General features: G+C 42.2%; 3 protein-coding genes and 1 long non-coding RNA gene across 5 annotated transcripts; 2 read left to right on the top strand and 2 right to left on the bottom strand.

Annotated features, from left to right (window-relative positions):
• Positions 1 to 25,645: 25,645 nt before the first annotated feature.
• SLC20A1 (solute carrier family 20 member 1) lies at positions 25,646 to 39,447 on the top strand. Its single transcript, XM_051974518.1, has 11 exons — positions 25,646 to 25,829; positions 26,200 to 26,741; positions 26,908 to 27,048; positions 27,144 to 27,229; positions 32,624 to 32,720; positions 34,155 to 34,274; positions 35,416 to 35,682; positions 35,890 to 36,448; positions 36,552 to 36,737; positions 37,420 to 37,504; positions 38,333 to 39,447. The coding sequence occupies exons 2-11, from the start codon at positions 26,402 to 26,404 to the stop codon at positions 38,492 to 38,494; spliced, it is 2,043 nt and encodes a 680-aa protein (XP_051830478.1). The 5' UTR covers positions 25,646 to 25,829; positions 26,200 to 26,401; the 3' UTR covers positions 38,495 to 39,447.
• An 11,890-nt stretch (positions 39,448 to 51,337) lies between these two features.
• LOC127547607 (uncharacterized) lies at positions 51,338 to 84,154 on the bottom strand. 2 transcript variants are annotated; one of them, XR_007950223.1, is made up of 3 exons: positions 83,798 to 84,154; positions 80,616 to 80,709; positions 51,338 to 52,044 (listed from the first exon to the last, which is right to left on the bottom strand). It is a non-coding gene; the product is annotated as an uncharacterized LOC127547607 (long non-coding RNA). The 2 variants fall into 2 exon arrangements; XR_007950222.1 differs by lacking the exon at positions 51,338 to 52,044 and adding an exon at positions 80,144 to 80,268.
• NT5DC4 (5'-nucleotidase domain containing 4) lies at positions 68,817 to 87,445 on the top strand. Its single transcript, XM_051974517.1, has 18 exons — positions 68,817 to 68,902; positions 71,145 to 71,218; positions 72,062 to 72,179; positions 72,959 to 73,054; positions 73,244 to 73,258; positions 73,449 to 73,540; positions 74,171 to 74,228; positions 74,932 to 75,025; positions 75,280 to 75,333; positions 75,526 to 75,609; positions 76,743 to 76,775; positions 78,029 to 78,160; positions 78,951 to 79,017; positions 79,254 to 79,424; positions 81,105 to 81,156; positions 82,131 to 82,191; positions 85,142 to 85,204; positions 87,212 to 87,445. The coding sequence occupies exons 1-18, from the start codon at positions 68,817 to 68,819 to the stop codon at positions 87,269 to 87,271; spliced, it is 1,410 nt and encodes a 469-aa protein (XP_051830477.1). The 3' UTR covers positions 87,272 to 87,445.
• A 4,606-nt stretch (positions 87,446 to 92,051) lies between these two features.
• CKAP2L (cytoskeleton associated protein 2 like) lies at positions 92,052 to 116,896 on the bottom strand. The gene is made up of 9 exons (XM_051974516.1): positions 116,794 to 116,896; positions 115,595 to 115,661; positions 113,515 to 113,566; positions 107,952 to 109,222; positions 103,984 to 104,191; positions 102,598 to 102,753; positions 100,611 to 100,674; positions 99,083 to 99,275; positions 92,052 to 97,140 (listed from the first exon to the last, which is right to left on the bottom strand). The coding sequence occupies exons 1-9, from the start codon at positions 116,825 to 116,827 to the stop codon at positions 96,912 to 96,914; spliced, it is 2,274 nt and encodes a 757-aa protein (XP_051830476.1). The 5' UTR covers positions 116,828 to 116,896; the 3' UTR covers positions 92,052 to 96,911.
• Between the last annotated feature and the right edge of the window lie 17,937 nt (positions 116,897 to 134,833).

Below are 134,833 nucleotides of genomic sequence, written 5' to 3'. Positions count from 1 at the left end.
TGGAATGCTGCTTTCCTGAGACTGAGAACTCCTTGTCCATAAATTTGAGGTCAGCCTCTTCCCCATGGCTATTTATGTGAACCAGGCAGGGGAGGTGCATTTGCTCTCAAAGACCCGTTGTTGTTTCAAACTAAGACATTTGTCCCTGTTCTGCTTAGGAGAAGCTGCCCAGGGTGGGGACAGGGGGTGGATCCTGGAGGTGGAGTCCCTTGTAACAGTCTTTGGTCCCCCTAAGAGCTGAGTTGCAGAGTGTTCCCTTCCCAAATGGAAAGGCTTTCCCTTCTCACGTCGGACTGTAAGGTTTTCATTCCCCCAAAGGCAGGACCACACCACTTAAACAGGGGCATATCCACTTTATTTCTGCAGAAAGAGTGTACTCTGGATGTTCCTATCCCACCCCTTTCCTAGCCCCTGGAGAAGTGGGTTAGGGAACTGAAAACAAGGCTGTCTAAGAAACCTTGGGCAACCCTACTCAGAAACAGGGCCAAACGTGGTGATGTGGGATTTGGCACCAGAAGATCAGGGGTGCAATCTAGTCTCTGTTTCTTACTACAGGTGTGACTTCTAAAGTTACCGCACTCCCAGGGCCTCAGTTTTCTCATCTATGAAATGAGGCATTTCTGATAAGATGGTCCCTAAGGTTTCTTTAGTTCTATAACTCATGATCGGCTCCCAGGTGATATTTATTTATTTCCCTTCTCCAGCTAGAGTGTAGCAGAGGGATTCTTTTCTGCATAGAAATTCCCATCACCCCCATTCAAACCCTGCTTCTTTAACCTCCCATCACCAATCTAAGTTCACTCAATCTTCATAACATCTTTTGAATTAGTCCCCTTCTCTCCCTATACATTTTCGGTTATCCTACTTACTACCTTTTGTGTTGAGTCACCCTGGCAGTGTTCTGATAAATGTTTAATAAATGGCTTTCATAGGGAAAAAACGAACCCATCACCCACTTAAATGTTCTCTCTGAATTTAACACTAAAAAATCAAAAAATAATAAATCAAGCCCTTATTTATAACAAATCGATTTCTAAGGTGTGAATGATCTCATTAAAAATTTAACAATCACCTCCAGAGACCTTTTAGAGTTGGATCTAACATACCTCTGTCCCACTTCCCCCACCCCCCAGCCACCCCAGGAATCCCAAACTGAAGGCATTCCACTTAAATACAATTTGCTCAGTGATGTCTTCATTTCTATTTGAAAACCAAGGACAACTAATTCTGAAAACTAGCTCAGGAGCTCCACTAAATGTGGTGACCTTTAATCTAGATAACCAGAGGAAACAGTTACCTCAGAATGAAGGTATCTCCCAGAATTACCTGTGTTTGGGGCAAATGCACCTACCAAACTGACTGAGTACTCAGGAGTCACTTCAAATGATGCACAGAAAGAATTTATTAGAATCTCGAGAAGCGGACTGTCCTGGCCTGTGGGCCTGAAAGGACATCAAGGATACCCACAGGAGGAGAGTCATTCACTTGAAGATGCTGACAACTTTTATACATTTCAGACAAAGAACCCCCCAAATCCCACACTCTATAGGCTGTGATTGGTTACATAAACCTTTATCCCCCTATTTGGTCAGTGGAATGCAGAGAAAAAGGTGATCTACAGCTTCGGCCCCTTAATTCCTTCTTTGGACAATGGAATGCAGTCCAGGTCTCATCTAAAATCCAGTGACTGGGATCTATAGGCCTGATCTGCTTTAGTTAACAATCTCTGATCAAAATGTGCTTAATCTGTAAGTTCTTCACCTTTCCACACACCTGGTCAAGAGCAGCAACAATCCTCTAGATACTGGGGCTCATTCTCTCACAAATATACAGGTCAGTGGGTGGAGAGACCCATAAGTTGGGAACACCTTTTTTAAGATACCTCACACACTCTGTATTAGAGTCCCTCTGATTCTCTCTCCTGAGTTTCTTGAATAATTTTTGGTGTCTGTGCTGGCTAAATCCCTCTTCTAGGCTAGGTGTAGGGCCATCTTCTATCAACTCTGACACTCTGGTCCAAATGACTGCTATGCTCTTTTGGAAAAGCACTCGGCTCTTATAGGGGAAAAAGTTAAAGTTGCAGAACCAGGAGAGAACACAGTACATTATAATAGCAACATTTTGTGATGATCAACCAACTATGAATGACAGCTCTTCTCAGCAATACAACTATCCAAGACAATTACAAATAAAAAATAAAGATAAATGCTAACTAAATCCAGAGGAAAAAATGCAGCAGATCAAATACTATTCTCACTTTTTTGTGAACTATAATTAATATGGAAATATGTTTTACAAATTGCACATATATAACCTATATCAAATCACTCACTATTTAAAGAAAAGAGGAGGGGAGAAAGAGAAGGAAAAACAGTAGAACTCAAAATTTTATAAAAATGAAGGCTAAAAATTGTCTATACATATATTTTGGGGGAAATATAATTTCTTAAAAGACTGGAGAATGAAATCTGGGGCTGTACTGAATTATATTAAGTCTTATTACTAGCAGAAATATCTAGGAATCTCTAGATTTAGAAGCAGAGAGCCATTCAGTGATATCCCGGGGTGGGGAGTAGGTAAAGTCATTGAGTCATTGTCCAAGAGAACCTAATGCCTATATGACTCATGTAAAACTCAAAATTATTTTGATTAATGGACATTAAAAATGGGTTACTAGGATTCAAATAGACTTGATATTAGTTATGCTGGTGATAATTATTGTACTGCTTTGGTCTTTTGTTTTATGATTTCACATATCACCAAGGTAACCAAGAAGATTTAAGTATAAACATCATGAAATAAAAGACCAAAGCAATACAATAATTAGGTCTTCTTGGTTACCTTGGTGACATGTGAATCTCTCTTCTCAAAACTAGTCCAGTATGGATCCTCTAAGTAGTTTGATCTGTAACTTGACATTAATACAACCTGACAATGTAATTATGATTATGAATTTGTAAAAAACCTCACAGATTTGACTTATAAATAAATGATTCACAGAGGGAGTGGCTTGCACACTCTTTCCATAAAGCAAAAAAAAAAAGGGGGGGGGGGAGAAGCTCGAATTGAGTTAATTAAGGGGATTAGGATAGCAAGTAATTAATATTGGGAATTGAGTGAACCACACTCCCTCTATCTTGTGACTCAATCCTAGAACTAGTTTGTATTTATTCTGTTATGAGTCTAGTCCAACGTGTGTCTTGTGAGAAAGCTTTATTCAATTGTGAGAACTGGCAGAAAACCTTACTGCATTGTTTGAACTTAGCTCTGTGTAGCTGAACTGAACCATCTCTACGTACTATTTAGAAGCCCTTAACCAAAGGTTATGCTGACCAGAAACTCAGATCCCAAGATCTGAGCAGTTTTCTTAACAATTGTATGCAAGTGATCCATATGTCTTTTCTGAAAACTGGTCCCGTACTGATCAATTAGTCATTGTTTTCATGTTACAGGTATTTGGGAAGTCCTTTGCTGAATTTAGGAAATTGCACCTGTTTATTCCCCACCTCAATCGAAAGACCCTTAGCAGATTTTTCTGATTTTCCCACAGCTGTTAAACTTGTCAGTATGGACTCCTGGATCACCTGAAGAAAATGTCTATTCCAAAGCAGATGGCAGAACTCTTCTAGGATCTCAAGGTTCATCTAATACAGATCTAGAAGCAGCCAATATACAGATGAGACAATGGACTCAAAGTTCTAGATGAGAGTTAAGTCTACTGACCTGGCTTTTTTTTTTCTTTCCTTTTGTTATATGTCCAACCACCAAGGTCCTGATTTAAGCATGTGTTAGTATTTTTTCCCTCCTCATTCTTGGATTCCCCCTCCTATCTTCTGCTTGTATTAGACAATGGCTAGACAAGACCTCTTCTTCACCCTATAGTTTCCCCACATCTCAGGATCTAGAGTCTAATGTCCTTAAATAGGAACCCCCCACTAGAGACTCATCTCAATGGCTTCCCTTGACTTCATGGCTATGATATTCCATTGATGGGAAGAGGGAAACAACAAGAAACCTCCCCCCCATCCCTTTGCTATTAGAAACCCTCTCAAGAACTGGCTCCCTCTCAGCGCTCTGCTGCTGGACTTTTAGTAGGATTGTTTATTCTGATCATAAATCCTTCACCCTCTGATTCAGCTCTATCAGTGAGAGGTTTGAAAATTGATCCTGAAGTACAACAGGATCACACCAATTGCGAATTACTTTGGAATAATATAGTGTTATTTGGTTTCTTTTTTGTATCTGTGTTCCTGTTGTATCTCTTAATAGAATGAAAGCTTTAGGGCATCAATAGTCTTTCATCTTTGCATCCCTAGCACCCCTCACAATGTCTGACCCATAGTAGGAGCTTAATAAAATCTTGCTGAATGAGTGGAAATATTCAGGGGATAATAAATCTAGACATGGAAAGGACTTTACTGGTTATCCTTTTCAACCCATTCATCACTTTACAGATTAAGAAATTGAATTCCAGAAAGAAGTGATTTGCATGTAGTAGGTGCTTAATAGAGGTAGCTAGGTAGAGTACAACACTATTATAATAATAATATAATAACTCTGAAAGACAAGAATTCTGATCAGGGCAGCCTTGTGGCTCTGGAGTCAGGAGGATTTGAGTTCAAATATGACCTCAGGAACTTACTAGCTGTGAGATCCTTCACAAGTCATTTAAGCACTGATTACTACCAAAAAACCCTGAATCATCTAATGACAAATTAAATAGTACTCATAATGAAACATGCTATCTACTTCTTAAGAAGGTCAAGGATTTAGAGTGAAGATTGAGAATTTTTTTTTTTTTTTGCATATGGCCAATGAAGGATTTTTTTTTTCTCTTGATTCTATAGTTGTAATATAGGTTTTCTTTTTCTTTCTATCTCAATTATAAAAGGGAAATTTTTGCTGATTAAAAAGAGAAAAAAAGCTTTCTAGCAATGAGAATTTTTCTAACAAAAAAAATCTAGTAATTTATATTTAAATCAGCTTCTTGAAAGCAGAATTTTTTTTTCTTTTTTGTCTTTTTATCCTTTTGTCTAGCACAGTATCTGGTATACAGTAGGAATTTAAATGCTTGTTGGATTAAAAAAAAGAAAATGGAAGAGGGTATTTTGAAGGAGAGAAGAGGATAAACTGGAGCTGTTATGAAGATTAAGTGAGATTAATAGGATACTCTTTTGAAAACTTATATAAATATAAAATATTTTTAGTTTTTGTTTAATGTTAACCAAATCACTTTCTGAATATATTTTTCAACTTTCTCATTTTTAAAATGAGGGAGGTGGACTGGATGACCTTTCAAAACTACTTCTGCAATGACCTGAGTCTCTTGTCCTAATTATTCTTCATTTAATTCATATTCATTGTATTATGTTCTCTTTTGCATTTCTTTGCTTCCTGCAATACATCCTGGAAAACAGTTAGATATATTATTCATTTCTATCATAATCTTTTCTTGAGGTCCTACTGAAACTTTTAGGGGCTACCCATGTTGTTGTTCAGTCATTTTAGTCATGTCTGACTCTCTGTGACATTACCATGGGTGTTTTTTTGGTAGCAACTTGCCATTTCCTTTTCTAGTTCATTTTACAGATGAGGAAATTGAAGGAAAGGAGGTTGCCTATACTCTCCTCCCTCCTCTTGTTCAATAAATTCCAGTAGCTCCCTATCGTTTCCAGTATCAAATACAAAATCATCTGTTTGGAATTCCAAACCCTTCATAACTTAACTTTTGTCTCTAGGTGATCTAACACCACTGGTCTCTACCCTATTTGACCAAGATATTCATCTCCTGCCTCCAGACATTTTGACAGGCTATCCCTCATGCTTGGAATACTCCCACTCCTTATCTCTGCCTTTGAGCTTTCTTCAAGTCCCAGCTAATATTCTACCTCCCAGAAGTTTTTCCTAATCCTCTATTACCTTCTCTATATTGATTATATTTATCTTGTACATGGTTGTTCACTTATCTCTCCAGTTCTTTGAGTGAGTTCTTTGAAAAAAACCTACTGTCTTTTCCTTTCTTTGTATCTCCAGAGCTTATTACAGCTCCTAGCACATTCATTGTTGAGTCATTTTGTGCCCAAATCTTCGTGATCCATTTGGAGTTTACTTGGCAAAGATACTTGAATGTTTTACATTTTTTTCTCCAAGTCATTTTACAGATAAGGAGACAGAGACAAACAGAGTTAAGTGACTTGCTCAGAGTCATGCAGCTAGGAAGTATCTGAGACCAGATTTGAACTCAGGAAGGTGAGTTTTCCTGACTCCAGGTATGGCACTGCATCCAATGCCCACCTTGCTGCCGCACATATCAAGTTGGACAAGGCTTCTCTGATGATACTAAATGCTTGTGCCCTCTCTCACAAAACCACTTTGCATTTTGTATATACTTACATATATACATGTTGTCTTCCTCAACAGAGTAATAATAATCATCATCATCATCATTGATATACTGTGTTAAATCTGTACCACCAGTTACCTCTTGGAGACATTTAGACTGTGCTTTTTTTGAATACTCCTGCTTATGTCTTTTTCATTATGGAAAACTTCTTTGGTATTAGTTTCTATGACCCAAGCATGCATTACTAAATGCTCATTGTGTCCTTGGTGCTGTAATAGTCCTTACCTGGAAAAATTCAACACCTCCAAGATATGTCATAGGAGAATGAAAAGCCAAATAGTCAAATGGGGAAATATTTATATAATTTATAGAAATTATATATGTACATGGATAATATTTATGAAATATTAACAGTTATATAATTCTTTAAGAAAGGTTTGCATGATTTGGAACTATGCTCAAAAAGCTATCAAACTGTGCATACCCTTTGACCCAGTAGTATTTCTACTGGGATTATATCTGAAAGAGATCTTAAAGGAGGGAAAGGGACCCACATGTGCAAACATATTTGTGGCAGTCCCTTTTTGTAGAGGCAAGAAACTGGAAACTGAGTGGATGCCCATCAGTTGGGGAAGGGATAAATAAATTATGGTATATGAATGTTATGGAATATTATTGTTCTATAAGAAATGATCAGCAGAAAACAGCATAACATTCTCACTCTTTTTGATGTTGCTTGCTTGCATTTTGTTTTCTCACTCATTTTCTTTCCTTCTTGATCTGATTTTTCTTGTGCAGCAAGATAATTATATAAATATGTTTACATATATTGGCTTTAACATATATTTTAACATGTTTAATATATATTGGATTACTTGCCATCTGGGGAGGGGGTGGACAGGAGGGGAAATTTTGGAACACAAGGGGAAAATTACAAAACACAAGGTTTTGTAAGGGTCAATGTTGAAAAATTATCCATGCATATGTTTTGAAAATAAAAACTTTTAATAAAAAAAGAAAGATTTGCATATGTAAATGCAGAATTACATTTATATTACATACAGAATTACAAAAATACAGACAAGGCACTGTTGGAGATGGCAAAAAGAGATCATTGTCCTCAATCACATGAGTGATAGGAGACTCAACACACATTTGTTTGACTGGTTACAAGGTGCATTCAATTAACAGGTATTTATTAGCTGTCTACTACGTGCCAGGCATTGTGCTGGGTATTAAGGATAAATACATGAAGAATGAAAGAGCCCTCTTATGTCTGAATGTTAATTCTAACGAATAATAATGTATAAGGTTTTCTGTTGGACATTGACAAGTGCCTCACTGAGCCTCAATTTCCCCATATGTAAAATAAGGATGATAAAACTTTTACCCACCCCACAATGTTAGAAGTTAAGTGTTTTGTAAGCCTCATGACTATTCTACCTATATACATGTGTTATTGTTTATTACAATACGTGTCAATCAATCAATACTGTTTATTCAATCAACAGCATTTTTTAAGCATCTTCTAAGTGTTGGAACCTCTGCTAGAGATCAAAAGCAAAACAGTCCTTTTTCCTCAAGGAACTCACTTAACAGAGAAACAACAGATACACATAAATAAATACCAGATATATGCAAAGTAACTACAAAATTTCTTCAGAGGGTACTAGCGAGAAGTGGTATTTAAACCCAACTTTATAGAAATTCTAAGAAAGCTGAGGAGAAGAATTCTAAGTGGGAGATGGATTGTCTTTTATGAGGACAATCTGTTGGAACATAAAAGTGTGAAAGGGAATAATATATAATGAGACAAGAAAGGTAAACTGGAGCCCCACCATTAAGGGCTTTAGATACTAAAAAGAAAAGTAGATTTTCCAGAATCAGTAAGGAGCCACAGAGCTTCTTGGGCAGGGGAGTGACACAGGCTTTTAAAAAATCTCCTGTTCAGTGAGAGGATCCAAATCAGTTCCAATTGATCTGTAATGAATAGAACCAGCTACACCAAGAGAAAGAACATTGGGAAATGAGTATGGACCATAACATAGCATTTTCACTCTTTCTGTTATTGTTTGCTTGCATTTTTGTTTTTTTCTTCTCAGGTTATTTTTATCTTCTTTCAAAATCTGATCTTTCTTGTGCAACAAGATAACTGTATAAATAAATATGTATACATATATTGTATTTAACATATACTTTAACATATTTAACATGTATGGGACTACCTGCCATCTAGGGGAAGGGGTGGAGGGAAGGAGGGGAAAAGTTGAAACAGAAGTTTTTGCAAGGGTCAAAGTTGAAAAAGTACCCATGCATATGTTTTGTATATAAAAAGCTATAATAAAAAAATCACCTGTTGATTTCTTTTATTTTTATATTCCTTCATGTATAAATATATTTATCCTCTCTCTCCTAATCAAGGAATTAATCATCTTTTGTAACAATGATTTTAAACAAAAGAGAATTGTAAAGATCAGCAAAACCACCCAACATATCAGTTGAACTGGACAATATACACAATTTATACATTATTCCTTTTGCAGCTTGAATCCTGAACATCTTGCTTCCTTGACCAATCTTAAGAAAGGATAAATGCTCCTGAGCAAGAGAACAAGGGTGTACAGTAACAACAAGATTATGTGATGATCGATTGTGATGGGTTTATGTCTTCTCAACAATTTGGTGATTTGAGGCAATTCCAATAGACTTTGGATGGAAAATACATCCACACCCAGAGAAAAGTAAGGAGACTGAATGTGGATCAAAGCATAATATTTTCACTTTTTTGTTTGTTTGTTGTTGGTTTGTTCTCTTTCTCATGTTCTTTTCTCTTTTGGTCTGTTTTTTTTTTTTCCACAACATGACATATATGGAAATATTTAAAAGAACTGCACATATTTAACATACACTAGATGATTTGCTATGTTAGGGAAGGTGGAGAGAAAGGAGGGAGGGAGAACAATTTGGAATATAAAGTCTTACAAAAACAAATGTTGAAAACTATATATGTATTTGGAAAAATACAATATTGAAACTTTTTTTTAAAAAGAAATGTCTGTTCCTGACTTAGGACTTCCAGATTATAGTAAGACCTTCATTCTCTTTGTATATGAATGAAGAGAGATGGTTTCTGGGATCCTAACCCAACTATTAAGAATCTTATTGCACTTTATTTAACTCAGGAGTGGGTCTCCTGGCTTCCTTGGATTTCCTTCATATCCATAAGGTTATGGATATCATATCCAGGCTGATATCCTATTAACCCTCTTAGTAGAGAAAGCATGTGATCTGGTCCAAAGATGTCCCTTAGTGGTACAATACTCCCATGAGGATAAGGCGTTATAGTAATGTCACCAGACCCAAGCATTTTCCCAGCACAGGTTTGCAAAGTATGAGGTAACTTTGTTAAGAGAATAGAATATCGGCTTATAGCCCAAAGAGATTTTAAAGAAGGGAAAGGGAACTGTATGTGCAAGAATGTTTGTGGCAGCCCTCTTTGTAGTGGCCAGAAATTGGAAACTAAGTGGATGCCCATCAATTGGAGAATGGCTGAGTAAGTTATGATATATGAATGTTACATAATATTATTGTTCTGTAAGAAATGACCAACAGGATGACTTCAGAGAGGTTTGGAGAGACTTACATGAACTGATGCTGAGTGAAATGAGCAGGACCAGGAGATCATTATATACCTCAACAACAATATTATATGATGATCAATTCTGATGGACGTGGCCCTCTTCAACAATGAAATGAATCAAATCAGTTCCAATAGGCAGTAATGAACTGAACCAGCTACACCCAGTGAAAGAACTCTGGGAAATGACAATGAACCACTACATAGAATTCCCAATCCCTCTATTTTTGTCTGCCTGCACTTTTGATTTCCTACACAGGCTAATTGTTCACTATTTCAAAGTCCGATTCTTTTTTTACAGCAAAATAACTGTTTGGACATGTAGATATATATTATATTTAATTTATACTTTAACATGTTTAACATGTATTGGTCAACCTGCCATCTGGGGAAGGGGGTGGGGGGAAGGAAGGGAAAAGTTGGAACAAAAGGTTTTGCAATTGTCAATGCTGAAAAATTACCCATACATTTATCTTGTAAATAAAAAGCTACTAAAAAAAAGAAAATAGGATATCACCCCAAACATAGTTCTGTTCTCAATTGTGCAACACTGTTCCTCATCCTACCTATCTCTGGTACTTTTTGCATGATTATCCCTCAGTAACTTAGCCAAGAAGACTTATTGATCGTATAATGTTCATCCTGAGAATCCAGGCTGTGTTTTCCATTTTGATGGCTCTTCCTTTATGAAGAATGGTGAATGTTACACTAGAATCTTTGTGGTATCTACACTGGAGCCTCTGTTCTCTGACCATAACATAGTTTAAGCACTTTCATTGCCCCTTGACCTAAGAGTACTGAGCTGATTAGTCCCTTTCAAGCTAGTCACTTTGCTGCTGAGAACTGAGTGCAAAACCAGAATCATAAAATAGAAAGGATTCTCAGTGGTCATCTAGTCCAACCCAAATATACGTATTTTATTGAGCAGCTCATTTATTTATGTACCACCTGGTACAGTGAGTGGAACACCAGGCCTAGAGTCAGGAAGACACGTGAGTTCAGATCTGGCTTGACACTTATTAGCTGTGTCACTCGGTAGTTCTGAGGAAGGAATGTTTTCTGGAACCAATTTTACGTATGGGGGAAATTCCTCATTGTCATCAGTGGAAGTCTTCATCTAAGAATGAGTGGATTTTGAAAAATGCTTTTATCAGTATTTACCATTTACACTGACTCTCACCAGGCTTTGGGTATTTGTCAAACCATCTGTTGCAATGGGGATTCTTAACTTCCTCTGCCAGGCGAGACTAGGCCCGGGCCATTGTTCAGGATTTTGCTTACACAAACGGAACTGACCCATCTCTTGTGAAAATGCCTCAGCAAATGCACTGCAGAATTAGCCGCTCTAACAAGTCCTTCTTGCGTGCTTCATCTCTGTGATGTTCCATAATCTACTGACCACTCTCTTCTCCAATGGCTCTGGTTTTAAAGGACAGCATCCTGTTCCCTACAGATGCTGAGGTTAATACAAAGCCGAACAAGTCTCAGGGGTCTGGTGACTGAGAAAGGTAAGCGGCTCCTCCCCTGGAGTTTCTGACACCATGAATGCCTTTTCATTCATAAGGGGGCCATTATGGCACACAAGGGATAAATGATTCAATTAGGCAACAGTTTATTGCTTCAGGCATCACCCCAATAGCATTGCATAACAGCTACTTGTCCAACTTGTCTAGCTTTCAATTGACGGAGTTTCAAGCCACCACTTTTGTTGGCTGTCCATTTGCTTATACCCCTTGGAACACTTGCCAATTGATTTTGTTAATATGCCCAAAGCAGATCATTATAAACACTGTTTTTCATTGTTGACAAGCCACAACTACCTTTTTTTATACTAAAGTTTCCATCAAGGAAATTGTGCTCAGATATGACCCACCTGTCTGCATAGACTCTGATAAGGGGTCTCATTTCATTAATTCTGTTCTCTTTCAAGTGTATTTTAATCTTTGCATCATTCCTCATTTCCAAGATCCATACTATCCTCAAAGTTCTGGCCAAGTTAAACATGAATAAGGATATAATTGATAAATTTTACTCTGAAACCCATTTAAAATGGCCTGATGTTCTCCCTTTGGCTTTGTTCTATCAACATAGCAGACCACGGTGGGAATTACATTATTTCTCCTTATGAAATGTTTTTTGATAACCCTCCTATAAATGTAAAACCTTTTCCTTTAGAATATACATACTTGTTTTGAGGGGGAGGAAGGCAGGGATGCTTCTGTTGCTTCCTATTTGAATAGATTCGAAAGAACAATAATACAAACTAAATCGTTAGACTTTTCATTACCTGACTTCTGTCTTTGTGACACCATTTACTTCAGGAATAGGTTAACTAATGGCATTTGATGTGCTTGGGAAAGACCATTCCAGGTTCTAATGACCACTTGCACTACCATCAAGGTTGGGGAAAAGGACTCGTGGATTCATTGCTTACATGTAAAATCTGTGCCATATTCTAGATTGTGACGCTCTCTCAGATCTCTCTGGAGGTTTTTTAATCCTAATAAGACTTTTCTAGACAGGAATGTTAGTATTCCATAGGAAGGTTCCATGGTCCAGATGAAAGGAAGGGCATCAATTTATCACAGAATCACAGAATAGGAAGGATTCTCTGCGGTCATTTAGTCCAACCCAAATATACCCATTTTAATGAGCAGCCGAGTGGTACGGTGGGTAGGGCACTAGGCCTGCAGTCAGGAAGACTCAACTTCAAATCCAACTTCAGACACTTACTAGTTGTGTTACTTAGTAGTTCTGAGGAAGGAATGTTTTCCTGGACCAATTTTACCTATGTGGGGAATTCCTCACTGTCATCAATGGAAATCTTCATCTAAGAATGAGTGGATTTTGAATAATGCTATTATTGGTATGAATAGCCAAATAAGTCATAAACTGCATCATGCTGAAGCAACAGAGCCACGGGGAGTTTATAGGAAACTTAGTAAATTTATTTTTACCATTCTGATGACAATAACATTTTCCATTAACTCAATTTATATATATATATATATGTATATATATATATATACATATATATATATATAGCTCTTAATATTTCCAAATACATGCAAAGATAGTTTTCAACATTCAAAACTTTGCAAAATCTTTTGTTCCAAATTTTTCTTCCTCCCTCTCTTCTTCCCCCTGCCCCTAGACAACAAGCAATCCACTATAGGTTAAACATGTGCATGTCTTCTATACATATTTCCATATTTGTCATCTTACACAAGAAAAATAATATGAAAAAGTAAAAATAAACATAAGAAAAAACAAAAAGGTGAAAATATTATACATGTTCAATCTTCATAGCTCTGAATGGATGCAAATGGCTTTTTCTATCACATCTATTGGAAATGTCTTGAATCACCTCATTGTCTATTGCAATTGATTATCACACAATCTTATTTATGTTGTGTACAATGTTATCTTGGTTCTACTTACTTTGTTTAGCATCACTTTATGTAAGTCTTTCCAGGCTTTTCTGAAATCAACCTGCTCGTCATTTTTTATACAATAATATTCCATTACATTCATATATCATAACTCATTCAACCATTCTCTAACTGATGGGCAGCCATTCAGTTTCCAGTTCCTTGCTACTATAAAAAGGCTTCTACAAACTTTTTATATGTGTTGTTTTCCCTTTTTTATGCTGTCTTTGTGATGCAGTCCAAGTAGAGACACACTGGATCAAAGGGTGTGCACAGTTTCATAGCCTTTTGAGCATTAACTCAACTTCTCCAAAAAAAAAAAAAAAAAAAAGTGACTCTCCCTCAATTTTTTCCTTTGCAATAGTCACCTATAATGGCCAAGATCTAACTTATTACGGTATCACAGGGATTTCTGATTACCATGGGGTTGTGAACACTAATTCCTAATCTGGGAATGACTGCAGTGATAAATTCTATTAGGAATTTGTCTGGTGAATTTGAAAGACATGATCAGGATACAGCTGCAAACATTCAGCTCACCACAGCTGCCATCTCTGGCTTACAGCAAAACTTGACTCTGTAGCTCACATAGCTATAGAAAACTGAATGGCACTAAATATTCTCATTGATGCACAAAGGGGATCCTGGCCCATTACTAATCAATCCTGTTGGTCCCATATTAACCATTTAGATGACATCATTATGAACATTTGTGAGCTCCAAAGAATTTTGAATGATGCTCATCAAATAGCCCCTGAAACCTATGTCACCCCAGGTAGTTGGAATTGGTGGGACCTTTTCTCTTGGTTTTCTTGAATCATCTCTCTGCTCTAAAGTAGTGGAATTTTATCCTTTATTTTATATATTATATATGGATATATTATTATATATTATATATATTTTCAGATAGACTATTCTGGGCATTATCACCTTTTCTGGCTGCGTATTGACTGCTGTACTATTTGTGCCTCTAAAATGACCTCAAGGTTGGTTTTGATATTTGACTATGAATAGTTATTATTTCTTTTTATCTCCAAAGATTCAATCTACCATTTGCTATGAGCTTGCCTGCTATGGTGATGGATTGTGAAGAGCTTCAGCTATTTGAATTCCAGGAAAATCTAATAGAAATCATTACTTCCTTAGCACTCTCTTCTCCGAGGTTGGAATCCATGGATCAGCAGAGTGCTTTGTCATCTTCACCTAAGTTTTGTTCTTAGCCCATGCATAAAGACTCTGAATTGTTCCAGCAGGACCATTGTGTGATTTGGAGTTACAAAGCTACCAAAGATCATTTTAAAGGTCCGGAGTGTGCTTCCTGTAGATGCTTCTTTAGAAATCAGATCTTAAAAGGAAACGGAAAAAGTCAATTTTGTAAGAGTTCTACCAATGATTGTAAAATTACAAAATTAAACAAACTTGTCCAGCTTGTTGCTTTAAACAGTGTTATCAAGCTGATATGGCTCCTCTAGACTTTAAAGCCCATCTGAGGATTCTTCAGCAGGAAATTGAGTTTCTTCCTCAAGAAAAAGTAAAGTTCATTTCTTTACTAGTGCAGACACAAATTAATGAATTGACTCCCTTTCTTTATCTTTTGCGATCCATGAGCGTTCCATAACAAAAGAGAATAGTATATGGCTTCTTTAAGATGTCTTTGTATTATGACTAATTTTGTTGTTCATGTTAAATTCTTTATTTTGCTTTATTCTCAATAACATGAGCTTTTCTCCAGTCATGGAGAAATAATCCTGTCAAGACATGCTTCCATCTGGCTTAGAATTGTAAATCAAAGAGATGCCCATCAATTGGGAAATGGTTAAACAAGCTATGGTTTATGATTGTGATAAAATATTATTATGGCATAATAAAAAATATTTTTTAAAAGACACGATATGGAAGACAGTCTATATATGGATGCTTCCCACTCTCAAGAAGACACTGAAAAGTTTGTCTACCTCTTCAGAATTTGAATCTAATGATTTGGTCGATATTTCTGTCTTGCTAGTGCTTCTATCATTCTCTTTCTCTTAAATTTTTCCTGTGGTGTTTGTGGAGATTTTGCTCTTGGATATCTTTATGGAGTTTTTACTTGTTGTAGGAAAGGCATCTCTTATTCAATGTATTATCTGGACTGGCAATTGCCTTATTAAAAAGAGAAACTAGAAGAAGTGTTCAGCAGGCCATTAAAACAAAATTTATTGGTTACATATAAAAAAGTAAGACTGAGGGGCCTAATTCATCAGGTCTTCTGAAAGAAGTTGATTAAGTAAGGCCATGTTCAGGCAGCAGGATCTCTACTTAATCAAGATTGCCACCAATCTAGAAAAGAGAGATTAACTGTAGCCTGAGGAAAATTCAATGTCTCTATCACAAGTCCAAGTTGATTACTTTCTCTGGTTTATCCATGATTCTTTTTGCTCCCTTCAGAAGCAGACAAGTGCCTTTGTGCAAGTGGTTATGCAAACTTTGGAACCATAAAAAGAGTTTGATACTCTTTGGGCTGACTTGCTCTAGGCCAGGATGATACCTAATGCTTTTTTATTCATTTTAATCTCTACCTGGTTATCTTAAGATAATGGCTGCTTCGAGCCCAAATACTCAGGGAGATCAATTTGTTTCTGCTATCACCATCCCCTGTGAGCCTTTATAGCCATCTCTCACCATGGCCCACCAATCCTTCATGCCTTTTGGCTATGATGTAGATTGTCAGCATACTTTAACCTCTGATAAGAGAAAGGAGGAGAATGCTCAGCAGAATTCTTTACCTCCTGTGCCTTCTACATTTCAATCCAAATTTCATTCAGGCACCTGTGTGTGAGAAATTTCTTGCTAGTTGTCATTAGGGGATGTGCTGCTTTTTTTGGCCACCATCCATTGAGAAAAAATTAATTCCAATGTTAGCAAGGCAATAACTACCCTATTTAACTCTCTGCTAGGAGACTAGGAGATATTGCTCAGCTTGCTGTTTGAACAAGTACCTTCATTTGGACCTGCACTTTCCTGCTAGGAAGTTTACATGCTCACAGGTTCTTTTATACTTCTAGTTACTTCTATAAATGAGCTAGATGACCTTGATACTTCAAGCATTTCCTTTACTATGTCCACTCTACAGACCTATAAAAGTTAATAGTAAACTTTATTTGTTGACTCGTGTCTTTGCAGAATTTGATTATGGTTTTCTCTATTTATATATCCCAGCCACACGAGTCGGACACAGGAGAATGAAAGCTCTATTCCTTTTATTCATCCTTGCTCGACTCCCCTGTGTCCGTCCCCTTTCTTGTCTTGCCTGATTTACCATGCTCTTGGACCCAAAAGGCTATTGATTTTCCTTCAATATTGAGACCATCTCACCTTGTGACAATGAAACTGTTTTTGTTTACTGTATGGGGCCCTGTGTTGGGACAGCTGTGGGTATTTCTTTAAAACTGTGGCAAACAAAAAGAACAATCTCAGAAACAGGAACAATAATAACTGCATCATTATCCTGACTATCCCCCTAAATTGTCCAGCATGTGAATTGAAGAAATGCTACCTCAAAGGCATGAGTATCTAGTTATACAAATGCATGACAGCTGCCAAGTGTCTTCCATATCTACTGGCGTTGCTGATAAACAAGTGCCTGTTTATGAACATAAGGAAGATAGTCCCATTTCTTTCCTCCAGCAGTCACCATACCTTGTCCCTTGCCCACCTGAATCTCTATCTTCACAAGTAACTGCAGAACCACCTGATATCAGGACTCCTGACTGTGCCTCTACTTCTTATCTTCTGTGTCCACTTTTCCTTCGTATATATACACCAGCTATGACTGAGTTTTGCCATTCTTCCACTCAATGTTCCCCCTTTGCTTTTACTTCACAAGCTCATGAAATGTCCTGTACTTGAATTCAACCTGCCCCTTTGTTGCTCAAACTATTGTGACTACCAGCTGTTCTATGTTGTCTGTAAGAATATTGCACTCTAGCACTAAAATGATACTTGTACTTGCAAGAACTGTTTCAACTGGTTCCTTGAATACTATGTCTCTTTGGTGCAATGCAACATGTATATTGGTGATATTGTGATTCTTCTAACCTTTTCTAGATTGCCAAGCTTGTTTCTTCAGAAGATATCGGAGACTTGTTCTTCACCATCCGTTGTGATGTGTTATCTTTTTTTTTTTTAAATAATGCATGTTTAGCATATGATTTAATTAAGCCTAATCATTGTAACCTAATTATGTTAAAAATTCATTTCCTGTCTATAGCAGCTCTTTTTGTGATGGCAAAGAAATGGAAATTGAGTAGAAACTGAAAAATGATCAAACAAGTTGTAGTTTGTGATTGAAATAGAATACTATCCTGCTATAAGAAACAATAAGCAGGATGCTTTCAGAAAAACCTGGAAAGACTTACATGAACTGATACAGAGTAAAGTGAGTATAGTCAGGAGAACACTGTACACAGGTATAGCAATACTATACAATGATCAATTAAGAATGACTTAGCAATCCAATGCTCCAAGACAATTCCAAAGGATTCATGATTGAATCCACATCCAAAAAAACAAAACTATAGAGTCTGATTGCAGATAGAATCATACTATTTTTCACTTGTTTTCATTTTTTTCTTTTGATTTGTGTCACAACATGACTATTATAGAAATAAGGTTTGCATGAGTGCAAATGTATAACATATCAAATTTCGATTTCAGGGAGGGGAAAGGTAAGGAAAGAAAGGAAAAAATTTGGAACTTATAATTTTTTTTAAAAATGAATGGTAAAATTATATTTATGTGTCATTGGGGGGAAATAAAATATTTTTAAGACCCCAAAATTATGGCACATAGGAGAACATGAAAAAAAAAGTCAGGATCCTTCCCCCCTTGTTATCATTCAGTTGGGACTATATACTCTGCTCTTTTGCGTCATCCACATAGGACTGTCCTTGGTGTCCTTAGGCCTTAGTGAAGGGAGGAATTATGAAAATAATTTTGATAACCCTTCTCATTTTAATCAGTATTTGATAAATCATTATAATTTAGTGGGTATTAGTGATTGTATTAGTGAGTAAAGTAGAACAATATTAAATTTGATTTATTTATGCTAATGCTATAAGAATAAGAATCATAATTCACTATATATATTCTCCCTAATAATTCTGAGCTCTGCCACAGTTGCTCTTTATTGCAGATTGGATTTTTGTGTGTATCACACACTTCTGTCTTCGAAAACAGCAGAGTGAGAGGCCAAGCTGGATTATTAAAATTACACAGTATTCAGTGATGTTTATGTTAATGTTTTCATTTGCATTATTGTCACTTGTGGATGTTGATTTCTTGGCTCTTTACTTCACTGTATCAGTTCATATCTTTCCATGTTTTTCTGAATTTCATTGTCATTTTTTGCTGCATGGTGATATTTCACTGCATTCACAACCCACAATTTGCTTAGCTCTCCCCTAATTGAGAAGCACCTAGTTTGTTTTCAGCTATCTCCAGAAAGTATTATTATGAATATTTTGGTATAATATGGGATCTTTATTTTTTCGATGTTCTTGGGGAATATATCTAGCAGTCAATTTCCTTACTTCAAAATCAACTTTCACAGGTACACAGATTGCTTGCCACAACTGGGTAGGCATAAACAAGTGTTCTGGACCCAGAAATGATGGGTCTGGGATCCGTGTGTGTGTGTGTGTGTGTGTGTGTGTGTGTGTGTGTACACACAAAGCTATGTAAAAATAAATATATATGTATGTTATGTTATATTTAAATATAATTATTTATTTTTAGGTTTTCCTTTCCACATTACATTATCCCCCAAAACTGAGGAAACAACATGTTCTAATTGGGGAAGATCTAACTGGGGAAACCTAGTACTTGAAATACAGATAACCTAGAACTCATTGGAATGAAGATAGGTGAATTCTTAATGGATGATAGTTAGAGATATAAGCACTATCTAACTTCCCTTCAGTACTCCCTTTAGCCCAGCACTTACTTCTTAGAAAAAGCAAGATATATATAGTTTTCTGACACAAGTCTGAGGAGACCAGAATGAGGGGCAAGGGATGCTGCAGTATATCCATGTGCAAACCAGCCCACTAGAAACTAAGGGGTTTGAAGGCAAAGATTGTATCATTTTTATTTCCTCTACATCTAACACAGGACTTGAAATCCAACGAACATTTAAGTATAAATTATGTTCTAGGAACTGTACTAAACTCTAGAGATACAAGTAAGGGCAAAGAAAACTATACCCTCAAACAACATGCAAACAACTATCTACCAAGTCAGTCAATCAGCCAACAAACCCTTATTAAATGCCTCCTATATTCTAGGCACTGTGCTAAGCACTGGGGATATAAAAAAAAGACAGTTCCTGCTTTAAACGAGTTCATATTTAATAAAGAATACAACAAGCAAACGTGTACAAACAAACTATAGACACGATAAATAAACAAAAGAGCACAACTTCTAAGAGGGTTGAGGAAGTATTTCTATAGAAGATGGGATTTAAGTTGGGACTTAAAAAAAGCCAGGGAAGTGAATAAGTAGAAATGAAGAGTGAGTGCATTCTAGGGATGGGGAACAAGGAGAAAATGAGAGCTGGAGTATCTTATAGCTAGGAAGTCATTGTCACCAGACTAAAGAGAGGATTGGTAAATGTAAGAAGAAAAGAAATGAGGGAGAAGAAAAGTGATATAGGTTTTGAAGGCTTTAAAGGCCAAACAAATGATTTGTATTTGAACCTCGAGATGATGTCATCTGTCCTTCATTTTTGAAAAGACCCAATATCATATGATGGGTGAATTGCATAAAAGTGAGGCAGAGTTGCACAAAGGTATCACTCTCTTCTGGAGTCATAGGAAGTCTAATGGAAAGACAAAAATCAGGATGGCTGGTGATGGTCTAGGGGCCAACGTGTGTCTGACCTTGTGTCTGATGTTTGACCAAGTTCCCTAGCACCTAGATCAACTGCTTTCATGGCCACTGGAACAAATTGTTTTCATCTATCCATTTGCCTGGATGGATGAGCAAAAAAGAGCTCAGAAAGCCTCACAAGTCCTTGAACACCTATATAATCCAATTCTGGAAGTAACAGGGAGGAACTCGAGTTTGAGTAGAGGAGATGATATGGTCAGACCTGGTTTTTAGGAAAATCACTGAATGGAAGAAGAATTAGAGGGAGGAGAGACTTAAGGCAGGCAGACCCACTAGCAGATTATTTTAATAATCCAGGTGTGACATGATTAGGGTCTGCTCTGGGGTAGAAGCAGTGTCAAAGGAGGAAAGGAAGCAAATAAGAGAGATGCTGCAAAGATGAAATTGGACAGATGAGAGCTAGAGAGGCATTTGAGGACAACAATAAGGATGTGAACTGGAGAGATTATGAGGATTGCTGTTAGCCTCAATCGAAATAGGGAGGGGAGGTAAGAGGTGGAAAGGATTTAGCAAGAAAAAGTTCCGTTTCGAACATGCTGGAGTTAAGATAAGTACTGTGATGTGATTTATGGTACAAGGTTTGGTACCAAATGATGGCATGCACCAAAAGTTGGGGTTTGGTCACGTGAAGAATTCACAATGGCCATTCTCTTTGGCAAAAGGTAGATTTATTTAGGGGAATAGGTTACAGACAAAATGAAGGGATACAATAGATACTGGGAATGGTAAATATGAAATAGAGTGGGAGAGCATATGAAAGACAAGTTCCTCAGTGAAGCTCACAATTACAAAGTAGAAATGAAGTACACCATGAGGGTGGGACATAACCCCAACTGGCAGGTCAAATTCCGAAAGGGACTCAGCATCCCACGAGTTAATTCCCTGCAAGGAGGAGAAAGAGGGTTGAAAAGTATAATGGAGTTAGGGGAGATCATTAGGCAAAGGGGAAGGGGAAAGACATAAGAAAGAATGCATGACACTGACCCAAAAGAAGGTAGCAGCAAAGTCATGGGACATAAGTTGTTTTTAATAGGGAAAATTTAGCCTCAGGTTCTTGATATAACTTGGATTTCTCAATGGATTACCTTTAGAAGGAGAGACCAAGGAATTAAACTGATCTCTATTATCAGAATTTTCTTCCTGCTTGCCTAAAGGGATTAATTTTTATCAATTCTTCTGCTAATCATACCTAACATGGCAGACCTCCTCACACTGGACATAAACCAGGAATAATCAATCAACAGAGAGAAGAATTGAGGTGAAAAAAACCTCGGATTTCATATAGTCCAATCCCATCATTTTACAGATGAAATTGGGTTAACATCTAGGTGAAGGGACTTGCTTAAGACTAAGCAGTAGCCAGTGGTAGGATTAGGATTCAAACTTAGGTCCCACAAGTCCAAATTCATAGTCCCATGCTGACTTCATAGCTGGTGCTCAGGAAATGTCTTTCTGTTGAATGACACAGCTAAAGAATACCATATATACTAATATGACAGTAACAGCTTACATTTTTAGAGTATTTTATAGTTATAAGGAAGCAGTATAATGGATGGAGGATTGGTTTTAGATCTAAATTTTAGATCTGGGTTTAAGTTCTGCTTTGGAGGTTTTTATGTATCCTCACATAAGCTCTTGGAGGGCAGGAATAGTATTTATATTTTGCTGGTACATTATCTGTATTTCCAGCACATAGTAGGCTCTATCAGTAAAATGCTGACTTATTCAGTGTATGATCCCAGGCCATTTACTAAACTCAGGTAACACAAGAGTTGAGGTTTTCTAACTTGTGCTCACTGCACTGATAGGAATCCCAAATTCCCTAGAGCAAACAAATCATGTCTGGAATATATATATATATGTATATATATGTATATATATATATATATACATATATATATATACACACACACACACACACACACACTCATATTTCATACAGAATTTTGGGAAAGGTTTTGAGGAAACAAAATGAAGTGATGTTGGAGGGGTAGTGAAAACACTAAAACTCAGAAGTACCATTTCTTAGCTTTGCAGATCTTGGGATTATTTTTATGAAACTGTTTCATCATCTACAAAAACAGGAGATAAGGCAGGTGGAAGTGATAAGGTCTAGATTTAGGGAACCAAAATGAGATTAGGGTTTCTGGTGGTCAGGGAGTTAAAATAATAAGGTCTAGTTCTAAGTTCAGGTTCAGGAAATCAAATGGAGAGGTTTGGCTCCCCTGCAACCCTTTAGGATTTGGTGCAAGGGTAGGGAGTTTTGGGGACTCCCTTCTGGTGGTGCAGAGGTTCTCTGTAAAGGAATTTACAGACCTGAAAACCTAGATTGATAAAAGGTTTGTTATGGAGATTGGAAGTCAGGTTAGAAATCCTGATAGAGAGACGTAAAGTCTGGTTAGGGAAATAGGTGAGGGTAAAGAGAGGATAACACTGAAAAAGAATATTCCAGTGGTCAGAGGCTCCTTGGCATCCCAAGTATGGCATAGCTGGCATGTTTGGAACCTCTTCAAAGAGAGGCTTTTAGTTTGGCTCTTTTATATTGAGTGTCCTAGTGGGGGCTGGGAGAGCCCATATCTCCTATTGGAATTCAAAGGGATGCTTTTTTGATCAGGATTTGTAATTGAATCAAAAGGCTCTGGCATCCTAGAAAGCTAACTTGTCTGGGGAGGCTATGCATCAGCCAGGAGAGGCTGAGAATCTGAAAGGAATCACAGATCAATAGGAAATAGTTTCTTAAAGGGACCACAACCCGCTTCAGAAGTATTTTGCAAAGTTAAAGTTTTACAAAAAACTAAGGTTGGTTATAATGTTATAAAGATGGTCATCGGTAACATGGGGATGGGGGTAAGAAGGTGAGTTTATTAAAATTCTTCCAAGGCATGTCCAATACCTTCAATACTTCAAGAGAAGAAAATTAAGGTATTGCAGAGGGAAATGATTTATCCAAAGCCTCACTGTCTTGGGTAGGAATAGCAGATAGTGTAATGGGAAGAACTCTTGAGGTTGGAAGGTTCTAAGTTTGATCTCTGGTTCTGAGATGTATTAGCTGTGTGACTGTGCAAGTCTTGGAGGCGGTTAATGTTTGGATCTGAAATCAGAAAGATAAGTTCAAATGTGACATCAGACACTTAGTAGTAGTAGACGTGGGCAGGTCATTTTTATCGCTTGCCTCAGTTTCCTCATTTATAAAATGGGGATAACAATAGTATCCATCTTGCAGGAATATTGTGAGAATTGTGAGGATCAAATGAAATAATTGTTTAAAAAAAAAGCTTAACATAGTGCTTGGCACACAGTATGTGCTATAACTGATGCTTATTCCTTTTCATTAACTAATTTTTTTTCTCTGAGTTACCTCAGCATTCCACAGTATCAAAACGCATCCATTTTAGTAATTCTTTCTGCAATACTGTCTCCTCACTGCAGAATCACAGGGGGGATTGGTCTCAGATTCAGTGAGCCAGGTTTTATTAGTAGCTTAAAGTTTTAAGCGATGTGTACACAAAGAAAACAAAACCTCTCCCTTCCCCCCCACGCGGCCTTCAAAGAGTTCTCATTTTAATTAGGGAAGTGCAAAAAAAAATTATATATTAACACTAGATAGGGAAGCCAGAAAGCACTGAGGGTAGGGACAGAGAAGAGTGCTTTGAAGGAAGCTACAGAGAGAGGAGGTGGGGCATAGGGGGCAGCCGGAACCAAGTCATTGAGTCGGGAGATGGAGAATCCCCAGCAAGCAGTTACCAGACAGTCATTTTGTATTTTTCCCCCTTTGTTTCATTAGTGGCGGCCAAAGAATACAATAGCCAGTGGCCAGCCCAAGGCTGCATAAACTCCTTCCTCCGCACCCAGACTAGTCCACAAAAGGTCGATAAAGATCTACTTCCTGTACTGTATTCAAAGGTAGCGCTCCGACCCCCTCTACTACACAGATTAGGCCACCGGATCGAGGAGAGGAAATCGCCCCGGGGCCTGGAGCTGTCAATTTCTCCCGGCTCTCCCAGCTTCCTCCTCCTCCGGCCTAGCAGCCTCCGGGGTGCGAAAGTCCTCCCTCCCCCCGGCACAGTGTCCTGGGACTTGCAGTAACTGAACCTCGCCGTCCGAGTCCCATTTTTATGGGGGAGAGGTAAATACCTCTAGTGGATAAAGATCCCCTTGCCCTCTTCTTACGGGAAGGGGTAGGGGGCCCCTGCTGGGTAAGGGATCTCCCGCCCCCGGCAAATGCCCCGGACTCCCAGCCTCTGTGAGCCCCATAGTCCGAGCCTCCTTTTTTATGGGGGGAGGTTAATAATCCTGGTGGATAATATTCCTGCCTTGTTTTTCTACATGGGGGAATCAATGGATCCCTCGTGGATAAGAGATCTTACCCGCATCCCCCTTTTCTCTAGAAAGGCAATGCCTCTAGTGAATAACGATCCCCTTGCCCCCTTTTTACTGGGGGAGGGGTGTCAGTGCCTCTAGTGGATAAGATTACAGCCATTTTTTTCTACTTGGGGGGAATCAGTGCCCCTTGTGGATAAGGGACTTCACCCGCATCCCCTTTTCTCCCGGGGCGGGGGAGGAGAAGGAGGGTTTGGCCCTGGTGGATAAAGAACATCGCCAGCCTCCCCTTTCCTCTGGAGGGAAGGAAATGCCCCTTGCGGATAAGGGACCTTGCCCGCGTCCCCCTTTTTCTCCGGGAGGGGACAACGCCCCTCGTGGATAAGGGACCTCACCCGCGACAACTTTTTTCCTAGGGGGACAATGCTCTCGTAGATAAGGGACCTTACCCGCGTCCCCCTTTCCTCTGGGGGGGGGGGGGGCCTCAAGGATAAGGGCAGGCGGATCACAGACTCAGAGAAGCCGGATGGCCGCGAGAGCAAGGCCCAGTCTCCTGGGACCGATGACCCCGGCTTGGAGAAGAGGTCGGCCATCCGGGGGAGAAGAGCGAAGCGCTATCTAGGGGACTGCCGCGCGGAATCTTAGCCAGGCTAGACGAAGGCCGAGCGGGGAGAGAGGGGCGGGGGGAGGAGAGGGGTTGGAATTCCGCCGGGAATACTCAAAACGGGGACACCGAACGAGACAGGTGATTCACCGGCCTCACGTGGGAAACACCGGGACCAGGAGGGGGCGGGGGAACTCCTTGTCAGTCGGGGCAAGGCCCTCCGCTTCCAGCTCACCAATCGGGAGGCTCGACTGGGTCACGTGGCTTTAGACCGTTCCGAAGTGGGGAGGTGCGGGGGCCCCCCGGGAGGAGGCCGGGGCGGGGCGCGCAGGGTCACGTGGGGGCGCCGGGCCGGTTATAAGAAGGGCTGCCGGCGGCGTGCGCCGGTTAGGTGATGGCTGACTGGGCGCCGCGTGTGGTTTTCGAATAGTCGCTGCTGGGCGCCACCGCTCCTTCCCGGCTCGGCCTTGGCTCTCTGAACGGGAGGCTTTACGTCTTTTCGCTTCGTGCCGGGGTTTCTGACCAGAGCCGTCCTCCCGCCGCCGCCGTTGCTGCCGGTTCTCCTTGGTGAGTAGCGGAATCGGGGAGGAGGGTCTTGTCTCGTGCTGAGCCCGGATCTCCGGCCTTGCCCATCCCCCTCCGGTAGTTTTTGGCGGCCCCCTCCCCCTCCGCCTCAAGCAGCGCGCGCGGGAACCTGGGCTTCCTGGCCGGTCCGCGCGCTCTTTCTCTGCTTCTTGCGGTCTCCTGCCCCTCCCTCTTCCCGCCCCCTCCCTCGCGCGCGCGCGTTTCGCACAACGGTCGCGAGAGAGGCGCGCGCGGGTCTCCCCTCCCCCTCCCCCGGGACCCGCGCGCTTCCCGGCGCCGCCACGTGCCCGCGCCCCCGCCCGGGGCCTCCCTCGGAGCGGGCACAGTGTTATGGTGGGTTTTCCCCCCGCAGGATGCCCTTGAGTCCTGCCATGGCGTCGTGTCTCCGCCTCAGAACTCCCCGGAGCCCCTGGAGCCAGCAGCAGCCCGCAATGCCCCCGTGCCGCGTATAGCGATAGCCCCGCGACGTGGGCCCTTGACTGTTTAGTCGTATGTGATTAGTATTTCTGGTCCCTCCGAACACCTCCCCCGCTGTCCCCCCCGCATCAGGCGCCATGGCCGCCACCCTGAGCCCCCTGATGACGCTGGTCACGACCGCCGCCCCCGCGCCCCTCTCCGACTATCTGTGGATGCTCGTGCTGGGCTTCATCATCGCCTTTGTCCTTGCCTTCTCCGTGGGCGCCAACGACGTGGCCAACTCTTTCGGCACGGCTGTGGGCTCGGGGGTCGTGACCCTGCGCCAGGCCTGCGTGCTGGCCAGCGTCTTCGAGACGGTGGGCTCGGTGCTGCTGGGGGCCAAGGTGAGCGAGACCATCCGCAAGGGCCTCATCGACGTGGACATGTACAACTCAACGCAGGAGCTGCTTATGGCTGGCTCCGTCAGTGCCATGTTCGGTGAGTGTGGGGCTGGGGAAGGGGTGGGAGCGGGGGTCACGAGAGCAGGGGGCCCAGTGTATGGAGAGAGGGTGTCCCAATATACTGGGGTGGCTAGGAGGGTGGGGTCCTTTCTTCTATTGCAATGGGGGGGCGCAAAAGGGTTGACACCCCCCCTCTGTTTCAGGGTCTGCCGTGTGGCAGTTAGTGGCTTCATTTTTGAAGCTCCCCATTTCTGGGACCCACTGTATTGTTGGAGCGACTATCGGCTTCTCTCTGGTGGCCATGGGGCAGGAAGGGGTCAACTGGTCTGCACTGCTGAAAATTGGTAGGTGAGGGTGTGAGGTGCGGGGATGTCTGTGGTTCCGGATGGGGGCTGGGGGAACGAGGGCTCATCGGGTGCCTGCTGTGCTCTCTCCCCAGTGATGTCCTGGTTCATCTCCCCACTTCTTTCTGGCATCATGTCTGCAATTCTGTTCTTCCTGGTTCGATCCTTCATCCTCCGAAAGGCAAGTAGCCTCACTTAGAAGCTATAGCAGCTAACTCCAGATTTTCTTCCTCAGGAGTGGGGTTGTCATCTTGTGGTGTAGGGGCAATGGGATCTTTGTAATTTTTGAGTGAGGCAGAATCTGATAGGAAACCGGTTTAGAAATCAAGAACCTGTGTGCCAAAAACATTAAATTAAATTTAAAAGGCATAACTGTCTTTTGCAGGATGATGTTTGGCCACATGTACATTACTTATTTTCATAATTTACTAGTTGATTATGTCCAGAGTATCATAGATATGTGATTGATCTGATCCAACTTTGACAAATAAGGAAACTGAGGTAGAAAAGTGCCGTGTCATTTTCTGAGACTCAGTATGTTGGGTTGAGGGATAAGGGAGGATCTGAATTTGAGTTTTCAAACTCCCCACTTCATTGTGTTTTGTTTTGTTTTACTTTATTACATAGCTACCCCTCATCATCATTCCCCCACCCCTCTTTGTAAGATTGAGATTTGTTCAATCTCAAACCCAATTTCCAGTGGAGTTAAGTTTCCCGTGGGCTTGATTATAAATTCTGTTGCTGTTAAATCAGACCCAAATGAGCAGAGGCAGTTGGGGATTGTGGTTGGCTCTGGTCTGCAGTTACATTTCCTTGAACAATGTTATCTTCTCTGAGTATTTTGTGCTCTGGAGTGAAGTCCTGAATCAGAAATTAGAGATGAGGAAAATAAAATCTATTAGGTCATCTAGTCCCTCAGGAAGCAATGCTGTGAATTCTGTTTGTCTGGCATAAAAGTAACTGTAGGAAAAGATCTTGTGCCACTTTCCTGTGGAAACTTTGTAACTAGTAAAAGTGATAATTGTCACTCAGTTTCCCATATGAACCTTGACTGTCCTAAGTATTAGGCTACTGGTTACAAACAACTAGGGTAACTTAGCAACTGAAAACTTGCACATGCTGATTCAGACTGGCAGCCAGCTTCACTTAACACCCGGTTCATGAAATGTTGCATAGAATCCTAGTGTTCGTCCACAGGTAGAGTAAAAAGGAATCTGGGAAATTGTATCAAATGTTTAAATTTGTCATAAAAACACTGACTTTTTCCGTCTGCTCCCACAATTCTCCGATCTACTTTATTTGGAAGGTATGCTGGACGTTGTCCATTTGAGTTCTCTCTCTAAATGTATGGATAGATCCCATCTATTCCACAGATAAAAGCCTCATAATTTTTACCTTACTGTGAAATCAAAACAGTATGATCTTGTAGTCAGAATCTGTGTCTGAGTAAATTAGTGTTTTAGTTTTGAGATGAAGCCTGTAGTTACTTCTCAGAGTAGTCTTAATTTTCGTTGGCTAAGAATTCTAACAATTTTGGTTGGTTTTTGATGTTAAGATAATTTGGGTTAGGTTTCCTGTTCGTTGGAAATTTGAAATTAGTCATTTTTCATTCTCTAGGTCCTTTTCAAAATACCTTTAAAAGAGGGAAGCTCTGAATTACAGATTAATTCTGTGCATTTGGAGACATGAATATATAGGAAAGTAGCTCTTGTGTACTTCATGGGATTGTAGGAATCTTTGTAAATTACCATTCTGTCTTTGGTCTTGGTGTGGTAGCTGAGACAATGGAAAACAACTCATCACTATTACAGTGATGCTTCAGAGTGTGGTTTAGGGATCCGTTCTTCCCCTTCTCAAACAACAGTCCACATAAGTTTGTCATAGGAATGGGGGTTTCTTGAGTGTCAGAGGCTATTTCTAGAGATGAGTATATTTAAAATATGATTCCAAATTGATTAATGAAATAATAAATAGCCCAGGTGGGGAGTGGGTGAGAGAGCAGAGATGGCATTTTCTGTGAATGATTTGGGAAAGTGTAACCTACATATTTTGTAGCTAATCTGAGGGATGACTTCTCTCTGGATATAATACCTGATGATTTAAAGTTGAAACAGTCTCAGATTGATTGGGAGCTTTCGGTAGATATGAATTCTAGGTTGTGTTTTTTTTTTTTTTGTTTTTTGTTTTTTGTTTTTTGTTTTTTTTTGGTCTGGCTTCCCCAGGCTTAGAGGAGGAGTAAAGTCTGCTTATGCTTTTTGGGCATCAGAGTACCCATGTATTGGACTCCTAAGGTCTCTGATTTTATTTGGCTTTGGGAGCACAGATTTCTGTTCATCTGACTATTTTCAGAACCTGTTTGGATGTTGTGGAGTTTACATCAGATAGCTGGCTTAAGTAGTTTGCAGGTTGTTTTCTATTTGGTAAGAGGCTTAAAGTTAGATTTAACTGAAGCTTCAGTAAACATTTGAGAGCCTGCTATTTCTCAAGTGATGTGTTAAGCAGCTAGAAACATGCTTCAGTAGTAGTTCAAGGGCAGGTGGGTTGTTAGAAAAATCTTTTTTTTTTTTGTTAAAACATTGTGTCTTTTTCTTTGGAATCTTTCCCCCTGGAGTAATCAGTGGGTAACAAGAATTCACATTGTGTAAAAGTGCTTCATTTTAACATTTCTTTTTTAATGATGTGTGCATGGATAGCAGGCACACCCAAGAGCTGGATATATGGACCCCTCTGGCAGTCTGAAATCTAGTAATTTCTTCTCATAAAATGATTTTAATGCACAAAATGAGATAGAAAGGACTACAAGGAAACCCAGGCTAATGGAAGTGGAAGTGGGGGTGTATAGTGCAATTTTCACAATAGCTTTGTTACGTAGTGGTAGAGTGATATAACAAGAAAGTCAGTTCTCGCCTTTAGGAGCCCACATTTAGACACACCTTAGTTCGTTTAGGAGTTGAGTGACCTTGGACAAAGGTGCCTGTTTGGATGATTGAAAAAATGGGTTAGATGTTAGGAGAGGTTTCCATCTTGTCTAGATATGCCATGGCTTCTACATGCCTGCTGGCAATGTGGTTCTCCCATACAGATATTACATGGTTTGGGAAGATTGAGGGATGGAAAGAAAACCTTTCCACACCTGACTGCCTTATGAGGAAGAGGAGAAACACTATTCCAGGCCTTGGCTTGATTAAGGAGCTGGTGAACTAGAGAAGCCATTCGTTTTTCCTTTCTGCTCATTTCTTTACAAACTTTTTTGGAAAGGGGAGGGATGTAAAACTCAAGGTTTTGAAATAGAAAGTAAGCTTGTGTTTTCAGGGTTAAGTTAGGAATTCTCTTCATAGTATGTTATTCATGCTAGTACAGGAAAATAGTTTAATTATTTCATGGAGTAGGAAACAGAGACCTAGGTCCCCTGACAGAGTCTAGAGTTGGTTACAGCCACGGGAGAGGCTCAGGTAGTTTGCTTTGTGCCAGCTCTGTTAGGGAGAACATTGGTGCACATGAATCAGATGAATTACTTGGTAGGACATGCTAGCCTGAGACAGTTCATTTTTATTGATGTTTGGTGACGCTGCTGCCCAGAAAAATCTCCCTCTGAGTGACTTCTGGGATTATTGGCATTCTCGCACTGATCTCCTTAGATAGGTAGATAGGTAGGTAGGTATAGATATAGACGTATATACTGTAAAACAGCTATTTTGCATTGTTCTACTTCATATAGCATGTGGATCTCAAAGCATAAGTAGTATTTAATAATGAAGAATGAAATAGGGACTGGAAATTGCTTCTGTGTGTAACAAAATGATGTTTTTATTTGTAACCCCATTTGCTGAAGTTCACATTGTTTCCTGTTGTCTGAAGAGGTCTTTTGACTAGGTGGTCCCCTAGGGTCTTCTCAGCTTTTGAGTGAAGTGCCTAAAATCCCTTTTATCTGGTTGTCCTTAGACCCAGCCCACAAGATTCTGGCAAATAACTTGGAACAAAACTGGGGAAAGCACTGCTTTTTCTCTGTAATTGTGCCCTATTAGCTGCATTTCTGTGTAAACTCTAAATTTTATCCGAATATTTGCAGTCCTTAATCCTCTCTGAAGGGGAAATGAAAAATTTGTTTCAGTCAAATCTGTTTTCCTAGCGCCATCTTTCCGCATAGGTGGCATGGACCTGACTAGTCTTATTTGTTGTCAGACTAAATTAATTACATCGAAAACCCAGCTCAGATATAAAGGAATTTAAAAACCAAGGAAGGTTTACATAAAATTTAGCATTTGAAATCCTTTTTACTAATAGAATTTATGCTTCAAATTGATTCGTTATATTTCCAGGTAACAACTTCTGAATTCTATCCAATGTGAATCTCGCCTAGTAAAAATCAATAAAAAATATCAGTACTAGAAGAGTGGACAATTCTTTGATAGATGGTCCATTCTGTGTTTCTTGGCAGATACAGAATGTAAAGGAACCAAAGAGAAAACTCATTTGAAGGACTTTAGACATATCAATCTTTTTTAATTATCATTAACAGTATTTTTAGCTGCTTCCAAGAAGGGCATTCAGATGTGCAAAAGGATTGTTGCCATTCTTGGCAAATGGAGTTTCTAACCTGAAATTTGGGGTTTCTATCTATGTTCAAGATAATGTTGTAAAGTACCTTTCCACCATCAAAAGTTCACAACATATTTTGTGATCTAGTGGCATGAATTTGACTGTTAGTGTTTAATTCTTGATCTAGTGGCATGAATTTGACTGTTAGTGTTTAATTCTTGAGCTAGTTTTTTTTTAACCATTTAATAAAATATCAAATTAAGATCCCCTTTCTGATTCTTGCACAATGGTTACTATGGATAATTTGACATAATCTTATTGTAAGATGTATACGGATATTAAATCATTTTGGGAAAGGAAACAACAGGTAGCAAAAAAAAGAAAATGGCATATCTGCTTTTTCTCATTTCAAAATCAAACTTCTGAATTTACCCTTTTTAAATAGTCCTTCATCTTGATTCCCGAGTCAATGATATTCAGGCTGGAGAAAATAGTTTTGTGGAAATCAAGAGAACATTAGACAATAATCACTGAGTACATCATACTACTACTTCACTTAGCAAATTTTTTATATGGCTCAGAATTAATACTAGCTGAAAACAAATGTCTCTAGGCCTAAGCAGCTACTAAAGACATGAAAAAGAATCTGCTTGATGGGGAGAGTATGGTTAGTCTATAGTCTATATGGTTAGTCTATATTCTATTTCTTTTAACAGTTTTTGTATATTCTATGTTAGAATGATTGCTAGGTCATTTGTGTGGCAAGTGGAAGTAGAAAAAGCAACTGCTAATTCCAAGTTGTGCCCTACTTTTTCATCTTTAATGTGTGGAAATTGATATCCAGACTGCTCTTCAGTCTTGTAATTTGGTCAGGTCATTGAAAGAGAGGGTTAAGTGCATTTCTCATAGACATAGTTAAGCCAGAGGAAGACTTGAACCCGGGTCTTCTTTCTTTCCACAAAATAGTGCAGGATGAACAGCTTATAAGTGGGCTTCGACTTTGTTGAGCTATTTAATCTTAAAATTTGTTTTTCAGAGTGATCCAGTTCCTAATGGCTTACGAGCCTTGCCAGTTTTCTATGCCTGCACAATTGGAATTAACCTCTTCTCCATCATGTACACTGGAGCACCCTGTAAGTTCAGATGAAAATATTTAAATGTAAAATTTGAACTTGGTTACAAACCTTGCATTAAATGCCCAATTTACCCCTTTTTGCTTTACAGGACTGAAATCTCCTAGAAGGTGGCTGGCCTGTGCCCATTACAGAAGGCTGCAGGCTAGTGTACGCTGAGTTAACCTAGATAGTTTCCCAACCAGAGACCTGCTCAGATTCTAAATCACTCCAGACCTTTCCTCTTTAGTCTTCACAGGAAACACCGATAATTTGGTCTTCTCCCTCCCTTTCTCCTCCTACCTATACTAAAAAGTACTGGAATTGATCAGGATCCTGGCTGCTTACTGAAGAATCCTTAACCTTATTCAACCTTGGATAATCAGTCTTAAGACTTGAGGTGTTGGATTTTCTCATTTCGGCCTCAAGTGGAATTCAGTTACCTTGGTGTTCCGTTCCCTAAATTTTAAATCACTCCCCTGAATCTACTTGACTAAGAAGAGTTGGGATCTTTGACAGCTGGTGTGAGTGCACTTGGAAGAGGAATTCATGCAGCAGAGAGGAAAACTATTGTGAGACTGCAAAGATTATGGAATGTTGGCTATTTTGTTTTGGCTGAGGCAGAGGATGAAGCTGGAATGTCTAACTTAGCCTCCCATGAAACATACTAAGGGGGCTCGTATTGAATTAACTGTTTCATAGTTAGATAGGAAGGGGAGGGGGGAGTAGGTTTATAAATCATTTTTGCTAAATTCATGGATCTACTTAAAAGATCTTAAAGTAACTGTGAGAACCATGTGCATCTTTTAGAGTGATTTCTTCAAATCACTACATGAATTTTTTTTCTTTGGAGGTAGGGGAAGATTCTTTTTCATGGATTGACATTAGTCACAAATTTTGGCAATACTGGTGTATCACAGTTTTTTAAAAAAAAAAGTTTTAAGTAGCAAAGATGGCGAAAACAGAATTAAGACTAGTGGAATTAAGTGGAGAATAGACCCAGTTTAACCACTTATTTTCTAGTTGAAGACCAAGACGGGGATATAGAACATGAGATTTTGGGGACTTTGGCCCAAAAACCCAGGAAAACTAAATCACAAAAAAATAAGTAATTTGTTATTAGATGAAATTTGTCTTTTGAGGAGAGACAGAAGGGAAATGGGAACTGCAAGATGTCATGACCCTTAGGTCATTTTGATCTCAGTATTGCCAGCACAGTCTATCCCTTCTCTGCTAGCTCCAGGTCATCCAAATTCTTGCAGTCTTGAAGTCTGTTCTGAAGAAGAAAAAGGAAGAATCAGCTTCAGTTTGTCAGGGTTTTCTGTAGGCTTTTAAGACTTGAATTGTCTTTGTTCCAGAGGTCAATTCACTCTTAACACAGATTCACGCTGAGTGGCCGGTATTGCAGGGGGCTGTTGCCCTGGGGTTTTCAAGATCCCTTATTTTATCTCCTAGTGCTGGGCTTTGACAAACTTCCTCTGTGGGGTACCATCCTCATCTCGGTGGGATGTGCTGTTTTCTGTGCCCTTATCGTCTGGTTCCTTGTCTGTCCTAGGATGAAGAGAAAAATTGAACGTAAGTAATCTGGCATGAAGTGAAAAATGTAGCTCTTTGGACTTGTTAAATTTTAAAACTGAGATCCAGTAGGACTTGATGTTCCTTTGTGTTTTGGAGAGCTTTATGTCATTGTTTCACAACAATTGCAAAATTCTGAATAGTTCATAGGAAATTTGGGTGGCTTAAGATAACTCAATTTCTGAAGGGTTAGGATAGAAAAGGGAGAAGCAAGTTCTTCCTTATGAATAAGAGTTAACAGTAGGGATAGAGAGGCTGAAAGGGAGAAGGGGAGACTTACTCTTTTGGCAGTTGGAGCCTTTTAGTGCTGCCAGTGATACAGGACTGGTCTCATCCAAAGAAATTAAATGGCATAAAAGCAGATTACATAAATACAAGTAAGGAATAAGTATTTAGTAGCAAACTAAATAACTAAGCATCTTGTGATATTATTTTTATCTAAGTGACAACTTACCCTTGAAGATATCCACAAGCCCAAACCTAGATTAGTGCTACTTGTCTTTAGATTTTTTATGGCGTATGAAGATCTCCATTGTCCTGGTTTGGAGAAGGTGGTATGATTTTAAATAGTTCAATTCAGTACTTAGTTATATGACAAGCCTCTTATAAGTTGTTAGTAGTTTTGAGTTCCTTGGGGTTCTTTCCTAAGTGATTGAGGTTTTTTCTTTCTTTACCTCTAACAGAAAATTTAAGCTGTTGGGTTTTAGAGCAGTTTATTTCTCCAGAAAATACATGACGCAGACTGCAGCAGTGTGAGCACTGCGTCACTCCCTTCTGCAGACCTGAGGAAGCCCAGGGGGAGGGCAGGCTCAGTTCAGCTCAGCTCGGGTCTGGCTGAATGTTCAGGGACTTAAGAAAGTAGTTGTAATCATGGTATCTGAATGAAAATAGAAACTTGAAGCCTTCTTGTTCAGCTTCATTTCAAAAATGAAACTAACTGAATTTTATAGAATAATTGGTCCCCCTGTATTAGTTCCTGAGATTGTTGCTTTTGTTGGAATAAAGCTAGTGGTTGGTAGTTCACTTTCTTTAGCTAACATTACATACACACATATGACCTAACTTCTGAATTTATCTCAGAAAAGCAATATTAGATTGTAAGAAAGGTTGATGTACTTTAAAATGCCTTTTCTTGCTATAGGAGAAATCAAATCAAGTCCTTCTGAGAGTCCTTTAATGGAGAAAAAGAGTAGCTTGAAAGAAGATCATGAGGAAGCCAAGCTGTCCCTTGGTGATTCTGAAAACAGGAACCCTGGTTCTGATGTGGGAGCTGCTACTGTGCCACTGCGAGCTGCAGTGGAGGAGAGAACTGTCTCATTCAAGCTGGGCGATCTGGAGGAAGCCCCAGAGCGAGAGAGGCTTCCTAATGTAGACATGAAAGAAACGAATATTGACAGTGCAACGAATGGTTAGTTTTGTGGTCTCAAAAGCAATTGACTGTTTTTTATTTTCTTTTGTTTTTGTTTTTTTTAAGTAAGGGGGGGGAAGTAGTAGTGTTAGATATTTTTCTAGGTTTTGTAAGAGCTTTTGCAAGTTTGAAATGGGGAGGGGGATGGCAATAGAGACATTTCATGTGTACACACATACACATATAAATTCCTTCTATCCTGCTTAGGCACAGTACAGTTGCCCAATGGAAACCTAGTCCAATTCAATCAAACAGTCAGCAACCAGATGAATTCGAGTGGCCACTATCAGTATCACACTGTGCATAAAGATTCTGGCTTGTACAAAGAGTTACTTCACAAGCTGCACCTTGCCAAGGTGGGAGACTGCATGGGGGACTCGAGTGACAAGCCCCTCAGGCGTAACAACAGCTATACGTCCTACACCATGGCCATCTGTGGCATGCCTTTGGATTCATTCCGTGCCAAAGAAGGAGAGCCGAAAGGGGAAGAAATGGAAAAGCTGACCGGACCTGCCTCTGATTCCAAGAAGAGGGTCCGTATGGATAGCTATACCAGCTACTGCAATGCCGTTTCCGACATCCACTCGGTGTCTGACGTGGATGTGAGCATGCAGGCTGAGCGGGGCCTCGGAGACAGGAAGGGTAGTGGGGATTCTCTTGAGGAGTGGCGGGACCAGGACAAGCCAGAGATCTCCCTGCTCTTCCAGTTCTTGCAGATCCTCACGGCCTGCTTTGGCTCTTTTGCCCATGGTGGCAATGATGTAAGGTCAGTTGGCTTGTTAGTCTACCTAGCATAATGACATGTGTAAGCAGCAAAAAGAAGATTAGCCTTTGCAATCCTGACATGTTTTTCTATGTTTATCTTCCAGCAATGCCATTGGACCTCTGGTCGCTCTGTATTTGGTCTATAAAACTGGAGATGTTACTTCAAAAGTAGCAACCCCAATTTGGCTTCTGTTGTATGGTGGTGTTGGTATATGTATTGGTCTCTGGGTCTGGGGAAGGAGAGTTATTCAGACCATGGGGAAGGATCTCACACCAATCACACCCTCTAGGTAAGAAACAAATGGGTGGTTATAAGACCAAAGATAACCTCTAGAGAGTTGAATTTGTATAGCGTTTCATTACTTTATCATTTTATTATTTTATAGTAGCAAAACCATAAGCCTATCTTTAGAGTTAAATTTCTAGTATGTGCTCTTTAACAATAGTCCTCTTAGAACGATCTTAAGTGAGCAAGTCAGCTCCACTGGCCAGGTGGCCAAGAAACTGTCCTGTGAATACACCAAGACCTGAGACACCTGGTACATGTGCCAAGAGTACATTTTACAAAATTTTACAAAAGTACAAGAGTACTTTTAATTTGGACAGCTGTGTGTCCGGTTTCATTTGTTCTTACCTGGGAGCTAAAACGGAGTCCTTTGCCAGACATTTTGAAAAGCAGCCGAGTTTGCGGTAGAATCTAACTCCTGGTAGAATTTAGAACATCCTTTAGCCACATAGTAGAATAAAAGGCTCTCCTGTTGAAGGAGAGCACTGAGGTCATTGCTCTATACTAGTTTTTTAAGGCAAATTTGAATTGTAACAAAGGAAGCCTGCTTGCTTATGGAGACCTAGCTTGTTATCTGATAGGGCCTTTTTTCTGTCCAGAGCTGGATAGTGGTAATTGGAGAGGAGATCTGGACCTGGGTCTGGGTTCCTAGGCTCTCTTGATAAACAATCATTTTGTATCAACAGTGGCTTCAGTATTGAACTGGCATCAGCTCTTACCGTAGTAATTGCGTCAAATGTTGGCCTTCCCATCAGCACGACTCACTGTAAGGTATGTACCTGTGGTACGAGGTAACCTTTTGAGCTCAGTCTGAGCAGTTAAAATGGACTCATCCACCTTGTCATCAGGTTCACTCACAGTATGAAACAATCACTTGTAATCTCTGTCTTTGGACGTAGTAGGTTGTGATGGGAGAGCAGGTCTTGACCAGGTCTTCTTGCTCTTTCTTGCTATGACATCTCAGTTGCAAATTAAAAGTATCCAAGTCATTGTAGGAAGAGCTCCTACTTGTCTATGTAGTATTTTAATGTTTTGTAGAGCACTTGGCATAGCCTGTCTGATAAGATCTGTGGTGGATACTGTTATCCACTTCCTTTGTGCAGATAAGGAAACCGAGGCACAGGGATTGGCTTGTCTCTGGAGTTAAGTGGGAGTCAGATTCTAGCTTCTGACCTCCATGGTTTTCTTGGAAAAATGGAGAAGATCAAATTGATCCTCTTAATAAGAGGAAATAGTGCACGGCTCTGCCGACCCTATGTATCAGAGAGTTAGTTAAAAGTCCAAGCCTACCTTGGGTCATCTTGCTGTCCAACTTCTTCCCAGTACAAGGGATAAGCCGGTGGCGGTGGGCCTAGCCTCTGGGTCCTTGGTCCTAATGCAGATGCTTGCCCTGCTCTGCAGCAGTGTGCTCTATGACTTGACTGTTTTGACTGTTAAGAATCTTCTGGAACAAGAAGAGGATATGGGGGGGGGCAGGCCTTCTACTCCTTTAGTCTTCAGATGGGAAGGCTGAGGTGCCCTGGAACTTCCCAACGAATCAGTATCGATTATTGTGGAAATGAAACTCGGCAAGAGCTAAAGTTGTGGGTTTTTTTGCAGGTGGGCTCCGTTGTTTCTGTTGGCTGGCTTCGCTCAAAGAAAGCTGTGGACTGGAGACTCTTCCGAAACATCTTTATGGCTTGGTTTGTTACTGTACCGATTTCAGGAGTGATCAGTGCTGCTATTATGGCCCTCTTCAAATATGCCATTCTCATTGCGTGAAGCCATTTGGGATCAAGTTCCTACCACTGCTTGGGACCATACTTAGACATTCCTGCTCCCTGAAGAGTGATTAACAGTGTTGCAGAGGACTCCTCCAAAGAAGAAGTCTTTTTAAAATTTGGGGGGCAGTGGGAAGGAAGTGTCACTTGTGCTATACTTGCTTTTGTGCTAAATATGACTTGTCTCAAAATTAGCTATGTAAAATAGCCAGGTTTCCACTGATTCTCATTAAGGTCCCCTTTCCTTCTGGGCTGTGAATTACTGTACATATTTCTCTACTTTTATATCAGGCTTCTTCAATTCCATTATGTTTTGATGTTGGTTGTCATTGATGATAATTCCTTGTCATTTTGAGGACCATTCAGAGCCAGCTGATGTATGTATCAAACAAAACAATAATGATATAATCTGCTCTGTTCGGCTCACCAGATATGAACAGGGGCCTCCCTTAAATATTTTTAAATGGAAAATTCTACAGAATAGTAATTTGTATTCTGTACTAGTCCTAGTGGCAAGTTCCATGGCATAGATGGAAGGAATGTTCATGAATTCGGGGGAAGTGAAGTGACTGGACCTGCCTTTTGTCCTTCATTTTAAAAAGTTTCACTAACTTTGTTATTGCTGAAGGACAGGAAAGAGCCTTCACAATTCTCCCAAGGCAAACCTTGCAGTTCTTGAACCTATTCTGAGTACTTGATTGGTGTCAGAGCTGGAGAAACACTGAAAAAAAAAAGTCTTTCTGGTTTTGCGTTTGAGTGTATGTAATTATATATCCCTTTTCCAGCACCTACTGTCTCAAACCGATCTCTCGTTAACCTCCTTGGTCTACCTGCAGTGTAAGATGGATGAATGGGGTTGAAAATGAATGACAAACCAGTTAAATGGGACATACTACAGCAGTCCATGCTCATCTGTCTACCTCTAAATAAAAATGCCTATGATTTTTCTAGAAAGTTGCTTCTGTTTGCCTAAATAACTGTTTCTGTTCATGGTGCCTGTTCCCCTCTCCCTGCACTGCGATGTCTTTGTGTGTGAACTCCCTCCTCATACTGAATATATGTGGATCTCAGAGCCAGCTCAGCACATCCCACTCTTGTACTGAGCAATAGCCAGGCTAAAGCCCCCCGCAGGCACCGGCTGTGGAAGGGGGTGGGGAACAAGTGGGAACCCAAGGGAGATTTCCATTACCCGGAGGTCTCAGATTTGGCCTGCAGACCAGTATCGGGTTTGTGTTTGGTTCTGCTGTGGCTCTGGAAAGTAGGGTGGGCAGTTTGAGTTACTTGTTGATTCTTCCTTCATCCTTTCTGGGGGAGTCTAAAGCTAATAGAAGAAAGTCCACCTCCACCTTCAGAGGGTTTTGACAAATAACAGCTTTTAAAGAAGTCAACAGGGGTCTTTGCTGTCTCCTCTCCTGTCACCCTCTTCTGTCTTCCCCTATCTGTCTACTGTATGTGTCCAGTTGGCCCACAGCTAGCCAGAGGAATGGAGCACTGGGGGTTCAAATAATCCACCTGGAGTGTTGCTGAGCCAATGAGGGCTCAGCACTTGTCAAGAGTTTGATTCTTGGCTGGTGGGAATTGAAGGCTTCCTTTTTTCGCTTGGGTCACCCCTGTCACCTCCAAGGTGACAGCTGCTCACAGCTACAAAGGACAAAGCTCAGGCTCACTTGAACTGGGGCTTCAGTGCACTTTTCAAATCTTAATGGGCTAACCACCTGGCTATAGTGAAAGCTGGTCTCCACTGAAGCATTTGTTCAGGAAAGGTGGGCATGGCCCAGGCTATTTTATCTGTTCTGCCCTGTTTGAGTTTGCATTACTGAAAATCCTTCATAAAGCTGTTAATACTGACTTTTTCTGTTGTGTGTGGCAGGATCTGCTAGAGCAGGTTCCTTCTTAGAGGGGGAAAGGTCAGTCTGGGCCAAAAGTGAATGAATGATCCAACCATTCCTTCCCCTTTTGACCTTGCACTGACTATTTTAGTCCCAAATGGTTTTCTAGAGGTTATCATTAGCCGATCTAAATCCTATTGTATAAAAAGGAGTTGCATTGTTGGGTTCTGGGACATTCCTACAAAATATCTCTTCCTTTTGATCTTTACACAAATACTTGAAACTCAGTGGTGATAGCTGGTGACTCTTAGTTCTCAAACAGATCCTCCCTCAATGTCCTTACTCTGATAATAGGATGGGAATGGTTTTTATGGACTTGGGTGGCTTCTTGGGGCTTTGGTTAACTCAGAATACTCACAGCCAATCATCGGTGGTCTGTTTTTGTCCTATATAAAGGGTGTGGGTCTTAACCAAGAAATCTTGTTCATGTACAACTACTCGGGGTAAAATCCTTAGATGTAGCCCTAGATAGACTGGGAGCTAAGGAGCTTGCTATTTCTAGAAGTAAGCAAATGCTCACTAATTGCAGGCTTGGGCTGAATGTCTCTGCAATGTTTCCCACTGTGATAATTGGAAAAATATAATTTTCAACTAATTCTCTGTCCTGCTTTGCAAAATACCAGCTGGCAGCTGGGCTGCCAGTTTGCTTCCTGAAGTGACTTAGCCTCTTTTAGGCTTGCTCCCAGGACAGTAGGTCTTTAGCTGTGGAAGGGAGAAGCCCTATTGATGAATAAAGGACAGTTAGAGAGACTGGACTAATAGAAGCATTCAAGAGCTCCAAACTCCCATGCCTGTGAGGACTGACTAGCTGATTGAACTAAAGTAGGCCCTATTCTAAGAGTCTTAGTTCATATCTGGCTTGGACATCTTCCAGAAAGTTAATAGGGATCTAAAATCTGGACAGACTTTTTCTTCCTGTTTGGAGGTTAAGGTTATTAGGCTTGAATCCTTACAACAACACAGCAGTTATGTTCCTTCTACCTTTAAGGAATATAACTTAATGCATGTTATATAAAGGCCAAATGGACTTCTGGTAAGCATGATGATGAAATATAGAACTCAAGGCTTCTTAGAATGCATCTTCCTTTGTCTCTAATTTTGTTTTCTGGTCCTCCTAAGTTGTGTCTGGACTCCCTATGACCCCATTGGGAGTTTTCTTGCAGGGATACTGGAGTGGTTTGTCATTTCTCCAGCTCATTTTACAGATGAGGAGACAGGCAGACAAATCTAAGTGACCTGCCCAGGGTCACTCAGCTAATGTCTACAGCCACATTTGAACTCAGGCCTTCTTGATTCCAGACTTGGTGCTCTAACCACTGTAGCACCTAGTTGCAAACCACCTCATTTTCTCCTTATTTTATAGATAGGCAAAAATTTTATAGAGGCAAAAAATATATAAATATATATATATGAAGCTGGGCCTCTTCTGATTTTAAGGGATAAGGCAAGTTTTAGGTTTTTATTCCACTATAACTCAGATGCTAGGAGCTGAAGCTTTTTGCTACTTGGGCATCTTAAGGAAATGATCCCAATTAAAAATCACTGTCAGCCCCCTAATGACACCTTTATTTAGTGGGTAATAGCAGATTTTGTTTCATGCTTGCCATGAACCTAATGAGACTGGCCTTTTGTGTCCAAGCAGGAAAACCTTCCTAACTTTGAGCCATCCAAAAGTGGAAGGAAACTGCCTCAGATGGGAGTGGGCATTCCTTCCCTAGAGAATACATGCAAAGAACAGGCTATGTGAATATTATTATTATTCAGTAATAATAGATTCTATTCTAACAGAACAGAATATTGACTATTTGAGGATGTTCGAGGACCAGTTGAAGTAGGGTTTTGAAATACAACCCTGACATAATGATTAGGGGAGATTCTAGGTGAAACATTTAACTTTGGTGTACCTTAGTTCCCATTTTCTAAAAAATGAAACTTTCTGTCATGGATATCAAGATTTTTTTTTTTTAATAACTTTTTATTGACAGAACCCATGGCAGGGTAATTTTTTACAGCATTATCCTTTGCGCTCACTTCTGTTCCGATTTTTCCCCTCCCTTCCTCCACCCCGTCCCCCAGATGGCAAGCAGTCCTTTACATGTTGAATAGGTTACAGTATATCCTGGATACAATATATGTTTGCAGAACCGAAAAGTTCTCTTGTTGCACAGGGAGAATTGGACTCAGAAGGTATAAATAAGCCGGGAAGAAAAACAAAAATGCAAGCAGTTTATATTCATTTCCCAGTGTTCTTTCTTTGGGTGTAGCTGGAAGATTAAAAAAAAAATTTTTTTTAATCCAACAGCTCCCACTTCTGAAAGAGAAAACATTGACAGTATTAAGTTCAATATGTGAAAATATGAAATAAAAATAAAATATTGAAATGAGACCTGGAGAGTTTAGGAGTATAGCACTCATATTGGTGGCAAATAGCAGGATCAAAATACAAAAGGGAAAGGATAGGTTTGGGTCCTGATATTTTTAGGCAGTTGTACACAAACTAGAAAGACTAATAACATCCCTCTGGGGCAATTGATTTCTCTAGAGCTGGAGATAGAAAAACCAAAGGGGAATGTATATTTTAGTTACACAGTAACCCTGCATTGAGAGTTGTCAATAAGGAGGAGACAAGGACAGGAATGTCAGAAAGGGCAAGCAGTCACTATTTGCCAAGCCTAAGAAATTCCATCGCTATGCATCAGTGTGATTGCCCTTCCTGAGGTGAACTGGGAGTTTGGGAGGCAAAACAATTAGTCATGGCAATTTAGGAGAATTGTAGTTTTATGCATTGTCTTAGGCTGCGGCAGCTAAGGCAGAGAAAGAGTGTCGACCTTGTAATGTACAATGTTAAGTTTTTCCTTACGTGGAGAGATATCCAAAAGTATGAATGGGATTCTTTGAGGGAGTAGTTGATATCCTCCAAACGGATTTTCCAGCCATAGAAGCCCACTTCAAGGCCAGTTAGAGGGAATCCTTGGTCATGTTTGGTTTCAGTTGGGTAGCTTCTGAAGTCCCTCCAACTGAATCAGATAAGAAGAGATTTGGATTGCTAGGTCCCTGTCTAAGCCTTTGATGCTTTGGGGATCCCAAAAGCCAATAAAGTGGTGGTGAGGTAGAAGAATAAATCCCTTTCCCATAAATTTTGAAGTTTGCAGATAAGATTTATGATCAGACAAGTAGATCCGTATCTGTAAAACCTTCACGTTTGTAAGAAAGCAAACTTTTGAGTACACATAAATGGCTAAAGCTACCTACCAGAATGGCATTTTTTGGTAACTGAGTAAGAGACCTTGCAAGCCACATCCAACTTTGACCTTCGGGATCTTATCTGAGGTGAAAGAGTGCACTTCATCCCAAGATTCTTGGGCTTTTAGAAAGCCTGTTTGTTGGGGCATGCTTCTGTTGTTCAATTGAAATCCCCCTTTGCCCCAATTGTTAATACTTTATTTTTATCTTGTTAGATTTGGCCTACCATGTACATGGATCCTTTGGCAATCTAATGAGGTCTATAGTACCCCCTCAATGCATAAAATGTAAAGGATTATAAAGGAAGCCGATTATACTGGAATACAGTTTTTTCCAATTATTTTTAAAAAACAACAAATTCAAATGCTGTGGATTAAAAAGCCCCTCTACAAAAGCAATTGGTTTGTTTTTCTGAGACAAAAGGCAGTAAATATACTGAAGCAGATTCAATGTGGCCAGTGTGGTACAGGCCTGTGAGGTAGGAGTCTTGTTCTTGAAATTAGCAATGTTGGAAAAATGTCAGCCTTCTCAGGAGATAGAGAGGCAAGTCCTCCCATTTAAAGAATGCATTCCTTTGGATTTCCATTTATGGGAAGAGAAAACAAAGCAGAGATGGGGAAATGGATAGGAGAAAGAACAGAGGTAATACTTGGGAAACGTGGGAGATGAGGTGGAAAATGATCAACTTAGAAATCTTTCCCTACAACATTTTATTTGCAGGCAGGAAGATGCGTAACTTTATTTTTGTTTTTTGGTAGCATGTGAGAGTAGCAGATAGACCAAATCAACTTAGGAGCCAGTCTCCTCTCCCCCAGAATCCATTACCTTAAGCTGTGATTCTGATCAACCCTACAGGTACCTTTGCCTGTCAATCAAGGCTATTGCTTTGATCAGTTCCTCCCTGGCAGCCCTGGGTACCAATGTACAGGGAGCCAGCGAAGGCTCTCTGTGAAAGGTCAGCTGCTGTGGCAGCAGACCATCCTGCATCATCTGCGCCCTGTACAAAGCTGGGTACTGTTCAACTTGTTCCTGCAATAACGACAAATTACACCCCGGCTAGAGAGCATAAAAAGGCCTTCTGTGTACTGTATAACCTTTCCTGAGAATCCAGTTAAGTGTTGGTCAGAACACATAATTAGGGCTTCAATTCTGCTCTGCTTTAGGGTCCTTATTCCTGATCACATGCTTCCTTTGGGCTTTTGAGAAGAGGCTGATTGACTAAGGGTCACCTTTTGGTGATCTTAGTGATTAGGACTATGTTAAACCAATTGTTTTAGGCTTGAATAAAAAAAAAAAAAACTAAAAAAACAAAAACACCAATTGCCTTCTACTTCCAAACTTCTGCCAAGGTGAGTAAGGAACCTTACTTAAAGGAGACAGTGTTCCCCAAACAACTGTAACTCTGTTCTCTCCAGCTCCTCGTCATTCAATAAATACTTCTTTTACAATTTACCAATCGTCTCCCTTCCCCAACCCTTTGAAGAAAAAGTGTAGTACAAAATTTTCCCCTCACTTTGAAGCTCCAAAGCTAACCTTGCATTTTAAACGGTGGGTTTCAAATCTAATCTTGTCTCTGATCTAGGATTACCTGGCAATCTCAGGGATTTATAATTTTACCTTTTCCCAGATCTCAGTTTTATGTACACTCTCTATAGAAGAGTGCCAGTGGAGGCTGAGCAGAGGTGTAAGCTAAAAAGACAAAACTGAGGAACTTGACTTAGAGATGGGTCTAGTTAACCCAGGTGTTTGAGCCTCCCTTCTTACATATTCCAGATACTGTCAGTGCCTCGACCTACTGTAGTTTGTAGATGTGACTCTGTCCTTGGCTATCTATCCTATCCCAAGCTGGAAGGTTGCTGTCCAGCATATAACTATTTCTGTACAGTTTCTAAACAGTTCCCTGAAATTGAGTGGCTACCCATCAATTGGGGAATGGCTGATTAACTTATGGTGTAAGAATGTACTGGAATAATATTTTTCTATATGAAATGATGAGCAAGCTGATTTCAGAAAAGCCTGGAAAGACATGAACTGATGCAAGTGAGGTGACTACAAGAGAACATTGTACAGGGCAACAAGATTATATGATGATCAACTGTGATGGACTTGGCTCTTTTCAAAATTGAGGTGAATTCCAGTAGACTGATGGGAAGAGCCATCCGCATCCAGAGTGCGTGAGTGATGGAGACTGAATGTGGATCAAAGCATAGTATTTTCATCTTTTTTGCTGTTGTTTCTTTGCTTGTTTTTTTTTTCTCATTTTTTTCCTTTTTTGATCTGACTTTTCTTGCTTGACATGATAAATGTGGAAATATATGTAAAAAATGGTACATGTTTAACTTATATTGGATTACTTGCTATCCAGGGGAAGGAAAAAAAATTTGGAATGCAAGGTTTTAGAAGGGTGAATGTTGAAACCTATCCTTGCCTGTATTTTGAACAATAAAAAGCAATTTTTTTTAAAAAAAAGAAAAAGTTCCATAGTTAGTGTAATTTTTGACAAGCTTGGAAAGTTCCAATCCCTGACTAAGAATATCTTATTCCATACATAGTGTCTGAAATTCCTTCTTTTGGGAAAAAAATATATTTTAGTTGATTAAGGAATGTAAGGTGAAAGAACCAAGAAATGAATCCTTATTTTAAAACCCTAATTTTAAAAAGCTCAGCTCTAATGACTGGGCAGGATGTCTAACTTTGTTAGGGATAAGAGCATGATAGGAAGAATGGGATAATGGTGAAAGTATGGGATAGATCAGAGACAAGATGATAAAAGGGAAAAAATGACACATTGAAGTTTCGTATACATATTTTTTCCAGAAGTAATTCTGCATCCCAGATGGCTTAAGTCATCTCTGTGAAAGTTCACAGAACTTTAATCTAAGGAAGAACTTTCAAGAATTTACCCAGTTTCGTTTCCCAAGTCCTTTTTCACACAGAGTTCTATTTTATCACCTTAGCTGGGCTCATACATAGTGGCTTCTTCCTCCAGCTCCATTCTTTTTTCTCTCATCTCTAAATTCTGCTAACTCCCCCTCCCCACCATATAATACATGTAAAGATAGTTTTCAACATTCATTTTGGTAAAACTTTGTGTTTCAAATTTTTCTTCCTCTCTCCCTTACTTCCCCCCCCCTTCAAGACAGCAAACAATCTGATATAAATTAAACATGTGCACTTATCACCGTTGTGCAAGAAAAATCATACCCAAAGGGGAAAAAAACTATGAGAAATAAAAAGCAAACAAACAGATAAAAAAAAAGGTGAAAATAGTTTGCTTTGATTCATATTCATAATCCATTGTTCTCTCTGGATGTGGATGACATTTTCCATCACAAGTCTATTGGAATTGTCTTGAATCAATGCAATGCTGAGAAGAGCCAAATCCATCACAATTGATCATCACGTAATCTTGGTGATGGCTGAGTACAATGTTCTCTTGGTTCTGTTCACTTCACTCAGCGAGGCTTTACATGAACCATCTAAAAACTATCTACTGCTTCTAAGGGGACTCTTGATCCCTAGATTGGAGCACAGTCAAGCAAGAGAGAGGGAAAAGGGAAATGAGAGTGGAGATGTGGAGGTGATCCAGAAAGTTGGAGGAGGAACACCATTAAGCATAAGTACAGAGGTCACTGTTGACACAGAAGTTGTGGTACTGGAAGATTGACTACTCTACCCCTTGAATTCTCAATCTTCCCTACCAAACAGTCCTTGGGTTATAAGCTCCTTATGGGGCAGAGACTTTTCTTTGCTTCTTTTTGTATTCCCAGGTCCCTCAAATGTTTATTGATTTTATTTTACAATTTGTGCATGCAGCATATGCTTTTGGTAGGCTATGAGCTCTTGCAGAAAAAGGGATTAGTCTTATGCAACATTGGTATCTCCTATTTTAAAAGCCTATCATTCACGATGCATTTTACTCAATAGCTAAAGTTTAGAGGAGAGCAGGAAGACCCAAAGATTAGATCTGGAAAAGCTTCTCCCCTTAAGGACATTTGTTCAGAGGAATATAACAACTGTGTAACAAATGTAATTAGAGAATTAAAATGAACATTATAGGAAGTCTTTATCAATGCTGGAAAGCTGGGAAGGTTTCAAAGAGGAGGTGACAGCTGAGTTGGACTTTAAAGGAAGAATGGGGAAGAATTAAATCATGAATAAATTGACCAGGGTATTAGAACAGCAAATCTTTGAGAGGAGTCGGGCAGTTTTGCTAAAGCATAGAATTTAATGTAGAAGGCAATCAGAGTGGACAGGGGTAGAAACAGCCTACTGTGCGCCCAGCTGGCACTGTGCTATGTGTTTTATAAATATCACATATTATAGTAATACAATATAATAAGGCTGGGAAGGTCAGATAGGGCCAAATTTTGTATGGTAGTTGAACTACAAGCCAGGGAAATAGCTCAATTAACAACAGAAACCTGGTGAAAGTAAGGAGAGAGAGCATTGCCAGAGTGATCCAATGGGACATAGTCGTTCCAAAGACTCTCCTAGCAAGTTAAAGGATGAACTAGAGCGTGACTTGAGGAAGACTTGGAGTCTTTCTAGCTGGAAAGGGCCACAGAGCTCATCTAGCCCAGTTCTGATTTTACTGTTGACTTTCCCAAGGTCATTTCTATGATCTTGGGTAGGTGTCAGGATTCCAACCCAAGATTTGTTGACAGCAAATCTAAATCTAAAGTCCTACCTGCTATATCACATCATCTTTCCAAGGAGGAGATAACAAATGGTCCCCTGACCACCCTTATCCTGGTTATCTTTCTTGCTATGCCATTCATTCCCCACTTTTTCCAGGAAGAGAAATCAAATTATCAGGACTATTGTTTCTGGAAAGAGCAGAAAGGACTGCCTGCTCCTCATCTCCCCTTGGGTGTTATCTCCCTCTATTAGAATATAATACTCTGGAGAGTAGGAACTGCCACATTCTTATACTCAAAACACTATCTTTGGTTCAATGTCCATTCCTCTTCATTCATTTATTGGAAAGTCCTGAAGGACGGTGAATGTAGAAAAAGGAAGAGATTGACTTGATTTGTAAGATTGTGGAATTAAACAGAGCAGACAATGCCCTTAGATAACTTGCTAATTTTGAAAAGCCCCTGGTTGGTAATCTAAAGGCTGGGATGGAATGGGAGTTAGCAATTATTTGTTGTGGAATCTTATACCTCCATTTGGGGTTTTCTTGGCAAATATATTGGAGTGGTCTGCCATTTTCTTCTGAGGAAACTGAGGCAAACAGGGTAAAGTGACTTGCTTTACTAAATGTCTGAGGCTGGGTTTGAATTTGTTATGGAATCTTACACCTCCATTTGGGGTTTTCTTGGCAAATATACTGGAGTGGTCTGCCATTTTCTTCTGAGGAAACTGAGGCAAACAGGGTAAAGTGACTTGCTTTACTAAATGTCTGAGGCTGGGTTTGAATTTGTTATGGAATCTTACACCTCCATTTGGGGTTTTCTTGGCAAATATACTGGAGTGGTCTGCCATTTTCTTCTGAGGAAACTGAGGCAAACAGGGTAAAGTGACTTGCTTTACTAAATGTCTGAGGCTGGCTTTGAATTAAGGTCTTTCAGACTGGGGGAGGAGTGAAGAGGGTAATTAAAGAAAATTTTATCCCAACCATTTCCTTACATCTCCTTCCCACTCCCCACCTCCCACACACACACAGAGGACCAGTTTTCAAGTGTCAACATCCATAAAACTCTTGGATCTTCCTATTTTTGTTTTGGGGTTCTCTTTGCCCATTTTACCATCTGGTCTGAAGGAAAGGGCCCCTCAGTCCTTATCAGAGTCCCCTTTCTGTTATCTTCTTCAAGCAGCAGGCTGCCCACCCCACCCACTGACATGAGGACCCTCCCTGAGCTTTCATTTCCCCAGAGTGTTGTTTTCCATTGTTTAAGAGTCTGTACTGAATGCTAAAGATCAATAGAATCTTTACTGGGGAGCAAAGTCTTGGTGACGGTAGTAGCATTGGTAGTGGTGGTGGTGGTTAGTGTTAATGTTAGAACTAGTGGTGATAGTGGTAATAGTAATGATGGTGGTGGCAGTACTAGTAATAAATATTTATTTTAAATTGTAAATATTAGTAGTAGTTGTGGTAGTGATAGTAATAGTGGTGGTACGGGTAATAAATGATAATGGTGGTAGTTAGTGTTAATGTTAATAGTGGTGGCAATGATGGTAGTAATAGCAGGTACTAGCATTTGTGTAACATACCCAGTATAACAACTATAGCTGTTCTTGGCAAGCCTTGTATGATTTTTCTGTGCAGACATCTTACTTGCTGAGCATCTTTTTCTTAATTCTGTACAGCTGGATGGTATGGTGGTTAGAGAACTGGGCTTGGAGTCAGGAAGATCTGAATTCAACTCCAACCTTAAATACTAACTAGGCTTACATAGCCTAGTATGTATGGTAAGTTGCTTTACCTGTTTCCTCATCTGTGAAATGGGGATTGTTGTAAGGATCAAATAAGATAAAAATGCCAGGTAAATATTAGCTATTTCCCCCCATTTTTCACTGCTTGACCATTTAGTGATAATTCAAAGCACCATCTTAACCCTCTAAAGTATGGAATACAAATAGTGTACCCATTTTAAAGATTAGGTCACTGAAGACCAGATAGGGTCTTGTCCATAGTCACATAGTAAAATGGTGGGGAATGCCAGGACTAGAATTTAGATATCCTCCCTGAAAGCTCAGAGCTTTTTATTAGATTATTTAATTTTATTTAATATCAATTTATTAGTATTTGATTTATAATTTTATTAGATACCATTTTATTCATCTCCCAAGGGTCTTTTTCTTATTATGAGATGTGTCAGGAAGGGAGCATCCTAACACATTGGTATATCCTGCTCTGAGTCAGGAAGCAGAGTGGGGAGTCTGAAAATTCCCAGAAAAAGGCCTCCCAAGAAACAGTAGCTCTAATAATGCAGGGGACATGTTATTGCGCTTGCACTTGCAGTCACAAAACCTGGCTTCTCATCTTGGGTCTATCACCCAGAGTTATGAGATCTTGGGCAAATCACTGAACATTGTCTGTGAATTTTTCTGATCGCTCTTTGAAATGGGGGAATTGGGTTCATTGTGGGGCTAGCATCCATTCTCAGTTTTGGGCACTTCCTCTGTACCCAGCTTAAGCTTGAAGGTCTTTAGCATGGGGATAGTCATGGTAGCATAGCAGGGGGACATTTAGACAAGCACACACACTTAATTATCTTACCCATCCATGGAAAAGGGGTCCCTCACTGTACAGAGGAAGGATTGAACATATTGTTTGCTGGTTGTTGAATTTAGCATTCTCTATTTCTTGGGATAACTATGGGATAAATCCCAGAACCCTTTGCTTTCCTTTGAAGGGAAATGCAAAATATCCATGTGTCCTCGGGGAGTTTATTTGTCTCTCTCATATGCCCCAAATTTTCCATTAGATTGTAAACCCCTGAAGGCAGAGGATGTGACTCCCCTATGTTTATGTGTGTGTGTATATATATGTATGTATGTTGTATATATGTATGTACGTGTCCTCGGGGAGTTTATTTGTCTCTCTCATATGCCCCAAATTTTCCATTAGATTGTAAACCCCTGAAGGCAGAGGATGTGACTCCCCTATGTTTATGTGTGTGTGTATATATATGTATGTATGTTGTATATATATATGTATGTATGTATGTTGTGTGTGTGTATATATATATATAATTGGAGAGGAAAAATCCCAATAGGCAGGAAATAGCATGGGGGAGGGGGGAATGGTTGGATGGAACCTCATGAGGTTGATTCCCAAGTCAGCTAGACCAGAAGAGCATCTACATTCCCTGGGAAAGACTCTTCCCACACCTTATGCACCTTTTGGATGCAAAATCTACACTCCCTGGGAAAGATTCTTATCCCACACCCTATCTCAAGTATGTTCCTTTCTGATGCAAAACCCAAATTGTTTTGTTTCTGTATAAGAGTAAGCCCTGAGAAAATGTCTCTTTGCAATTCTTTGACATTGCCCACTAAGAGAACATCTTGATTTCTCTCTCTTTAATAAAGTGCCTTTTCTTATCATAGGCTTTTGTGTAGCGTTTCTCCCTACGAACCAGCCCTAACTTGGTGTTCAGGAGAACTAGGAGACCAACCCATTTTCCAGGGAAGGTCAAAATCAGGAGGATTTAGAAAAGGACAAGGCAGATTTCCCGCTCAACAGTAAAACAGCCCCTGCTTTGTCTCTCTAGTCCTGGATATGTCTCCCTGGTGTGGTGTCCTAAAACTGCAGTGCTGGGGAAAATAAAACCCTACTCTGACTGTCTTCAATGTCCTCATTCCCTAAGAGCTCATTTTCCATTGCAAACGTTTGCTTCGGGGTCACAGGAAAAACGAAGGCAGACAGGAACTCCTTAAATGTGACCAGTAATGGTATCCAAATTACCTTTAAAAAAAAAAAAAAAAGCTATTTAGGAATCTTAGAAACAGGATTTAGAACTGGGAGGATGTTGGTGATGATTTAATCCAGGGATGCTTAAGCAGATTCTTCTCAGTAAAAACCCCCAAACCCCAATAATTTTAAAGAATTGAAGGAGCTGATAAATTTCAGTTAAGAGGTGAGTGAAATTGATGATGTCATTTCCCCCATCCAGGTACACGGCTCCCTCCCTCTCCTCCCATCCCCCCCAATCTGTCAGCTTCCTGGGTCAAAAATCCCCGATTTACTCCAGCCCCCTAGTTTTAGATGCGAGGAAGCAGAGAACTCGTGAGGAAGGTTGTCCTTTGGACCCCGCGAGCTCGCTCACGCCGGGAGCCGGAATGAGCCCCTTGGCCCGGTTCTGTCCGGATCCCCCCGCCTCGGACTGCTCCCGGCCGCAGGTCCCCGCCGCTCGCCCCAGCCCGCCCCACATCCGTTGTTGACTGTCCCGGGAGCGGGCCTGATCCCTCCGGCCCGGCCTAATCCTTCATGGAAGCTGGCACCCTTGCCAACCTCATCCTTTTTGTCTGCGGATCACAGCCAGCCCGGCCCCTGCCTCTGTCACCACCTCCTCCCAGAGATCCGTGTGTCCTCGGCTTAGCGGCGGAGCTCTTGCCAACACAGCCCTCCCCTCTAGTGCCAGTCTCCCCCCCACCTCCAGCCCATCTGCTGCCAAGGCTAATGCCACCCCCTGAGGCTTGGCGTGCTTCTGGTAATCAGCCTCAGGACACCCAAGAGCCAGAAAAACAGACAAAGAGCTCTGGGAATAAGGCGAGAAGGTCCCGGGAGAACAGCTCCTTAGGGGCCAGAGGGCCGAAGCCGTACCCAAGCTCCCTCACCCCGTCACCCACCGCCCATGCCTTCTAGGCAGCACTGTCTTCCCCCTCCCCACAGTCACTGCCCCTCACCTGGACTGCTGCGAAAAGTCTGGTCTCTCCTCAGACGTCAAAGGGACCGACCGCGTCACATCCCGCAGCCCTCAGTACCTCAATAAGTCCAGGGGCTCCCAATCACCTCTCCGATCCTCCACTTGGCACTCAAAGCCCTGCCTAACTGAGTCCCCTCAGACTTTACTGTTCCTCGGAGTTTTCTGCAACGCTGGAACAACCACCTCTTTGCTCTTCCTAGTAAGACCCCAAGTCCTCAGCTTTGTCCCCCAAGTCTGGAATTCTCTCCGTCCTCAAGTCTGCATCTTCCCTTGCTCCCTTATTTTTTTGATCTGTCCTTTGTGACTCCATTGGGGCTTTTCTTGGCAAAGATACTGGAGTTGTTTGCCATTCCCTTCTCAAAGCTCACTTTACAGACGAAGCAACTGAGGCAATACAGGAAGAAGTGACTCGCAAGGTCATACGACTAGTAAGTGTCTGAGCCTGGTTTTGAACTCAGGAAGATGAGTCTTCTTCCAGACTCAGGGCTTTGTCCACTGTGCCACCTAATATTCACCTGACTTAAGAGTAGATGCTTATTAAATATTTATTTATTGACCCTCATTAGGAAATGACCCCTAGTGAGTTGTTAACCAAGAGGCTTAGAAAAGCCCCCCTTTTCTCTACTTAATTTATTCAACAAATATTTTAAGATCCCCCAGCATTCTGTAAATAGATAAAATAAGACCTTCTCTGTCCTCAAGGAGTAGATAGTCTAATAAAGGAAAGAGACAAAGGATCTTTGTTTAGAGCCGAGAAGGAACTTTTTGCATAAAATGACTAATATGATTCAAAATTAGAAAAGAGAGAAACAAACACAGGCTTTTTGGTCTGATTTGTCTTGCAACACCATAAATATGGAGATAGGCTTAAAAGAATTGCACATATTTAACCTATATGGGATTGCTTGCTGTCTTGAGGATGGGGGAAATAAGAGAGAGAGAGAGGAAAAATTTGGATCACAATATCTTACAGAAAGGAGTGTTGAAAACAATCTTTGGAAAAACAAAATACTATCGAAAAATTTAAAAACACACACACAAAAAGGTATAGGGCAATTTAGAGGCTGTCCCTTTGCCAAAAAAAATGGGGTCACAAAGAATCAGCCACAGCTGGAAAAACAACTAAACAGCTAGGACATTCCAGATAAATGGTCATCCAGACTCTCCTTGAAGTCCTCCTGTGGCAGGGAACTCACTACTGCTTTTTAACAGCTTGAATTGTTAGGAAATTTTTCTAAATCTGCCAGTTTGCAACTTCTTCCTTTTGCTCCTCATTTTCTTGCCTAGACTAAGACAAACAATTCTAATTGTCTACACAATGCTCTTTTAAATACTTGAGAAAATAATTTTTTTCTAATTTTCCCTTCTCCAGACTAAACTTATCCATGCGCCTTTGTGTTAGATGATAAAGCAAAATAAATAAAAACGTTTTGAAAATGAATTTTAACGATTATTTCACATGTAACTGATGATAAATATTTTTTTAAAGTTCATGATTAAAAAACAAAAGCTTCTATTTTGGAGAACTTTTGAGGGCTGTAGATATCAGAGAATATGTCTAGTCCTCCACCTTGTTGCTCACTGTTCAGATTTGTCCCCGGACAGTTCAGGGATTCTGTCCTCGGGGCTTATTTCCCATGCAAGGAAGGGGGGAGGAATGATACATTTGGAGACTAGGGAATTCAGAGTTCCCTCAAGCTATTGATTTTTTTCTGACCTGACTGTGTTTGGAACTTTCCTTCCCACGGAAGCATTTCTGTTTGTCTATGTTCTCCCAATGAGGATATGGTTCCCAGAACTGATCACAATAACCAAAGGACAATGTGACTGGTACAGAGTGCCCTGACCCTCAGATCTTTCTCAGGGTAGATGCTGTGATTGGCCTTAGTGTGACCAATGATGACACTGAGAATCTGCATGTCCTAAGGGAATTTCAGACTGACCTTGGGAATAGGGAACAACTGAATTCAATTTCCAGCTCTGATATTTATTGGCTGTGTAACCTCTCAGTGCCCCAGGCAATTAATTTTCTAAGTCTAATAAATTTAGAGCAGTTTTGAAAAGTCACATTAACTTCATTGCTGCCTGTCTTGTAATTAACCCATAAAGAGCTTGCAGTCCACTAAGACTCTCAAAGCCTTTTCTTGTAAATTGTTATCTAGTCATAACTCATCCATTTTAATTTTTTTAGTGTTGGACTAAAGATTTAGATTAATTAAATTTCACTATATTGAATTCCACTCATTATTTTAAACTCTCAAATTTTTGAGTCCTACTTGTCTTTTCTCTCAGCTTCCTATCAATTACAAATTTTGGTGTTTTTTTAAGAGTCAATGAAGAGGCTAGTAAGTGTTTGAGACTGGATTTGAACTCAGGTCCTTCTGACCTTAGTGCCAATGCTCTAACTGCCCCCGTATGCAAAATTTGCTGTACACTCCATCTATTCCTTCATCTAAATTATGAATTAATAACATTAGACAGAACAGTTAGTCAGTGGATAAACATTTATGAAGCATCTACTGCCAAGCACTGGCCTGAGGGTTGGAGGAGTACATTTGGGGAGACAACATGCTAACAACTATGGTACAAACCAAAGAATTGCATTCTGAAGCACTTCACTTTTTTTTTTCTCCCGACTTGACTGACACTAATGTAAGAATTTGATTTGCTTGATGATATTTGTAACAAGATTGCTGCTTTTCTTTTTCTTTTTTTTTTTTTCCCTTTTATACTGGGGATTAGGATGGGATGGGAAACAAGAAAAATAAATGCTTGTTAATTGAGAAAATCAAATGAAAATCAAATTCATATTGACCTATTAAGCTGCTCTTTCAGTTCAATACCGAATGGGTCTAGCTTACATCTTAAAAGAATCAGCTGTTCAATCGACATTTATTAAGTGCCTACTATGCAGCCAGTCACTATGCTAGGTGCTAGGGCCAGGCAAAGAGACAAAAGACAGTTGCTGAAATCACTCCATTTAGAATGGGAAGGAACATCTAAAATGACCAAATTCAACTTCCCATTTTGTCGATGGAGGAACTGTAGACATTCTCTTGTCTTTTCCAGTCTAATGACCTAGTTCAAATAAGGCTTGCCCTAGGTCCCAAAACTCATTAATATAATTGCAATTATGTGGCTGTAATTTGATGTGTTATAATTTTCACACAAGGAGCAAAAATCTAAGCAAATTTCAGGGAAGAAATCTTTTGGGTGTAGATTCCCTAGAATTCATTTATTTTGTCCCACCAACACCCTGACATGGAGGAACTAGGAAAAGACTAAGGCTCATTGTGGTCTTTCAATTGCAACCTTCTTGAAGTTAAAGACGAAGGAAAAAAACTTTTAAGAGCTCTGATCAGTGCAGTGACCCACCAGCCATGAGTCTAGATAATGAAGGATGCTAGTTCCTTAGATTAATTACCTACTGAGATGATGCACTAAATAGCGTGCTAGGTCTGGAGTTAGAGTCCTGAGTTTACATTGGACCTCAGTCTACTTTGTAAAATGATAGTAATAATAATATTAATACACAATTGTTGTGAGGGACAAATGAATTCATATTTGTAAAGTGGCTGGTACATTGTAGGCACTTAATACATATTTATTCCCTCTCTCCTGACAGATAGATGGTGGACTCAAGGTGAAGAATGGGTATATTTTCAGATACTATTTTATTTTGTTTGACCAGAGATACTTGTTAAAAGAGTTTGGTTTTTTCTTTTAAAAAATGCAAGAGAGAAAATGTGGGAGCCTTAAGGAAGAAAAAAAAATTGAAGCTTTTTAAAAAGAATTTGCAAAAGAGAATAGGAGGAAGATCAGAAGGGAACACAGACAAGCAGGACAGTTTTGAAATTATATGTTGAATTTATTAAATACTTGTGTAATGGAGGCTCAGGTGGTCAAATATGGAGATCCTACTTTTGGGAGAATATAATTTGTGTTTTTCTTCTATGTGGATGAGAATAGCTTCTTTAGATTTTCTGCATACCCAGAACAGGATGCTCCTTTAATAACTGCAAGACTTAATATTTAATTAATCTGTGAATAAACATTTATTAAGCACCTACTATGTGCCAAGCACTGTGCTAAGTGCTTGCGGATACAAAGAAAGGCAAAAGGCAGTCTCTGCCTTCAAAGAGCTCACAACCTGGAGGGGGTGGGGGTGGGGGATGCAAACATCTCTACGTACAGACAAGATGTCTGTGAGATAAAGGGCTCTTGCAGAAGATATTTTAGAGGGAACTCAATGGAAGCCAGAGAAACCAGAGGCAGTGAGGAGAAAAATATTCCAGACAATGAGGATCAGCCAGTGAAAATGCCTGGAGCCAGGAGAGAGAGGGATCTCCCATCCCATCCTCATTTTACTAGTGTAGAAAGAATACTCAAGGAGACTGGGTTTTAAAAGTCAGCTCTTGTTACCTGTCCTAGACCAAGAAAAAAAACAGCTGTGTGACCTTGAGCAAGTAATATCCCTTGTAAAATAAAACCTTGGGGCTAGCTGATCTATAAGCTTCCTAACATGACATTCTTCTGTGTTCCAAATTGGTACCCTTCTTAATCAAAAGTCCCATGCCTTGATTTCAGGAGGTTAGAGATGAGATGGGAACTAGACCCATGATTTCATCCATAGGGAGATTCATGCCAGTACTGACCTGTACCTTCTCTGAAATTGATAGGGACTCCGGAATTCAGCCAGGATCACTCAGTCAGTGGATGCTTGAGGAAGGCCATGAACCTTAGTGGTCTTCTTCCCTTCAACTAGCTCTGTATTCACTAAGCAACTCTCAAGAAGTTATTAGGAATTAAACCATCTGATTAAAACAACTGACATACAGATGTAAATGGAGCTTTAGCTTTCTCATAAGTATGCACATTTTCAAGGAGAAGCTCTTAAAGAAGTTTTAATTAGATCTGTTCTAGGTATCTTTTTGGCCAGAGGCAAAACTAGGGTGGGTCCACGGAGACTTCCTCCAGGGCTCCATCAGGGCAGACACCCTTCCAAACTGTTTGCCTGATATGCAAGTAATAATTCGGGGGCCTACTCATCTAATGTCATCCCACTACTCATTCCTCCCACTTGGATCGTCCCCAATTATCTTGGTGCTCCCTTCACAACCATTTGAATTGTCTGGAGTGAGAACTCCAAGGTGTAAATGTTTTTGGCTCTTGACAATCGCATGTCCTTCCAAGTTAGAAAGAGAAATGGACCCTAGCACCATCCTTTCTGAAAGGCTGCCAGGGCTAGTTTTAAGTCAGAGTGAAAGGAAGGTGTGCCAAGATAGAAGTTTTTGGTGCCCTATGCTAGATTCTGCCAAGGAGGGCCCCTTAACCAATCCCTTCCCAAAAAATGTTGGGAGAAGCATGGAGCTGTTGTGATCCCAGTTCTGGTTCAGGTTGAGACACTACGTCAGTCCTGAGATGTGCATCTGTGCACCCCAGACTCCCAGAACTCCCAGACTCCCAGAAACTCACGATACCCAGGAGAGACATGCAGGTTTTGTTCCTTTAGTAATGGAAGAAACACAGTTTCTATAGTGTGGGTCAGAAACCATTTAATAAAAAAGACTGGAGAGATCTCTAGAAGCAAAACAAAGTTATTATACTTTCTCGGGAGATTGGGCGTGCCACACATCGAGCAGACAATCAAAGGAGGAAACACCGTAGGGGGCAGGGTCCACGCTTTTAATCCCTAACGCAAATTCCCCTCCCCCCACCGACTCCCATCCTTATTGGCTGAGGATCTTACATTCCAAACGAGGGAACTACCCAAGAAATTGAGCTTAACCAATAAGGACATAGTTACCCATATTTGGTTGAAATAGGGAGGATAACAAGAAGGGGACTTAAGTATGACCTTAGGGGGATAACAGGGAGGAGACTAAGTATACCCTTAGGAGACTAGCTGGGAGGAGACACTTTAAGTATGCCCTTGACTTAATGCTTAAAGTCCTTCAGGCCTACTCAAACTTTGAAATAGATGAAGCCTTACTTGATTTTCACAACTGTCTTGAAAGATCTCATCTTATCTCATTCACTATCAACCTTCATAACCCACCTCCTGCCACCTGCAGTGACAATTGCCAAACCTTTTGTTCCAATTTTTCCCCTCCTTCCCCCATCTCCTCCCCAAGATGGCAGGTTGACCAATACATGTTAAATATGTTAAAGTATAAATTAAATACAATATAAGTATACTTGTCCTAACAATTATTTTGCTGTACAAAAAGAATCGGACTCTGAAATAGTGTACAATTAGCCTGTGAAGAAAATCCAAAATGCAGGTCCATCAGAATTGATCATCTTTTAGTATTGTTGTTGAGTATAATGATCTCCTGGTACTGCTCGTTTCGCTCAGCATCAGTTCATGTAAGTCTCTCCCGGCCTTTCTGAAATCATCCTGTTGGTCATTTCTTACTGAACAATAATATTCCATAATATTCATATATGAGGTTAATTCTTCATAATGTTATTGGAGGAAGCTGGAGAGAGCCTCCACAGGAGGGCTGCCACGAGGGAGGAATTTGAAGGGACCTTACTGATCCTCTACTCCAATCCCCTCATTTTTCCACTGGGAAAACTGAGGCTCAAAGAGCTTAATTGCCTTGCCCAGGATCACACAGTAACTCAGAATCTGATTAAGATCCAGATTTTCCTAACTATAAGGCTGGCACTCTATCTATTAGGCTATATCGCCTCAGGGGATGTTTAATCTAGTGGATAGAGAAAGGTAAAAGTTGAGATGGGTATGTTAAGATAACTATTTCCAAACAATGGAAGGACTATTTGGTAGGAAAAAAAAAGAGTATATTTGTTTTACTTGTCCCCCAGAGGATAGAATGAGAAGCACTGGGTGGGAACTGGGGAGAATGGATAGGAGTGGTTAAAAAAAAAAAAAAAACCTGATTATTTCAATGCACTTTATATACAACCTCACAACTGCCTGTGAAGTAGCAACCACAACTATTATTATTGACCTTTGACAGAAGGAGATCGTAGAGATGAAGGGACTCACTGTGCTCTTGCAGGTAGGAAGTGACAGAGGGAAGATTTGAACCTGGCTCCACGTCCATGGCCATAGCTCTCCATTCAGCTCTGATTCTGTGGCATTCCCATTATTTATTGGGATCCCAAGATTCCATCTGCTAGGTCAGGTAAGTCGAGAGGCCAGACTCTCTGGCTGAGAGCCAGAAACAGGAGGAACAGACATGGACCCTAACTTCTGGGGGCTTACCAGCTATCCCACGGATGCCATTCTTCCCAGAGGAAGGACAGCAGATACATAAGGAGGAAAGCCACAGGAAGCCAGAGCACTAGGTGAGCAGAAAACTCAAACGGCTCATTCAGTTCTTCCATCTGTCTAGCTCCTTGGGTGGCTCTGGGCTCACCTCTGCCTTTCTCTTATCCTTCCCTTGAATTCTGAGAGGAGCCCAAGTCTAGATATTGATGTCCTCCTCTGGGGAGCAGCCATCTTGACCTCTCAGATGGTCCCACCAAGAGGAAAAACCCTGATTACTCATGGGGTTGGGGCCAGTATCCAGAGCACTGGTTTGGAAGGAAAGAACTTGAAAGAAACAACAACTAAGTTCAAATCGTGCTTATCAGCTGACTCTGTAAGCTCCTCGGAACCTCAGTTTCCCCAACTGTAAAATGAGACTAATAGTACCACCTGCCTTCTAAGATTGTTGTGAATCCTACTCATCGTTGTAAAGCTACCGAAATATGAGCTACTATTGTCATGTTAGATGAAAAATTTATGTGGCATTAAAGTGTCTTTCTATGTAGTTTTAGGATATATATGTAGTATCTGACTTCTAATGGAAGAGACTGTTCATAAAAGAAAGATAGCCTGGAGAAATGGGTAAAGTGCTGGATGTGGAGACTGGTTTTCAATCTAGCACCTCATTTTACTTGCAATGGGATCAAGGATAAGTCACTTAACCTGTCAGACCATCAGTATTCTGGTCTGTAAAATAGGATCATAATTGGAATATAGCTGGAGGACCTGGTCAATAAGAACCTGGTCTATGGAGTGTACCCAATATTCTCTGTCTGTTGCTATCTCATAGGGACACCTGATTGAGCCTGCTTTCAGAAATGCAAGAGGGAAGGACCCTTTTCCTTGCTCTTTCAGAATACCAGTTTCCTGTTGGTTTACTGAGTTAATGAAAAAGCCTTTAAATTGGCTGCTCAGGTGAAACTAAATATGCAAACACAAGACCTACCCTAAAACCTCTCTCCTGGAGGCAGTGAAGTAAGAACATGGCCCACTGTCTTATTTTTCTCCTTGACCTGCTAGGTGGCCATGAATGAACAAGGTCTCTATTTCTTTTCTTTCTCTTCTGTTTATTCTTTCTTGATCTTAGATGAATGAATATTGGAGGTGGAATGGACCAGTTAGGACCTTGTGAGCTTATAAAAATCAGGAGAACTGCTAAGAACCAAAGCTTGTGGGGGTATATGTGTAGTCACTCCCATGTCTAAGGAGTGACCTACCACCTCACTCAATCCAACTGTGAATTGACCCAGCAGCCAATTTTTCTCAATTACATGTAAACAAAGATTTTTAACATTTGTTATTAAAATTTTTGAATTTCAAATTTTCTCCTTTTTTTTTCTTCTATCCTCCTTGAAAAGGTAAGCAATTTAATATAGATTATACATGTACAATCATGCAAAACATTTCCATATTAGCCATGTTGCAAAAGGAAATCAAACAAAAACTCCCCAAGAATAATAAAGTTTGAAAAGTATTCTTCGATATACATTCAGTTATTTTTCTGGAGATGAATAGCATTTTTCATCCTAAGTCCTTTAACATTGTCTTGGATCATTGTATCGCTGAGAATAGATAAGTTGACCATCATGTAGTATTGCTGTTACTGTGTACAATGTTCTCTTGGTTCTGCTCATTTCACTTTTCATCAGTTCATATTTTTCTAGGTTTTTCTGCCAGCATCTTGCTCCTCATTTCTTATATAACACACTAGTATCCCATCACAATCATGTACCAGAACCTGTTCAGCCATTCCCCAATTGATGGTCATCTCCTCGATTTGCCCCCAGAAAAGAGCAGCTATAAATATTTTTGTCCACATAGGTCCTTTTCCTTTTTGTTTTTTATCTCTTTGGCATAGAGATTTAATAGGAGCCAAATAGTGTGCAAAGTTTTATAGCCCTTTGGGTATAGTTCAAAATTGTTTTCCAGAATGATTACCAGCCACTTTTAAGTTTCATCCCATCCTCCTCAAAGACCAAGGTGGCAGAGGAGAGTGTGCTCCAGTTTTGAGAGCTTTTTACATTTGGGCTCTCACTATGCATTTTTATACTATGCATTCTTATATCATATATTACATATATTAAATATCCCTTGGCAAAAGCTAATTGATTTTATTTAGTTCAGTGATATAGGAGATATTAAGTGGGTAATTGACAAGAGAGAATGCACTGAATGGGCATTCATGAGTGATAACATTAAGAAAGATACCCATAGACACTAATACATTGTTGGTGGAATTGTGAACATATCCAACCATTCTGGAGAGCAATTTGGAACTATGCTCAAAAAGTTATCAAACTGTGCATACCCTTTGATCCAGCAGTGTTTCTACTGGGCTTATACCCCAAAGAGATACTAAAGAAGGGAAAGGGACCTGAATGTGCCAAAATGTTTGTGGCAGCCCTGTTTGTAGTGGCAAGGAACTGGAAACTGAGTGGATGCCCATCAATTGGAGAATGGCTGAATACATTGTGGTATATGAATATTATGGAATATTATTGTTCGTGGCCAACAGGATGATTTCAGAAAGGCCTAGAGAGACTAACACGAACTGATGCTGAGTGAAACAAGCAGGGCCAGGAGATCATTATATACTTCAACAACAATACTATATGATGATCAATTCTGATGGACGTGGCCCTCTCCAGCAATGAGATGAACCAAATCAGTTCTAATGGAGCAGTAATGAACTGAATCAATTACACCCGGCAAAAGAACTCTGGGAGAGGACTAAGAACCATTACATAGAATTCCCAATCCCTCTATTTTTGTCTTCCAGCATTTTTGATTTCCTTCACAGGCTAATTATCCACTATTTCAGAGTCCGATTCTTTTTGTGCAGCAAAATAACTGTATAGACATGTGTATTTATTTTATATTTAATTTATACTTTAATATATTTAACATGTATTGGTCATCCTGCCATCTGGGGAGGAGGTGGGGGGAAGGAGGGGAAAAATTGGGGCAAAAGGTTGGCAATTGTCAATGCTGTAAAATTACCCATGCACAAAACTTGTAAATAAAAAGCCATTAAAAATTTAAAAAAAAAGAAAAAGAAAGAAAGAAAGATACCCATAAAGCTCTACTTCGATATCTCATCTTGGAGCAGAAATGTCCTTGAGTTCTTGAAGAACGTGCCACAGAAAGCAGCATATAACAGATCCTACCAAACTGGGAAAGTTTTGACTACTCATTTAGTGATATCTTTCTTGTGCAGAATAGTTTAGCTGAGACACTCATCGCCATATTGTGACAAGTTGACAGATGAATTATTATTATTATTTTATCCAGAACAATTCATGGAGCAAAGTTTACTTTCCATTTTCTCTATAAATATCTTGTATGTTTTACATGGAATCTTCCTCATTAGGATGTAAGCTCCTTAAACAGTAATCATCAAAACAATTTGGTTAAGAAAGAGAGGTTGATTAGTGGAACAGATTAGATACAGAAGCAAATAAGCACAATAACTTAGGGTAGAATAAATCCAAAAATCAAATTACTGGGGCAAGACCTTATTACCAACAAAAATTGTTAGGAAAACCAGAAAGCAGAAACAAAGTATAGGACAACATTTCATGACTTGAAGAAGATAAACTCCAAGTGTTTACATGACTTAATCATATCACCTACCTTGCAGAGTTGCTGTGAGAAACAAATGAGATAATATTTGTAAAGAGCACAGTGCCTGACACATGGTATATTAGATCAATGCTTGTTCCTTTCCCTCCTCTTCTCCTCCTTCCCCCATCAAACTTAACATTATAAACAAATTAGAAAAACAAAGAAAAGATTATCTGCTGGATGGACAGAAAAAAAGCTCATGACCAAATCAAAATGAAAGAGACTTACAGGAATTACAATGGACAATTTTGCTTATACAACATTTCGAAGTGTTTGTACAAACAAAACCAATGCAAGTAAAATGAGAAGAGAAGCAGGTTGATGGGGGTTGGGAAGAGGGAGAGTGCAGCAAATCTTATTTCTAAAATATAAGGAATGGATTCAAATGTATGAGATAAAGAGTTATTCTGTAGTTGAAAAATGGTTGAAGGATACGAACAGTTAAGGTTTGGAGGAAAAAATTCAAACCATATGAAAAAATATTCTAAATTCCTAATAAATGAGCAAATTGCAAATCAAAGGAATCGTGATTTTCTACCTCATAGCCATCAAGGAGGGTAAACTGAGAAAAAGCAGGCACATCAATTAATGTACTACTGACAGAGTTTTGAAATGGGCTGGCCATACCAGAAATAATTTGTAACTATATCCAGAACACAGCCAAACTGTACATATATTTTGACACAGCTATACTACTACTGGGCCTATGACTCTGAAGGGAATTAAAGAAAGAGGAAAAAAGGGAAGAAGGAAAGGAATAAGCATTTATTAAGCACTTGCTATGTACTAGGCATTTTGCTAAGTGCTTTATAATTATTATCTCTTTTGATCCTCACTATAACCAGGGTAATAATACTATTATTACCCTCATTTTATTTTTACTTGTTAATTTATTTTTTGAATGAGTAAACATATTTATACAATGCTCTTGCTACACAATAAAAATCAGCTCAAAAAGGAAAGCAAATGAGTAAGAAAACAAAATGCAAATGAACAATATCAAATAGAGTGAGAATGTTATGTTGTGATCCACATTGGGTTCCCACAGGGGTCTCTCTGGGTGTAGATGGCTCTCTTCATCATAAGATCATTGGAACTAGCCTCAGTCATCTCATTGTTGGAAAGAGTCACATTCATCAGCATTGATCATTTTATAGTCTTGCTGTTGCTGTGTATAATGATCTCCTGGTTGTGCTCATTTCACTTAGCATGAGTTCATGTAACTCTCTCCCGGCCTCTCTAAAATCATCCTCCTGAATGTTTTTTATATTACAATAATGTTCCATAATTACCATAACTTATTCAGCCATCCTCCAACTGATGGGCATCCACTCAGTTCTCAGTTTCTTGCCATTACGAAAATGGCTGCCACAAACATTTTTGCCCATGTGGATCCCTTTTCTTTATTTAAGATCTCCTAGATTACCCTCATTTTGTAATTAGGAAACTCAGATTAAGGATTTATCCAAGATCATACTACTAGAAAGTGTTTTGGGGCCACATTTGAGCTCAGGGTTTTTTTTTTTTCGGACATGAGGCCTGGCCCTCTATTCACTACCCTACCTAGCTGCTCCTTCTACCTGTATGTAAAAAAAAAATTTATAGTAGCTCTTTTTGTGGGGTCAAAAAAATGGAAATTTAAGGAGATGTTCATCAGTTGGGGAATGGATAAACAAGTTATGGTGTATGAATGTGACAGAATGTTACTATGATGATCTCAAAGAAACCTGAGCAAACATATGAATTGATGCCTAGCAAAGAGACAAGAACCAGAAAAATAATTTGGACAACAACAAAAAACATCGCAAAGGCAAATAACTTTGAAAGAGAACTCAGTTCAACACAATGACCAATCAAGATCCTAGAAGATTCATGGTAAAACATGATATTCAGTTCCTGATAGAGGGTGAAAGACTTGAAGTACAGAAGGAAACATTTTTCAAATAATTTTTGGACATGAACAATGAGGGAATTTGCTTTTCTTGACAACATATATTTTGGGGATAGCTAAGTAGCCTGGTGGATAGAGTGTCAAGACTGAAGTAAAGTCTCACCTTTTTGCGTTCAAATCTGGCCTCAGACACTTATTAGCTGTGACCATAGGCAAATCACTTAACCCTCTATGCCTCAGTTTCCTCATGTGTCAAATGATCTAGAGAAGGCAATGGCCAAGCACTCTAGTATCTTTGCTAAGCAAATCCCAAATGGGATCATGAAGAGTTGGACATGACTGAAACTATTGAACAACAACAAACCTAACTCCAGGCTCAGCATTCTATTCATACTTAGCAAAATGATTCCAGAGCTTCTGGATCTAAGGAAAAAATATCATAAGTAAGAAATAGATCCCATACCATGCAGCCATGGTCAGGATCACTCAAGATTATACAACAAACACAATCAATGTAAGGAAAAATTGGAACACAAAATATCAAAAAGGGAAAAGATAAATAAGATCAAGCAATAATAACTTATCCAGTGTGCTGAAGATACCAAAGAGACGTGCCAGAGGAGAAAATAGAAAAAAAACAAAGCTGTCACATTGATAAAGATTGAGGATGGGAGTGGAAGGAGACAGCATATAGCAAATCTTAGCAAAAGAAAATATTTTTTAAAAAAGAAAGAAAAGATTCTATATCCTCTGAAGCTGACTCCTTTGATGAATAGATTAATAAGCCACTTAGGGTGTGATAAGACAATATATCTCTCCATTTTGTGATTTTTATAATTTCAGGGAAGAAAGGAGTGAACATTAACTCTCCTCTGCCAGTGACTTCCATTAGCATTCTTTCCCTTGTGAAAATCAAATTATGAATTTAACCATTAACTGGGTACTAGATTATAGCTGCTGCTGAGTATAAAAATGGCAGATCCTTTACTTCAATAGTGTGCCACATTGATAGTTTTATTATGGTCTTTAATCATACTTTCTTGCAGTAAAGATATTCTAAACTTAATGGGAGAAGGAAGGGGGGAAATTTCCTTTTGGGAAGTGGGAAAGGAAATGAGAATCTTAATGACAAATGAGGCAGAACTTATAATTTTGGATATTTTCCCATATTTCCAGATGGGGATAAAGTAATGAGCCAAATTGTGACAAATTTATGGAATCCTGGATAAGCATGAGACTACATTTTAAACCTCAGAATATACAGAGCTAAGTGGAACTCAGCCCAAGTTGTGGGAGGTAGATGCTTATTGCAATTAGGACAGATTCCTAAGACTGTAGATTTAGAGCTAGAGAACTAAAGCTAGATCATAGCTCTATACCTCAGAGGCCATTCAGTCAATTTACAGGTGGGGAAATTGATCCAACTTGGTGCATTGAATTGTCCATGGTCGTGCAAGGTGATAAGTGTCAGAGCTGGGATTCAAACTGATTCCAAATGCAGTGCATTATCCCTTATAAATTAAAATTCTGGGGGCAGCGAGGTGGAGCAGTGGATAGAGCATCAGCTCTGAAGTCAGGAGGACCTGAGTTCAAATCTGATCTCAGACACTTAACACTTCCTAGCTGTGTGACCCTGGGCAAGTCACTTAACCCCAATTTGCCTCAACAAACAAACAAACGAACAAATAGATAAATAGACAAAAATAAATATCTAGATAGATAGATAGATTCAAATTCTTTGCAATCTCTTGCCTTTGGTGTTAAATATACAACAAGGTCTGAAGCATGCTCAGATTGCACCAGAATGCACAATTAATGCAAATTTTCTACTTGTGAAATCCTGGAGAACTTGCTTCTGTTATAATCATGATGACATATAATGGGAAGTTCCTTGGAGAGACTTTGGAGCCTGCACGGTCAGATGTAACATGCAGATATAATAGTTCCCTGAACATGTTTAGGAGAGCCTGGGCCATTATCATTATCCTGGCATATGTCTTTGACTTCTTCATTCCTTCACGGCATCTAGAGAGAACGAAATAAGGAAACCTTCTCTCTGAGGTTCTGTGGCCCTATAATACAGTTGAGTCTTTGTCTCCTTCTGCATTTGTTCCTTCTCAATTTAAATGAATGGATTGGAATAATTTGATCTTAAGAGTTTTGAAAGGTCAGTAGAGTGAGTGCCTCATTATTCTGTGCATAGATTTTGCAGTAAGCCTACTATTGATGCCCCAAAGAACAAGAATAACCTCCAGGGTCCAATTCAAGGTAGTTGAGAAGGGTTTTATCTGTCAGTCATTCCCTCTCTAGACTTTGAACTTCGTGGGAATTAATGCTATATAGTAATTGAGCTAAATTTGAGTCTACTTTCTGTAGAGACTGGGACAATATAGGAGAGTCTGTACTATTAATTGTTTTGGGGGAAATGTTCGTGCTTGGGATCTTATATTATTGAGGTAAATCTCCCAATGTAAAATGGAATTGGAGGCTAGTTACTGGCACCTAACTGTGGAGAGCGGGGAATCATGTTCATAACTGCTGAGGGCTTAAGCCGATAGCATTGGAGAAGAGGTATTCTCAAACATCTCAGAGAACCCCTATATCCCTGAGGAGATAATGTAGTTTAGCAATGTAGCTCTGGGATAGTGAGTCAGAGCATTCTCATTATACTTTCATAATTTGAATTGGGCCCAATTAACCCTTGAAGCCATGGACTTAACAGGCAGGTGGGGTATTCTGCACTGTCTTTTACTCTTATGGATCTCAGTCACCATTTCATTAAAATATAGTCCCCAGAACTGAACAAAATACACTAGATATAATCTGATTGGGGGAAAAATGACTCTTGCTGAGGGACAGTGAAAGATGGGGGATGAGGGTGATGGGAGGGGTTGGGTGTGGCCTTCTAGGTCAGTGTTGTCCAGAGGGTCTGACCAGGAGCTGACCAGCTGGGTCGTGCTGATAGTGTGGCAGAGGGCAGAGGAGACAGTCATCTCTTGCCTCGGCTCTGGATAGAAATGGCTGCTTTGAACCATGGGGACCTCAGTCAACAACCTGAAAGCCTGGTGTCTTCCTGGGGGCTGAAGAAGGACTGGAACCAGCGGTGAGATGTTATGGGTTTAAGGTTGGGGCTGAGGGAAGGAAGCATATACTTTGTACCTGACAATGATACTCTTGGCTTCTCCTGACTCATATTGAATATGATACTTTCACGAACTTCTTACATCCATATATGTGATTTAAGTGAGGTCACATTCATATAGAGATATAAATACACACTTCCAACATACCAGCTTACCTTCTACAACACACGGACAATACCTTGGCTAATACGCATTTACAGAGACCCATATATTCTAAGGACTACACACTAGAATGACATAAAAAATATTGTAACTTAGGTCAGCAAAGGTGCTTCTAGGTGGAAGCCAAACATCATAGTCATCACAGAGCTGAGAGGGGCCATACAGGAGTGTGAAGCCATTATAGAAGGAATTCTGTAATACAATCAAAAAACTTTCATTCCTCTCATCAGGGAACTTACATTCTCTGTCTCTGTCTCTCTCTCTGTCTCTCTCTCTCTCTCTCTGTCTTTCTCTCTCTGTGTGTCTCTCTCTCTGTCTCTTTCTCTCTGTCTCTCTGTCTCTGTCTCTCTCTCTCTGTCTTTCTCTCTGTGTGTGTTTCTCTCTCTGTGTCTCTGTCTCTGACTCTGTCTCTTTCTCTCTGTCTCTCTCTCATTAAAGCTTTTTATTTTTAAAACGTATGCACTGATAATTTTTCAGCAGTGGTCCTTGCAAAAGGTAGGGAACTTACATTCTCTTAGAAGAGATAATAAGGGTGCATGTATGTGAGAGAGGTCGGGGTTTGGGGGAAGAGCATTAGAGGGGGTGTCTGGGATAGACTACAGTAAAAGCCATCAAAGGCCAAAACAGCAGCCCAAAAGGTAAAGGGAAAAGCCAGAAATTGTAAGAAAGGGCTTCTCAAAAGGGTAAGAGGCTTGAAGACCTCAGTACTTGCTGGCTGGAGATGCTCTGAGCTCCCAAACTTACCTCCAGGACAAGGATTTGCATGCACACCTGCCCCGCCCCCCTTCTCCCCAGGGCTCCAGGAAAGGAGGAGGAGTGAAAGTGACAAAATTGAAATTGATCCCCAAAAGTGGGGCTTTTAAAGCTGGAGAGAGAGGAGAGAGATTTTTCTCTCCTATTTGACACTTTCTTCTAGATTCGAAAGCCTCTGAACTTAGCCTCTCTGGAGTTGCTCTTGGGGTGATTAGTTTTAATTTGCCAGCTTTACCTCCCTTACTCCTTAAGGGATCTAGAAGTAGTTGTTCCTCTAGGGACAAAGGGATGAGTACATTTTATACCTCAAAGGCAAATCCATTGGTTTGTTGGTCTGGTTGTAATGAAATGAGATATCCAAAGCCTCTCACTTTTTGTAGGTTGGGGAATGCTGCAGTAGACTTAACATTTTTTTTTAATAGATGAATGTCTCTGTTTTGTAATCATCCCTCCCCTACTGCAAGTCCTTTAGCAAGTCACTTAAAACTTATTTACTTGAGTTTCCTCATCTCTAAAATGAGCTGGAGAAGGAAATGGCAAACCACTCCAGTCTCTTTGCCAAGAAAACCCCAAATGGGATCCCAAAGAGTGGGACACGACTGAACAACAGGCATCCTGAAAGGTGGAGGGAAAGAAGAAATGCAGTCAGAGGTGGGGGAGAGTCTATGCAAATGGAAATGGGAGATGAGATGTCACGTGTAAGGAAAGAAATAGGCACTTATTAAGCGCCTACTATGAGCCAGACACTGTGTTAACCTTTCACAATTAGCTCATATTTACAACCTGGGAAGGTAGGTGCTATTATTATTCCCATTTTACAGTTAAGGAAACTAGTCTTGCCCAGGTTCACACAGCTAGTAAGGGTCTGAGGCTGGATTTGAACTTGGATCTTCCTTGCTCCAGACCCAACAGTTTATCTCTAGTGTCATCTAGCTTTAGAAAGCAGGCCATTTTAGCTTGATTGTAGAATTCATGAATGGCGGTAATGGATAATAACCCTAGGAGGGTAAGTAAGAGAGAAGGCTGATGCCCCTAGCTGATTTACAGACTTAGTGACAGTCTGTGGCCACGGACCACTCACACTCCGTGGGTTCCTCCTACCCAATGTCCCGGATTGCCTCTGGTTACATCCTGGTGTATCCAAGGCCCAACACTCTGCTCCTCCAACGTTCCTGACTCATGTTTGGAGAGAGTGGGATACAGAGAGGAAGTCACGAAGGGGAGAGCTGGGCTGGACAGCTGGCTCTGTGGCCAGCTGGACTCCCACACATTTCCTTCTCCCCCTAGGGTATTTGTGAACCGCAGCCTGGCCCTGGGTAAGATAAGATGTTTCGGATTCGACATGGACTACACTCTGGCTGGTAGGAGCTTGGGGGCGGGGCCCTGGGGAGGGGTCATAGATTTAGAGATGGAAGGGACCTTCTAGTGCAATGCTTTTACTTTATAGAAGACGAATGGAGGCTCAGAAAGATTACCCTTGCAGTAAGTAATAGTGCCAGAATAAAAATCCAGACTCTCAATCTATGCTCTTTCTTATTCCCATCCCCACAGTGTCTTTCACCCAGTAGGTGCTCAACAAATATTTGTTGAATGAATGAACACAATTGAAATGTCATCTATGGGTCACAGGTAGCTAAGAAAGGAGAATAGGCTGGACAGTGGGCAGAAAATTGCTCTTGGAGCCTGTTCAAGCCCAACCTCTGCCCTGTGACCCCGTGTTACTTAATTTCCCTGTGTCCTAGGCAACTCTGCAATAAGTTTCTTAAGTTATTGGTGCTGCGAGTTTCCTCATTTGGGACTTCCCTAAACGAATAAAATCACAGGTCCGGTTCCTCTCCACATAAAAACTGAACTAATTATACTAACTACAAGTTAGGTACATGAGTGATTTCATATGTGTGGTCTGGGAGAATCACCCCTTAAATGTAACCCTGTCGTCTTGAGAGACTAGAGATAAGTTCAGGCATAGAGAAAAATGAACACTAAGTAAATTCATTGATCAACTTCACCACTTAAGTCAGTAGAATAGGGTAGAATAGTCAGTCAATTAGCACTTATTAAGTCCCTACTATGTGTTAGGAAAATCAGATTATACTCTCTGGCTTTAGCTTGACCGAGGCTTTGGGAGGCGGGGATAGCATATATTAGGAGGGGGGATGGACTTTCAGGGACCAGCAGAGATCCTTCCATCCTTTTTTCTTTAGTTTACAAATCTCCCGATTATGAGGCCCTGGCATTTGAGCTACTTCTGGAAAGGCTGGTCTGCATTGGCTACCCCCACGAGATCCTCCGTTATACCTACAATCCTTCCTACCCTACCAGGTACTGTTCTTCCTTAGTTTCAGGGCCCTCTCCTCCATCTTGGGCTGCTCAGACTTCTGATCCTGGGCTGGGATGCACGATCCTTGGGATACCTCAAGGAAAGGCAAAGAAGTTAGTAGGGAAGCAAGAGGGGGAAAGACTGGTTCGGGGAGGGAAAGGAGAGTACATTTGCTGGGAGAAGCAGGGACTTGGAGTATAGTAGAAAGGGACAGTATTTAAAGGGGGATGGTGAGACACTGGTTTTGGAGAAGGAGGGACTGGGGAAAAGATAGCGATATTGGACTTGTGGGAGAAGATGGAGAAAGATTGGAATATGGAGTATGGATAATTGATGTAGGGGAGAGAGAAAGTAATAAAATGGATTTGGGGAGGAGGGCACAAGTTTGGGGAATTGAGGGAGGAGGAACTGGATTTGGAGGGTGGAGAGAGACAATAAGTTTAGTGAGGTAGGAACTGTATGAATTTGAGAGAAGAGGCACTGAGTTTAGGGGATGGAGAGAGACCATGGATTAGGAAAAGAAGGAGGAATTGGATTTGGGGATGGAGAGGGACAGCAGTGAATTTTAGAGAAGGGAAGGACAGTGGATTGGGAGGGGAAAAGTGGGGACAGGGAGTAGAGCTGGGCTTGAAGGGTGTGACCCGAGACTTCCAACTTTGATCCCAGACTTCTCCATGGCCTCATCTTCTCTTTTTAGGACTGGTGTATTTGTATCAAATTTTGTATTTCTTTTCCTTTCCTCCTTTTCCTTGCTCTCTATCTCTTTTCTTTGTCTTGGCAGGGGCCTAGTGTTTGATGAACTTTATGGCAACCTGTTGAAGGTGGACACTCATGGGAATGTGTTGCTGGCTACTCATGGCTTCTCCTTCCTCACTGAGTATGTGCTGGGTGGAGCCTGTGGGGCCCTCATGATTTAGAGATGAAAACAAGGTGTGCATTTAGGAGAGCAAGGAATTCCAGGATGGATAGAGATAATGAGGGAAATTACATATATATATATATATATGTATTGCTGAGGCATTTGGGATTAAGTGACTTGCCTAGGAGATCACAAACAGCTAGGAAGTATTAAGTTTCTGAGGCCAGATTTGAACTCTGGTCCTTCTGACTTCAGGGCCGGTGCTCTATCCACTATGCCATCTAGCTGCCCCTGGGAATCATATTTTCTCTCTATGCTAAGTACAATTGGGGTTGGGGGAGAGCAGCTGGATATTTGCTCCATTTGCTCTCCTATTCCCTCCCCCAATTCCCTCAATCCCTCCCTCACCCAGGGCCGAAATCTGGAGTTTTTATCCCAGCAAATTCATTCATCGGGATGACATGCAAAGATTTCACATTCTCAATACTCTCTTCGACCTTCCAGGTAAGTGGGAGCAGGAACAAATTAATCAACCAGTCGGTCAACAAGCTTGCTATTAAGCAAGTCACTATGTTAGACATTAGACACATCCAAAGTTAAAAACATGAAATAGGCTTTAGTTTCAAGGAGTTTAGCAGAGAGGTAGCTGGGAGATTCAAATGAAAAGGGGTGGGGAAAATCAGCAGTTAGGATGATCAAGAAGAGGAAGAGAGATCAAGAAAGAGCAGGGGAATCAGGAGATAGGAACATGAAAAGTCAGAGGAAGAACTTAAGAATTTGGGATAAACTAGAGGAATCAGAGGAAGGGTACTCCAAAAGGAGACAGCTGGGGAAGGGGACAGTGAGAGAGACAAAGATTTAGTCATTCAATAAGCATATTTTAAGTGCCTACAATATGGCAAGCCCAGAGGAGGATCTGAGTAGTGCAAGCATGGTGAATTTAAGGTGGGGTTATTTGCCTGCTTCCTGTTTTCTACTTCCTGCTAGAGTTCTTCTCCTTCTCTCTGTCCTTGGCTTGACCTAAACTGGGGCTTGCCTCATCTCTCCCAGGAGTTAGTGTGGGACCCTGCCCCATGGGAAGACAGAGGGGGCAGATTCCCAGCTATGACTGATACTTTTGTGCTCCCTCTGCAGAAACGTACCTGTACGCCTGCCTTGTGGACTTTTTTACCAACTGCTCCAGATACATTAAGTGAGTCTCAAAATCCCTAATTTGGTTTTTGCCTCTGGACTTCAGGCCAGATAACTGAAGGACAGTCCTCTTCCCTATCTCCTCTCTGGGACACCTGGATGAGAAGAGTCCACAAGAATGTCTCTAAAGGCACAAGCCATAGTAGTTATGATCATGATGACTCAGAGGGTAAATATGGCCCCCATTGTAGCCTCCAGTGTGACTCATGAACTGCTGTTCAGTTGTGTCTGACTCCTTGTGATTCCATTTGGAGTTTTCTTGGCAAAGATACTGAAGTGTTTTTGCCATTTCCTTCAGCTCATTTTATAGATGAGGAAACTGAGGCAAATAGCATTAAGTGACTGGCCCAGTGTCACAAAACTAGAAAGTGCCTGAAACTAGATTTGACCTCAGGTCTTCCTAACTGAAAGTCCAGCTTTATCTGGGAATGTGTCTTAGGATCATGGGATCAGAGGCTGTCTAGTCCAAATACTTCATTTTGCAAATGGAAAACCGTGGCTTGTCCAAGGTCACAAGTCCAAGTGAACAAGTGTTTATGGAGTGATTACCTGGTGCTTACCAGATATTGCACTAAGTGTTGGGGATATGCCCTCGAGGAGCTTATAATCTAATAGGGAAGACATGTAAAAGCTAGTAAGCATAGGCTCCAGAGTCAATACTCTTTTTCTATGATCTCTTACCATTGTCTCCTTGGTTTTCCTAGCTGTGACACAGGCTACCAGCATGGAAACCTCTTCATGTCCTTCCGTAGCCTCTTCCAGGATGTATCTGATGCCATGGACAACGTCCATCTCTCAGTAAACAGCCCCTTAACTCCCTCCTGCCCACTTCGATTTCTGTCCTCTTGTCTTGTATTTTCCCATGTTCCTGAGAATGCAGAGTAGCCTCTTCCCCTTCAAGCCTTCTCCTATAGGCCCCTCCCTGTCTAATATCTTTTCTGAAAAGTCTAGCTTGGGACCTCTTCCCCTACTTGCTTTCCCATGGCCTCCCTGACCCTGTCCTCCCTTCACCATCTCTCCTTCCTATACATATCTTCATTCCCTTTTATCAGGGCTGCCTGAAGGAGAAGACCTTGGAGAACTTGGAGAAATACGTGGAGAAAGATGTGAGTATTGGCTCCTCCTTGCTTATTTTTCTGAAGGAGGCTGTGAGGGCAGGGTAGGGATGGGGGTTACAGGAAGATTTTTTGTTCTTCCTGTGGTCTTATCCTTGTACCAAGGAGTTGGGGTCTACCGATGGGGGCTCGGGATGAATCTAGAAGCCTCATTCTCTACCCTCCACCATCTCTCTGCCCCAGGCCCGCATTCCTCTCCTATTAGGAAAGCTGAAGGAAGTTGGGAAAGTGTTTCTGGCCACCAACAGTAACTACAACTACACCAACGTGAGTATGGACTGCCCATGGGAGAGGTGGGGGGGGGGGTGTCTGCCTTGTCTGCCTGATCCTGCAGCCTGTTTGTGGGTGGAGCAATGGGTTGAGCTCTGGATATGGAGTTGGGAAAACTGGAATTCCAATCCTGCCTCAAATACTTGCATGCTATGTGATCCTGGAGAAATGACATTAATTCTCTTATTCTTAATTTACTCATCTATAAACTAAGGATAACAAATCACCTAGCTAAAAGAGGATCAAATGGGATAATATGTATAAAGTACTCTGCAAACCTTAAAAACACTCTAAAAATATGATTATTATTGTTATCATCCTCATCCTCAGCATTGAATTTGAGAATTAGCATGGTATGCTTCAAAGAGAACTGACTTCTTCACTGGGTTCTGAAGCCAAAGGCTCTGGTGTAAACTAAATGATGCCATTCTCCTTTCCCCTTGGGCCTCAGTTTCCCCATCTGTAGAATGAAAAAGGCCCTATGACTGTATGATTTAAGCCCTGGATTTAGGCTCTGACCCATACTGACTCTGTGACTCTAGGGAAGTTTATGAGTTGGATGATCTGCATTGGCCAAAGCAGTTTCCTCAGTGGAAATTTCTTAAGCCAATGAGATATCCTATCTTACTCTGAAAGAAATCGTCCCAGTTTAATTCTGCTGTCTCTGCTTCTGTGACCCATCATATTGGCTATTGCTATCTGCCCTGAGGATGCTTACAACCAACCATGTTAGAAGTGATGGGTGATAGGAAATGGGATCCAAGCTCTGCAGCGGTTCATTTATGTGTTTATGTCTCTGTGTGGAAGAAGGCTTTGGTCAACATAGGGAGAGTGGGGGAGAGTTTAGCAGAAGGCTTTTTTTTTGGGGGGGGTGTTGTGTTGGAGGATGAGGAAATCTGGCTGCTAGTCCTGCTTGTGTGACCTTTGGCTCTTGTTTCCTTCTCTGAGGGGGCTACATTAAGATTGGCTTCAAAGTGACTTTTGAGATTTGCTTTCTTGGTGGGATGGTGGAGGTCTGAGAGGAGCAGAGGCTAGATAGTTTTGGGCAATGGTAGTTTGTAGGCTTATGATACCTGTAGAGCTCTCAGGTTGACCCCTGGCACCCTGACCTTGCCTCCTGTTCCTTACAGGCAATCATGACCTATCTGTTTGACTGTGGTCAGGTGAGTGCTCCATGTCTTCCCAGATGAGGCTAGGGCTGGATGGGTGTGAGTGGGAAGAATAGGGGGTAGAGTCTGGGCCTTCCCTCCTTGTTCTCGGATGATTGGCCATAGGAAACATTATTCCCAACAAGCTGGGTGGTTCCCTACTTCTGGCCCTCATGGCTGAGAAGACTGATCAGCCAAGGGTGAGAAGCCTAATTGGGACACATGGGTGGGGACCATGCATGAAAGGGGCAATAATGTGGCTCATTGATTGCTAGTTATTGACTCAGGAGATCTGAGTTCAAATCTTAACCCTTTCTCTAAATGTCTCCAACTCGTACCCTAAAACCCTTAGGCAATCACAGACCAAGGGGAGTCAGGAGAGATGGTTTTTGAGGTCCTTTTGGGTTCGAAAGCTAAGATCTATTATTTCTCCCTCTCTGCCAGGCCATGAGGAAGAAGCTTGGTAGGGGAATGGCCTGTTATTGCCGCCTCATAAAGGGGTTAAAGTATAAATGAGTATCAGGCTCTAAATCTAAGGATGATACGATCCCATAAAACCTAGCAGAGTGAGGCATAGGTCCAAGGGAGAACTGAATTCCTAATTTCCTCCTGGGCTGGCTAAATGTAGACATGTGAAAACCAGTGGGAGAGTCTGCAGGACTGTGGATGACCTTGTGCCCATGGGCGCGTGACTGTGTTAAACTGGGTGTGTCTCTCTGATTGTGAGAGTGACAGTGACATAACAACGTGTTCTAGATCATCCAAAGAAATCTAAATCTAGAGCTGAGAGGGGCCTTGGAAGTTCCACTGAGTCTTAGGGGAGTGAATGGATTAGGATCAGAACATCACCTCATTCAGCTTATTAATTCACTTGTTATGCTGGTGAATGAGATGGCCGAGATTTGGACCCATGTCTTGGACTTGAACTCCAAGCTTCTTTTCACTAGAACTCCTAACCACATGGGGCTTCAGTTGTCTCATCTAAAAATGAGAATACTAATCCTCCAGATACCCGCCTCAGATGCTTGTGAGGAGGGACTTTGCAAAAGTGAGGGGGAGTTATTACTTTTGGTCATGCGCAAGCCAGGTGTTAGTGCTGACTTCATGGGCCTATCTGTAAGTTGGGACTCAATGCTAGGACTCATGCACCCAAGTCAGCATCAGAATTTTGGAGATGAATGGAGAGAGAGAGAGAGAGAGAGAGAGAGAGATTGTATGTGTTTTTGGGCTCTCTGAATCTGGGTCTCCAATACTGTCCCTCTACGTAGGAGAAAGCTTTGGCTCGGCCCTGGCAATCCTATTTTGACCTGATTGTGGTGGACACCCAGAAACCACGCTTCTTTGCGGAGGGGACAGTGCTGAGACAGGTCAACACGGTAATGAAGCGGGGAGAAGGGAGTGTGTTGAAGTGGGTGGGAGGCTGGCTCTGTCCACTGTAGTCCTCGAATCAGGGAATCCCAATGACCATACTTCCTTTTGGGAAAGCTAGTTCAGTGCTACAGATCCCAAGAGCTGCTAAGGTCTGTTTTGTCCCTCAACAGAGGGAGTAGAGATGGGACTAAGAAGCTGGGACTGTCCAATCTCTCCATCTTCTTTCCAGAGTCTGCAGTTGAAGCTGCCTAATTCTCTCTCTCTCTGTCTGTCTCTCGCTCTCTTGCTCTCTCTCTCTTTCTCTGTCTCTCTATTTTAACAAGCATTTATTTTCTTTCCTTACTTTTCCATATTCTCTATTGAGGAGGAAATAATGAAGACTAAAACCTTTAAAATAAATAAGCAGTCAGGCAAAACCAAATTCCCATCCTGGCCATGTACACACATGTATGTTCCATTCTGCACCTTAAGTCCACCACTTCTCTGTCAGGAGGTGAGTGGTGAGCTTCATCACTAGTCTTCTGGGATTGTGGTTGGTCATTGAGTTGATCAGAGTTCGTAATTCTTTCAGAGATGTTTGTACAATATTGCTACTGTATAAATTATTTCCTAGGTTCTGTATGTTCTTCTGTATCAGCTCATTTTAAGTCTTCCCAGGCTCTTCTCTGCTTTTTGTTTCATTGTTTCTTATAGCACGGTAATTTCCCATTATTCTATCAGCAACATCTTTTACTTGAGGGAAGAAACACATTTCTTTTTCTTCAGGACTTGGGGCACCTGGTTCTAATGCCTTTGCTTCCATTCTCTGATCTCTACTAGGACTCTGGGAAGCTGCGAATTGGCACCTACACTGGTCCCCACCAACACTGTGCTGTCTACTCTGGAGGTCAGAGTTCTCTGTGTGACATGAGCTCCTTCCTTCCCCAACTTAGACACTGTCCTGTTTGCATTTTATTGGTTGGGGGACCCATCTCTCCATTCCACCTATTCAGGGAACTCAGGATTATGGGAAACTCCCATATGTAATGACGGACTAATGCTCCCTTTGCAACTCCTTTTGCCCCAGGGGAGAACATGCTAAGAGGAGGGACAGTAAACTCTATTCCTTCCTTTGGGAACTAGGCTCCTCGGATATTGTATGTGAGCTGCTTGGAGTAAGGGGAAAAGACATCCTGTACATTGGGGACCACATCTTTGGGGACATCCTGAAGTCTAAGAAGCGGCAGGGCTGGCGGACCTTCCTTGTGGTGCCTGAGCTGGCCCGGGAATTGACTGTCTGGGCCCAGGAGAATGGTGGGCAAAACTGGAGCAGGAAGGTGGGGAGGAGAGGGAGAGGAAGAGGAACAATTAGCATTATTGAAAAGGGTGGAGGGCGGGTATCATTACCCCGGAGAGATGCCCCAGGACTTTGCTAGAGGAGGCTGAAGGTGGACTGGTGAGAGCAGGGACAGCATAGCAAAGGATTCAAGTATCTCATTTCCCCAAATATACTCGAAGGGCTGGGTTGGTCATGTCAGAAAGGAAGGACCAGAGAAATCCAAAGGCTGAATTTATGATTCAGCTTAGAGTTATTTTAAGGGGGAGAAAGCAGCCCTGAAGTCAGGAGGACCTGAGTTCAAATCTAGTTTCAGACAATTAACACCTCCTAGTTGTGTGACTCTGGGCAAGTCACTTAACCCCAATTGCCTCAGCCAAAAAAAAAAAAAAGATATAGCAGTGTTGTATATTTATTTATATAGATATTTATTACTTATCTCCTTATGCCATGCCTTTCCTCTGGCCAAGCAGACTCTGGTGGAAATTTATTGTTTTGGGGACCAGAAGTAGATAAAAGTCCCTTTACAATTCAATTCAACAAACATTTACAGGATTTTTAATGGTATTTGTCATTTTTACATAATTCTCTTTTGTCAATATATCTCCCTCTCTTCAACTCTCAGAGTTCTTACCTCCAACTGGAGGTGTGTAAGAAGCTATAGATAGATTTCAGGAGCTAGGAACTTGCATCAGAAAAAGGTTTAACACGTTTTAATTTTCATTAAGTTCTAATTAAAATATGGCATTTCCTTGAATATTTGAAACCTAATATTCCAGAGGGGTCCAAACCACAGAAAAGGTGAAGAACTTTTGCTTCAATCTAAAGAAGAAAAAAGAAATGGTTCAGTAAAAGTGATCAGGCCATCAGCTAAATGAGAAGGGCCAAACTGCATCCCTTCCAATATTCAATATATGATCCTAGATGCTTCATTTTACATTTACTCCTGCCCCAAGGGAGTGAGCTGCAATGTGCCCCTGTCTAAGCCTGGTGCTAAGTACCTTCATGAGCATAAAGGATGGGAAGAGGAATAGGACTAGATGGCATTTTGTCTGAAACAGATCTGGGGTGCTAAGTGGACTGAAAGCTCAATAGGAATCATGTTATTCAAGAAAGCTAATGAGATCTTGGTCTTCATTAGACATAAGGAGGTAATGTTCTCACCGTACCAGAGTCTCCTATCTGTAGTGCTGGGGTTCAGCTCTGGGTACCACCCTTGAAGAAGGACATTGAGAAGTTGGGAGGCTTCCACAGGAGGACAATCTGCAAAGGGAAAGGCTGGGAGTCAAGGATACTTGGGATTAATGGAAGGAACTGGGAATAGACAGGAGCATTGAGTATGTGATGGCATGAGGAGGTGTTAGAAGGATGGGTTGTTTGAGAGATAGTGAGTCTCCTCTTTCCTAAAGGTCTTTGAACAAAGGCCATTGGAATAGGTGCTTGTAAGGAGGGGTTCTTTTTGAGATATGGGTTGGATTGGACATGGGGTGGCTGCTGAGGGCTCTCTCAACTCTCAAGTTCAGTGGTTTGGTCATCCTCCTGCAAGCAGAGCTGGACTGAGGATCAAGGTAGTCACAACAGCAGCAGCAGCAGCAGGAAAAAGGATTCTGGGGGACAGTTGGGAAGCTAACTCCTATTGATTCCTTGTTATTCCTCAGACTTGTTTGAGGAGCTGCAGATGCTGGAAGTGTCTTTGGCAGAGAAGTACCAGTGAGTAACCCCAGGGTCTACAAACTCCTGGGGAGAAGAAGATATGGTGATGATGGAAGGGGAGAAATGGAGGGGTTGAAAGGGTTAAAGGGTAGTCTCCTGGAGATGTCCCGCCTTGTACTGATCCTCTCACAACTCATGTCAATCATAGGAAGACCTGGATAGCTGAGTCTCTCTCTCTGTCTGTATGACAGAAAGAGAGAAATGAGAGAGAGAGACAGAAGAGACAGAAACAGAGACAGAGACAGAAAGACAAAGAAGGAGAAAGACAGACACAGACAAAAAGAGAGATGTAGAGAAACAGAGAGACATAAAGACAAGACACACACACAGAGGGACAAACACAGAGACAGAGACACATACGGATATGTAAACACACACCCAATGGACCTGCCCTTATTCTCTTGGAGAGTCTATGGTACCACCTCTCAGGAGCTGGGACCCAGAGGACCAGACCTTAGCCATAGCCTTCATTTCCAAGTCTTCTGGGAGGAATAGTACTTCCAGGTGGCCAGCTGATGCTCTAGATGAAGAGCTTTTAATCTGGCCTGGTAAAGCCCCTGAAATCTCAGAATCATTTAAATATATAAAATACATCGGTAGTACAAAGAAAACCAGTTCTACTGGAGTACAATTCTCCAAATATTGAGAAAATAAGTTCCTGGGCCCTAGATGGAGAACTGGGTTTGAAAAACATAACTATAGTATCTCACATAACCTCTCATACCTCCTCACAACAGCACAGGAATGGAGATATTTCTGGTGTCATCCCCAATTTAAAGATGAGGAAACTGGGTCTCAGAATATTAAAATGCATAGCCCACAAAAGAGTTTATCTATCTATATATATGTGATTATATAGGGACATAGGGATGGGGAGGGTACTTTCAGGAGTGTACTAACAGCTGCTTGGCAGCCCCTTTGGGGGCTGTGGTCTCTGAGACTCCTGGTCACTGTCCTTCTTTCCTGTTCAGGCGCATGGACAGGAGGAGCTGTGGGCAAGAAGATATTAGTTCTACCAAGAGAGAGATTCAGGTAACAATTTGGGAAGGGGGAGGTGGTGTGTATGTGTGTGTGTGTTCGCGCGCGTGTGTGTTGGGGGAGGCAGGGGAACTAACTCTCCCAAGTTTTCATTTTTCTACTGAGGCAAGGGATAGTGCTGAAGAACCAAGTCCTCCAGACTGGTCAGTGAGTGAGGCTGCCATTTGCCTCTCCTTGACCACTAGTACCCCCTGCTGGCTCAGTAGCCAAATAGTTTGGAGCTTCAGCCAGCCAGAAGGTCTCATGGGTTCTTAAAATTGGAACCCTTGCAGGATTGAGAGATTACTCTGTTGACTTGTCCCAAAGCCAGAACTCTTGTCATCTGTCCCAGGTTCCAGCCTAGGACTGAGGGCCCTCCACTGAGTATGGTAAAGTGGGCTTTTTGGCCCAAACCTACAGGTTTTATTTATATAGGCTTTAAGATTTGTGAAATATTTTTATGTTATCTCATTTGAGAGGTAGTGGGTAAGTATATATGTGTAGATATGTGTGTCTGTCTATCTATCTATCTATCTATCTATCTATCCATCCATCCATCTGTCTATCCATCTATCTATCTACCTGCCTATCCATCCATCCATCTATCCATCCATGCACCCATCTATCTATCTGTCTGTCTATCTATCCACCCACCCATCCATCTATCCATCTATCTATCTATCTACCTGCCTATCCATCCATCCATCATCTATCTGTCCATCCATGCACCCATCTATCCATCTGTCTATCTGTCTATCCATCCACCCATCCATCTATTTATCCATCTATCTATCTACCTGCCTATCCATCCATCCATCATCTATCCATCTGTCTATCTGTCTATCTATCCATCCATCTATCCATCTATCCATCCATCTATCTATCTACTTGCCTATCCATCCATCCATCATCTATCTATCCATCCATGCACTCATCTATCCATCTGTCTATCTATTTATCTATCCATCCACCCATCCATCCATCCATCTGTCTATCCATCCATCTATCTATCTACTTGCTTATCCATCCATCATCTATCTATCCATCCATGTACCCATCTATCCATCTGTCTATCTTTCTATCCATCCATCCATCCGTCCATCTATCTATCCATCCATCCATCCATCTATCCATCTATCTATCTCTCTATCTACCTGCTTATCCATCCATCCATCATCTATCTATCCATCCATGCACCCATCTATCCATCCATCTGTCTATCTAACCATCTATGTACCCACCCATCTATCATCCATATCTTTCTATCTATCTAGCTGTCTGTTCTGTCTCTGTCTCTGCCACATATACACATATATACAACACATACACACACACACAAATACTGGACTGAGGAACCAGGAGGACCTGGATTCAAATCTTTATCTATGCTTATCAGCTGTTTGACCTTGGACAGATTTTCTTTGAACTCCAGGCAACCAACATTCATTAAGCATTTACTATATGCTGGGTACTGTGCTGAGTGTGTTGGGGACACAGATACAAGGCAGGGAAGGGGAGAAGGGAGGGCAGTTCCTACCCTTATTGTGGTGCTGAATTCTGGGGAATGAAGGATGGTTGGCCTGGGCCTGACCCTCAAAATGGAGGCTCTGGGAGAACTCACCAGTGGGAGAAGGTGGCTTCAGAGGTGGAGGGAGAAGGCAGCTGAAACAAAGGCCAGAGAGAAGTGTGGCTGGTCTGGAGCTTTCCTTCAGAGGCCAGACTGTCCAGCCATAAAATGATGGTATAGAACTCTACTGGATGACTTCTGAGATCCATTCCAATTCTATCTGAAAGTCTATGAGCCTCATCACACTAAAATTCCACCTCCTGCACAAAGCCTGACCTTCCTCTTCCCCCTCCCCCCCATCTGACCCTTCTTAATTCCTGAGCCTTCCCTCCTTTAATTATTTCCTGTTTATTCTACATATGGTTCCTTCATGCATATTTGTTGTTTGGGATCTCCTCCTTTAGACTATGAACTTGCTGAGGGCAGGAGCTGTCTTTTGCTTCTTTTTGTATCTTGGGGATAATAGCAGGACCTACCTGCTTTGAGGATCAAATGAAATCATAAAGTGCTCAGTGTAGTGCCTAACACATAGCTTGACACATGAACTACCATCATCATTATCATCATAGGGGCAGCCCAGTGGGATTGAGGATGGTGATGTCTCAGAATTAGGTCCTGGTGTGAACCAGGGAGGGGTGCCTGCTACCTTGGGAGTGCTTACCTGTGCCATCTTTCCTGCCCAGAGGGTGACCCGGGAGATAGACCTTCGCTACAGCAAGATGGGAAGCCTGTTCCGCTGTGGATTCCGCCAGACACTCTTTGCCAGCCAGCTGATGCGCTACGCGGACCTCTACTCTTCCTCCATCCTTAACCTTCTGCATTACCCACTCAGCTGCCTGTTCAGGGACACCCCAGTGCTGGTGGGTGACCCTGTAGAGAGCCCCCACTTCTGCTCTGGGGCACCTTTATCGGGGGAGGAAAAAATAGTGGCTAACGAAGGGGGCTTGAGATGTGGAGAGAAGTGAGAGTCTATTCAGATGGCAATTGGGTGATACCACAGCAAGACCCGAATTCAAATCTAACCTCAGACACTTCCTAACTGTGTGACCCTGGACAAGCCACTTAATCCTTTTACCTCAGTTTCCCCATCTGTAAAATGAGTTGGAGAAGGAAATGGCAAATCACTCCCATATCTCTGCCAAGAAATTCTCAAATGGGATCATAGTCAGACACAACTATTGACCCTTTGCTTCCTCTCTTCCTCACGGTAGAGCCATTCTTGTGCTCTTCCCTCCTGTACAGTGAATAGAGTGTAGGGTTCCCTTTCCTTAGAAGCTCCTAGGTGGAGGTGGCAGCAGCGGCCACCATGGGGGTTGATTCCCATCATTCAGGGGTTCCCTTGACCTCTCCTCCTCGTCTCCCAGACAGTCAGATCTCTATCTTCCTCCTTTCTTGTAGATGCCTCATGAATCTGCGGTGGAGCTGGAGAAGAATGCTCAGGACCCAGTGAAGGGCCAGAGGGTGAGTGACCTAGCTATTAGCAGCTCCAGAGGGTAAGCTGAGGAAAGAAGTGGACTGGGGAAGAGGAAAATATTATTGCAATGACTTCCCCATGCCATCCCTATCTGTGTCTCTGATCTCTCTCTTTCTCTCTCTGATATTTATCAGAGGTAAATCTCTATCTCTCTGATAACATTTATCAGAATATTGAACAAAGGAAGGACCATGTTAAATACAGTTTGGGGTTAGTATCCCAAAACAGTACTCGTTGGCACTAATCTGTTCCTGTGTCCTCCTGGAGGGACACAAAGGGATCTCTTCCCAGTGATGGCTTAGCTTTGCTTTGGGAGACAGAGAAGGACTGATTTCCCTTTCAGAGGCCCACAGCCCAGTCTTACTATCCTTACAATCTTTAATATAGTTCCCTATAATCCCTATATGTCCTCTTCTATCTTACCCACTTTCAAACAGGGAAATCTAGGAACGATTTTAGGCTGGGGGAAATGTTATTTCTTAATATTTCTGAGGAAACTGAAAAGGAGGTTTTAAATATGCTTCTCCATTTTCTACTAACACATAGAGACACTGTGGCTGGTGGAGGAATCCTACCTGACAGTGGCCATGTAAATTGAACACGCTATGCCAATTTAGACTCATTTCTCAAAGGAAAATCCAGGCAAATGCTCACTCACTCACTGCTAAAGGGGAGAGAAGGATCTCCTGGTATGAATCCAATTTACTCCATACTTTGTCAGTGCTGAAGCCTTGTTCAGCCTCTGGCTGCTGGACACTACTTAACAGATACTCCTGGCCCATTGTATGGGGCCTTGCTTCAGATCTGGTCTTCGGAAGGAAAATGGAAATATTTACAAGATGTGAGACAAGGTAGCATCAGCCCCGAAGTGCACTTGTAATCTATATTTGTCCTCCATTTTCAAAGCAGATTGTAGAGTATCCAATGTCCCAACATTAGAATGTCTAATACAGATAAATCCAAGTTCTTTGGTGGTATTTTGTCAGACAAATTCATTCTTTCAGTAATTAAATTATTGAACTACTGCTTTGTACCCTTCGATATGGGGTAGGGACTATGGGTAATTCAGTTTCAATTCAATAAGCATGAATTAAGCACTTACTAGGCTCAGAAGATACAAAACCAAAAATAATCATTCCTTCCTTCAAGGAACTTCCAATCTACTGTGGAGAAACATATACACAAACAAGCAATAGACATAAACTTATCTTAGGATGAAGGGAAAACAGCCACCTGGTTGGAAGTGACAAGAGTCAGGAAAGACCTTTATAAAGGGATTTCGAATCAAGTTTTGAAAGAACTGAGATATTTTGAGAGAAGGACGTGATTGGGGAGAACATTTCAAGGGATTTTCTAAGAGGTATTTCGATTTCTTTTCACATTCCTTTGATTAATAGAACTGCATTTTGTTCATTTTTAAATTTTTTTTGGGGGGTGGGGCAAGGCAATTGGGATTAAGTGAGTTGCCTAAAGTCATACAGCTGTTAAATGTTTGAGGCTGGATTTGAACTCAGAACTCAGGTCCTCCCAACTCCAGGGTCCATGCTCTATTCACGGTGCCATCTAGCTGCCTCTTGTTCATTTTTTAGAACCTTATAGCTCTATCTCTCTTGTCCTTCCCTCTCCTATGAAACTGAGGTTACTAAGGTTCAGAGAGTAAAAAAGTACTCCCTGCAGTACAATGAATACTTCCTTTCTTTCAGGGAGTTTAAATGAGCTGTCCAAGTGACACATTTAATAAGGCCTACAGTGAGGGCTCAACCATCATTTCCTCAGTGTCCACCCAAGACAGTGTCTGGCACATAATAGACCTAAGAGGCTAGGAACTGGACCTCTGCCACATAGTGAGCACTTAATGTTTATCCACCTGTGACTGCAGTGGTCTCGAGGGCACTCTCCCAAAGAAGCCCAAGAGATGTTTGTAAAATGAAACTGGGTCTTACATGTAGCAATTGGTAGAAATTTTCCAACATCTTGTTTTCTTTATCTCTTAGCAGAATATGCCGAATGTTCTGCATGGATTCATGGAGAGCACTGAGGGTAGTGAAGCTTGAGATGATGTGGGGGAAAGCTGAGCTGCTTATTGGCTTACAAGACTTTACCTGGATTCACTCACCCGAGGCCCTTCAGGACTTATTTTCAGACCCTGGAAGACTTTAGAAGTGGGCATGGGGGAGGGAAAGAAGGTAATCAAATTAAATTGTTTATTTCAGTAAGCATTTATTCAACCTACTGTGTGCTAGACCCTGAAAAGACAAATTAAACAAAACAGATCCCAGCCCCAAGAAGCTCACATTCTACTGAGGTTGGGAAAGATTATACTTGTGCAAAGATAAGTAAATAGATGAAATAAATACAAAATATTGGGGAAGGGGAAGCACTCACAACGGGGAGAATCTTAAGATCTTCTTTGGTCTGAGCCTAGTGGCACTAGTGGATAGGATTACTTTGATTCTATTTCTAAACATTTATTTTCATATATGATTTTTTTGCATTGATGGTTTATTATTAGCAATTATGGTCTGTTATCTGCCTTTTCTAGATCATTATTAGATATTAGATGAGGCACCCTAACAATCATATTTTTGAATTTATTAAAATTAAATAATCATTTTGAACTTTAAAATTTTAATTTGTCACTGTTTTGGGAAGTGTTTCTTCATGGTATTAGGGTACTCTGGATGTAACTTGGCTAGATTCAGAGATCTTCTGAAAAAGAACTGGGAGGGAAGAGGATTGGGTGGACTGCAGACTCAACATGAGTCAATGGTGTGAAACTGGCAAAAAAAGCAAGGCAGCCTGGTGGGCAGTGTTAGACTTGGAAGTCTAGGAGACCCTAGGTTCAAATCCTACCTTTGACACTAGAGATATACAGTCATTTTGATCTCTCAGGCTCAGATTTCTTATCTGGAGATGGGGATAATACCAATTACTTAACATAAATGCACTTGAAAATCTAAAAAAAAAAAAAATTAAACTTTTCTTTGGGAAGAATCTAGGAGAGAAGTCTGGACCAATGATTTCCTTGTGGGGAAATTCCATTAATGCTATTATTATTGCTGCTATTATAATTTTTAGACAGATGACAAACTGGAAGGAACATCAGAGGTCATCTAATCAAAATCCCCATTTATTTATTGAATTTTGATATTTTTAATCCCCTCCAATTACATATAAGAACAAATTTAAATTTCATTCTTTACAGTTTTGAGTTCTAAATTCTCTTCCACCTTTCTTTTCTTCCCCCATCATTGAGGATGCAAGTAATTTGATAAAGATTATACATGCGCGTTCATGTAAAACATATTACTTTAATAGTCATGTTGTGAAAGAAGATGCAAATATCAAAACCGCAAGAAAAAGAAAAAAAGTTTAAAAAAGTTTTAAAAAAGAGTAAAAAAAGAGTTAAAAAAGGTTTCACTATGTACTCATAGTTGATCAGTTCATTGGAGGTGGACAGCATTTTTCATCATGAGTTCTGTAGAATTGTCTTGGCTCATTGTATTGCTGAGAACAGCTAAGTCATTCACAATTGATCATTGTACAGTATTGTAACTGTGTACAAAGCTCTCCTGGTTCTGCTTGTTTCACTTTGCATAAGTTCATGTAAGTCTTTCCAGGTTTTTTCCAACATATCCTTTTTCATCATTTCTTACAGCAAAATAGTATTCCATTGCAATCATCTACCACAACTTGTTCAGCAATTTTCCCAATTGAGCATCCCCTCAATTTCCAATTTTTTGCCACCACAAAAAGAGCAGCTATAAATTATATTTGTGTACAAGTAGGTTTTCCCCTTTTTGTTTTAAATCTCTAACCCCTTTATTTTATAGTTAAGAACCTGAGCCTCATTTCAATGATTTGCAGCTGTTGAAGCAGCTGGGTGCAGAAAGATCAGAGTTCAAATCCAGGATTAGAGCCTTTGTATCTATGTGACCTTGGGGACATGAGTGACTTCACAGCTGGACACTGGTTTAGAATCAATTGGATTTGGAAGTGAACTCAGCAAAACAAAAATAACCATTTAGAAGGTCATGTTGGGGAGCAATTCATTAGCTCCTCCTTCCAGGCAGGAAAGATTCTGACTTCAAAAACCAGAAACAAAAACTTTGAACAGCTCTTCTGGTTTCACCCCATTAACTTTTGCCAGGATTTAATTGGTAAATTATTTCTTCCTTTACTCATATGCAGATTTCTCTCCTGGACCTTTTTGATTGACTACAATAAAATGAACCCTGATCTCTCTAGCTTTCCACTCTTCCTTGTGGGAATAGGTTTATAAAATACTTTAGAAATGTTGTTTCACAATATTAGTAAAGGTAGGCAGAAAGGGAGATACGTCCTGTTATCCCCATTTCTACTGATGAGGAAACATCAAAATATTTGTCCAGGGTCAACCAGCCACTAAGTATGAAGATGCAGACTTTGCTGTTTGAGAAAATTGACTCTGAATCATCCAAATTACCTCATTTGCCTCCCTCCTCCCCCTTCCTAGAGTCCTTGGGCAAGGAAAAGTCTTTTTAAAACAAGAAAAAAAAAAAAAATCTTTTGCAAAACACTTCCTTTTCTGATATTGACGTCAAAAGCTACCTCACATAGCTCCAGGTGCCGATGGTGGGTACCCCACAATCCCCTTAAAAGAACTCTCATCTCCAGGTCCCTCAGTGTAATTCTCTTACAAGTTTCCAAGACTTAAAACAACTTCAGAAAAGACCACACTCAACTAACCAACTATCCAAATGTCTAAACAGCCCAAAATCCCAACCCACTCTTTTTTCTGCTGTACCAGGTTAGGCAGAAGGAAAGGAACTAGACCCATGATTTCATCGGTCCAGGAAACTTCTGCAGCTAGGGGGTGAAGTGGATAGAACACTGAGTTTGGAGTCAAGAAGACTCATCTTCATGAGTTAAATTCATCCCCAGACATTTCTTAGCTGTGTGACCCTATTTGCCTCTGTTTCCTTGTCCATAAAATAAGCTGGAAAAGGAAGTGGCAAACTACTCCACATCTCTGCCAAGAAAACCCCAAATCAGGTTACAAAGAGTTGAACACAACTTGAACAATGTAACCATAACAAAGGGAACTGCCAGATGAAGAAACCTCTTCCTCCAATCCATACCTATTGGTAATTAAGTTGCTTAGATCCTTGAGAAATTAAATGACTTGCCCAGGATCCCAGAGTCAGTCTACAAGTTTATGATCTCTAAAAAGAGTCTATGGAGGGCAGAGGAATTGGAGAGAAGAGATAGGATTTAAGTAATTTCTTGGCAGGTTGGTATGGCACTGGGTTAAGTTGCTTTAGGTAGAATTGTCATTTTTATTAGCTCAGCCTATCCATGAGCACTTGATATTCTTTCAGTTCAGATCTGACCGTGTGGAAGTGTTTTGGAATTGTGTTCATTTAGTTCCTGGCTTTCTTGGCAGGTAGACTTCCAAATATTTTATATTATTTACAGTTATTTTAAATGAAATTTATCTCTGGCTGCTGGAATTTGTTGGTAACATAGAAATGTGATTTACGTGGATTAAGCTTATATTCTGCAACTTTGCTAGAGATGTTTCTAGTAGTTTAATTCTCTAGGGTTCTTTAAGAATACCATTATATCATTTGCAAAGAGTGATAATTTTGTTTCCTTATTACCACTACTCAAATTCCTTTAGTCTCTTTCTCTTATTGAAATGGGTTTAATCTAAACTCTCACTACAGAAAGCAGGGTCTCTTCCCAGAGTTTTTGTCAACTTTAGCAACATGAAGAGACTTCTTACTCTAGAAGCAAGACGAATGTCAAATTATTGGAGAGGATCTCTCCTCTTCTCTCACCAGTTCTGGAACCCCACCTTCCTGCCTGAAGCAGGCAAAAAATCACCACATGAGGAGAGTCATCGAGTCACTGATGCTCTCCGAGTTAAGTCAATTCTTGCTCAGGAGCATCTCAGAGAGACAACATGAAGGCAATCCCAGCCAATCCAGCCAAGCCATTTTCGCTTTTAATGTTCAGGACTTTGAGCACTCCAGTGATTTTATTATTTACCCCACTTTCACTTTTGTGTTGGCAATTTGCTCAGGCAAGTTTGTGGAGAGGCTGTAGGTGCTCCTAGTGCTTCACTAGTCTTGTTCACCCTCCCATTGTAGAGAACTCTCTGTGAATTCATTGCAGAGTTTTGTTTGCCTTTAAAAGTTAAGTTTTCTGTTGCAATTATGCCCCCAAAGCTTAGTACAAATTCTTTGGATCCTAAGCCCAAGCATATAAAGTCAGTGATATGGCTTAGCAAGAAAAATAAAGCTGTTAAACTTCCTGCCAGAATAATTGAGGAAGTGGGTGCCTGGGGAGGCTCGAGGGGAGTCCTGGCTTTTGCCTCATTTTCAGAGGATTTTCTGGAATCCCAAAAGGGAAAGCAAGAACTGCTAACATGGGCCTGACTCACTCCCTAGAATAAATGTGAGAAATATAATGACCAATAGAAGCAGCCAAGAGCATTTGATGCTCTAGAGTCAGCACGATGGTCGTGAAATATCCCAGGATCCTGCACATAGTTTCCTGGATTTGATCTAGTAGACAGGAAAAATGCCAAAGTTTTCAAGAATGGAAATTTGGAAATCCCTGTGAATGGTTTTGATATCTTACCGCTGATGGGCAAAAGCAATTGGCTCAACCTCTGAGCCTCAGTTTCCTTATGTGTAAAAAAGGCAGGGAGGGTTACACAGTGGGATTGGTCTAGAGGATCTCTAAGAACCTTCTAGTTCTAAATCTTTGACCCTATTATCCAACCTGCTTTAAAATTACAATTCAAGTAGTCTTGTTAAGAGGCATTTTTGAATAGAAATAGGCAAGTTTTAAATTAAGGGTTTTAATAGTTTTTTTTCTCTAAGAAAATACACTTACACATTTATTTTAGTGCTAAACAGCAAATTTGCCATCTACATTTTTGGCAAATATTTTATTGATGCTCTTTTAAAAAATAAAACTTTTTTCCCCCAGTGGTTCCTTCCCTCCCCCCTTATAAGAAGCATAGTACAGCAAAACAAATACATACATTTGCCACATTTCCTCTTATACATTATATTTATGTGATTCTCCTTTCACTTTATCCTGGAGCAGGATATGTCTGTAAAGTGCTTCTCACCAACCTGAGACCACTATATACGTATCTTATATATATATATATATATATATAAATACTGGTTAGTACGAGTTGCCCAGCAGGACCCCAGGATAGCCTATGCTCATTGCCATGCCCCTCACAGATGGGGCTTGGCTCTAATAGGGTTAAAGCGGAGTGGGGCAGTCCAGCCCCTGGCTGACCAGGCAGCTTCATGCCCAGCCTGAGCACAAAGCAGAGAAGCGCGCACCTCTTGCTGCTTCCCAGTCTACATTGGGGGGACCACCACTTCCCCCGTGGCCCAGCAGCCACCTGACCCACATTGTCCCCTGGGTTCTTTTCCCCCTTGGCCCAAAAGCCACCTGTGACACTCTCCCCTGGCTTCTTTACCCCATTGGCCCAGCAGCCACCTGACCCACACTCTCCCCCTGGGTTCTTTTCCCCCTTGGCCCAGAAGTCACCTGTGACACTCTCCCCTGTTCTTTTCCCCCTTGGCCCAGAAGCCACCTGACACACTCTCCCTTAAGTTCTTTTCCCCCTTGGCCCAGAAGCCACCTGACAACTCTCCCCTTTGTTCTCGCTTCTACTTTTATTCAGTGCCCCCTGCAAGGCTAAGTGCCCCCTGGCTGGGTGGTCCCAGAAAGGGTTAAGTGTTCAGTCCCCCAGGATCTATGTCTCCTGAGCCTGCGACCACCTCCTGCCAAGTCCGGGCACCACCTCTGCCAGGCACGGCGGCACCACGGCCGTTTTGGTTCCTGCCTTCACCCCTGGCCATAAGGCTAGGCCTGAGAACGCTTAGGCCCCCCATCGTTGGGCTATCCTGGGCAGGGTACCACAAACTGTACTCGTGTGCGGGGGCCCCACATGGGGCCTTCACTCATATTTGCTCATATAAAGCAATCTCTAGGATGGGCCTCCTCATACAATGAGGCCTTTTTACAAGGTGCGGGAAGATAATATAAAAGACAACAAAAGTCTCACTCTATTTGATTGTGCACAAACACTTGTCTGTATTTGTGGCTTTCTTACACAGGGATAAGCTTGCTCCCAGTTAAGTTTTATCACCATTTGATGGCAACTCATAGCTCACTTGAACAGTCAGCTAATCATTTGGGATTTAATCTTTCCTCCCAAATAAAGTTCCCTTAGACTCCAGGGCCCAAGGGTTGAAGCAAAGTCCCCAGAGGATTGGCAACTGAATTTCATGGACAAAAGCAAAGCTGAGATTTGGGCCCAACGACCCGGCCCGAGATTTGGGCCCAACGACCCGGCCCGAGATTTGGGCCCAACGACCCGGCCCTTGATTTGGGCTTGGCTTTGCTAGACAAGAGCCGGCCTTAGGAGACGGAGTAATGAGCATGTGGTCAGTGATACTACTCTAATAATGGAGAAGTTTATACAAACCACAGAAGTACCATCTTTTTTAACTCTCTTGATAACTTTTGCCAACCCTGAAAAGAGAAACACAAGGTCTAGTGGCAGTGGATTCAGATTATCCGGATTTTCAACACGAGATTGTGGACAGACCATTTTGACCTCTTTGCTTCGGCTTCCCATTACCCAAACGAAGCTGTGCCTACCTCATCAAGACGTGAGAACAAACAGATGAGAAGGAGAAGGTAAGCTCCCCCAAAGGGTTAGATCGCCCAAGGGGACAAGCAGTATTCATAACCATGATACTGGGATGCCAGACAACGTTAGTTTTCCATCCATTCGCTGAGAGGAAAGCCGGGCGCACTCTGCATTTTGGCAGAGTAGATTTGAAAGGGTTCAGAGGAAGGGTAGGTGGACTCCAAAAACCTACTATTCTCTGAAAGAATTCAGTCCAAGAGAGATCTAAAGGTTCTCAAGAATGAAATTCTGAAGACACAAGCAGAAGGCAGCACTGGGTGAGAGCAGGATGGGGCGCGCCGCCCAGGGGCCGAGACTGGCAGCAGGGGCAAGTACTTGTGGATCACTACACCAGAGCACCGGCAGCCCGCAGGAGGAATCACAGGCGACGCTCACAATGATCACGAGTCGGGGTCGGGGGCCATGGAAGCAAAGGAGGTTCTTCAAGAAGAGCGCTGTGGGGAGACTGGGACAGCATGAACCGGAGAGAAGGCTGAGCCCATCTACTCATTCCTGCCTCTGTTTAATCTAGCAGCAGCCTGGTCATGGGAGGGGAGCGAAACACTAGCAGGCAGCCAAGGTAAGGGAGAAAACAAAATCCGTTTCACTTTGGCGAGTTCAAGCAACTGGGCCACAATGAAATTCTGGGATTGGGAAAATTGGCAGATGTGAGAAGTTGACTTGATTGCCTCTGAAAGATCCTGGAAAATGGGAGAGAAGCTGCAAAGCTGGAGAGGGCAAACAAATGTGGTCCCGTTTGAGGAGCAGCATGGGAAAAGGCTAGTTTACACACAGTAAACTCAAATTGCATCAAGCCCATCACAAGTCCTCTTGTGCTATCGTGTGGGCAAGACCAAGAAACGAAGGCTTGAGGAGACTGCTGTTGGGCAGATTGAATTCTGCCCGGATGATCCGACCAGTCATGGACTCCTAAATCTGTTGGGGGAGGCCTCGAGTGGAATGCTCTACTATGTGGGTTGTGCTGGTCAACATTGTGCTTATTTATCTGTGATAAAGGCAGAGAAGTGAGACTTCTCCAATATTCAAATATTCAAGAAAGATGGAGTAGGTGACACAGAGAATGATAGGATCCCCAAAGACCCTAGAAAAACAAACAAAATCTGTGGAAAAAGTTAGGATTTAAACATAAAGTGCTACATTGTAGTCAAAAATAAATCATCAATTGAAAGGATCACGTCTGAGGAGGTGGCTGTTCCTCTAAAAAAGATCTGGGCATCTTAATGGTCTCTAAGCCCAAGAGGTCCACAGTTTGACAAATCAGCTCAAGAACTCCAGGCCCTCCTGGGCTGCGCCAAGCCCGGCCCTGCACGTACCTCCCTCCTCCCCGTGGGCCCGACGGCATTTACCGTTACTATGATAAAATCTGGGTGCCTCGTTTTAGATACAGCATAGATCAACATGAATAGGAGGTCAATAGGACTGATGGGAGGAAGGGAGAACATGCCATATGAGGATTGGTCAAAGGAACTGGGGAGGCTGCTTCGGCTGGACAAGAGGCTGGGGGGAGCACGGCGATCACCTCCAGTTCTCTGGGGGGAGCACGGCGATCACCTCCAGTTCTCTGGAGGGCCCCCGCAGGGGAAGTCAGTAAAGAACAGAGGAGAGTTTCAAGGAGATGCTGGAGAGCCTTTGTCACTGATTCCATACGGCTCGGAGCAGGCTGAGTCCTTTCCGACTCTGAGATTCGGACACTTGATAAGAAAGCATCGACTTGCTGGGTGCTTTCTGAGGGTTCCAATGCAAAGTGTGCTAGATCTCGAGACAAAGGAGGCGAGTTCCAATGCTGGCTCTGTGGGACTTGGGCCACTCGAGCCGCGCTTCCCTCTTTCCCTCATCTGTAAGGTGAGGGAGATGGTTTAGAAACCTCCAAGATCTCTTCCAGCTCAAAATTGAGGATCCAAGCCATTCTAAACGTATTTCTTTGTAAAACGAAGGCGCTCAACTGGATGAGCAGAGAAGCTTGGGAGTGGCGAGGTCCCAGCCTGCCCGGCAGCCAGAGATCAGGCGCGCCTCTACAAGCACTCGGGGCCCGGGGCCGCTCGGCTCCCGGCTCCGTGTCTCGCACTCAAGGGGCCCGTGGCCGAGGTCTGCCGCGGGCCGACAGCAGGACGATTCCCAGGCCCCGAGAGCCCCGGGAGGTGAGGGAGTGTGGGCAGGGGCTGCTCCCGCAGGTGCTTCTCGTCCGCGCCCTTCCCGTCCGGTCCGGAGGCCATCCTCGTCCTTCCGACGCTACGGGGACCCGATGGAGCTGCTCACGCCCACTCTTCTCCCCCTCGTGACCTTTCCCAGCCACACATGTTCTTGATGATGATTCTCTCTCAGCTCCGCCCACCAGCTGAACGATCTCCCCCTGGGGCGGGGGTCCAGTGTAAGCTCGAGGGCAAGCCCCCTTCAGTACCGGGCACGGTGCTAGGCCCAAAGCAGGTGCTTGTTGGAGCCCGTGATTCACGGCCTGAGAACACTGCCCAGAGAACGCCGACTTCTGCCTCACCAACAGTCAGGGAGCATGGAAAACACTGCTTCTTGGAAAGCCAGAAGGCGCTGTGCCCCTCGGGGCAGAGTAACACGGGGAGCCTTATGTCTGGTCCCTGCCCCTCCTGGAGCGGCCGCGAGGATCCGGTGACCAGATGGACATAAAGCGCAGGTCTAGCCGAAGTGCCGGATCAATGGGCGATGACATCGTCGTCAACAACAACAAAGATAAAATAAATACTTACTGACTTGAAGGTCATATATTTTCCAATACTGTCTCATAAATCAATCATTCCTAAGTCTAAACGTGGGGTATGGAATGTGCACAGATTATCAGAGTCAATGAATCCAAGTCCCCTCGGACTGAGCTTCCTGGGCCTGGGGGCTGCACCCGGCCCAGCCTGCTGGGGGCCACATGCCCCGAGCCAGGGGACAGCTCCCGCCAGGGCTCTCTGAAGCGTCAAGTCCCTTCCCAGGAGAGCCAGGAGCTACGACGCCCCAAGGATCTGGAGCTCGGTCTCCTCCGGCAGAGCCTCGTTCTTGCAGTAGATGAAGCAGCTGGCCTCCGTCACCCTGGGCAGCTGGTCAAGGGAGGCCACCACCGTGCCGTGCTCCCGGAGCACCTCGGGGTAGGTGGGGCGGGCGTGCTCGATCCTCAGGGAGCGCCGCACCGGAGTCACCAGCTTCACGCCTTGTTTCTCCAGCAAACCGGGAGTTCTGGGGGAGAGGAAGAAGGGAAGCCCTTGTGCTGGGGTCTGCAAGGAGGGGCCTGAGGGAGGGAGCGACCCCTGCTGCAGAGTCTGCAAGGAGGGGCCCGAGGGAGGGAGCGGCCCCTGCTGCAGGGTCTACAAGGAGGGTCCCGGGGGAGGGAGCGGCCCCTGCTGCAGAGTCTGCAAGGAGGGCCCCGGGGGAGGGAGCGACCCCTGCTGCAGGGTCTGCAAGGAGGGACCCGGGGGAGGGAGCGGCCCCTGCTACAAGGTCTGCAAGGAGGGGCCCGAGGGAGGGAGCGGCCCCTGCTGCAAGGTCTGCAAGGAGGGGCCCGAGGGAGGGAGCGGCCCCTGCTACAGGGTCTACAAGGAGGGCCCCGGGGGAGGGAGCGACCCCTGCTGCAGGGTCTGCAAGGAGGGACCCGGGGGAGGGAGCAGCCCCTGCTTCAGGGTCTACAAGGAGGGGCCCGGGGGAGGAGCGGCCCCTGCTGCAGGGTCTACAAGGAGGGGCCCGGGGGAGGAGCGGCCCCTGCTGCAGGGCCTGCCAAGCCCTCCTCTGTCCTAGCCTCAGCTAGCTAGTGCCCAGCGAGCACATGTGGACGGGCCCACTCGGGCCCACTCGGGTCCTCCCGGGGATGGACAATGTGTTCTGACAACGGGGGGCTTCTGGGCTGGGCCCTGCCCCCTCTTCTCTGCTGCTATGAAAAGTGACAAAGAAGGGCAAAGGCACCTGCTCCACCTGAGGGCCGGAGCAAGGAGCAGCTGTCATCCCACTCAGCGAGAAGCCAACACTGGCTCCTGGCTCCTTTTTCATTGGGATTCTCTCTTCATAGACCATGAGGAGGAATGGACAAGATCAGCAGGAGAAGGGGCTGCCCTGCGCTGACAGTTTGGAAACTTGATCTGTCCTGAAATTAGTCTGGACACTGCCTAAAGCCTGGTCATTCTCCAAAAAAGCCAATGACTCCGGCCTAACATTCAGCTTCCTGCCACAGATGGGAAGGGCGGGCTCCCGTGGCCGGGGCCTACGGGAGCCCCTCGGATTGTTCTCCTCCTCCCTCGGGCCCTTAATGCAGCGTCCCCGGCCCTGAGCTCAGTCTAGGGTCCAGCCTCTCAGCGCCAGCTGGAAGCAGGGGCCGAGGGTCTGGAGAGCTGGGAATGGGACCAAGGGGAAGGAGAGGAAAGATCTGTCCCACCTCCTCCCCCTGACTCGAGCCCGAGCTCAGTGCTAAAAGCTGCGGAGTTAAAGGGAGGACAAGGGAGGCCAGCCCCAGCCCCGAGCTGGCCTTCAATCCTAGCCGCTCCCTCAGCCTCCCCTCCTCCTCTACATCCTGCAGTCTCAGGGCCCACCAGCACTGGGCTGGGGGAGGGGTTTCTGGCCTTCCCTGCTGTCACCATGGACACAATTTCTCAAACCCGGTGGCTAAGTTCTGAGCTGGGTTAATATGGAATAATGCCCCCTCCATGGTGGATTAAGGAGGCTTTGGGGGGCCGGCCCAGCAGGCTAAAAAGCGTCTGTGACACGGCTTCACTGGGAAAACGTGCGGCGTTCCCAATTTTTTCAATCAGAGCTTAATTTTAAGTTTATATTCAACTTGATTTAAAATCTTCATCTTATGGCCAGACGGGGGTGTTAGATGCCCTCTCCCAGTCCCCGCCCCCACTTTTCCCTGAGCCCCCAGCCTCCACGGTCCGCCCCCTCATCGCTCCCATGGGCCTGCCCGGCTCCCGTGAATCCCCCATAATGCCCAGGACGGGCCGTGCTCTGAAAGGCTTCTAATCGATCCTAATCCTCCCGTCAGAATGCTCCAGCTGCCTACTACAGAACTACGGCTGTCACAATGGTGGTCTCTCCCAAGTGAGCCAGGGGCCGTCCGGAGAGCGGTCGCCCCGACTTCGGCAGCGTTTGGGGGAGAAGACCAGGGCACGGGCGCACCCGACAAGGTCCTTACCTTGGCAAGGGAGTGATCTGCAACTTGATGCAGGGCATTAAATGATTGTCTTTGTACTTCTTGGCGATTTGGGGAGTGGCTGCAACTTGCACGTGCTCTCTTGGGATGGGGACCTCGGGTTCTTGGGCCGTCTCTTCCTTTGCCGTCTCTTTCACAGATATAGGATTGTTTTCACTGGTACTTCCTAGGGAAGCTTCCAAGAAGAAAGGCGGAGTTCAAGCCTAGTCTGAGCACAAAAACCCAAAAGCCCAAAGCCAAAAGGCTGCTATAAGGACTGAGGGAAGGGAGGAAGCGGGTTCAGAGGCCTCGGTTCCTGCCTCTTTCCTTCTTTTGTTCCAAGGAGGAGGTTAATGTAGGCTGCTCTCTGTTCCCCCCTGCCAAAGCTCCCCCTTCTCAGGGCGTTTCCACTCAGAGGCTCCGCCTCTGTCCCAACTCACAAGCCCAGATGTGCTTCCCGGGCTCCCGCCTCCCTTTCACCCTTTTCTTTCCTTGGCCACTTGGACGGCTCCTGTGGATGCTTTTGGTATTTGAAAAAACTCATTTCTCTTTGTGAATATCAGGTAAAGAATTTACACTTACAGCCAAGGAGGCCGATAATCCACTATCTAATAATCTAACATCTGCCTCCAGCTGCAGATCTGAGCAAGAAGCCGGAAGATCGGGGCTGACTTTTCAGTGCACTCCCGGGGCACAAGACTATTTTAAGGCAGGAGGATGTAATGGTTAGAGCCAGCTTCAAAGGCAGAGCGACACCTGCTGCCTGTCCCACTTTGGGGCAGATCCCTGAAACCCTAAATGAGGGAGGGCTGAGCTCCCAGGGAGCCCCAGGAGAGCCTTGGGGCACTCCCTAGACCGAAGCAACATTCAACATCGAGGCAAATGGAGTCTGCCGTGGGTGAGAGCACAGGGAGAGGGAGCTCGCCACCGATGACTAAGGCTGCGGGGCGTGCGGTCTGGGAGGCGGAGAGGACACGCAGAGTCATGGCAACTTCCAAGAACTCTCTTGAATCTTACACAATCAACGTGAAAGCTGCCCTAAGGGATGGGAAACTCCACAGCAAAACCGGAGCTGGCCACCACAGAGATGCCTGAGAAATGTCAGGAAATAATGTGCGCCGGGTGAGCAGCAGCCTGCCCGAGGAAGCCCTGGAGCAGAGACGCCGCGGTCACCACATTTCTCAGGGATCTCCTCTTGGTCAGACGCCCATCTGTATCTAGCTCACTTTTATTCCTGTCAAGCTGGAACTAAAAGGCTGTAAGCTATAACTTTAAAAAAAGATCAGCTTTCCTGCTGTCTGGGCAGCCTCCTGATGCTCTGGGTGCTGGTGCAGGCAGAGACGGGGCAGGGGCTTCAGCCTCCCTGATGAAGGGCTCCCTCGGTGCCCTCTCTGTAGCCTTAGGGGGCACCCAGGGCGCTGAGACACGACCTACTCCCGGGGTCCCCCGGGGCCACAGTGAGAGGGGAACCCTCCAGGTTCCGTGGCCACGAGGCCTCAGGGGAAGGGCCAGAAACGTCACACAGCCTTACCTTCTTCTGTCTTCTTGGAGCTCTTCAGAATGTTAAGGACAACATCCCGCAACTCTTGTATTGGCTGTGGGGAAGGAAGCACATGGACATAGAGCATCAGGCAGGGTTCAAGAGGAACAGAGAGACAAGGGCCTTTCTGTGTCAGAATCCTAGAAATAAAATGTCCTCAGGGACCACACACACACACAAGCACACGTATACACACGTACAATTTATTCCTGTCAAATTGTAATAAAAATCCTTTAAGCTATGACTTTAATGAAGGAATAAAGGCAGCACAAGAAGCAGCCAGGTTTCTCTCACTTTTAGGAAGGGAACATGTTCCTGAAAAGTAGATTTTCAAAGGGCGTTTGTGTAAATTGCTTAGTTCCCCCCAGACTTGCATTATCAGATTGCAATGAGTTTTTCCCAGGAGCCCCGCTGCCTCTCTGGCCCGGCTCTGGGAACTGAAATCAATCCTGGCTCTGAAAGAAAACGTCATAGAATGGAAGAACTGTGTTCCAGGTACATGATGGGCATGGAGGGCTTGGAAAACCAATTACCCAAGGGGCCAGGGGGCTACAGAACACCTGGCCCTGCCTCCCTGCTCTCCTGCCCTCCCTCCAACCACTCATCCCAAACACACCTCTGTCCTGACATAAAATTGGGTTTTAGAACCTAGGTTCAATTCATGCACAAGGGAGACACATCCACCATCCTGCGTGAGCCTTTAAAAGCAGCCAACGCCCTTTCTATCTCGATAAGAACATTTCAACATTCCAAAATTTCCATTCTTTCTCCTACTGGGGTCATTTCATGCCTCGGCTCTTAATGGCTCCTTTGGTCATGGTGTCCAATGCATTTGCTTCCTCCTCTCAAGGCCTCTGAGGGGTCACTTGGGCCAGTCTGTACGCCAGCTCTGGACAGCTGACCAAGAGGAGGGGCTTAGGGAGAGCGATCCCCAGGTGAGGGGACTTTTTCAGACATCCATGAAGAGGGGCAGGGGTTTCTATCTGAACGGGCAAAGAGAATACACAGATCAAGGAAATTAAGAGCACTCAAGTCATTCGGGCTTCACGGACTGGCCAGCCTTTTTGGGAGTGGGCTACACGGATGTGCCGCTATCACAAAGGCTCGTAGAAACAAGGCAGGTTTTGGTGTCAGGAAGTCTTCCCGAGTTCAAATCCCACTTCTAGTACAAACTGGTGTTATTTAACCTGCTTAATTCTGTTTCCTTATCTGTAAAACTAAAGGGTTGGAATAAATGGCTTCTGAGGTCCCTTCCAGCTCTGAGGCTGTGAGATTTGGGCATTCCTACTGTGTAGGGCCCATCCTCCCTTCTTGAGAAAGACTCCATTTCGCTCATGGTATAATATGTGTTTAAAAACTTTAAAACTCTGATCTCCAATAAAGTTGTGAAAGTCTCAGATATCGTATAGTCAGTACACGCTTTCACAAATCACACCAGGGAGTCTGACTCTACACAGATGCTGTTCTGTTGCATAATTAGACTTAAACTTTACGCCAGACAGTGAGATATGTCACATTGCTAAAAACCCTCAAAAACTGGTTCTGAGAAACTTAAAGAGCTGAAAAGTGCCTTGATGATCCCTCAGATTTTCCTTTTATTTTAGGGGTGGATGTATCTCCTCTTGGTGGTCTGCTTCTCTTTAAGGAACAGAAACCTGCAAGTTGAGAGATCATGTAGTGGAAAAGAATGGTGAAACTCACTTCTGCTCACTCACATGTAGTCTCTCAAGTACCCAGAAGGTAAAAGGTACAAGGGAGAAGGGAATAAGCATTTATTAAGCACCTAACGTGTGTCAGGTGCTGTCTGTACTAATGCTTCACAAATCTCTGAGAGTCTTACAAGCAGTCCCTGAGATGGTCACCCTTCTTTGAATGTGCTCTACGACAGGGACGGACACCTTTCTTGGGAGCAGGGAGAACGTGCTCACGTGAATTCTGTGGGTAACAACACAAGGTACACAGAGAGCCGAATGCTCACCTCGGCCCCACAGCGAACGGCGGCCTCATACAGCCCTATCACCTCCGAGCTGTCTTGACTCGCCAGAAGCTTGATCTTGCAGATCCAGAACGTGGCAAACTTTTCAGCCTCAGGAAAACCAGAGAGAATCGCCAGGATCTCATCAGAGCGCGCGCCCTAGGAGGACAAAGACCCCCTCATTCAAACAATCGCAATACCCCCTAGTGATGCTATGACAGAAACAGGCAAGTTGACTCAGGCTTGACCTGTATGGTTTGGGTTTTACAATTGGTTAAGTTTTGTTGATTCCTTGTTTTGACATCACAGGCATTTCTGGATGGACCCTGACTTACCTGACAAGGGATATCACAGGCTGTTTTCAAAGTCCTCTCCTTCTCTCCACTTTCCACCCCCTTTTATTGGAAGGAAGGAGATGACACGGTTCTGCCCGCATCATCCTAGCTCTTGGTAACCGCTGCTTCCTTTTCTAGTTATCCACTGACTGCCCTTTAATAACATATTCCAAAATGTTGCCCAGGATTGAAGTCAAGTTCATTGGCCTATATTCTCCTTGTGCCCCTTAAATGACAACAATAAGATTTTCATCTTTTTCTTGTTGGCTAGTAGCTCTCCCATTACCCATAACCTAAAAGAAGGGACAAACACTTTTCTAGGTAGCAGGGAGAAGGCTGGTTTTGGGAACGTGCTCATATATTTGTTGATAGTTTCAAAATTGTTTGTTATCCTCCCTTTATCACCAATATAGACCCCCCCGTTTCCCCTCCACCTGGGCCGTCCCCTTCTCCCTGGAGAGTCACCTCCCACCCCTCTCTTCCTGGAGAAGTCTTGCATTTGCAGCTTTAATCACTTTAGTTCTCACCATGACCAGAAACTCCTCTCCTCCTCCTCTTATCCTAAGCCTCTTATCCAATGGCAGCCCCTGTTCTCGGATCAGGGTCCCTGCAGGTCCTTCCCTTTTCCATTAGTCCCTCCACCAGAACCATCTCTCACGCTAGTTCTGTAGTTTCTGGCTCTTTAAATTAAGATCTCCCCCCCCACCCCCAAAAACACATATAACATCTTTCTTGGTTGTAGCCATAGGGGGTGCAAGCCTAATGCTCCACATTAGTGAGGAAAGGGCTCTTCCACAGAAACCCCCAAATGCATACAGAGCTCCAACTTAGTCCCACTAACAGCTACATCGAATGTGAAAGGAAGAATGATTCTGCTGGTCAGCTCTGGTCTATCTATAACCCTGACAGGCTGCTCTGCTCAACCAGGAATACTGACTCCAATCTTGGTGGTCTGCTTTCTCTTTAAGCAACAGAAACCTGCAAGTTGAGAGATTGGGACCCTCCCGGCTCCTCTGTGGGCCCTTCACCAAGCCCCAAGGCGGCTTCCACTCACCTCTTCCACGAGCTTCAGGCACTCTGCCAGGGTGTTCTTAATTTTGTTGGAGAGATCCAGCTCTGTTTTCTTGTTTTCCTCCTCCTCTTTCATGCTTTTCCAGAAGGAAACATTTAATTTTTGCACATTTTGATTTTGTGCTAGAAGTTTCATAGGGGGTCGTTTATAAGTCTTTCCTTTGGATGCCAGCCATTCTTCAAGCTTTTTCCTGTTGTGTGGTTAAAAACAGAAAGCTAAAGGATGGTTCTCTGAGAAGGGGAAAGGGACAAGGGATAAGGAGTAAAGCTGATGCAAAACCAGAAGAGATTAATGAAAATCTGGTTGCCTCTCCCCCTTCCTCCACCACCCACTTCCCCAAGGAATATGCAGGAACTCTTTGAAATTATCATTTGATGAGAATTTCAATCCAATGCCTTCTAACAATAATGGCAGGCAATAATAGGCACGCTCTATGCACTCGTTGCCACGTAGATGCCAGGGCCTGTAAACAGTCCATCTAGGATATGTGGCTCTCTTGAACAGATGGAGAAAGCCACCTACACCCAGACAGACGGTGGGAACAACACAGTATTTTTACTTTTGCCTTTTGCTTGCTTTTTGTTTTCATTTTCTTTTCCTTTTTGATCTGATTTTTCTTGTGCAGCATGATAATTGTGGAAATGTGTATAGAAAAATTGCACAAGTTTAACCTATGTTGGATTATTTGCCATCTAAGACAGGGGATGATGGGAAGGGAGGAAAAAAATTTGGAAGACAAGGTTTTGTAAGAGTGAATGTTGAAAATTATCCATATATATTTGAAAATAAAAAGCTTTCATTAAAAAAAAAAAGTCCATCTACGTTAAGATGCAAATAATCCCTCATTCTTTTCTGTAGGGCCCCTCCCTTTCCTCTGCAGTGCTTCAAGCTCCTCTCTATCTCAGTGCCAAGCCTGTAAGATTTCATGCTGACCCTGGGGTTCTTTAAGAGCGGATCAAGCTCTTGGGTCACCAGTCCTGCCCTCCCTGCTGGTCACTCCCAGACCGCCAAGGAACCGTCCTCGGTCCCCGCCTCACTCAGAGCCTCCGATTGCCTCTCCTGACAAGCCCTTCTTTATCCTCCTGTGCCCAATGTCACTTTATATTGCGAACGTGTTGGCTCTGACTTTGTCCTGCTCTCTCTCTGCTTCCAACTCCACTCGCTTCTCTCTCTGGAGGCCTCCAATCTCTCTCCATTTCTGGTCTTACTGCCCCGGGCCTCAATACCACCTCCTACAGGGGCCACTTAATGGGTCTCGACCTTCTCCAATAACGACAGCTCCCCACTTCTCCAGGTTTGCTAAGCACTTCACAAATGTCCGTTCCTCCCAATCACCCTGGAAGGCAGATGCCATTATTACCCCATTTTATAGATAAGGAAACTCGGGCAAACAGGTTAAGTGACTTATCAGGGAGCTGAATTTGAACCCAGGCCGGCCTGATCCCAAAGCGCCATCCCTCTCCCCTCTGCCGCCTGGCTAGCTGCAGGTCGCGGCTGGTGCCCCACGGCCCTCCAGGAGGGACAGTCTGCCCCAGCCCTCCAGGGCGGCCTCTGTCTCAGGTCTGGGACCTGGGCTGTCACCTTCTCCACCCCCCCAAGTCCCATGCTTCCTTTGGCCTCCAAGCACTGCTCCTAGTCAGGAGGTGAGGACGGCGGGCAGGCTGAATGCTCCCTCAGGCCGGGCTCCCCCAGAAGCCCTTGCTGGTCCCCACTGCCAATCCTAGGTGTCTTGTATGGACCTGGGCAGTTTCCATGTGGGGCCGCCGGGTGGCGCCCGAGTTCACAGAGCACAAAGACTTCCTGAGTTCAAATCCCGCCTCAGACACTTCCCTAGCTTGTGACCCTGGGCAGATCACCTACTCCTGTCTGCCTCAGTTTCCTCATCTGTAAAATGAGCTGAAGAAGGAAATGGAAAACCCCTACAGTGTCTTTACCTAGAAAACCCAAAATGGGGTCGTCAAGGGTGGGACCTGACTGAAAACTGAACAAGTTTCCCTCCATCGCCCCTCCCAGAATGGCAGCCTCTGTGCCCTCAGCACTTAGCACAGGGCCTGGGTTGGTGCTCAGTGACTGACTCCCTATCGTGTGTGTGGGGAATGTGTGGAGGACACCAGAAATCAGTCGTGAGCTTAGAGCTGGGGACGTGGCCCTGAGCTCGGGAGCTCCACCATTGCGGCTCCGTCCTTGCCAAAGGAGCAGCTGCCGGGGGAGGGGCGTCCTGGGCCTCTGAGGCCTGTCTGCCCTCCCCCCCCCCCCCCCAAACCTCTAAGACTCAGGCTCTCCCCAGCTTCCCGTACCGACCCAACTTGTCCAATACCCTCGGCGTACGAAGAGGCTAAGACCACTGGAGGCCTTCTGGGCCCTTCCCACGGTGCCCTTTAGCTTTGGTATCTACAGCCTCAGGTCATCTCATGCAACTTCAATGCACAGATGAGACTGACAGAAAACCTTTCTGACCAATGGTCGCACACGCACACACACACACACACACACACACACACACACACACACACAAAACACAGACATACATATATGTCAACTCTCACCATGTTTGCTATCCTATGTAACAAACACCAATATAGGGACAGCTGGGGGTGCAGTGTTTAGCGCACCGGCCCTGAAGTCAGGAGGACCTGAGTTCAATCTGGTCTCAGACACTTAGCACATCCTGGCCGTGTGACCCTGGGCAAGTCACTTTACCCCAATTGCCTCAAAAAAATAAACACCAATATAGATGAGATCAACAAAAACCATTGTGACAAAATATATAAACATAACACACACACACACAATGCAGAGGTATTGGTCAAAAACACTTGGAGCGTTGAGTCTTGGTTGGACCCAGTTAGTGTATGTATTTAACTGTCTCCCTCACTTTAAATTTCTTTCCCTGCACATCTTTCATTCCCCCACCTTGTATTCCCTAGGGAAGGCAGCGGGGTCGCTCGCATTAGCTAATAATCCCCGGTCTCTGCCTGCCTGTGACGTCAGGGTGCCCCAGCACCAGGCTGGCCCACATATTGGCCGGAGTCGCCGGCGGGCCGAGCAAGGCCTGGGAAGCCCCAGTTCAGCCTCTCCGAAGGGATATTGCTAACCGCCTTTTCAACAGCTCTTGAGGTCTGAAGACCTCATTGTTTTGATTGAGATGTGACTTTGCAGTTGGAATTAATCTGCCGACTCCAAACCCAGTGTTCTTATCCATGCACTACGACCACTTCTCTAGAAAGAGGTGTGAAGGAAGTCTTATTGTAGGAGGAAAAAAGAGACACAAATTTGGAGATGGGACAAGATGGGACAAGGGGCCTCACAAAACCTGGCTCCAACAGAATGTAGAAGGGGAGAGGTACAAGAAGGGCTGGAAAGGAACAGATGGGATAGACTGTGGAGGACCCTTGAATGCCAGGATCAGTTCATTCTCATCAGTGGGCAATAGGGAGCCATAGAGAACTTCTGAGAGTGACGTTGTCAGAGTAATCAGTTAGGACGATTACTTAGGCAGTGGTGGGAGGGACGGACTAACCTGGCATGGACTGGAGGCGGGAGGGCCACTTAGGAAGTTTTATAACTGTCTACTTAAAGCTAAATTGTATTTTGTTCAATATTTGATTGCAGAAAACACAGATTTTACTTCTCATGAATAATAGTCATCACTATTACACAGGAAACAAATCCTCAATTAATTATCTAGGTAACAGTAGTCATCACTTACCTTATCTTTGTATACACATTGATTTTATGAAACTGTCTAGTCAACTAATTTTTAAGAGGAAAAAATAATCAGTATCTACACTTACCGTATAAATAAATTCTCCTCATCCCCTGAATTCATTTCTGACCAATGGGAATAAGAGAAATACGGATATACTATTATATGGATCATCACCTCTATGGATTTGTGTATAGCACTGCCCATTTTAGGATGCCATGTTTTCAGAGACTAAGCCCAATACCTTCGATCCTCCTCGTTTTTCTTCCGCTGGATATTCGGCTTGACTTGGGGGACAGAGGCGTCAGGCAAAATCGGCTCTCTTACTCCTTCTTCACTCGTGGTCGGCTTTGTCTGGGTGACACTCTGGGGCTGAGCTTTGGGGTTCAAGGCTCTCACAGCACAATTCCAGGGCACAGGTCCCTTGGCCTTGGAGTCCACAGGCTGTGGCTCTTTTTTCAAGCTATAACTAAGCTTTGGGGGGGGTCCATAAGGGTTGCCTTTCGGGGTGCCACCTACCAACTGAGTCTGTCTCGTCACAGTCCTCAATGGCGGCGCCATCACCGACGGCTTCCTTTCAGGAAAAGGCTGCACCAGCTTTAGATCTGGCTTGCCGTTATCGTGCCTATTGAACTTTGCTATCTGCGGCACCATCGGGTTTGTCCTCGGGAGGCTCCTTTCTGCGGTCTGTTTGTTGATGCCATTTTCCTGTAACTTGGCTCCGCTGCGACCCTCTTTCTCGTTTTCGTTGACCTTTCCGCTCTCTCTCTTCATCACCAGTCTCCGGGATTCCCGAATCCTGGCAAGGCTCTGAACCAAGTGAGAAGGAACCGTCCTTGGGTGCTTGTCTCGTGGTCTTTTGCAGCTCGTCCCCTCGGGAATCTGCTGGCACTCTCCCGTGGGCACCCAGACTTGAATCCTGTGAACAAATGGCTTGTTGACTTGGTCTTTCAGCAGGACACTGTTCTCGGCCCCCTGGTGCACAGCTTGCTTTGGAGCCAGGCCCCTCTTGCTGGGACAGTCTGAATTCTCCTTTGATTTAGCCGTGCTGCAAAGCTCAGCTTCTGGTTTTCTCTTCAGCTCTACCAGGCTTGGCAAGGGACAGTTCTCTTTGTCCGTCTCCTTCGGGAAGTCGCCTAAGGACTGGCTCTCAGCGTGGCCCTCGGCCGCAGGGTCCATCCACCCGCCAAGTCTGCGATTTGTCATCTTCTGCTCTGCAAATCTTCTCAGACACTGGGTCTCATGTGATGGTACAGACCTTTTGGCCGGCTTGTACACAGCAGAAGATGCTATTTTCTGCAGCTGGCAGATTTGGGTATTCCTTGAGAGTTTACAGTCTGGCTTGGAGGAAAGGGAACCTGTGATTGGTCCTTTCCCCAGAATTTTTGGTGCTGCTGGTTTTGGCCTTTGGGTTCCATTGACATTGGAAGATCCCGGCTGGAGTACATTACCAGTGGACCTTTCAGCAGCACACGGGTGGGTCCATTTAAATGTGTCATTTTTTGGTCTAAGAGTCTGAAAAAAAAAGCACAATGCAAAAAGGATTACTACAATCTATTCAAAGGCAAAAAAACCAGTGAAATGTCTAACGGCCTATTTTAGTTTGGAGAAAATGAGGCTATTTCTCATCTATAGGCAACTTGTGGAGCTCAAGCACCTACCTTTAGGCTCCACTGGGACTGGGCAAGGACGCCTGATGCAGAATCTACAGAAGTGAAGCCATCTGTCTGTGTCTGGGCCACACTAGGGGCTGCGGGAGGTCATGGAGAATGCTGACAAGACGGGGTACTCCCGGGCAGATCACACACCTGACAATTACCTCCAGTCTGCACACAATTTCCCCTTTCTCATCAGCTGACCCTTTGCTTCTTGGACCTTTTCAAACAACACGGGGCTCCTCGAGGGTGGACGCCGTTTCCCTTTTGCCTTTGCCTTGCCATCTCCCAGCATAGTGCCCGACACATGATAGGGCCTTTACTAAAGCTTGCTGAAGACGCCTATAAGGAATGATCTCGCCATCTTGCTGCCAAGACCACTGCCCGTCTTGGCTCCTCTCTCAGTGACGGCATCGCCTTCTTTAGTCTCTAAGGCTCAGCATCTCAGCATCACCTTTGACTTCCCTGCCCCTTTGCTCTCTCCCATCAATTAACAATTTGTGTCCATTCCTCCTGTGTAATAGCTCCTCACTGAAGCAAAATGCTCCAATAGCAATATAGCTTCCTCCCCGTCCTGTAGTCACCACCCTCAGTCAGGTCCTATGACCCCCATGGCTGGGATATTGCAATAGCTTCTCAACTGGTCTTTGGATCATTATTTTTCTTTACCTCCCAAGCTTCTTGGAAATCCATTTTCCTCTTCATTTGTCCAAAGAATAAAATATAAATTCTTTGGCAAGGCATTCGGGCTCTCCATAGTCTGGCCCTCAAAGTTTCCAGTCTTTTTTCCCCATCACTCACTGACATGAATTTTTTATTTTTACCCACCAATGATCTACTACTTATGGCCAGCAAGATTCCATGTTTTTCTGTTTTTGTGGCATAGCTATAACAGTAACAATAATAGCTAGCACTTGTATAACACTTTGCAAATATTTCACTACATCCTCAAAATTAGGAGGTATATCTATTTTAGAGATATGAAAACTGAGGTCAAGTGACTTGCTGACTTGCCCAAAGCCACACACAGCTAGTCAGATGGTTAATCAGATCTTCCTGACTCCATGCAGGATTCTACCCTCTGTGCCACAATGTTTGATAACACTCTTACCTTCTTTTCCAGATCAAGATCTAGTTTCCCTGCACCAGACATCTGCCCCTTTTCTATACCACTCAAGCCGGCAGTTATAATTTCCTGCCTCTTACTACGCTCTTTTCATGTCTGTCACACTTTATTTTTACTATATTATAAACTCCTCAGGGGAGGGTACATATCTTGGAATTTTTGTGTTCAATTCAATAAACCACCTCACCTACAATCTCATTATATACAACAAATTAATTCAGAAAGTATCTTAATAGTGTTTAGTGACTTAGAAATCCCAATAAGGAGACCTTATTTTTCTGTAATCTTTGGTACAAAAGCAAAGCTTTTAAATTTTTATTAGCATTTGAAGTTAGGTATATATATTTTGGGGAAATTTCTGCCACAAATATTTCTCCAGGTTATTGAATTTTTCGTACCAATGAGCTGTGGGTCATTTCAAGACTGTAGACATTTGTGATCAAAAATCCTCTATAGCCAAATTTCTAAGAGCCACCAAGGCTGAAAACATGGAGAGCAGTTCTGGGGACCTTGGTAAGGCTGATCTGCTCATTGCATTATGGTCTCACTGGGCCTATAAGTCTTTAATAATAAAGGAAGTACCATGACACTCCAAATAGTTAAGCAAAGGACTTTTTGATCTCTATAAAATATTCTAAAGTAGATGTTAAAAAAATTTCTGTGGTTTGATGTCTATATACACATTTACAAAGTATAGAAACCACCCTGTGAAAATGACAGGTCCTAATGGAAGGAGGCAATTTTGACTTTATAAATGTCACTGGGACTTGGGATGAGACTCTCCATTGGACTTCGACTCTGGAAGGGTGCGTGCTATTCAAGGGAGTGGGGCAAACATTAAAAAGATATATTTATGTGAGGAAACGCAGGAGAAAATCCTGTGAGGTGGAATGAAAACTTGGGACACTAAAGTAAGAGTAGCACAATCTTATTAAGTTCTTGTCGGTCAGTCTAGGAGCCTGAACAAGGAAACCTTGGATGAACGTGGGCATAAACAGAAGGCTTATCACTGACTTACACCACAGACCACTTTGACAGAGGGAGTGACTAGTTGAAGACACTTGAATCCAGATCCTAGGCCTGGTACAGAATTGATGGAGCAGTTGTTATCATCTGGATATTTAGAGCAAAAAGTGGAACAGCTAAGGATCTGATTTGCTTTTGCAACATTTTTGTCCTTCAAAAGTGGAGGAACTGAAAGAGAAACTTCTCTTCAGGATTTGATTCTCATCTATAAGTTTCTGGGGTATATTTGATGGGAGAGGCTTTGGATTAAGTGGCCAATCCCTCATAGAACCTGTGCCTCCTTGATTGCTTAGCTCGTGTGCCAATGGACCAGTCAAGGTTTAGCTCAACTGCTATCCCTTAGCATTGGAAATGGATACATTTGATATCTGTGGACATGTTCCTCATAGTCCTCATTTTCTTAAAGTTAACTTCCCACCTACCCCTCCGCATCCTCATCCCCAGGAGGATGTTTACTCCTTGAGAGCAGGGACAATTTCATTTTCGTCCATTTCCCTAGTATGTAGCACAATGTGTAGCATACAGTAAGTGCTCAATAAATGCTTATTGAAAGAATGAAAAAAATTCTAAGCACATATTTTGGGAGAGCAGATTTGAAAGGGTTTAGAGCAGAGTTTCTTAATCCCGGGGGATGGGTAGGGGGAGAGGAGTGTGTCTGTGAACTAAAAAAAACAAAACAAAATCCCAAATAACCCAAACAACTGGTTCAATATAATTGGCTTCCTTTGAAATCTTACTCATTTAAATTTATTTTTGAATTTTACTATTTTATTTTTTCTTCAATTACATGTAAAAATTTTAAATCTTTTAAGTTTTACAATTTTGAATTCCAAATTCCCATTCTCTCTCTCATTTCCCCCATATTGAGAAGGCAAAACAATTTGATAAAAGCAATGCATGTGTAGTTATATACAAAACATATTTCCGTATTAATCACTTTGTAAAATAAACACAAAGAAACCCAAGAAAAATAAAGTTAAAAAAAAAAAAAAAACCAAACCAGTACACGCTTTGAAATGCATTCTGATTCCATTCTCTGGAGGTGGATAGCATTTTTCACCATACGTCCTTCAGAAGTGTCTTGGATCTTTGTATTGCTGGGAATAGCTAAGTCCTTTACAGAAGATCACTGTACAGTATTATGTATTGTAAGTATTTAAAAACGATTTTGAGAAAGGGGTCCTAAGTGTCACCGACTGCTATGAAAGAGGTCCATGCCACTGAAAAGTCTATAATATAGAGCCCTTGCTTTAGCAAAAGGCAGGCAGGATCCAGTGAACTGGGGGAGTCAGCCCTGGTTGATTGGGAATGAAATCCTGAAGGCAATTCTCAGGTAAAGGAAAAAGGGCAATTGTGCAAGAAGCCCAGGTACAGGGAAAACCCCGAACTCCAGCTTTTAAAAAATGTGTCCAGGAGCTGGAAGGCTGGGTGATGAAGGAGGCAGAATCATGTCATGGTCTTACAACAGCCATCATCAGTGATGCTAGAGTTTAGACTGAGCGGAGGCTGGCAAGGAAGGCTGCGAGTAAGAGAAACTCCGCTGAGAAGTGCCAGGGAGGTGGTAGTCCTGCTGTGGGTGGGACTCCACTGGCTTCAGGGTGGGCTGGGGGGAGAGGGGCCACTGTGGGACAGCCAGGTTTGATGAAGTTCAGGTGAATGAGTGGGCCCCTTAAGCTTAGCTGGGAGGAGGGAGCCTCTGTCATGTGGAAAAGGGGTCCACTTATTCAGCCGGATCATGGAAGGGAAAACCAGCAGCAGTGTGGGGAAGGGGCAAAGACGCTCAAAGCTGCAAAAACTGCTTCCAGCAGCATTTAGATCTACGCTACTCCAAGGAGGGCTGGGCAGTGTCCGGAGGTAGGAGGACTCTCCTCTCGAACTCTTCAAGTGAAGGATGACCATTCTGGGGGGAATCTTTTCTAAGTTGTTGGGCTACGTGGCTGGAGCAGGATGTAGGGGAGGGCCCATCCAATTCTCAAATATTGCAATTAATTTCTACTTACAGATCTAGAAGTTGGTGGCTTTGAATATAGTTTCTGGTCTTTGAGATAAGGCCTGGAGAAGAGGGAAAAAATAAAATCAATCTCAAGATCACACGGGAACTAAAATGTGACACTCCTGTTTAGATGCAGAGATGTCTCTACATATGAAGTCTTGTATCTTAATTTCTAAAAATCATCCATCCTATTAATCAGAGTAATAGCTCACATTCATATAATGAATCCAGGTTAGCAAGGGATATTTCAGAGATTATCTTGTTTGAACATCACAACTACCCTAAGAGATATAGGTGACCATTTTACAGATGATGAAACTGAGGCAAATGGGTGAAATGCCTAGCCCAAGGTCACACAGCTAGTATGTGTCTGGGACTGGATTTGAACTTGGGTCTTCCAAGGGCTCATTCAAACAGAATAGATGATCATGTCGTTTCTTAGTGTATTTTCTGTGTCCGTGGTGCAGTTAGACCATTTCACTTATGGTCATCAAATACTTTCACTGACAGATCTAAGTAGAATAGCCATGAGGAATTAAACAACATTGAAGAGTTCAAATCCAATTTCGGCCTGCATGACCCTGTACACATTTAACTTTTCTAGGCCTCTGTTTCCTCATCTTGAAAATGAGGGCTTAGGTCCCTCCAGCTCTATGGCTGGGATCTCATGAATACTATTAGTAAAAAGGGATGTAGCCTGGGGCTGGTAGCCGTTCTTCACAATCCATCTCCAACCCCTCCATCGTCAGACTCCTGGAGCTGGCTTGAATGCTCCCCTGGACCTCTCCATTGATCCATTGGTCTTCATCTTCACCCTTTTTTACCTCTCTGCAGCACCAGGCATGGCTGACCACTTTTTTCTAGGTCTGCTATCTCTCCTTTCTGCATCTGTGGGGCCCTTCTATTTTCTGGCTCTAGTCCTCAGTATTCTTTGTGGGCTCATCAGATACATTACACCCCTTTCCTTTAACTCATCTTTCCCGTGATTGCCAATGGAACCTGATCTTGCCACTCTCTTGTGTGGGGAGCAGCTCTCTTGGCTGCTGGGATAAGGCCTAAACTCCTGTGTTTGTTTGGCTTTTAAAGCCCTTCATTATCCAGCTCCTGTCCCTGGCTGGACTGTATTCCCTTCCCCACCTCCACTTTCCTCAATCCATAGGAGTCTAGTCCTACTTTGGGCACTTGCTAGGATTCTCTTCCTTCTGGGAAATTATCCTTGTACACATGTCGCATTGACTTTTCAATGGATGTATTTTTCCCTCCAAATGGCAGAAAATGACTTTTCTTGTTTTGTATTCCTCATACTCAGCAGAGCCTAGTGCTCAAAAAAACACCTGATGATGCATGACTGGAGTGTTCAGGGCTGAATATGTAATTTGGGGAATCATCTGCACAGAGATGATCTAAAGGACTTTGAAGAAGCCTTCAAAAGAGAGGATAGAAAGGAGGATGATCCAGCAAGGAACACTCGAACATCAATGATAAGCTAGCAGGATCATCCATCTGTGTAGCAAAGGATCCTGGGAAGGAATGGTCAGAGGGGAAGGAAGAAAACTCAGGAGAGCACGGAGGGTCAGAGGATGTGGGAAAAGGCAATAGCCAAGAGAACCAAGAACCTCAGAGAGCTTAAAAAGAAAAAGATTGAAGAAGGCTATTAGATTTAGAAGTAAAGAGTAACCTGGTAATCCTGAAGGAGTAGCTTCAGCCAAGGAATGGATGGATGGAGGACATTCCCTGCAGAGTCTGGTAAGGAAAGGGAGGGGGCCGTTTTCTGGAATGGATGCAAGGTCAAGGAAAGGCACCCAAACTGCAGCCACATGTGATCTCTCTTTCAAAGAGAGAGAAAGGAAATGGATGAAATGCCTCTAGGGTTATGGGGGGGTAATACCCAGTTGTAGAACCTTTATCTTGAAATTCCTAGAATGTCCAGGCCTTGGCAATGGGCCCCAAATGAGCAAAAGCAAACAACCAGAGGAAAGGAAAGCAAGCAGTCTTAACACACAAGCCATCAACAAGACAATGGTTCAGAGGTGGGAATTTTAGGCAGAAGTGATCAATAGTGTTCACACACAGGCACACTCACTCACTTGGTGTTTGGGCATTTTAGCTTCCCTTTGGCTGCTAAATACTCCTGGAGCTTTTTTCGCCGCTCTTCTGCAAGAACAAATTAAAAAAAAAAAAAAAGAAAGAAAAAAAAGATATTAATTTATAATTTCTTTTAGTCTTCTTCAATTCAAATAAGCTATCATATTTCTGGGCTCAAACATCAGGATGCACTGTCCTTTATAGACAGTAGAGAGAATGTGGATTTGTGCTAAGAGCCCCAAGTTCAAATCCTAACTCTGCTACTTATCATCTGTGGGACCATGGACAAGCCCAAACCTTTCTACCTCAGTTTCCTCAGCTGTAACAATGGAGCTCATTATAGCACCAACCTCCCAGGATTGTTGTGAGGGTCAAATGAGATAATACTGCTTAGCTCAGTGCCTGGCACATAATAGGCACATTATTGTTATTGTTATTGTGAGGATCATAATATGTGTAAAATGCTTTGCAAATTGTAAATGTCAGCTCCAGCTAACGGCACGAGAAAGATCACGGCCCCATCGATGATGTGTTACAATGTATCACAGTAAAGTGACGCGAACTGCAATGGAAGTAGATTAATAATGTAATTAGCTTGGGACTGTGATGATGCAGTGACATGATAATTAAGGATGGTTATGTTGCTAATATTGCTAATGTGGCGGAGCACCTCGAAAGCCCCTCCCGGCTTTAAATGCCTACACCTGTGCCCGGCCCACTTCGGATGGGCAGGTGAGTTTGGAATGGCTCTTTCTCCCCCTCCTGCCATGCTGACAGGGGTCACTGACTGACCCCTAGCCCTGGCCTGGGGCATCATGAGCAGGCCACTGCCGCGGGGGACAGAGCCCTAGTGAGGTCAGCTCATGGGGCGGGGCACGGGCTCACTAGCGGCCATGCCGTTCACGTCCGGACCCAGGAAGTGGCCTTGGGTGGGGGCAGGGCTGGCCCTGTACATTTTGAGCTCAAGTATTGGGGTGAGTGGGGGGACGCAAGCAGATCTACCAGGCCCCCAGTGGAGAGGTAAGGGAATAGGGGTTGGGGGTCAGAGGACCTAGATTCGAAACCTGCCTCTGACATTCGCTCCGCGCTTAACTGCTCGGAAACTCAGTTTCCCTTCTTGGACAGGGGGTCCAGGGGGACCCGAGGCGGGATGGGGGCACACCTCCCTCGCCTTCCCAGCCCGGGCTTGGCGGACACTCACCTACGGCCGCGGCGTGGGCCGCCGACCCCACCATGACTCCCGCAGCAGCCTGGCCTCAGGCAGCGCTAGGCTCCGGACTCTCTCCAACGCCCACCTCCCTCTCCTTTATCATTGGTTGCCGTTGTTTTGAAACCGACCAATGAAAATCCTGGAAGGGATTCCGGGCTACTGGAAACGGACCGTTTGACGATTGGCTGTCGCGTCACTTTGGCCCGCCTCTGGGTCTCGGTGATTGGAAGAAGGGGCAGTTCGGGGCGGGGCGAGTTTGGCTTGCGGCGGACGCGGGCTGTTGATTTCAGTTAACTGCCGGGTGGTGGCGGGGCTGTACTTGTGGCTCGGCGCGCGAGGCCGGGGGAGGGCGGGGAGTCGGACCCCGGGGGTTCTTACCAAATGTGGGGTCGGGCTGTTCTAGGGACCTTGGGGGACCTCAGGGGGAGTGGGACTCGGGAGGCTCGGGGACTTTAGGAGTCGCGGGGATATCGGGAGGCACTTGGGGGGTATTCGAGGGCATGGGGAGCACTAGAGAGTGCAGAAATCGACTTCAGGGGCATGAGAGTGTAGGAGTGTTAGAACTCTGGGGGCTTTAGGCTCGTAGGGTTCTTGGGGATTTGGGAGGCACTAGAGAATGCAGGGCCATAGGGCCTTTGGGGGGCACTAGGGGTGTGGGCGTTATGGGCACTTAGGAGGCACCAGAGAGCAGGGGTCACTAGAGAGAGCAGGGGTCTTGGGACTTCAGGAGCACTAGGGGTCATAGGGATTTTGGGGGGCAGAGTATAGGGGTTATGGGGACTTTAAGGGGCACTAGAGGTGTAGGAGTCAGGGATTTGGGGGGCAATAGGAGTGTAGGGATTATGAGGACAAATACTAGAGATGAAGGGAGCCTGAAACTTTGTCTCTGAAATTCCTTCAAGGAGAAAGTCTCCTTGAATTCTGGCCTCTGTAAAAGACCCTGCCTGAGGGAAACAGGACAAACAGCTTCATTCTCTTATCTGGATGGGGCTAATTGAGTCCCGGAGCTGGAGATTACATTTATTCAATTCCCACATTTTCTCTGATTCCAGCTCAAAGTACCCGGAGCCCCCAACAAGAGCTGCTAGCCTAGGCTTTTATTATAAAATAAGCCAACTTGGGGCTCAGTCCTTGCAGAGGACTTAATATGTATGCCAAGGAATCTCTCCCTGGCTTAGCAGCAATCTCTGCCTGCTGAAATGATATTCTCTTTCAGCATTACTCTCTATCTTTCTCACCTATTTCCTTAACAAGACTTTATACCTCTCTGTTGGCATTTCTCTGCTAGAAACTTTATACCTCTCTGTCAGGACCTTGCCACCAAGGAATTCAGTCTTTTCTATTCATGCATAGCAAAGGCTGACTTCCCAATGCCAATAATAAACTTCTTTTACCAGTCCAGCTTTTCCGGTTTGTAAATTCCTTTTAGAAGGGCTCTGCGTCGCCAGAAGGGGGGGTTCCCACAACTCCCTGCCCTGTGCCGAATCCTAGGGGAATCTAGGGGAGCCAGACCTCTTCCTTTGGTTCCCTGAACCCCTAACCTGCCACCTCATCAAATGTTGGGGTTGGGATTTCAGGTAGTTGTAAGGGTCATTGAGACTATAGAGTGTCAAGGTGTGTGAAATGAAGGGGTACAGAGTGTGAATACCATGGGTGTTTGGAGGTCTGGGGAAAGTTCTGCTATCTTTTGTGGAGGAATCTATTATGGACTCTTGCCATTACCCTCCCCACCAAAAAGTTTTTCTCAAGGCTTTTCAGAGCCAGTCATTTTTAGTTGTGTCTCTCTCTCTGTGACCTCATTTGGGAGTTTCTTGGCAAAGATACTGGAGTCATTTGCCACTTCCTTCTCTGACTCATTTTACAGATAAGGAAACTGAGGTAAACTGGGGAAGTGACTTGCCCAGGGTCACATAGACTGTGAATGCCTCAAACCTAATTTTACAAGAGAGGAAAATGAGGTCTAGAAAGGGAAAGGAAATTCCCTGAGCATTGGAAGTAAGAAGCAAAGTTAGGATTTTTCTCCTTTTTTTTCTTTTTCCAGTGCCGTTCCAGTGTTCCTTCCCTTTAACATGCTAAGATATAAGATAAGTTTGATAACTGCGTAGATAAGCCCTGAGTTGGACGTAGAAGCAATTTGACATATTAGAAGGAACACTGGGTTGAGAGTTGGTATGGCCTGATTGATTCCCCACCAATCCCTTTTCTAGACCTCAATATTCCCACTTTAAGATAAGGGGACCATACTAAGATGTCTAAAGCTTCCTCCCAGATGTCATTCTTTGGGACAATTTTGACTATTTTGCTTTGGGGATAATAAGATCAGAACTAATTTGATTTTACTGTCCTCTGTCTTTAACACTAAGCCCCTAATATACCTTAATCCACTGTGAATCTGTGAATTTAGTCTGACACTTATTGAACCTATTTGTTTTCAACCTGAATTACTTAAAAAAAAAATTTTCCCCAAATACTGAAAAAGATAGTTTTCAACATTCACCTTTGCAAAACCATATTCTAAATTTTTCTTTTCTCCTCCAATCCCCAAGTAATCTGAATTAGGTTAAGCATGTGCAACTGAATTATTTTCCACTGAATTTTGGAAATATTTTGTGACTATGAAGGCGCCTTTCCCCCAATCTGCAATAATCCCATATTTTTGAACCACATCTGCCTCACTACCAAGGACAGTGCTACTTCATTTAGGAGCTGATTAATTTTGTCAAATTTGGGACAATTAATCCCATATCTTAAGTACCTATTTGATAAAGGCTGGTTATTCAAGTTTAAAAGGCTGCTCTCAGCCCCTGTCTAAAGTTGGGTTCTCTTCAGAATGTTACTGTCTGTGTGCTGTGACCAGTGAGGACAAAAGATACTAAAATAAAGCCACCATTTCTCAGACTAGTTAAGTTGAATTGGATAGACATATATCCTAGCATTTAAATTTGCATCACCTAAGTCAAATCAACTGGTATCAAGTGCCCTTTTTGTGTTAATCTCTGGAGACAATGCCCAAAGAAACTAGAGAGACAGGATAAATTGGAGATAATAATGGGGGAGGAAATGGCAGCATTAAGGGAGTTTACAAGTCCCCTCTTCCCCCCCCCCCTTTTTTTTTGGAGGCAGTGTGGTTGTGACTTGCCTAAAGTCATACAGCTAGTAAATATCTGAGGCTAAATTTGAACTCAGCTTCTCCTGACTCCAGGGTGTGTGCTCTATCCACTGCACTACTTAGCTGGCTCAGTTTATAAAATATATGTAAAAGAGTGAAAATTTTAGCATTTTTATTTTTGGGAAAAAGGAGTTGGTCATAACTAGTGGTACAGACTTTATTTATGGACCTCATCCTTTCTCTCTAAGAACTGATGTAGCTTGGAGAAGCAATGTGACTTGGTGATTTGGAGTCAGGAAGACAAATTCAGGCCTTAGCTGATATTGATGAGGTCTAGATTTCATTCAGCTAAAGGGGCCTATGGGTGGGGTCTCAGGTTGGCTCCTCCTGGATTTCAGTGGGGGTTTGAGGTTGCTTGGCGGGGGTTGGGAAACCTGAGCAGATCATTAAAATGGGGGCTGGGACAGCCCAAGGTGGCTCAGACCCTAGTGGGGGCTGGGACAGGCCCGGATCTTTTATTGGAATCCAAAGGGACCAGGATTTGTGAATCAAAGTTGATAATGCATCCACTAGGAGGGGTTGGGAATCAGAAAGAAAGAAATAAATCAATTCTTAGAGGGACCACAAGCCCCATCAATATTACAACCTCTCTGAAACTCAATTGTCTTGATATATATAAACTGGGAATAATACTGTCTACAAAGCTGAGAAGCCTTGTAAAGCATTATACCAACATGAGTTTTTTTTTTTTTTTCTCTTTTTTCTCTTCACATTACCAGAGGTTTGGCCAAGTGATGAATTTTGGGGCAAAGCTAAGGCAGACGGGGAATCAGGGATGCAGCAGAAAGAATGATGAATTCCAAGTGAAAGGACTTGGATTTGAATTTCACTTACGTGAGCATTGGCCAGGTACAAAATTTCCGGATTTTAATTTTAGTTCCCTCATCTGTAAAAGATGAGACCAGGTTCTAAGGTCTATTCCAAGTCTAATTTTAGGCTGTTGCTGCTTGCTATTCAGTCACTTCTGATTTCTTGTAACCCCATTCGGAGTTTTCTTGGCAAAGATACAGAAGTGGTTTGCTTTTTCTTTCTCCAGTTCATTTTATAGATGAGGAAATTCAGGTAAATGGAATGAAGGGACTTGGCCAAGGTCACACGGCCAAGAAATGTGTAAGGCTGGATTTGAGTTTAGATCCTTTTGACTCCAGGTGTGTCACTGTGCACTAGGTACCACCCAGCTGTCTTACATTTATGCTGCTGCTCTTTGTCCTTTGTTCTTAAAGAGGACCATAAGAAAGAAATGAAGCAAGGAAGGAGGGAAGAAAGGAAAAAAAGATAAGCCAGCAAGCAGTGTTGCTCAATTGACCACTTCCAGTTGGTTTTCCAGGGGGGCAGCTGTATTCACAGACATTATTTATCCTTCGTTCTTGAAAAGGACCATGGCATCAGTGAGATGATGGAATGACAGGCAATTTGAGTTGGATTGAAGCCATATGGGCTCAGTGGTAAGATACAGATCAGGATGACCAGAGATGGCCTTCACATTATTGTGATTCTAAAGTATGGAGATCTTTCTCTATTAGTGAGAGGATAATATGTACACTGATGAAATGTCAAATCTTTTGAAGGATTGGGGGGAAAAGTTTGGCTTTTTCTTAAAGGATCTAGGTCTAAAAGACCACTAGATGAGTGGTCAAGATGCTTGAAAGCTAGGGATTCTAAAACCTGGACATGAGAAGGAAGTGCATTTTCAAAGAATGGAGATGGGAGATCCACAGGGTATACTGTGGGAAGAACAGGAAAGAGACCAGTTAGAACCTGAGAAGGGAGAGTCAGGTGCTCCTTAAAAAAATCCCAAACTTAAAATGCCAAATAAAACGAGCATTTCTATTTTCATGGCAGAATAGAAGAGTTTTGTATAGGAAATTGTGAATAGGAATTAAGGGTTAACAGAAAAGGGCCTGGGTTATGAAAAGTCTAATTTCTGAATAGAGAAATTTATATTTGACCTTGAAAGTAGTGAAAGGGCAAGCATTGGAATTTATTAAATAGGAGGGCAGTAGGATCAGCTTTGTAAGAAGCCTAGGCGATCTGGCAATCATATGAAAGCTGGATAGAAGAAGGGAGAGATGAAGAAAAGGTCTAGTTTGGAGTTTGTTGCAATGGTCTGAACAGGGGCTATTAAGTGAAGGGAGGTAGATGCATATAAATACACAGAGAAGAAGGTTCAAGAATTAGGACCTCAGAATGACTTCTTTTCTCACATTCATTCCTCCCAGTGTTAATCTCCTATGCTGTTGATTACTGTGTTCTCACATTTCCCTCTTCCTCTTTTTCTGGGATGACACTTGAGAAAGCACGGGTTGTGGGCACTTGAGGACAATAGGAAAAAAAAGAGGTTGGTGGATTTCTTATTCTGGAAGGCAGGAAGTAGCCATTAAGTGCTGCTTATCAAACTTCACCATGTGCCCATCAGCATCTCAGCTTTTGGAATAAAAGCTTCTCTTCTATTCTAAGAAATCATCCACAGAAAATCAGAAAAGCAATGTTCCTAAAAGATTACGAGGACCTACTTAGAGTGCAATGACTACAGGATCCCCAGATGGGGAATGGTTTAGTGGGTTTCACAGCGCTCTCATAATGTGGAGAGCAATTATGGATGGGATATTTAGGAATTTCTTTTCAGAAACTGCCTCCTTTCAGAAGTTTAGAGTTTGTAAAGCTTTAAATGAAATCCATGACTTAAAATAGTGATGTGTGAGCTCCTTGATAAGAGTTTCTCAAGAAGAATTGGTCTCACATGTGACCTCTTAGAATCTTGGCCGGAATTTTATAGAGCTGACTATAGAATTAGCTACATTTAGACAACACTGTGTTGATCTTCAGGAGGCTCCAAATTGTGAAGGAAGATGGTTCTAACTTTGACAGGAAGACAAGCTGCTTGCAATTGGTCCCACTGACCTTAAGTCAGCAGGACCCTAGATGATTGCCTCAATTTTTCTGCCAAGGGTTCAGTTACAATAATGACATATTGGTGACACAGTTTTTTGATGGAGTGGATGAGTGGGTATTCCTTTGCTATCTGGGGTCCTCATGAATAAGAAAACCCTGGGGAATAGAATGGTTTTCTGAATAACAACTTGAAGGTAGAAACTGGAGTTTTAGCAATCTGTACATCAGTCCATAATAATAAAAAAAAATACCCCCTAAACTTATAAGCATTGAGGAGAAAAAACTCAATCTGATAAGATCCATAAATACTTTCTGCCTGCTTGCCTTAAGCTACCTGTCCTTTGTGAAGAAGACCCTGCTCATCCTTGACTCAAACATGTGGGATCTGCTAATGCCTGGTGGGCCTGTTCTTTGATTTTTGTAGAGATGAGCGTTTGGTCACCTTTCTGTGACAGAGACTTGGTCTATAAGGATCTGTTCCTGGGTCCACTAGCTCAGTCAGGGCTTCTTAAATTTTTTCTGCTTGAGACCCTTTTTTGCCCGAGAAATTTTATGCAACCCCAGGTATTGTAGGCATGTAAAACAGGTATACAAATCAAACATTTGCTGATAATAAATCATAATTTTGTGACCCTCACATTCAGTTGCATGACCTCATATGAGGACAGGATTGCAGGTTAAGATTTGTACCAGCTGAAATGGTAGTCATGAGATTTGTGGTGTCTTTAGGGGACATTAGGCTAAAAAAAATCACACTGTGCATTGACAGTTGAACAGGTACTGACTAGATTCTTAATTTTTTATTGAAGTTTTTTATTTTCCAAACATATGCAAGGGTAATTTTTCAATATTAACCCTTGAAAAATCTTGTACTCCAATTTTCTTCCCCTTCTCCCCGTCCCCTCCTGTGGATGGCATATAATTTAATATATGTTAAAATGGTAAAACTATATGTTAAATTCATTATAGGCATACATATTTACACAATTATCTTGCTGCACAAGAAAAATCATCAAAAAGTTAAAAAAGGAGAAAGAACATAAAATTCAAGCAAACCACAACAACAAGAGTGAAAATGCTATGTTGTGATCCACACTCAGTTCCCACAGTGCTCTTTCTGGGTACAGATGGCTCTCTTCATTGGAACTGGCCTGAATCATCTCATTGTTGAAAAGAGCCACGTCCATTAGAATTGATCATCATATAATCTTGTTGTTGCCATGTACAATGATCTCCTGGTTCTGCTCATTTTATTTAGCATCACTTCATGTAAGTCTCTCCAGGCCTCTCTGAGATCATCCTGCTCATTGTTTCTTATAGAACAATAATATTCCATAACATTCCTATACCATAATTTATTCAGCCATTCTCCAACAGATGAGCATCCACTCAGTTTCCAGTTTCTAGCCAATACAAAAAGGGCTGCCACAAACATTTTTGCACATGTGGGTTTTTTCCCTTCTTTATGATCTCCTTGGGATACAAGCCCAGTTGAAACATTGCTAGATCAAAGGGTATGCACAGTTTGATAACTCTTTGGGCATAATTCCAAATTGCTCTCCAGAATGGTTGGATCCATTCACAATTACACCAACAATGTATTAGTCTGATTAGACTCTTAAAGCCTGGTTTTTAACGTGGGGAATTATAAGAGCTTACAAATCTGACTCAGATCATTGGGGAGCAAATGAAGAATTTACTTCTTGTAAACTGTGAAGAATATGGTTGTCATTACACTTTTTCAAACTTTGGTCTGTCTTTTGATCAGGAATTTATGGCTAACTATATATTTAAATCAAAACTTTAAAAATGTTTCCTTGAAAGCATCGCTATTACTTTCATATCTTCCCCCCAAAACAAACAACCTAAATGTCTTTTTTAACAAATAAGTATAATCAAATAAAACAGAGCCACATTTTGGTTATGCCAAAAAAAGTCTATGTCATTCAGAACACTTAATTTGGGTGGCCTCTATTTGCTGATTAAATCAAGGTTGCAGAGAGTAAAAGTAGCATTATCAACAGCATTGTTGATGCATTTGTGTCATAAAGTAAGCCAAACATTCTAGAAGGTCTCCAAAGCTATTGTGCATCCCCTATTACCCAGTGATTTCACTGCTAGGTATCATAGAGATCAAATGAAGAGGAAAAGGATCCATATGTACAAAAATATAACAATTCTTTTTGTGGTGGCAAAGAACTGGAAGCCAGGAGGAATACCTGTTAATGGGGAATAACTAGACAAATTGTGGTATGTGAATGCATGTTACTGTGCTGCAAAAAATGATGAAGGGCATGGTTTCAGAGAAACCTGAGAAGACTTGTATGAGCTGATGCAGAGTACAGCGAGCAGAACTGGGGGAACAATTTATGCAATGACAGAATATTGTAAAGACAAACAACTTTGAAAGACAGTAACTCTGATTTACCAAAATTTTGAAGGACTCATGGTGAAATAAACTAACCATTCCAAGATGGAAGGCTAATGGGCTCAGAGAGCAGAGTTATGTTTTTTTGGAATCTGGCCAATGTGAGAATTTGTTTTCGTTGAGCCTGGGTCTTGTTTTTCTTGATTTCTCAATTGGAGGGTATTGGTGTGGGAAGAAGAGAATTTGGATCTAAAAATAGAATTTTAAAGAACATTATCATGTGTGGCAAGTTTCTTACTGTCACAGAAACCAATCAGAGATCATAGGCTCATGACTGTAGAAGAGAAAGGAGAAAAAAAAAGAAATAAGCATTTATTTATGATGCTAAAGCACCACATTAAGTACTTTACAAATATATAATCCTCACAATAACCCTGAGTGATGATTGCTATTATTTATCCTCATGTTATAAAATTTTTTTTTTCTGAGGCAATTGGGGTTAAGTAACTTGCCCAGGGTCACATAGCCAGGAAAGATTTAAATGGCTGAGGCCAGATTTGAACTCAGATCCTCCTGACTTCAGGGCTGGCACTTTATTCACTTCAACACCAAGCTGCCTCATGTTACATTTTCAAGTAACTGAAGCAAACAGAGATTAGGTGAGTGATCTTAGAAATCACCCAATTCAATCCATCATTTTACAGATGAGGGAACTGAGGCTGGCGAATTAGTACCTTGCCTTGTGAATAATATAATAGAGATTTGAAATTTAGTCCAGGCTCAATACTCTTTCCATTTACCCATAATAGTCTTTTGGGTAGAAAGTACATGGATGCCATATTGATTTTTTATTTCCTTATTGAGGCATTTCCACAAAGCAGATTCTTAGATATTTATTTCATGATATTCTGCTGAGAAATGGTTTCTCTGCAGCCCCTTGGGGGTCATAATGAATGTTTTTTTCACATAAAATCTCCTGGGTAGCTCTTTGATGAAAATGGAGAGGGAGAGTCTTTTAAGTCTTGAGATACTCCCTAGAAAGCACCGATTTTTCTAATTTAATCATCATCTAAAAGAAAATAATGCTGAGCATGTTGTGGTTCAGCATAAATGGTTCAAGCAGAACTTGGCTGTAACCTAGATTGTCATTGACTGTTTTTTTTTTTTTACCCTCATCCCTCCCATAAAGGGTTATTCTTTAACCAGATTGGAAGCATGTATTCTGAACATGTCAGCCAAACTTATAGGATGGTCATGCAATTAGGAAGTGAAGTCTTATCTACCAAAGTCATCTTCTCAATTAGGTTAACAATTTTTATCTCTCTTTAGACATGTCTCTTGGTAGGAATTTCATCAGTAGAATAGTTAATGTATTTTTATTAATGGAAAAGGAAATTGTTTCTCCTATACTTTACCTCTGGGTTAAATTATTGGTTAACAATAACTTTCTCTGTCATATGTTCCACAACCCATCTTATCTCTTACCTTTATTAAACAAACAAATAAAACATGAATTATAGATAAGGAAGATGTTAGTAAATATATAGGGAGCCAAACTTTTCTCTTGATTCCTCTTCCCACTTCCTTAGGCTATACTTACTCCAGTGCAGGTGTTCCCATCCTACAGCATACATTCCCTTAAGGATGTATGGGAGATATTTTGATTTGCTTTTGGAATTGATTTTCACTTTTTCCCCAAAAATATTACATTCATTTTATTTTACATATTTTAATTTCAGAATAAAATAGGCCACAATATACAGACCCCCATCTACCCCTCTATATTGGGGTGGTGGAACAAGGAACTACATGTAGTACTGTTCCTATACGCTGGGGAACATCAGGAAAAAAACAAAACAACAAAACACTAGACATTGGTAGATGGAGCCAGGCAAGACAGGACAGGACCTCTGCTGCTACTGTGGGAAAGCACATTAGTCACAACATTTTTGGAGTGCACTTGAAGTATATCCCATTCTTACTGAATGTGTTCACAGACTTTAATTATTTTATTTTGCATGTGCCTATGTATAGAAAACAGTAGAATTTATTTCTTTAATATTGAAAAGGAAGTGCAGGAAGGTTTACTGAAATCCAAGGGCTTATGAGGACAGAAAAAGGTTAGGAAGCTCTGTTCTAGGTAAAGGTCAGTTTTTTTCTGAGAGGATGGGAGAATTACTTAAGGGGTGGGGAGTGGGGCTGGGGTGGGATTCAGCACCATGGACAGCCACAGCTGACTTTCAGACTTTCCTCAGCTCCCTGAGGACAGAAGATAAGCTCCTCAGGTCTGCCAGGTCTCATACAAAGCTGCCTGCCGCGCACTGTGCTAGTCTCAGTCCAGAAAACGAAGCAATCCCTACTTCCCATGAGCTTGTGTTCTGTTTATTTTGCTTGCGGAAGGTTTAAAGCTCTTTATAAATATTACCTCTCCTGTCTTCTTCCTTGTCCCGTTCTCTCCTTGCTCCGTCCCCGCTCAGGCAGAATGGTTAGTGTCGGGGACTTGGATTCGATAATTCCATTTCCTATTTGTATATACTTTGGACAATCCACTTAACTTTTCTGGGACGCACTTTCCTCAACTATGAAATGGAGTTGCACTCAATGAATTCAGTTCTATTCTAAATCTAGGCTAAAAAGCAGTAAGATTACATAATAGGTGCAGTTCACCACCAGCAGGGAGCAGCAACGAGTATCCGAGGCCAGGATGGGGATTTTGGCCATTACTTCCCTGCAACAGTAGCCCACTTAAGGACATCACCAGCCTAGTCAGAAAAGGACTCCCTGCTTTTTATTTACCCTACAAGGAATTAAACTGGGACTCAGAAATCTGTCTCCTGGTTGAGCTCACTCAGATACAAGGGTCAAACTTTCAGCCACAGTTCACTTTCTGTCGAATGCTCTGACTTGGTGAAAATTAGAAATCTCTTTTTATGTCAAGTGAAGGGAATAAAAATCACAGAATAAAGTTGTGAAACAGCAGACTTTATAAATCATGGCACCTTTAAACCTTGTTCAACCAATCCATAAGCACTTATTAAATGCTCATAACTACTTTTTTATGGTGCTTTAAGGCTTGTGAAGTGCTTAACAGATGCTATCAAATTTAATCCTCACAGAAACTCTGGAAGATAGTGCTGCTGTTATTAACTTCATTTTACAGATGGAGAAATTGAGGCATAGAAAGATTAAATGATTTGTTCCCACAGCTAGTCAGTATCTGAAGAAGGATTTGAAGTCAAGTCTTATTGACTCCCAGTCAAGTTGTATGTACTACATCATCTGGCTGACATATGCTTAATAAATGGCTATTGATCTATTGACTCTAGTATATTACATGCACTGTGCTAAATGCTCAGGATACAAGGATAGGAAAAAATCCCAATCCATTTCTTCTCAGAAATTTTAAATTCTATGTTTGCGGCAGCCCTCTTTGTAGTGGCCAGAAACTGGAAACTGGGTGGATGCCCATCTGGAGAATGGCTGAATAAATTGGGGTATATGAATGTTGTAGAATATTATTGTTCTGTAAGAAATGACCAGCAGGATGATTTCAGAAAGCCTGGAGAGACTGACATGAACTGATGCTGAGTGAAATGAGCAGGACCATTATATATGGCAACAAGAAGATGATATGATGATCAATTCTGATGGATGTGGCTCTCTTCAACAATGAGATGAACCAAATCAGACAGTAATGAATTGAACCAGCTACACCCAGCGAAAGAACTCTGGGAGATGACTATGAACCATTACATAGAATTCTCAATCCCTCTATTTTTGTCTGCCTGCATTTCTGATTTCCTTCACAGATTAATTGTACACTATTTCAATTATTTTTTCTACAGGAAAATAACTGTATGGACATGTATATACATATATTGTATTTAACTTATACTTTAACATATTTAACATGTATTGGCCAACCTGCCATCTGGGGGAGGAGATGGGGGAAGGAGGGGAAAAATTGGAACAAAAGGTTTTGCAATTGTCAATGCTGAAAAATTACCTATGCATATATCTTGTAAATAAAAATTTTAAAAAAAGAAAATTTAAATTCTAGTTGTTTTTTATTTTAAAATTTTAATTTAATATTTTTCCTACTTTCATTCAAAACAAAAAAAATTGTTTGTTTTTAAAATTTTTGAGTTCTAGGTTCTCTTTCTTATCCCCACCCACAATTAAGAGACTACTTGTGAAATTATACAAAACATTTCTATAAAAGTAAAGTTGTGGAAAAAACCCCATAGATATCCCCCATAATGAAAATAAAAACCCTCAAGAAAAATTAAGTTAGAAAAAGAGAGAGAAAGAGAGAATGCTTCACTGGGGTCAGATACAATCATTTCCTTCTCTGGGTATTGATAAATTCTAGTTGGGAAGATGATATGTTAATGACTGTGTACCTACAAAGTGTACAATAGCTGTAGAAGGTAACCTTAGAGGAAAGACTTGGAGCAGCTTTGGTGATCAGGAAAGGCCTCCTCCAGAAGTTTGAGCTGATTTTGAAAGGAAGTCAAGACTTTCAAGAGACAAAGGTGAGGAGGAAGAATATTTTTTTAAAAATAACTTTTTATTGATAGAACTCATGCCAGGATAATTTCTTACAACATTATTCCTTGCATTCACTTCTATTCCGATTTTTCCCCTCCCCTCCCTCCACCCCCTCCCCCAGATGGCAAGCAATCCTTCACATGTTGAATAGGTCACAGTATATCCTGGATACAATATACGTGTGCAGAACCAAACAGTTTTCTTGATGCACAGGGAGAATTGAATTCAGAAGTTATAAATAATCCGGGAAGAAAAACAAAAATGCAAGTAGTTTATATTCATCTCCCAGTGTTCATTCTTTGGGTGTAGCTGCTTCTGCCCATCTTTGATCAATTGAAACTGAATTAGCTCTCTTTATCGAAGAGATCCACTTCCATCAGAATACATCCTCAAACAGTATCATTGTTGAGGTATATAATGATCGAGGAGGAAGAATATTCCAAGCATGGGATAGAGCCCATGAATAGGCATGGAGGTTGGAGATGGAGGGCGCTGTAGCAGAAAGACATCAGTATAGCCAGGTCATTGAAGATGTGCAAGGGGAGTCACATATAAGAAAAATGAAAAAGTAAACCAGGTTGTGAAGCTCTTTAAATGCTAAAGCAAAAAGCTTTATTTTTGCTCTTAGAGATAATAAGGAATCTTTGAAGTTTGTTAAATCAGGAGGAAGGGTGATACATTCAGATCTGTACTTTAGAAAAATCACTTTAGCATCTATGTAAAGGATGGGCTGGAATGGAGACATTTTTGAGGTAGGGAGTCTAGATGAGAGATGAAGAGGGCTAACCAAAGGGGTGGTTATGGAAACAGAGAGAAATAGAATAAAATGAAAGACTGTCTAGAGGCAGAAAAGATAATATGTGAGGGGAAAGGGAGTGGGAAGGGAGAGATTCAGAGAGAGACAGAGACAGACAGACAGACAGACAGAGAGAAAGAGATAGAGAAAGAGAGAGATTATTGAGAGAGAGAGAGAGAGAGAGAGAGAGAGAGAGAGAGAGGAGAGAGAGGAGAGAGAGAGAAATTTCCAATGTTCATTTTATTATCTCAGACATTCTGGGATAAAGATACTATTTTTACCCCCTTTTTATAGATAAGGAAACTGAGGCAGAGAAAAGTCAAGTGACTTGTCCAGAGCCCCCCAATCAGAAAGTGTCTGAGGCAGCATTTGATTTTAGATCTTTCTGAGTCTAGGTTAAGCACTCTATCCATGGCATCAGCTAGCTGTTGAGTCATATCCCTTATGTCTGACTCTTTGTGACCTTATTTGGGCTTTTTTGGCAAAAATACTGGTTTGCCATCTCCTTTTCCAGATAAAGAACTGAGACAAACAGGATTAAGTACTTTGCCCAAGGTCACACAATTAGTGTCTGAGGCCAGATTTGAATTCCTCAAGATGTCTTGCTGACTTTAGACTAGCTGCCACAAAGATTACAAATCTGGGTGACTGGAAGAATGGTGATTCCCTTGACAATAGGAAAGTTTGAAAGATTGGAAGAGGGATAGATTGGAAAATAATGGTTTCTGTTTTATACATGTTGAGTTTGAGATGCTTATGGGACATCCACTTCAAAATATACTAAAAGAGAACTGGTAATGTGGGATTAGAGTTCAGGAGAGAGAGACTAGAACTCATATGCACACACATATTATTATTATTATTATTATACACATACACATGCATATATATGCATTTATAAAATGTGGGAATCATTTGCATAATGATGACAATCAAAATCATGGAAGCTGATGAGATCACTAGGAGAGAGAGAAAAGAGAAGAGGGATACCCACTAAGGGGTGGGACATTTGATTTCTCCGTCTATTAGATTCTTATTAAAGCCTATATTCCTTGCCATTATTCCAGAGGGTTCTTTTTAAAGCCATGGGTGTTATGTAACTCATAAATGTCAGTTCATCTTCTTCTCTAGATGGAAGAATGGGAAAAAATGAGCCCTTCTGTGTCATATCTCCCAAAGGTTAGCAATGTAGGAGATTGGGGGAGTCCCTAAGCAGCATCCTGCCCCTCTAAGTGCTTGATAGGGAAGTGCTAGATTTTGACCATGAGAGGACCTACATTTCCAAAGATGTAAGGCTGATAGATAGGCTATTCCTCGTGTGTGAAGGATAAGAAGGTTAAATTGCAGAAACAGCCAAGTACATGCAGATCCCTGTGGCTAGGAAGGGGATTAACACACAGTATACCTGCTACTGTGGCCAATGAGGGATCTGGGATTACTTTCCAATTGGTTTTTCTCTGCTCACTAGTGTGGGGGCTGCCTTTGAATTTCATGGTTGTATTCTGGAGAGCAATTTGGAACTGCCCATAGGGCTGTAAAACTGTGCAAAAAAGCAGTCTCACTACTGGGTCTGTATCTCAAGAGATTATAAAAAAGGGGTAAGGATCCACATGTACAAAAATGTTTGCAACAGCTCCTTTTGTAGTGGCAAAAGACTGAAAACTGAATGGATGCCCATCAATTGGAGAATGGCTGAATAAGTTATGGTATATGAATGTAATGGAATATTATTGCTTTATAAAAAACGACCAGCAGGATGATTTCAGAAAAGCTAACAGCAAGATTGTGGGTTGATCAACTGTATGGACTTGGCTCTTTTAACAAGGCAGTGATTCAATTCCACTAGATTTGGGATGGAAAATTCCATCCCATCCAGGGAGAGAACTGAGATAGGAGAGGTAGAAGATGTGAGACTGAATGTGGTTTTAAAGCGTATATTTTCACCTTTTTGTTTATTTTTTTTCTTATGATTGTTTTCCCTTTTGGTCTGATTTTTTCTTGTACAACATGACAAATATGAAAATATGCTTAAAAGGATTGTATATATTTAATCTAAATCAGATTGCTCCCCTCTTGGGGAGAGGGGAAGCAAGGGAGAAAGGGAGAAAACTTTGAAAAACAAAGTCTTACAAAATGAATGCTGAAAACTATCTTTACATGTATTTGGAAAAATAAAATACCATTGAGAAAAAAAGAATTTCATGGTTTTTTGGTCCATGGGTGCTCCATCTGCTGTTGTAAGAAGAAAAAACCCACAACACAGCCTGCTTTTGGGAGTGTTTATAATGAGATATCTTGGCCAGATCACATAATCTCAAGCCAAAAATTCCTGAGAACCTAAGAAAATGCTTAAGGTGTGTTCTTTGCATCAGGCCTTAGGTAGAATATGTGAACTGCAAAGTGCTTCAGGGTTACTCTTCTTTAATATATTTATTAATTACTTCAACAAATGCATAGACAGCAAGTCATCAATTTGCTAGGACAGAGGAGACCTAGAAAGATAGAATCAGAATTTAAAGATATTATTGGCCAGTACATTGGTCTAAATTTAATAAAGTGAAACTTAAAGATAAATGTAAAGCTTATGTTTGTTTGGATTTTAAAACATTGAATTCATAAGTACAAAATGAGGGAGGAATGATCAGATTGCAGTTTGTCTGAAAAGAATCCAGGGGTTTTGGTCAACCACAAGTTCGATATGTGTGACACAGCCCCCAAAATGTCCAGAAAGAAGGAACGGTTCTAATCCTCTGACTTTGCTAGAATATATTCATGTGTTTGGGGTGTCACATTTTGTGAAGGAAACCAATCATCTATGAGTGTTCGAAGGTGGGGCAACTATAATGACAAAGAGCCCGGAGTTTGTGCTATTTGAAGATGATTGGAACTGTGGGTATTTCCTTTGAATACATTGAAAGTCTTAAAATATTTGTGAAATAGCTTTTGCCTTTTTTAAAAAAAAGGATACATTCCCATTATTTCAATCTATTCTATAGATCCCAGCCTCATAAACTATGGTTTATGACCTTATATGGGGTCTCATAACTGAATGTGGGGGTCATGAATTTATAATTTATCAGTTTTATATATCTTTATACCTGGAGATCACATAAAATTTCTCTGATAAACAAGGGTCGTGAGTGGAAAAGTTTAAGAAGTCCTGCTATAGATTCCCATCAGCAGTGAATTATTGCTGAGCAATCACTGTGTGTGTTGTTCTTTGTGAAGCCTATTGATGCATGGTAGCCATTCTCAAAGGGTGATCCCCAGCTTTCTGGAGATCCTTTCAGGGAGTCCATGAGGTCAAAACTATTTTCACAATAATTCTAAGACAATATTTGCTTATTAAAATACTCCTCTCTTTTTTCCAACTCCATATCTGGCTGGACTGTTTTTGTATATGTCAGTCAAAACAACATATTGCTTCAGATTTTAATGCAGAAGCAGATAGGAATTATCGTATGCCTGTGAAGTCTGGATAGTATACCGGCACTGTGCCAGGAAACTGAATCACTTGCATTTGAATTGTCTTTGGAAGATTGTGAAGATCACCTGGCAGGATAAGGTACCAGACCCTGAAATCCTTCTAGAACTAAATTGCCCAGCATTTCAAATAAAAAGTTATTCATGTTAACACAATGGCCATGGGCAGCTAGCTGGTCTAGTAGGTAGAGCTTTGAGCATATAGTTGGGAAGCCTCATATACTTTCTAACTGTGTGATTCTAGGCAACTTGCTTAACTCTGTTTACCTCAATTTCCTGCTTTGTAAAATGAGTTGGAGAAGGAAATGGCAAACCACTTCAGTATTTTTGACAAGAAAACTCAAGTAAATTCACAAAGAGTCAGATGTGACTGAAACAAACAGTGGGCTTACTGTTATTAAAAATAAATAAATATCAAAATGATTAGTTTCCATTTCTATCACAGTAAATCAATAGATATAATCCACACAAACAAAAGTTTGGGATTCTCAATCACTTCTGAAAATGTAAAGCGATCCTGAGAGCAAAAAAAAATTGGCAATAAGTGATATTGAAATTAATTGGAAGAGGGCAGCTAGATGATGCAGTGGATAGAGCATCAGCCTTGGAGTCGGGAGGACCTGAGTTCAAATCCAGCCTCTCCTGAACAAGTCACTTAACCCCCAATTTCCTGACAAATACCTTTTCCTAAAAGTGATTAATTGGTACCATATTCCATGGAGCTTATGTTTGAACATGACCAGAACTGCTTTGGGCCCATGCCAGACTGGGG

The sequence above is a fragment of the Antechinus flavipes genome, chromosome 2 (assembly GCF_016432865.1).
Source record: "Antechinus flavipes isolate AdamAnt ecotype Samford, QLD, Australia chromosome 2, AdamAnt_v2, whole genome shotgun sequence".
NCBI lineage: Eukaryota > Metazoa > Chordata > Mammalia > Dasyuromorphia > Dasyuridae > Antechinus > Antechinus flavipes.
Note: the sequence above shows the minus strand (reverse complement) of the source record. Positions and strands in the feature narration are given on the sequence as shown.

What these genes read in the sequence shown, in the direction of transcription:
- SLC20A1 (XM_051974518.1), top strand. Translation starts at nt 26,402, where the DNA reads ATGGCCGCCACCCTGAGCCCCCTGATGACGCTGGTCACGACCGCCGCC. An exon ending in CTCCGTCAGTGCCATGTTCG is followed by an intron (nt 26,742 to 26,907) that starts GTGAGTGTGGGG and finishes CCTCTGTTTCAG; the next exon opens with GGTCTGCCGTGTGGCAGTTA. An exon ending in CATGTACACTGGAGCACCCT is followed by an intron (nt 32,721 to 34,154) that starts GTAAGTTCAGAT and finishes TTTATCTCCTAG; the next exon opens with TGCTGGGCTTTGACAAACTT.
- NT5DC4 (XM_051974517.1), top strand. Translation starts at nt 68,817, where the DNA reads ATGGCTGCTTTGAACCATGGGGACCTCAGTCAACAACCTGAAAGCCTG. An exon ending in AACTGCTCCAGATACATTAA is followed by an intron (nt 74,229 to 74,931) that starts GTGAGTCTCAAA and finishes TGGTTTTCCTAG; the next exon opens with CTGTGACACAGGCTACCAGC. An exon ending in CTGTGCTGTCTACTCTGGAG is followed by an intron (nt 79,018 to 79,253) that starts GTCAGAGTTCTC and finishes TTTGGGAACTAG; the next exon opens with GCTCCTCGGATATTGTATGT.
- CKAP2L (XM_051974516.1), bottom strand. Translation starts at nt 116,827, where the DNA reads ATGGTGGGGTCGGCGGCCCACGCCGCGGCCGTAG. An exon ending in GGCCCACGCCGCGGCCGTAG is followed by an intron (nt 115,662 to 116,793) that starts GTGAGTGTCCGC and finishes TTGTTCTTGCAG; the next exon opens with AAGAGCGGCGAAAAAAGCTC. An exon ending in CAGATCACTCCCTTGCCAAG is followed by an intron (nt 97,141 to 99,082) that starts GTAAGGACCTTG and finishes CCTCTCCCCCAG; the next exon opens with AACTCCCGGTTTGCTGGAGA.